We start from the raw sequence: 144,179 nt of genomic DNA, 5'->3' as shown, positions 1-144,179 counted from the left end.
ACTTTGAAATTTTATTCTTGTTTGCTCCTATTGTTCAGCACATTCCCAGTCCTCCAAATGGATTTAGCATCTGAGAGTTGGTCTTATCGCCGACTCCGGTTTGAGGCAGAAAGCATAGCGCATATGGCTGAGATTAACATGAAGAATTCGATAATTTGTTATATTTGAATGATTTTTGTTATATTTGAATAATTTATAACATTGAAATATTGTATATTAGATTTAATTTTCAAAAATTTTTAATATTGAGTGATTTATAATATTGAAAATTTGTGAATTAAATTTTATTTTTTTTTGTTTTTTATTTGAGAAAAGACAACGCTTTTTAAACGTTGTCGTAGGTAGTTTAAGTGTTGTCGTTGCTAAAAAAGACAACGCGAAAAAAACGTTGTCTTTTTTAAATATCACAACGCTTTTTCCGCGTTGTTATTGTTACAAAAAAGCGTTGTCATAGCCAGTGTTGTCGTTTTGAGCAAAGACAACGCTTTTTATGCGTTGTCTTTGCTCAAGACGACAACGCTTTTTCCGCGTTGTCTTTGACCGCAGTCTTTCACAACACTGGCTACGACAAAGCTTTTTTGTGACAATAACAACGCGGAAAAAGCGTTGTCGTTTGCCATTTTTCTTGTAGTGTTGATGTATAACTAATCTAATACGACGGTCATCTGAATAATCAAGTGATTCAAATAGCTGTTCTATGTCTTCTAACCAATTTTCACAATCAACTGAATTTTCTGTTCCTTTCAGTTTCGGCAGTTTGAATGACTGAAATTGCTTCAACAGTGTCTCCATCGGAGTAGCAGTAGCATCCATAGAATCAGCAGATGTACTACCCTGTGCATTTTGAGGTTCAGCAACTGGCGGTGGTACTAATGCTGGTTCGGCCTGGGGAACCACTAATGAATGTCTAGTGGCCGATTCTTTACGGGGAGGCATATCTGATTGTCAAATAGATCAGTGCATAAACAATATCATATGCATCAATTTATTCCATCCTTCTCTGATAAGCATTCTCATGCATTCTCATGAGAATTCAGGTTCTGACTGAGGATACTCTGGAATACAATTGCATATATAGCATGCAGTAGCAATGAAAGCACATAATCATGCACTCACATAAATCTTGCAATATAAAGCATGCTAGCATATACTGCACATAATCAGATACATGTAATCTCATGCAATATCAAACAATCATACAGACTCAATCTACCCCGCTCATCAAATTCTATCTAAATCCAGAAACTTAAGCTTTGATACCACCTGTTGTGGGGACCTCGGATGCTAATCAAATCTTATAGGGCGATTAATAAATAAAAATAGTTAATCTGCAATACCGAACAATTGGCGACGCAAAACCTTACAATTGGCAACACAAAAACACTTCGCAAAAAGTTCAACAATTTTTTTTTTTTAAAACTGACGCGCGGGCGCGCCTCCTGGCTGAGCGGGCGTGCCTAGGCCTCGTCTCTCACTCCTAAACAGCTAAAAAATGAAGGTTTAGCCCTTGTTTTGAATCTCAAACACCATATAACATTTCAAACATGAATCATGCTTCAAAATCTAAGCAAAATCATGCATAACCACGAGCTAATCAAGCAACAAAACATATAACTTGATATACAATCCACAAGATCTTACATCCTCTTGTTCTTGACCAACATACATATCTATATGTTCAAATGTTCCATGTACTAGACAAACTCAAGTTCAAGATACAAAGGTTGACATCAACTCTACTTCTTATACCCGAAATCACCACATGCTAATCTCTCTCTCGAGCTATTCTTGTCGCTTCTGACGAGCTCTTGCCCCATCTATTGCCATGCACACATACAAAATAAAGCAATAGCCGGATACCTTCGGTGAGAATAAAATCCCAGTATAAACAACATCAAGAGCGAGATAATAAACATGAATGCAATGCATATGTCAAAAGAGGTTATCAATCTGATATCAATAAGATATTGGTTATTGGGATCACGAGGATGTAAGAGTGGGTGCCCAGTGAGCCAACTGTGTGGCTATGGGCTTTGTTGACTCTTTGTATAAACAATCTTTTGTTTAATATTATTTACACTTTTATGGCAATGACTTTATATTACTTCATATTGTTATATTATGATATACTATTGTTGTTTTGATAAAGACCTTGAATATACTATAGTGTATGTAAGATGTGGTAGAACATGGAGATGTCTATCATGAAATACATCTTATAGTCACTGTATATTCTAAAACCGTTCCTAGTCGATTGAGCCGTCCGATAATAAGGATAAGGATCGCTCGAGTTTGAGACTAGCATTTGCGATGCGGAGTACCACGTTTCATTGGTAGGGAACATGGAGATGTTCGAAGCATGCAAATGGATATTCATAGGATGAATAGTCGAACTACCCTATCCGGACTTTCCAAGTGGTTATCACTTATCGAGTGGATAAAGTCCGCGGTTTTGGTTGTACACCATTAGTCCTTACGACTTGAAACATCATGGAGACTCTATATGCTAGTACTGTGCTTTGACTCGTTTACCGACTCTGAGGGGGTCATCAGGTGTCGAGATTGGGTACAATTACGACACATATAGGAGTCAATGCATTGTTGTCAAGGATTCACCACATACTTGCGAGTGTGGATATCCTATGCGATCTGAGGAGATATTAGTGTGACAAATCTCTGGCCAGAGTACTTGATGTGATTTAAGAAATGGTTTCTTAGTAGCACATGCGATGTCACTAATTTGATCTTCAAGATGCATTGCATAGTTATCGAATCTTGAGCGACTCTCGATATACCAATGGTTGTTGATTCGATCGGGATATATGGATGAAGGGACCGTACTGTACGTTAACCAAAATCTACTGGTTTCTTGTAGGCACTATCAGTGATACCTAGGGAATCATGGGGCGATGTTGCTAGGCGCTTTACCATGATTCGTTGGGCAAGTCGGAAAGTGTTGTTCCGAGTCACAAGGAGTTGTGAGCCCACGGCTAGCTGTATCCCTGAACCATTGAGGGTCACACAGTGTAATGGAGTTTTAATCCCCGTTGAGATAGTTAAATTTAAAGAGTTAAATTTAATGAACTAAGGAGTTGGACTTCTTAAAATAAGAGTAAAGGAGTAGGATTTCCTAAAATGACATAGGGATGGACATTTTTGGAAACCACTGAATTCGGATTCAGGAAAATTTATTTTGACTTTAAAACGTGCAGAAATGGTTTCTGTGCACATTGGTGAAATCGTTTCATCAATCGGAGTCACGATGAATTTTATATTAATTTCTGAACGAGCGGGCTTTGCTTGTCGGGCCCCAGCTTATGACTAATGGGCCCTAAGGTGTTAGTGGCCTGCATTATAAATAAGTTATTTCAGTACAGAAATTACACAGAACAGGTCATTATTTTGAGAGCAATTTTTCGAAAACCCTAGCCTCTCAAAAACGGTTTTTGGCCGCACCCTCCCTACTCTGTCAGAGAAAATTCCGGTCTGTGATTTTGAATCGCAGTAAGGAATAACGAATCAAATTCGTGTATTCTCTTCGCAGAAAACTTCTGATAGATTTTCTAGTGCAATCTATCAGAGGGATTAAACCTCTGTTCGTGGACCTGATTGAAGGCGTTCATCGGTTCCAGGGAGAGACAACAAGAGCAGAATTGTTCTGTTGGTGTCCATTAATCTCGTTGCGAGATTTGAGGTAAAATTTATTTAATTGTTATTTAAATTTTACACACACATAATTCAATCGATGAACGGTTGATACCCATACCATGGAAACGTTCCATGAAAAAATTTTAAACTTCCGCTGCACCGGGTATCAATCGTAATTGGTCTGGGAACTCGCCAGTTTTCAACAGTGGTATCAGAGCCAGGTTGCTCAGATCAATCGATTGAATAATCAATTGTACAAAATTTTTGAGTCTCGGTTTATGAAACAAAATAAATATTTTTAATAAAAAAAAATTTTTCGGGGCAAAACCCGGGCAGCGATTGGATCGCTGCCAGGTGGGGCAGCAATTGTTGCTGCCCCGGGCGGCGCACGGCGCCGCCCAAAGGGGGCGCACAGCGCCGCCCAAGGCGGCGACCGTCGCCGCCCAGGGCGGCGCACGGCGCCGCCCAGGGCAGCGCTGTGCGCTGCCCAGCGCAGCGCTGGGCGCTGCGCAGGGCAGCGCTGGGCGCTGCGCAGGGCGGCGCTCGGCGCCGCCCAGGGCAGCGCACGGCGCCGCCCAGGGGCGGCGCCAGGCGCTGCCCTAAGGGGCAGCCGGGCTGCCCCCGGCCCGCGCCCCGGGTGCGGGCCAACCCGGGAGTGTCCCGGGTGGCCCGCGGGAAAAATTAATTTTTAATTTTTATTAATTTTAATATTTAAAATTTTATTTTTGGTCCGGTCAAAAATTGTTTTTGATTGGTTCACAAGATTTCGGATCGAATTGTTCGAGTCCGTAAATTTTAAAATTGATTTTGGATAAATTTGAATTTTTGGAAAATTTTAATATTTTATCCGTAAATTGAATTTTGAAATCAATTATTTTGGTACAATTGATGATAAGATATGATCTTATGATATATTAGATAAAATATGATTTTATTTGTAAAATTGGATTTTATAGATAAAATATGATTTTATTTGATATGGAGATAAAATATGATTTTATATGTGAAATGTGATTTTATATATAAAATATGATTTTATCTTGTTTAAATTTGAATTGCCACAGCATGTTATCCAATAAATTAATTTTGAATTAAATGTTATTGGATAAGGATGATCGATTGCCATGACCAATTTTGTAGGTGTATGTTAGGAATTTACATTTTGTCTTTATTGTTGTTGGTTTTATTAATGGGCCTGGTTTATGGCCCGATATGAATGTCATATGTAATAAAAGTGGGCTTGGTTTATAGCCCGTTCCCACCCCCTAAAAATGTATCCCCTACTTGTCATTGTTATTTAATTGTAAATACATTAGATTTAGTGGGAGATCAAGATTTGAAGATGGTGGGCCCAGCAGACAATGAAGACTGAAGAAATGTAAATTGGAAGCATATGTAATAGGATTGCATTTGCATACTGCATATTACCTAGGATTGGACTAAGACCCGTGATTGGCAACCACGGGTCAATTAGAAATGGAATCGATCATCCTATATAATATGTGATATTATGATTGTATGCATGTTTAGACATAAATTGCGTGAATCCGGCAATGCATGCAATAAATTAAAATGATGAGACAAATATTTTTATAAATAAAATCCCTCATTTTAAATATGATTTAAAATTTATATCAAGATAAATAAAGGAAATTTAAATATTGTTTAAATGTTCCTACCTTCCATCAACGGTCAATGTATGTGATGCTACCCGCGGATACGGTCCGGCTCATATTATTGGGGGGGCCCGTCCGTCGGAAAGCTGTACATTGGATCGACAAATGTTGTAAGTTGGGTGGAACTCCCATGGGATCGGCTCATATTATTGGGGGATCCACATGGCGACCGTCCATCACAACTTAATATTGATGGGTCATCTTGACATGTCACTTTAAACGGCGTCATATTATTGGGCCCTTATTGGACATGAGGTAAATACATGGGGTTGCTTTGGAAGCAATTGGGCTCTACCTTTTGAGAATTATGGTTGGCTGATATTATTCGGGACCATAAGTTTGTCAATTGGACTCCATGTTCTCACTAAGGAAAAAGTTTCCCGTTTTCACTAGAGGGTGGTGAAATCGTTAAAATAGTGGGAGTGAGATTCATAAAATTAAATTCGCCTATTTTATGTCTTAGTAAATTGTTAAACAATCATTGATATATGTCTGTTTTTCCTTTTCAGTATTTCATACAATGAATTCGCGAAATCCTTTATTCTCGATCCTCGAACAAAACAAGCTGACTGGCGCCAACTATACGGAATGGTTCCGAAAGTTGAAGATTGTCTTAACTTCGGAGAAAATGCTCTACGTGTTAGAGAAAGCACCTCCGAAGGAAGCACCAGCTGACATAAGTCCGGAGGAATTGGCCAAACTTGATGCATGGTGTGACCATGACATCAAGACCAAATGCTATATGCAAGCCTCGATGTCTGATGAACTCCAGAGGCGATTTGAGGACACGGTGAATGCTGCTGACATTCACACGCAACTCAAGGAACTTTTTGGGGCTCAGTCGAGGGCTGAAAGGTTCTCTACTGTTAAGGAGTTGATGACGTGCCGCATGCGTGAAGGGACTTCGGTCCGTGATCATGGGGTACGAGTGATTTGGCTCATACAGAAGTTAGCGACCCTTGATTTGGTGTTGGAGCATGAACTCAATGTGGACTTGCTGCTTCTATCTCTTCCTTCTTCATTTGATGGATTCGTGATAAATTTTAATATGAACAAGATAGAGGCCACCCTTGAAGAGATGGTCAATATGCTCGTTACATATGAATCCACACTTAAGAAGGATAAGCCAGCTTTCTTGGTGGGCTCCTCATCTTCTGCAAAGAAGGGGCCAAGTATGAAGGGCAAGAAACGTTCTGCCCCACCCAAGAAAGTGGAACCCGAGAAGAAGCAAAAGACAAAGGCTTCAAACGATGGAAAATCCAAGGATGTTTGCCATTACTGCAAGAAGCCGGTCATTGGAAGCGCAACTGCAAGGAGTATCTTGAGCAGTTGGGAACTGCAAAGGGTATGTTCTATATCGAAATAAACATGTCACTTAATACAACTTCTTGGGTATTGGATACCGGATGTGGTTCTCACATTTGCAATGATTTGCAGGTGATGACAAGAAGTCGCAGGCTTAGAATGGGTGAGACCCAGCTGAGGCTCGGGAATGGTTCCAGAGTTGAAGCTACGGCCATTGGAGATGTTTGTTTGATTTTGCAGAATGGTTTTAAATTATTGTTGAGAGATGTTTTATTTGTGCCAGATTTAATTAAAAACATTATTTCTATTTCTATGCTTGATAGAGATGGTTATTCTTGTAATTTTGTGAATGGATTTGCAGTATTTACAAGAATGAATGTTTAATTGGAAATGGACAACTTGAAAACGATCTATATAATTTAAAACTAAAAGACGTTCCAGTGAATTGTATTGACAAACCGGCGACAACAAACAAAGGAAAATCGATAGTCAAAACCCGGCAAACCTTTGGCACGCTAGACTAGGTCATATTTCCTCAAGGAGGATGAACAAGCTAGTGGAGAGGGCATGTTTGATATGTCTGATATTAACTCTCTACCTACTTGTGAATCCTGCCTAAAAGGGAAAATGACTAAATCTCCTTTTAAGGGGAAGCCTGAACGTAGTCAAAATCTGTTGGATTTGATCCATACAGATGTTTGTGGACCATTTAGAGTTGGGACTCAATATGGCCACACCTACTTCATTACCTTTACTGACGATTATTCAAGGTATGGGTATTTATATTTAATGAAATATAAGTCTGAAGCATTTGAAAAGTTCAAAGAATTCAAGGCTGAAGTAGAAAACAAGCTAGGTAAAAGTATTAAAGCACTTCGATCGGATCGAGGTGGAGAATACTTGAGTACCGAGTTTTTGGACTATCTGAAAGAGAATGGGATTCTCTCTCAGTGGACTCCTCCTATGACACCACAGCTGAATGGTGTATCGGAGCGTCGTAATCGAACTTTGTTGGACATGGTTCGATCCATGATGAGCTTCACTGAGCTTCCACCTTCGTTTTGGGGCTATGCGCTTGAAACGGCGGTATTGTTGTTGAACAACGTCCACACTAAAGCAGTGGACAAAACACCATACGAGTTATGGAATGGCAAAGCTCCTATGTATTCGTACTTGAGGATTTGGGGATGTCCTGCTTACGTGAAGCGGACAGTGGGAGATAAGTTGGATAGTCGATCCAGCTTGTGTTATTTTGTGGGGTATCCGAAGAATTCAATCGGATATTATTTCTATTATCCTGCTGAAACAAAGGTGTTTGTTTCGCGGAATGCCACCTTCTTGGAGAAGGAGTTCTTATTGGATAAGAAAGGCGAGATGATGGAACTCGAAGAAGTTCGAGAAGAACCCAAAATACAAAATAACGATCCCACACCTCAGGAACCATTGCTGGACACGCCTGCACCTAGAAGATCCGAGAGGACTTCTAGACCTCCAGTTCGATATGGTCTTCTTCTTGAAGAGGGTCAAGATGAACCCGACATTGGATGTGATCCAAGAAGCTTCAAGGAAGCAATTTCTGATGCGGATTCGAATTTATGGCTTGAAGCTATGCAATCAGAATTGGATTCGATGCATACTAACCAAGTCTGGACTTTAGTGGATCCTCCCGATGGAATTGTTCCAATAGGGTGTAAATGGATCTACAAAAGAAAGCTTGGCCTGATGGTAAGGTATTGACCTACAAGGCGCGATTGGTGGCGAAAGGTTATACTCAAAGGCAAGGAGTTGACTATGATGAAACCTTTTCACCAGTTGCTATGTTCAAGTCCATAAGAATCCTTATTGCCATAGCTGCATGGTATGACTATGAGATATGGCAAATGGATGTGAAGACTGCTTTTCTTAATGGAGACATTAAGGAAGAAATCTATATGAAGCAGCCTGAGGGGTACACATCCATGGGAAGCGAGCATAAGGTATGCAAGCTTCAGAGATCAATTTATGGTCTAAAACAAGCATCAAGAAGTTGGAACCAGAAATTTGATGAAACAATTAAAGACTTTGGTTTCATCAAGAACCCGGAGGAACCTTGCGTGTACAAGAAAGTAGTTAAGGATGCGGTGACATTCTTAGTACTTTATGTTGATGACATCCTACTCATTGGGAATGATGTAGGGATGTTGCAGTCAACAAAGATATGGTTATCAGGTAGATTTTCGATGAAGGATTTGGGTGAGGCATCCTACATTCTTGGGATATAGATCTATAGGGATAGATCTAAGAGAATGATAGGACTCACTCAATCAACCTACATCGATACCATATTGAAACGGTTTTCAATGGATGGGTCCAAGAGAGGACATCTACCCATGTGTCATGGAGTTTCTCTATCCAAGTCTATGTGTCCCAAGACTGATGCAGAGATAGAGAATATGACACATGTACCATATGCGTCAGCTATAGGTAGTATCATGTATGGGATGATATCTACCAGACCGGATGTAGCATTTGCTCTGAGTGTCACGAGCAGATATCAGTCTAATCCTGGTCAGATGCATTGGAAAGCCGTGAAGGACATTCTTAAGTACTTGCGAAGGACTAAGAATATGTTCATGGTTTATGGAGGACGAGAACTCAAACTGGAAGGCTATACCGACTCTAGCTTCCAAAGTGATGTGGATGACTCGAAGTCAACCTCTGGATTTGTGTTCATGCTCAATGGCGGTGCTGTCTCTTGGAAGAGTTCCAAGCAGGACACCACAGCGGATTCCACCACTGAGGCTGAATACATTGCAGCATCAGCTGCTGCTAAAGAGGCCGTTTGGATGAGGAATTTCGTCCAAGAGTTGGGCGTCATTCCTGAATTTGTTGGTCCAGTCCCGGTGTACTGCGACAACACGGGTGCCGTTGCTCAAGCAAAGGAACCAAGGTCTCATCAAAGATCCAAACACGTACTGAGGAAATACCACATAATCCGGGAGATTGTGGAAAGAGGAGACATCAGTGTCGAACGAGTGGCCTCTGCAGACAATATCGCTGATCCACTTACTAAGCCTTTGCCAGGACCATTGTTTGACAAACATCGCGAAGCAATGGGTCTACGTAGTATGACTAGTTGGCTATAGGGCAAGTGGGAGATTGTAAGAGTGGGTGCCCAGTGAGCCAACTGTGTGGCTATGGGCTTTGTTGACTCTTTGTATAAACAATCTTTTGTTTAATATTATTTACACTTTTATGGCAATGACTTTATATTACTTCATATTGTTATATTATGATATACTATTGTTGTTTTGATAAAGACCTTGAATATACTATAGTGTATGTAAGATGTGGTAGAACATGGAGATGTCTATCATGAAATACATCTTATAGTCACTGTATATTCTAAAACCGTTCCTAGTCGATTGAGCCGTCCGATAATAAGGATAAGGATCGCTCGAGTTTGAGACTAGCATTTGCGATGCGGAGTACCACGTTTCATTGGTAGGGAACATGGAGATGTTCGAAGCATGCAAATGGATATTCATAGGATGAATAGTCGAACTACCCTATCCGGACTTTCCAAGTGGTTATCACTTATCGAGTGGATAAAGTCCGCGGTTTTGGTTGTACACCATTAGTCCTTACGACTTGAAACATCATGGAGACTCTATATGCTAGTACTGTGCTTTGACTCGTTTACCGACTCTGAGGGGGTCATCAGGTGTCGAGATTGGGTACAGTTACGACACATATAGGAGTCAATGCATTGTTGTCAAGGATTCACCACATACTTGCGAGTGTGGATATCCTATGCGATCTGAGGAGATATTAGTGTGACAAATCTCTGGCCAGAGTACTTGATGTGATTTAAGAAATGGTTTCTTAGTAGCACATGCGATGTCACTAATTTGATCTTCAAGATGCATTGCATAGTTATCGAATCTTGAGCGACTCTCGATATACCAATGGTTGTTGATTCGATCGGGATATATGGATGAAGGGACCGTACTGTACGTTAACCAAAATCTACTGGTTCTTGTAGGCACTATCAGTGATACCTAGGGAATCATGGGGCGATGTTGCTAGGCGCTTTACCATGATTCGTTGGGCAAGTCGGAAAGTGTTGTTCCGAGTCACAAGGAGTTGTGAGCCCACGGCTAGCTGTATCCCTGAACCATTGAGGGTCACACAGTGTAATGGAGTTTTAATCCCCGTTGAGATAGTTAAATTTAAAGAGTTAAATTTAATGAACTAAGGAGTTGGACTTCTTAAAATAAGAGTAAGGGAGTAGGATTTCCTAAAATGACATAGGGATGGACATTTTTGGAAACCACTGAATTCGGATTCAGGAAAATTTATTTTGACTTTAAAACGTGCAGAAATGGTTTCTGTGCACATTGGTGAAATCGTTTCATCAATCGGAGTCACGATGAATTTTATATTAATTTCTGAACGAGCGGGCTTTGCTTGTCGGGCCCCAGCTTATGACTAATGGGCCCTAAGGTGTTAGTGGCCTGCATTATAAATAAGTTATTTCAGTACAGAAATTACACAGAACAGGTCATTATTTTGAGAGCAATTTTTCGAAAACCCTAGCCTCTCAAAAACGGTTTTTGGCCGCCCCCTCCCTACTCTGTCAGAGAAAATTCCGGTCTGTGATTTTGAATCGCAGTAAGGAATAACGAATCAAATTCGTGTATTCTCTTCGCAGAAAACTTCTGATAGATTTTCTAGTGCAATCTATCAGAGGGATTAAACCTCTGTTCGTGGACCTGATTGAAGGCGTTCATCGGTTCCAGGGAGAGACAACAAGAGCAGAATTGTTCTGTTGGTGTCCATTAATCTCGTTGCGAGATTTGAGGTAAAATTTATTTAATTGTTATTTAAATTTTACACACACATAATTCAATCGATGAACGGTTGATACCCATACCATGGAAACGTTCCATGAAAAAATTTTAAACTTCCGCTGCACCGGGTATCAATCGTAATTGGTCTGGGAACTCGCCAGTTTTCAACAGAGGAAATAAAATCTTCAACGAACACCAACTCACCCAATCGAGGTGAAGTCAAAAATTTTATTTCCTCTAACTTTGGTGCAATTATAGTGAGTCTTCTGGCTCTGGAAGTAAGTCTACATTCCGTGCCACTCAACTACAGCCCTCCAAACATCATATTCACTCTAGGATTTTCAACCCTATGTGCTTTTCAGGCTAGAGTTCAAGATGAATACAACATGTTCTGAATGCATTAAATGCTATAAAACACCTTGAACACTTACTCAATTAAACAAGCAAAGCAATAAAATCATCTATTCACATAAAGCACGTAATCAAACAAGTATGTGATTAACAATGGAATACTCGAGAATCATAGCTGTCTCGAGTGTTCTATCCCATCTGGATTAGCTGTCATTTGTACCTTTCAATGTCGAGTCTGACAATGCTTCAAATCTGAAAACATAACATGATGAACATATATTAAAATCTGCTCAAGTCATGGCTACTTTCTCAATGCAACAACTTCAAACCTTCTTCAAATCCTTCTCGGTTCGAATCGGAGATCTCGAGTTCGGCAACTTCGATATAAAGCTGAGAAATGACATGTAGAGTGACTAACAAGATCAGATGCAACTCAAACCATTCTTCTTTCACTTTATATCAAACTCTTGACATTTTCAAATCGACGGCATAACGGCTAAAAACCGACGATCTAAATCATAATCAAATCAATCCAATAATCAATCTAACTTATAATATTCATCATATCAGCTCATATAACTCAAAAATCAGCATAGAAAAATATGATAGGGTTCGAATTTTGCTTCCAAAAATCATAATAAATCCAATCGACAGTCTTTTTTCGAACCGTCTGCGAATACATAATCGGTACATCTCATATATGCATATATCTTAAAATCATGAATTTCCATCTTCAACATAAAAATAAAATATGAGAAAAGTGAATTAAACTTGTACCAAAACGAAGCTCTTGAAGCAGTGATCACAGATATATATTTATCTCGAATTTCTGACGACCGGAACGCGCAAAATCGAAGCTTTTAAGGTACAAAAATGGTGTCTTGAAGAGGTTTTATCCGTCTCTGTTCTTTCCTCCTTTCCTTCTGATGGTTTCCACATGAGAATGTAAATAATTTAAGTGAGAATAGATAATTATAAGCATATTTACAATTTATTCCCTGCACTTTTGGATATTTGCAATTCAGTCCCCAAAAAAGCGATTTAATTCAATTTCAATCCTTATTCATTTAAGAATAGTAGAATTTAATTCTAAACTCTAAATATTCCCAAATTAAATATTCTCGGATTAAAATTAAATAATCCCGGGCCTTACACCTTGGGGTGCTCCAGTGCTTTTCGTGAGGAAGAAAGACGGTTCTATGCGACTCTGCATCGACTACCGCCAGTTGAATCAAGCGACGCTCAAGAACAGGTATCCTCTACCTAGAATTGATGACCTTTTTTATCAACTACAGGGTTCTTTAGTGTATTAGAAGATAGATATGAGATCATGGTATCATCAACTGAGAGTTCGCGACGAGGATGTGCCTAAGACAGCTTTCAGAACAAGATATGGGCATTTCGAGTTTATAGTCATGCCGTTCGGTTTGACCAAAGCTTCAGCAGTTTTTATGGATCTGATGAATCATATCTTTCAGGGGTATTTAGATGATTTTGTCATTATTTTCATTGATAATATTCTAATCTATTCGAAGAACCGTTTTGATCATGCCGAGCATTTGAGGATTGTATTGCAGATTTTGCGAGTCGAGCAGTTGTATGCTAAGATTTCAAAGTGCGAGTTCTGGTTGGACCGATTTGTTTTTCTAGGCCACATTATATCGGGAGATGGAATTCTGTGGACCCCAGTAAGATCGAAGCAGTTATGAATTGGCTGAGACCGACATCAGTGCCAGAAATCTGAAGCTTTATGGTTTTAGCGGGGTATTATCGCCGATTTATCGAGGGCTTGTCTTCCATTGCAAAGCCGATTACCCAGTTGACCCAAAATAATGCACCGTTTGTTTGGTTCGAGGAGTGCGAGACCAGTTTTATTGATCTAAAGAAGAGGTTGACCAGCGCTCCGATATTGTCTATTCCATCAGGTACGGGAGGTTTTTCCATTTACTGCGATGCTTCTCACAGTGGTCTTGGATGCATCCTTATGCAGAGGTATCACGTAATAGCTTATGCATCGAGACAGCTGAAGCCGCACGAGACTCGTTATCCGATCCATGATCTTGAGCTTGCTGCGATCGTTTTTGCTTTGAAGACCTGGCGCCATTACCTTTTTGGTGAGTCATTTGAAATATTTTCTGACCACAAGAGCCTGAAATACTTGTTTTCCCAGTCCGAGCTGAACATGAGACAGATGAGATGGATGGATTTGCTTAAGGACTTTGACTGTGAGATCAAGTATTACCCTGGAAATTCTAATGCAGCTGCAGACGCTCTTAGTCGGAAGCTTTGTTCCTTATCTCTCGCTACGATCGGTGTCTCTCAGTTGATTGAAGACTGTTGTACTTCTAATTTGTAGTTTGAGACCGATAGGAGATCCATCAGAGTTTTTGCGATTCAGGCCAAGCCAGAGTTGTTTCAGTTGATCAAAGAGGCACAGAGATCTGATCCGAGCAGTCAGAGTTCGATAGAGAGGGTCAGATCAGGTCACCAATCAGAGTTTCAGGTCAGGGATGATGTTTTATTCGTGAATAGTGTTGGATAAAACTGGCGGTCAGATCAATCACGATTGATACCCGGTGCAGCGGAAGTTTAAAAATTTTATCATGGAACAATTCCATGGTGTGGGTATCAACCATTCAACGATTAAATTATTGTGTGTGTAAAATTCAAATAACAATTAATTAAATTTTACCTTCAATCTCGAATCGAGATTAATGGACACCACACAGATTTCTCTGCGCTTCTTGTATCTCCCAGGAACTGATGAACTCCTTCAATCAGGTCCACGAATGGGGTTTAAATCCCTCTGATAGATTGCACTAGAAAATCTATCAGAAGTTTTCTGCGAAGAGATTAAACGAATCTGATTCGTTATTCCTGACTGCAATTAAAAATCACAGACCGGAATTTCTCGGACAGAGGGTAAGGGTTCGGCCGATTTCTTTTGAGAGGAGGCTAGGGTTTCGAAAATCCTGTCTCAAAATTATGACCTGTTGTGTCTAATTTCTGTACTGCAATAACTTATTTATAATGCAGGCCACTAACACCTTAGGGCCCATTAGTCATAAGCTAGGGCCCGACAAGCAAAGCCCGCACGTTCAGAAATTAATATAAAATTCATCGTGACTCCGATTGATGAACCAATTTCACCAATGTGCACAGAAACCATTTCTGCACATTTTAAAGTCAAAATAAATTTTCCTGAATCCGAATTCAGTGGTTTCCAAAAATGTCCATCCCTATGTCATTTTAGGAAATCCTACTCCCTTACTCTTATTTAAGAAGTCCAACTCCTTAGTTCATTAAATTTAACTCTTTAAATTTAACTATCTCAACGGGGATTAAAACTCCATTACACTGTGTGACCCTCAATGGTTCAGGGATACAGCTAGCCGTGGGCTCACAACTCCTTGTGACTCGGAACAACACTTTCCGACTTGCCCAACGAATCAAGGTAAAGCGCCTAGCAACATCGCCCCATGATTCCCTAGGTATCACTGATAGTGCCTACAAGAACCAGTAGATTTTGGTTAGCGTACAGTACGGTCCCTTCATCCATATATCCCGATCGAATCAACAACCATTGGTATATCGAGAGTCGCTCAAGATTCGATAACTATGCAATACATCTTGAAGATCAAATTAGTGACATCGCATGTGCTACTAAGAAACCATTTCTTAAATCACCTCAAGTACTCTGGCCAGAGATTTATCACACTAATATCTCCTCAGATCGCATAGGATATCCACACTCGCAAGTATGTGGTGAATCCTTGACAACAATGCATTGACTCCTATATGTGTCGTAACTGTACCCAATCTCGACACCTGATGACCCCCATAGAGTCGGTAAACGAGTCAAAGCACAGCACTAGCATATAGAGTCTCCATGATGTTTCAAGTCGTAAGGACTAATGGTGTACAACCAAAACCGCGGACTTTATCCACTCGATAAGTGATAACCACTTGGAAAGTCCGGATAGGGTAGTTCGATTATTCATCCTATGAATATCCATTTGCATGCTTCGAACATCTCCATGTTCCCTACCAATGAAACGTGGTACTCCGCATCGCAAATGCTAGTCTCAAACTCGAGCGATCCTTATCCTTATTATCGGACGGCTCAATCGACTAGGAACGGTTTTTTAGAATATACAGTGACTATAAGATGTATTTCATGATAGACATCTCCATGTTCTACCACATCTTACATACACTATAGTATATTCAAGGTCTTTATCAAAACAACAATAGTATATCACAATATAACAATATGAAGTAATATAAAGTCATTGCCATAAAAGTGTAAATAATATTAAACAAAAGATTGTTTATACAAAGAGTCATCAAAGCCCATAGCCACACAGTTGGCTCACTGGGCACCCACTCTTACAATCTCCCACTTGCCCTATAGCCAACTAGTCATACTACGTAGACCCATTGCTTCGCGATGTTTGTCAAACAATGGTCCTGGCAAAGGCTTAGTAAGCGGATCAGCGATATTGTCTGCAGAGGCCACTCGTTCGACAATGATGTCTCCTCTTTCCACAATCTCCCGGATTATGTGGTATTTCCTCAGTACGTGTTTGGATCTTTGATGAGACCTTGGTTCCTTTGCTTGAGCAACGGCACCCGTGTTGTCACAGTACACCGGGACTGGACCAACAAATTCAGGAATGACGCCCAACTCTTGGACGAACTTCCTCATCCAAACGGCCTCTTTAGCAGCAGCTGATGCTGCAATGTATTCAGCCTCAGTGGTGGAATCCGCTGTGGTGTCCTGCTTGGAACTCTTCCAAGAGACAGCACCGCCATTGAGCATGAACACAAATCCAGAGGTTGACTTCGAGTCATCCACATCACTTTGGAAGCTAGAGTCGGTATAGCCTTCCAATTTGAGTTCTCGTCCTCCATAAACCATGAACATATTCTTAGTCCTTCGCAAGTACTTAAGAATGTCCTTCACGGCTTTCCAATGCATTTGACCAGGATTAGACTGATATCTGCTCGTGACACTCAGAGCAAATGCTACATCCGGTCTGGTAGATATCATCCCATACATGATACTACCTATAGCTGACGCATATGGTACATGTGTCATATTCTCTATCTCTTCATCAGTCCTGGGACACATAGACTTGGATAGAGAAACTCCATGACACATGGGTAGATGTCCTCTTTTGGACCCATCCATTGAAAACCGTTTCAATATGGTATCGATGTAGGTTGATTGAGTGAGTCCTATCATTCTCTTAGACCTATCTCTATAGATCTGTATCCCAAGAATGTAGGATGCCTCTCCCAAATCCTTCATCGAAAATCTACCTGATAGCCATATCTTTGTTGACTGCAACATCCCTACATCATTCCCAATGAGTAGGATGTCATCAACATAAAGTACTAAGAATGTCACCGCATCCTTAACTACTTTCTTGTACACGCAAGGTTCCTCCGGGTTCTTGATGAAACCAAAATCTTTTATTGTTTCATCAAATTTCTGGTTCCAACTTCTTGATGCTTGTTTTAGACCATAAATTGATCTCTGAAGCTTGCATACCTTATGCTCGCTTCCCATGGATGTGTACCCCTCAGGCTGCTTCATATAGATTTCTTCCTTAATGTCTCCATTAAGAAAAGCAGTCTTCACATCCATTTGCCATATCTCATAGTCATACCATGCAGCTATGGCAATCAGGATTCTTATGGACTTGAACATTGCAACTGGTGAAAAGGTTTCATCATAGTCAACTCCTTGCCTTTGAGTATAACCTTTCGCCACCAATCGCGCCTTGTAGGTCAATACCTTACCATCAGGCCCAAGCTTTCTTTTGTAGATCCATTTACACCCTATTGGAACAATTCCATCGGGAGGATCTACTAAAGACCAAACTTGGTTTGTATGCATCGAATCCAATTCTGACTGCATAGCTTCAAGCCATAAATTTGAATCCGCATCAGAAATTGCTTCCTTGAAGTTTCTTGGATCACATCCAATGTCGGGTTCATCTTGATCCCCTTCAAGAAGAAGACCATATCGAACTGGAGGTCTAGAAGTCCTTTCGGATCTTCTAGGTGCAGGCGTGTCCAGCAATGGTTCCTGAGGTGTAGGATCGTTATTTTGTATTTCGGGTTCTTCTCGAACTTCTTCGAGTTCCATCATCTCGCCTTTCTTATCCAATAAGAACTCCTTCTCCAAGAAGGTGGCATTCCTAGAAACAAACACCTTTGTTTCAGCAGGATAATAGAAATAATATCCGATTGAATTCTTCGGATACCCTACAAAATAACATAAGCTGGATCGACTATCCAACTTATCTCCCACTGTCCGCTTCACGTAAGCAGGACATCCCCAAATCCTCAAGTACGAATACTTAGGAGCTTTGCCATTCCATAACTCGTATGGTGTTTTGTCCACTGCTTTAGTGTGGACGTTGTTCAACAACAATACAGCCGTTTCAAGCGCATAGCCCCAAAACGAAGGTGGAAGCTCAGTGAAGCTCATCATAGATCGAACCATGTCCAACAAAGTTTGATTACGACGCTCCGATACACCATTAAGCTGTGGTGTCATAGGAGGAGTCCACTGAGAGAGAATCCCATTCTCTTTCAGATAGTCCAAAAACTCGGTACTCAAGTATTCTCCACCTCGATCCGATCGAAGTGCTTTAATACTTTTACCTAGCTTGTTTTCTACTTCAGCCCTGAATTCTTTGAACTTTTCAAATGCTTCAGACTTATATTTCATTAAATATAAATACCCATACCTTGAATAATCATCAGTAAAGGTAATGAAGTAGGTGTGGCCATGTTGAGTCCCTACTCTAAATGGACCACAAACATCTGTATGGATCAAATCCAACAGATTCTGACTACGCTCAGGTTTCCCCTTAAAAGGAGATTTAGTCATTTTTCCTTTTAGGCAGGATTCACAAGTAGGTAGAGAATTAATATCAGACATATCAAACATGCCCTCTCCCACTAGCTTGTTCATCCTCCTTGAGGAAATATGACCTAGCCTAGCATGCCAAAGGTTTGCCGGGTTTTGACTATCGATTTTCCTTTTGTTTGTTGTCGCCGGTTTATCAACATAATTCACTGGAACGTCTTTTAGTTTTAAGTTGTATAGATCGTTTTCAAGTTGTCCATTTCCAATTAAACATTCATTCTTGTAAATATTGCAAATCCCATTCACAAAATTGCAAGAATAACCATCTCTATCAAGCATAGAAATAGAAATAATGTTTTTAATTAAATCTGGCACAAATAAAACATCTCTTAACAATAATTTAAAACCGTTCTGCAAAGTCAAACAAACATCTCCAATGGCCGTAGCTTCAACTCTGGAACCATTCCCGAGCCTCAGCTGGGTCTCACCCATTCTAAGCCTGCGACTTCTTGTCATCACCTGCAAATCATTGCAAATGTGAGATCCACATCCGGTATCCAATACCCAAGAAGTTGTATTAAGTGACATGTTTATTTCAATATAGAACATACCCTTTGCAGTTCCCAACTGCTCAAGATATTCCTTGCAGTTGCGCTTCCAATGACCCGGCTTCTTGCAGTAATGGCAAACATCCTTGGATTTTCCATTGTTTGAAGCCTTTGTCTTTTGCTTCTTCTCGGGCTCGACTTTCTTGGGTGGGGTAGAACGTTTCTTGCCCTTCATACTTGGCCCCTTCTTCGCAGAAGATGAGGAGCCCACCAAGAAAGCTGGCTTATCCTTCTTAAGTGTGGATTCATATGTAACGAGCATATTGACCATCTCTTCAAGGGTGGCCTCTATCTTGTTCATATTAAAATTTATCACAAATCCATCAAATGAAGAAGGAAGAGACAGAAGCAATAAATCCACATTGAGTTCATGCTCCAACACCAAATCTAGGGTCGCCAACTTCTGTATGAGCCAAATCACTCGTACCCCATGATCACGGACCGAAGTCCCTTCACGCATGCGGCACGTCATCAACTCCTTAACAGTAGCGAACCTTTCAGCCCTCGACTGAGCCCCAAAAAGTTCCTTGAGTTGCGTGAGAATGTCAGCAGCATTCACCGTGTCCTCAAATCGCCTCTGGAGTTCATCAGACATCGAGGCTTGCATATAGCATTTGGTCTTGATGTCATGGTCACACCATGCATCAAGTTTGGCCAATTCCTCCGGACTTATGTCAGCTGGTGCTTCCTTCGGAGGTGCTTTCTCTAACACGTAGAGCATTTTCTCCGAAGTTAAGACAATCTTCAACTTCCGGAACCATTCCGTATAGTTGGCGCCAGTCAACTTGTTTTGTTCGAGGATCGAGAATAATGGATTTCGCGAATTCATTGTATGAAATACTGAAAAGAAAAACAGACATATATCAATGATTGTTTAACAATTTACTAAGACATAAAATAGGCGAATTTAATTTTATGAATCTCACTCCCACTATTTTAACGATTTCACCACCCTCTAGTGAAAACGGGAAACTTTTTCCTTAGTGAGAACATGGAGTCCAATTGACAAACTTATGGTCCCGAATAATATCAGCCAACCATAATTCTCAAAAGGTAGAGCCCAATTGCTTCCAAAGCAACCCCCATGTGTTTACCTCATGTCCAATAAGGGCCCAATAATATGACGCCATTTAAAGTGACATGTCAAGATTACCCATCAATATTAAGTTGTGATGGACGGTCGCCATGTGGATCCCCCAATAATATGAGCCGATCCCATGGGAGTTCCACCCAACTTACAACATTTGTCGATCCAATGTACAGCTTTCCGACGGACGGGCCCCCCCAATAATATGAGCCGGACCGTATCCGCGGGTAGCATCACATACATTGACCGTTGATGGAAGGTGGGAACATTTAAACAAATTTAAATTTCCTTTATTTATCTTGATATAAATTTTAAATCATATTTAAAATGAGGGATTTTTAATTATAAAAATATTTGTCTCATCATATTCATTTTATTGCATGCTTGCCGGATTCACGCAATTTATGTCTAAACATGCATACAATCATAATATCAAATATTATATAGGATGATCGATTCCATTTCTAATTGACCCGTGGTTGCCAATCACGGGTCTTAGTCCAATCCTAGGTAATATGCAGTATGCAATGCAATCCTATTACATGTGCTTCCAATTTACATTTCTTCAGTCTTTATTGTCTGCTGGGCCCACCATCTTCAAATCTTGATCTCCCACTAAATCTAATGCATTTACAATAAATAACAATGACAAGTAGGGGATACATTTTTAGGGGTGGGAACGGGCTATAAACCAAGCCCACTTTTATTACATATGACATTCATATCGGGCCATAAACCAGGCCCATTAATAAAACCAACAACAATAAAAACAAAATGTAAATTCCTAACATACACCTACAAAATTGGTCATGACAATCGATCATCCTTATCCAATAACATTTAATTCAAAATTAATTTATTGGATAATATGCAGTGGCAATTCAAATTTAAACAAGATAAAATCATATTTTATATATAAAATCTCATTTCACATATAAAATCATATTTTATCTCTATATCAAATAAAATCATATTTTATCTATAAAATCCAATTTTACAAATAAAATCATATTTTACTCAATATATCATAAGATCATATCTTATCATCAATTGTACCAAAATAATTGATTTCAAAATTCAATTTACGGATAAAATATTAAAATTTTCCAAAAATTCAAATTTATCCAAAATCAATTTTAAAATTTACGGACTCGAACAATTCGATCCGAAATCTCGTGAACCAATCAAAAACAATTTTTGATCGGACCAAAAATAAAATTTTAACATATTAAAATTAATTTTTAATAAAAATATAATTTTTCCCGCGGGCCGCCCGGGACACTCCCGGGCCGGCCCGCACCCGGGGCGCGGGCCGGGGGCAGCCAGGCTGCCCCCTTAGGGCAGCAACAATTGCTGCCCTGGCGGCGCCGTGCGCCGCCCTGGGCGGCGACGGTCGCCGTCCTGGGCGGCGCCATGCGCCCCCTTTGGGCGGCGCCGTGCGCCGCCCGGGGCAGCAACAATTGCTGCCCCACCGGGCAGCGATCCAATCGCTGCCCGGGTTTTGCCCCGAAAAAAAAATTTTTTATTTAAAATATTTATTTTGTTTTCCAAAAACCGAGATTCAAAAATTTTGTACAATCGATTAATTCAATCGTTTGATCTGAGCAACCTGGCTCTGATACCACTGTTGGATAAAACTGGCGGTCAGATCAATCACGATTGATACCCGGTGCAGCGGAAGTTTAAAAATTTTATCATGGAACAATTCCATGGTGTGGGTATCAACCATTCAACGATTAAATTATTGTGTGTGTAAAATTCAAATAACAATTAATTAAATTTTACCTTCAATCTCGAATCGAGATTAATGGACACCACACAGATTTCTCTGCGCTTCTTGTATCTCCCAGGAACTGATGAACTCCTTCAATCAGGTCCACGAATGGGGTTTAAATCCCTCTGATAGATTGCACTAGAAAATCTATGAGAAGTTTTCTGCGAAGAGATTAAACGAATCTGATTCGTTATTCCTGACTGCAATTAAAAATCACAGACCGGAATTTCTCGGACAGAGGGTAAGGGTTCGGCCAATTTCTTTTGAGAGGAGGCTAGGGTTTCGAAAATCCTGTCTCAAAATTATGACCTGTTGTGTCTAATTTCTGTACTACAATAACTTATTTATAATGCAGGCCACTAACACCTTAGGGCCCATTAGTCATAAGCTAGGGCCCGACAAGCAAAGCCCGCACGTTCAGAAATTAATATAAAATTCATCGTGACTCCGATTGATGAACCAATTTCACCAATGTGCACAGAAACCATTTCTGCACATTTTAAAGTCAAAATAAATTTTCCTGAATCCGAATTCAGTGGTTTCCAAAAAATGTCCATCCCTATGTCATTTTAGGAAATCCTACTCCCTTACTCTTATTTAAGAAGTCCAACTCCTTAGTTCATTAAATTTAACTCTTTAAATTTAACTATCTCAACGGGGATTAAAACTCCATTACACTGTGTGACCCTCAATGGTTCAGGGATACAGCTAGCCGTGGGCTCACAACTCCTTGTGACTCGGAACAACACTTTCCGACTTGCCCAACGAATCAAGGTAAAGCGCCTAGCAACATCGCCCCATGATTCCCTAGGTATCACTGATAGTGCCTACAAGAACCAGTAGATTTTGGTTAGCGTACAGTACGGTCCCTTCATCCATATATCCCGATCGAATCAACAACCATTGGTATATCGAGAGTCGCTCAAGATTCGATAACTATGCAATACATCTTGAAGATCAAATTAGTGACATCGCATGTGCTACTAAGAAACCATTTCTTAAATCACATCAAGTACTCTGGCCAGAGATTTATCACACTAATATCTCCTCAGATCGCATAGGATATCCACACTCGCAAGTATGTGGTGAATCCTTGACAACAATGCATTGACTCCTATATGTGTCGTAACTGTACCCAATCTCGACACCTGATGACCCCCATAGAGTCGGTAAACGAGTCAAAGCACAGCACTAGCATATAGAGTCTCCATGATGTTTCAAGTCGTAAGGACTAATGGTGTACAACCAAAACCGCGGACTTTATCCACTCGATAAGTGATAACCACTTGGAAAGTTCGGATAGGGTAGTTCGATTATTCATCCTATGAATATCCATTTGCATGCTTCGAACATCTCCATGTTCCCTACCAATGAAACGTGGTACTCCGCATCGCAAATGCTAGTCTCAAACTCGAGCGATCCTTATCCTTATTATCGGACGGCTCAATCGACTAGGAACGGTTTTTAGAATATACAGTGACTATAAGATGTATTTCATGATAGACATCTCCATGTTCTACCACATATTACATACACTATAGTATATTCAAGGTCTTTATCAAAACAACAATAGTATATCACAATATAACAATATGAAGTAATATAAAGTCATTGCCATAAAAGTGTAAATAATATTAAACAAAAGATTGTTTATACAAAGAGTCATCAAAGCCCATAGCCACACAGTTGGCTCACTGGGCACCCACTCTTACAATAGCCGTATTGTTGTGCCCGATGTTTCTGAGTTGAGACAGTGTATTCTTTGAGAGGTGCATTGCAGTCGGTTCAGTGTTCATCCCGGAGGCCGGAAGATGTATAATGACTTAAAGACTCAGTTTTGGTGGAAGCAGTTGAAGGGAGACATCACGAGGTTTGTGTCCCCAAGAGGTGAAAGCTGAGAGGAAGAAACCAGGTGTCTTATTGCACAGTTTGCCTGTTCCGGAATGGAAGTGGGATCACATCTCTATGGATTTCGTTACGAAGCTACCACATTCTGTCAGAGGTTGTGATGCGATTTGGGTAGTGATTGACCGGTTGACGAAATCCGCTTGTTTCATTTCGTACAGAATGAAATACCTTCACGATCAGATGACCGAGTTGTATGTCAGGGAGGTTGTGAGATTGCACGACATTCCAAAGTCGATAGTATCAGACAGATATCCGAGATTCACTTCTTACTTTTGGCACAGTTTGCAGGAGGCATTGGGTACACGTTTGCACTTCAGCACATCGTATCACCCTCAGACCAACGGTCAGTCCGAGCATACGATCCAGACTTTGGAGGATATTCTTCGAGCCGTAGTGCTTGATTTTGGCTCAGGTTGGCAGGATTCTTTGCCTCTAGTAGAGTTTTCGTACAATAACAGCTTTCAAGCGAGTATTGGAATGACACCTTTTGAAGCTTTGTACAAGAAGAAGTGCAGATCTCCGTTATTTTGGGATGAGATTTCAAAATCACCTGAGTTGGGTCTAGATATGATTCATGATATAGCAGAGCAGGTGAAGTTGATTCGAACTAGAATGAAGACAGTCCAAGACTGACAGGCAAAGTACGCGAATATCAGGCGCATGCCTCTGTATTTTTATCAGGGAGATCAAGTTTTTTTGAATATTTCCCCGTTCAGAGGCACTGTCAGATTTGGTAAGAGAGGAAAGTTGTCGCCGAGATTCATTTTTTCCTACGAGATTTTGGAGAAGATAGGTGACCTTGCCTATCGATTAGCTCTTCCTCCATCCTTGTCTGGTATCCATGACGTCTTCCATGTTTCTATGCTAAGGAAATATAATCTGGATCCTTCCCATATTCTTCGACCAGACGAGGCCAAACTCGATGAGTCTCTAAGCTATTTCGAGAGACCGATTCAGATTCTTGACAGGAAAGAGAAGCAGCTCAGAACCAAGTCGATTCCGTTAGTGAAGATTCAGTGGAGTCGTCACGGAGTTGAAGAAGCAACTTGAGAAACTGAATCTGATATGAGGTAGCGATTTCCAGAGTTATTCAATTGATGTGAATTATTATTCAGTTCTGATTATTATTTCTCTATCTTAGGTGTGTGATTTATCAGATTTTGAGGACGAAATCGAATCTTAGAGGGGGAGAATTGTAAGGCCCTGGAATTAATTATTTCGTGTTTAGCGGAATTTATTAAATTATTAGAATTGAATTTATGGGAATTAATTGAGCCGAGATTGAATTGATTGAGTTTGGAGTTTCAGGGACCAAATTGCGAATATGCTAGTTGACTAGTAAAATTGGGAGTAATATATTATTTGACCATTTATAATATCTCTCACATCTCCTTTCTCCTTCCCCCGTCCTCACGCCTAGAACCGAGAGCTCAATCTTCTTCTTCCATGGAGGTTTTCAAACTCTTGTAAACTATTTCCGCTCGATCCGACCGTCAGATTTCCGATTCGAGTTAATTTTTGCGATCACCAAAACGAGGGCGTCGTTTTGCCGTAAGTTTTGCTACGATCTCTTGAACTTTGATTTTGTTGGTTTGTCAGAACTTGATGATTCTTGAGTATGTTATTCTTGAGTTAGCCTAGATCGTATATTTGAAGTCGGTTCGAAAAAAGAACGAAGTTCGGATTTATTATGATTTTTGGAGCATAAATTCAAAAATGGGGTTTGTGATTGTGGTTGGATATGGTTGTTTTTGATGGTTTGGAAGATGGTTTGAGTTGTATTGATAATGATTATTTGTTTGTGATTTTTGGTTTGACCGTTTATAGCCGTTATGCTGTCGAAATCAAGTTTTGGATTATCGGTTATATTGTTTCGGTTTGATTTTCGGGTTGTTCGAGTTAATAGTTTGATATCGAATCCGTATTCGTATTTTTCAGATTTTGGTTGAAAGATTTGGGTTTGGAACGAACTTGGGAGCTTTAAACCGATTCAAGAGTTGAAGACGGTATAGTATTTGTTCTTATCGACATGAAATTTGTTTGGAAGAGATTGTGAATTGAGTTTATCCTTTTTATTTTCAGGATTTGAATTTGAAGCCTCGAGTAAGGTAAAAGACGACATCGAATTGAATGGGGATGAATACTCGAGACCGATTGATTCTCAAGTCCCAAAAATCACATACTGCATGTTAATTGTTGCTGTGAACTTGATTGATTTACTTTGTTTGCACTTGCATTCATATTGAGCCAAATATTTGATTCTTTTTGAAATTAGACGATTTAGGGAGGTATATTGAAGTGGCCTTGGATTTCGAGTTTTTTCAAGTGCTAGAATAATTCTTATAGTTGTTCTGAAGTCTAGGGGATTGAGTTGTGCGACATCCACCCCGAATGGGAGTGTCGGTGGGTTGTTCGTAATGACTTGACCCCAGGATCCCAACCGAGTACCGATTGATATTACGATTATCTGACTTGATAATCCCAAGTTTTGAAGTCATGCATACATCCACCCTTATTTTGAATTATTGATGATTGATGAATTTCATTTTGAGATGTTTAATTGTTATTGTATGTCTGTCTCTTTTACTTAGAAATTATATTTCTAACCGGAGTTATCCGGTTGTTGCCTTGTTTTGTATGTGTGCGTGATAACAGGTGGGGCAGGACCAAGTTAAAGATGGCATGGCTAGGTGTCGAGTTGATAGACGTGAGGCCTTGGTGTTTGGAGTCGATTATGTTTTCGAACTCTTTTGTATTTTGAATATTGTATAACTGATTCGAAGAATGCTAGAATTTCTTTTGTTCGAAACTTCAGGTCGAACTTAAGTGTTTTAGGAAAACACGTTTTGACATTGATATTTTGATTTGGTTTGTATTATGTTATTCTTTGGCTTTATTTGTTTAAACTCGAGAATAGATTTTTTAGAATCGAGGTCTCACAGACTATTTTCATAAAGTGGTGAGATTCAGACCTGAAATGGCAAATGAATGGAAGTTCTATGGGAAAGGTTCGATAACTCGAATTCCTTTGATATCTGTTCTATCTATGACCCGTTTATTGCAGAAAGGAGCAGAGGGATTCCTTGTTTACGCAGTAGATGTGCTGAAAACTAGCCCAAAATTGACTGTCTTGCCAGTGGTTAGTGAATTTGCTGATATCTTCCCGGATGAAATTCCGGGATTGCCTCCAGTTCAAAAGATCGACTTCAGTATTGAACTAATGCCAGGTACGCAATCGATATCCAAAGATCCGTACAAAATGGCACTTATTCAACTGAAGGAATTGAAGGATCAGTTGGATGATTTACTGGCCAAAGGGTACATTAGACCGAGTGTTTCTTCTTGGGGCGCTCCTGTGGCGCCTAAAATCCAATTTACTAGATTACGTGCATTAATTTAATAAATATTAGGATTATTATTTGTAGGTTTAATTGATTTAATTTCTTTATTTGAATTATGTGCTAATAAAATATTTTTATTATTTATTCAATGATTTTATTATACAATTTAAATTATTTTAATATTTTAAAGGTTTAAGCTTGTATATTTAAATGATTTTAATTGTTTAATTTATTCTTTTAAATGATTTTAACTTCTTAGTTTATTTGTTTAAATATTTTTGAGTTCCCAACTTATTTATTTTAAATTTAAATAGTCTAATTTAGCGGTTAGTAATTTTAAATTATTTTAAGTTATTTTAAATGTCTAGCTTATTTATTTAAATTTTTTTTAATTGTCTAAATCATTTTAAACGTTTTAGACTTGTTTATTCAAATCTTTCTTTTTATCTGTCCGAATTATTTTAAAGGTTTTTATTTCCACTTGTGTATTTATTTAAATTGCTTTTAAACATTAGTCTAGTTTGTTTAAAATTTATTTTAAATCGTCCTGCCTGCTATTTAAATATTTTACTCGTTGTCGTGAAATCGGAATATTTAAAGCTTTTGATTCTTGGATTTTCAAGCTTGTGTTTTATTTAGTCCAATTTAATTTATAGTCCTAGTTGCCAATTGGAGTAGTACTTTTTTTTAAAAAAACAAATGTGTAGTACTTTTTCTTCATTCACTCACACACTCACAATTATATACATACATATATACTTACACACTTAAACATAAATACATTGTTGGAAAACGTGTTCAGATCAATTAGAATTGATACCCGGTGCAGCGGAAGTTTAAAAATTTATTTTATTAATATGGAACGATTCCATATATGGGTCAAAACTTTTACGATTAAATTTGTTCAAGTAAAAATAAAATCACAATTAAATTTTTACCTTGAAATCTCGAAGCGAGATTATGGACACCAACAGAATTTAATCTGCTCTTGTTGTATATCCCAGGAACTGATGAACGAACGTTTCTTCAATCAGGTCCACGAATAGAAAACAAAACCCTCTGATTGACTGCACTAAAAATCAATCAGAAGTTTGCGTAGAGAATAAACAGATATGATCTGTTAATTCAGATTGTAATTTTTCACAAAAATCACAACCCGAATTTTCTGCAAAAGGGACAGAGGATTTCGAAAATCCCCTTGAATAATATAGGCCGAAATTCAAAAATTGCAAGAATGAAAATCTTATGGAATTTTCAAACACTGTAGTATATTTATAGATAATTTCTAGACTAGATTAAGTTATAACTGTATTTGGACTCTAACTACTTAGGGCCCACAATCCATAACTTAAGCCCAACAAGCCAAGCCAGTTGTTCTAAAAATTAATATAAAATTCATCGTGACTCCGATTGATAAACTGATTTTCACCAATGTGCACAGAAACCATTTCTGCATCTTTTGGAGTCAAGATAATTTTTCTGAATCCGAATTCAGTGATTTCCAAAAATGCCCATCCCTATGTCATTTTAGGAAATCCCACTCCCTTTAGTTAAGAAGTCCAACTTCTCTTTCATTAAATTTAACTCTTTGAATTTAACTATCTATACGGGGTTTTAGTAATCCATTACTTGTATAACCCTCAATGGTTCAGGAATACAGCTAGTCGTGGGCTCACAACTCCTTGTTACTCGGAACAACAATTTCCGAGTTACCCATCGAATCATGGTAAGAGCGCCTAGCAACATCGCCCCATGATTCCCTAGGTATTACTGATAGTGCTTGCAAGAACCAGTAGATTTTAGTTAGCGTACAGTACGGTCCCTTCAACCAAATATCCCGATCGAATCAACAACCATTGGTGCATCGAGAGTCGTTCGAGATTCGATAACTATGCATAACATCTTGGAGATCTATTAGTGACATCGCATGTGTTACTAGGAACACCAAGTAACCTAAAACACATCATGTACTCTGGCCATAGATTCGTCACACTAATATCTCCTCAGATCGCATAGGATATCCATACTCGCAAGTATGTGGTGAATCCTTGACAACAAAGCATCGACTCCTATATGTGTCGTAACTGTACCCAATCCCGACACCTGATGACCCCAATAGAGTCGGTAAAGGAGTCAAAGTACAGTACTAGCATATAGAGTCTCAATGATGTTTCAAGTAATAAAGACTAATGGTGTACAACCAAAACCGCGGACTTTATCCACTCGATAAGTGATAACCACTTGGAAAGTCCGAATAGGGTAGTTTGATCATTCATCATATGAATATCCATTTACATGCTTTGAACATCTCTATGTTCCATACCAATGAAACGTGGTACTCGGCATCGCAAATGCTAGTCTCAATCTCGAGCGATCCTTATCCTTATTTGCGGACGGCTCAATTGACTAGGAACTTTTTAGAATATACAGTGACTATAAGATGTGTTTCATGATAGCCATCCCCATGTGCTACCACATCTTACATACACTATAGTATATTGAAGGTCTTTATCAAAATAACAATAGTATATCACAATATAACAATATGAAGAAAGATAAAGTCAATGCCATTATAAAAGTGTAAATTATATTAAACAAAAGATTGTTTTACATAGATTCATAAAAGCCCTTAGCCACAAGTTGGCTAACCGGGCACCCACTCTTTCAATCTCCCACTTGCCCTAAAGCCAACTAGTCATACTACATAATCCCATTGCTTCGCGATGTTTGTCAAACAATGGTCCTGACAAGGGCTTAGTAAGCGGATCAGCGATATTGTCTGTAGAGGCCACTCTCTCGACACTGATGTCTCCTCTTTCCACAATCTCCCGAATGATGTGGTATTTCCTCAGTACGTGTTTGGACTTCTGATGAGACCTTGGCTCCTTTGCCTGAGCAACGGCACCCGTGTTGTCACAGTACACCAGGACTGGACCAATAGCTTCAGGAATTACACCCAACTCTTGGATGAATTTCCTTATCCAAACCGCCTCTTTAGCAGCAGCTGATGCTGCAATGTATTCTGCCTCAGTGGTGGAATCCGTTGTGGTGTCCTGCTTGGAACTCTTCCAAGAGACAGCACCGCCATTGAGCACGAATACAAATCCAGAGGTTGATTTCGAGTCATCCACGTCACATTGGAAGCTAGAGTCGGTATAGCCTTCCAACTTCAATTCTCTCCCTCCATAAACCATGAATAAATTCTTAGTCCTTCGCAAGTACTTAAGAATATCCTTCACGGCTTTCCAATGCATTTGACCGGGATTGGCTTGGTATCTGCTCGTGACGCTCAGAGCATAGTCCACATCCGGTCTGGTAGATATCATCCCATACATGATATTACCTATGGCTGACGCATATGGCACGTGTGTCATCTTCTCTATCTCTTCGTCAGTCTTGGGACACATAGACTTGGATAGAGAAACTCCATGACACATAGGTAGATGTCCTCTCTTGGACTCATCCATAAAAAACCTTTTCAATATGGTGTCGATGTAGGTTTATTGAGTGAGTCCTATCATTCTTTTAGATCTATCTCTATAGATCTGAATTCCTAGAATATAGGATGCCTCACCTAAATCCTTCATTGAGAATCTACCTGATAACCATATCTTTGTTGACTGCAACATCCCTACATCATTCCCCATGAGTAGGATGTCATCAACATAAAGTACTAAGAATGTTACCGCATTCTTAACTACATTCTTGTACACGCATGGTTCCTCCGGGTTCTTGATAAAACCAAAATCCTTTATCGTTTCATCAAATTTCTGGTTCCAACTTCTTGATGCTTGTTTGAGACCATAGATTGATATCTGAAGCTTGCATACCTTATGCTCGCTTCCCATGGATGTGTATCCCTTAGGCTACATCATATAGATCTCTTCCTTAATGTTTCCATTAAGAAATGCAGTCTTTACATCCATTTGCCATATCTCATAGTCATACCATGTTGCTATGGCAATAAGGATTCTTATGGACTTGAAAATTGCGACTGGTGAAAAGGTTTCATCATAGTCAACTCCTTGTCTTTGAGTATAACCTTTTGCCACCAATCGTGCCTTGTAGGTCAATATCTTTCCATCAGACCCAAGCTTTCTCTTGTAGATCCATTTGCACCCAATTGGAACAATTCCATCGGGTGGATCTACTAAAGACCAAACTTGGTTAGAATGCATCGAGTCTATTTCCGATTGCATAGCTTCAAGCCATAAATTCGAATCCGCATCAGAAATTGCTTCCTATAAGTTTCTTGGATCACATCCAATGTCGGGTTTACTTTGATCCCCTTCAAGAAGAAGACCATATCTAATAGGAGGCCTAGAATTCCTCTCGGATCTCCTAGTAATAGGCGTGTCTTGTGATGATTCTTGAGGTGTAGGATCGCTATTTTGTATCTCGGGTTCTTCTCGAATTTCTTCGAGTTCCATCATCTTGCCTTTCTTATCCAATAAGAACTCCTTCTCCAAGAAGGTGGCATTCCTTGAAACAAACACTTTTGTTTTAACAGGATGATAGAAATAATATCCGATTGAATTCTTTGGATACCCTACAAAATAACATAAGGTGGATCGACTATCCAACTTATCTCCCACTGTCTTCTTCACGTAAGCAGGACATCCCAAAATCCTCAAGTACGAATACTTAGGAGCTTTGCCATTCCATAACTCATATGGTGTTTTATTTACTGCTTTAGTGTGGACGTTGTTTAACAACAATACTGCCGTTTCAAGCGCGTAGCCCCAAAACGAAGGTGGGAGCTCAGTGAAGCTCATCATGGATCGAACCATGTCCAACAAAGTTCGATTGCGACGCTCCGAAACACCATTAAGCTGAGGTGTCATAGGAGGAGTCCACTGAGAGAGAATCCCATTTTCTTTTAGATAGTCCAAAAACTCGGTACTTAAGTATTCTCCACCTCGATCCGATCGAAGTGCCTTAATACTTTTACCTAGTTTGTTTTCTACTTCAGCCTTGAATTCTTTGAACCTTTCAAATGCTTCAGACTTATATTTCATTAAATATAAATACCCATACCTAGAATGATCATCAGTAAAGGTAATGAAGTAGGTGTTGCCACATTTAGTACCAATCCTAAATGGACCGCAAACATCTGTATGGATCAAATCCAACAGATTTTGACTACGCTCAAGTTTCCCTTTGAAAGGAGATTTAGTCATTTTTCCCTTTAGGCAGGACTTACAAGTAGGTAGAGAGTTAATATCAGACATATCAAACATGCCCTCTCCCACTAGCTTGTTCATCCTCCTTGAGGAAATATGACCTAGCCTAGCATGCCAAAGGTTTGCCGGGTTTTGACTATCGTCCTTTCTTTTAATTGTTGTTACCGGTTTATCAACATAATTAATTGGAACGTCTTTTAATTTAAAGCTATATAGATCGTTTTCAAGTTGTCCATTTCCAATCAAACATTCATTCTTGTAAATATTGCAAATCCCATTCACAAAATTGCAAGAAAAACCATCTCTATCAAGCATAGAAATAGATATAATGTTTTTGACCAAATCCAGAACATATAAAACATCTCTCAAAAATAACTTAAAATTGTTCTGCAAAACTAAATAAATGTCTCCTATAGCTTTGGCTTCGACTCTAGAACCATTCCCGAGCCTTAGCTGGGTCTCACCCATCCTTAGCTTACGACTTCTTGTCATCACTTGCAAATCATTGCAAATGTGAGATCCACATCCGGTATCCAATACCCAAGAAGAAGTATTAAGCGAAACATTTATTTCAATGTAAAACATACCCTTTGCAGTTCGCAACTGTTCGAGGTATTCCTTGCAGTTACATTTCCAATGACCGGGTTTCTTGCAGTAATGGCAAACGTTTTCATCTTTTATCCCAATTGAAGCATTTTCCTTTCCCTTCTTATTTGGTACAATCTTCTTGGGCGGGGCAGAACGTTTCTTACCCTTTCCACTTGGTCCTTTCTTAGAGTTAGAAGAGGAGCCAACCAAGAGTACCGGTTTATCCTTCTTTAGTGTGGCTTCATATGTGACAAGCATATTGACCATCTCTTCAAGGGTGGCATCTATCTTGTTCATATTGAAGTTCATCACAAAACCGTCAAACGATGAAGGAAGTGATAGAAGCAACAAGTCAGCGCTAAGTTCATGCTCCAAAGTCAAGTTGAGTGTTACCAACTTTTCAATGAGCCCAATCATGCGCACCCCATGCTCACGGACCGAAGTCCCATCTCGCATGCGGCTCGTCATGAGCTCTCTGACGGTGGCATACCTCTCCGACCTTGACTGAGCTCCAAAGAGTTCCTTGAGGTTCTTGTGAATGTCAGCAGCATTCACGGCATCCTCGAATCTCCTTTGAAGCTCATCAAACATCGAAGCCTGCATGTAGCATTTGGCCTTGATATCATGGTCCCACCATAAATCAACTTTGGCCAACTCTTCCGGACTTGTATTAGCCGGGGCTTCCTTCGGAGGCGGCTTCTCTAACACGTAGAAAGCTTTTTCCGAAGTAAGAATAATTTTCAACTTACGGAACCATTCCGTATAGTTTGCACCAGCCAATTTGTTTTGTTCGAGAATTGAAAACAGTGGATTGCGAGAAGTCATTGTAATAGTATACTGAAAAGGAAACAGACAATAATCAATGATTGTTTAATTAATTTACTAAGACATAAAATATGGCGAATTTTAATTTTATGAATTACACTCCCATTATTTTAATGATTTCACTACCCTCTAGTGAAAACGGGAAACTGTTTTCCTTAGTGAGAACATGGAGTCCAATTGACAAATCATGATCCCGAATAATATCAGCCAACCATAATTTTCAAAAGGTAGAGCCCAATTACTTCCAAAGTAACACCCATATTTTTACCTCATGTCCAATAAGGGCCCAATAATATGACGCCGTTTATTGTGACATGTCAAGATAACCCATCAATATTAAGTTGTGCTGGACGGTCGCCATGTGGATCCCCAATAATATGAGCCAATCCCATGGGAGTTCCACCCAATTTACAACATGTGTCGATCCAATGTACAGCTTTCCGACGAACGGGCCCCCCCATTAATATGAGCCAGACCGTATCCGCGGGTAGCATCTCATATATTGATTGTTGATGGAAGGTAGGAATATTTAAACAATATTTAAATTCCCTTTTTATTAATCTTGATATCAATTTTAAATCATATTTAAAATGAGGGATTTTTAATTTTGAAAATTTGTCTCATCATGCAATTTATGTATGCTTGCGGGATTCATACAATTTAGTCTAAACATGCATACATCAATAATATCATATATTATTTAAGGATGATCGATCCCATTAACTAATCGAACTGTGGTTGCCAATCACGAGTCTATGTCCAATCCTAGGTGATATGCAAGTATGCAATGCAATCCTATTACATTGTGCTTCCAATTTACATTTTTTCGGTCTTCATTGTCTGCTGGGCCCACCATTTCTTCAAATCTTTGTCTCCCACTAAGTCTAATAAATTTACAATAAATTTCGATGACAAATATGGGATACATTTTTAGGGGTGGAAACGGGCCATAAACCAGACCCACTTTTATTACATATGACAATCATATTGGGCTATAAACCAAGCCCATTAATAAATACCAACAACAATAAGACAAATGTAAATCACCTAACATACACCTAAAACATTGGTCATGGCAATCGATCATCCTTTATCAATTAATTAATTAAATAATTAAATAATTTGATAAAATGCAAAGGCATCATAATTTAAAAGATAAAATCATATTTTATCTTATCCATCCATAAGATCATATCTTATCATCAATTGTACCAAAATAATTAATTTTATAAAATTTAATTTAACGGATAAAATTTATAAATTTTCCAAAAATTCAAATTTATCCAAAAATCAATTTTAAAATTTTTGGACTCGAAAAATTCGATCCGATGCCTCGTGAACCAATCAAAAACAATTTTCGATCGAATCAAAAACTAAAATTTTAAAAATTAAAATTTTAATTAAAAATTTAAAAATAATTTTTCCGGGCTGCCTGGGACAATCTCGGGCAGCCCGCTCCCCAAAAAGGGGCCCGGGCTGGGCAGCGCCCAGATCAATTAGAATTGATACCCGGTGCAGCGGAAGTTTAAAAATTTATTTTATTAATATGGAACGATTCCATATATGGGTATCAAAACTTTTACGATTAAATTTGTTCAAGTAAAAATAAAATCACAATTAAATTTTTACCTTGAAATCTCGAAGCGAGATTATGGACACCAACAGAATTTAATTTGCTCTTGTTGTACATCCCAGGAACTGATGAACGAACGTTTCTTCAATCAGGTCCGCGAATAGGAAACAAAACCCTCTGATTGACTGCACTAAAAATCAATCAGAAGTTTGCATAGAGAATAAACAGATATGATCTGTTAATTCAGATTGTAATTTTTCACAAAAATCACAACCCGAATTTTCTCCAAAAGGAAAGAGGATTTCAAAAATCCCCTTGAATAATATAGGTTGAAATTAGAAAATTGCAAGACTGAAAATCTTATGGAATTTTCGAACACTGCAGTATATTTATAGATAATTTCTAGACTAGATTATGTTATAACTGTATTTGAACTCTAACTCCTTAGGGCCCACAATCCATAACTTAAGCCCAACAAGCCAAGCCCGTTGTTCTAAAAATTAATATAAAATTCATCGTGACTCCGATTGATAAACTGATTTCACCAATGTGCACAGAAACCATTTCTGCATCTTTTAGAGTCAAGATAATTTTTCTGAATCCGAATTCAGTGATTTCCAAAAATGCCCATCCCTATGTCATTTTAGGAAATCCCACTCCCTTTAATTAAGAAGTCCAACTTCTCTTTCATTAAATTTAACTCTTTAAATTTAACTATCTCTACGGGGTTTTAGTAATCCATTACTTGTGTAACCCTCAATGGTTCAGGAATACAGCTAGCCGTGGGCTCACAACTCCTTGTGACTCGAAACAAAAATTTTCGAGTTACCCATCGAATCATGGTAAGAGCGCCTAGCAACATCGCCCCATGATTCCCTAGGTATTACTGATAGTGCCTGCAAGAACCAGTAGATTTTAGTTAGCGTACAGTACGGTCCCTTCAACCAAATATCCCGATCGAATCAACAACCATTGGTGCATCGAGAGTCGTTCGAGATTCGATAACTATGCATAACATCTTGGAGATCTATTAGTGACATCGCATGTGTTACTAGGAACACCAAGTAACCTAAAACACATCATGTACTCTGGCCAGAGATTCGTCACACTAATATCTCCTCAGATCGCATAGGATATCCATACTCGCAAGTATGTGGTGAATCCTTGACAACAAAGCATCGACTCCTATATGTGTCGTAACTGTACCCAATCCCGACACCTGATGCCCCCAATAGAGTCGGTAAACGAGTTAAAGTACAGTACTAGCATATAGAGTCTCAATGATGTTTCAAGTAATAAGGACTAATGGTGTACAACCAAAACCGCGGACTTTATCCACTCGATAAGTGATAACCACTTGGAAAGTCCGAATAGGGTAGTTCGATCATTCATCATATGAATATCCATTTACATGCTTTGAACATCTCTATGTTCCATACCAATGAAACGTGGTACTCGGCATCGCAAATGCTAGTCTCAATCTCGAGCAATCCTTATCCTTATTTGCGGACGGCTCAATTGACTAGGAACTTTTTTGAATATACAGTGACTATAAGATGTGTTTCATGATAGCCATCCCCATGTGCTACCACATCTTACATACACTATAGTATATTCAAGGTCTTTATCAAAACAACAATAGTATATCACAATATAACAATATGAAGAAAGATAAAGTCAATGCCATTATAAAAGTGTAAATTATATTAAACAAAAAATTGTTTTACATAGAGTCATAAAAGCCCTTAGCCACAAGTTGGCTAACCGGGCACCCACTCTTTCATACATAACCCTAGCCTCCAACACATTACACTCTCAATATCACCCTAAACTCACGCTCACATTCTCACACACTAAGAGAAGCACCCGATTTCTTCCACTGCTTCTTCATGGAGACCTTCGGCGTCACTCTCCACTCCCATTAAGCTCCGCTACCTCCATTCTTCACTCCGGTGGATCACTCCTAGCAAGCTAGACAAGCTGGTACACCCCTTTTTGAGCTCGGTTTTAGCCCACATTTGGATCCTAGCAGCTCACGGCCATAGCACCTCGAGCTCTCGTGTTCTCCAATTCTCGTTTCCTTATTTTTCTAGCATAGAAAAGATTATGGTTCATTTTCTCACTTATAGATTATTTATGTGTGTCTTGATTGGTGTTAGGATTTGTGCACCTCATTTTTCTGTAAATGGTATATGTGTGCCCTGTTCATGTTCTTCTTCAAACGACATTTTGTTTTTTTTTGTTTTTCTGTTGTTTTTGTTGCTTATGTCTTGGGTTCAAAATTTTCCAGAAATCGTTCATGTGTTATGGTTCGAATTTTTCCAGAAATCGTTCATGTGTTATGGTTCGAATTTTTCCAGAAATTGTTCATGGGTTGTGGTTCAATTTATTTGGTGATTGTTTGTGTTTGTTGGGATGGAGATGTAGGATCTACCATGGATGATATGTAGTTCACATGGTAGTGTTAGAATGGCTTGAAGATTTGTGGTGATTTGGAAGTGAAGGAACTTTGATTGTGGGAGTTGTTAGGACACGGTTTTGAAGGTTTATAGGGGCTGCCATCTTTGAGCTAAGTCGAAGTTTTTGGGGTGAGTTCATAGGGCTTGGGATGAGTCTAAGGGTTGGTCTTGGTCCTAGTCTAGTAGCTTGGGACTTGGGAGGCATCGTGCTAAGTTTTTGGAGTGAGTTTTAAACCAGGCTTGAGCAGAATTTTATGGACTTAGCTGCTGTCCAGTAATCGATTTTTAAACCGGGGTTTAACTTGGGTTTTGGTCAAGGGCTCGGGTTTGGGAATGGTCTAGGATTTTAGGAATACGTCAGTTCAAGCGGGAATCAATTCTACTAGGATTTGGTCGAGTTCTAGGCATACAAGTCATGGTGTGCAAAATTTTGAGTCTTAGGAGGAGGCTGTCCGGAAACTGTTTTAAAACAGGGTTTAAACTCGGGTTTTGGTTAAGGGCTCGGGATTAGAAATGGTTTGGAATGTTAGGAATATGTTGGTTCAATAGGGAATCATTACGGTTAATTTTAGGTCGAGTTTTAGATTTTAGTTGATAAGACGCAGAATTATGTTGAGGCTAAGGGGCTGCTGCCCGGAAATCATTCTTTTGACAAATGATTGCTTAGGAAATAAAGCCCGAGGATGACCTCCCTACTTAGTTCTAAGTGTCATGATGTCGTGGTTTCAAGCGGTACTCATTTTGAATAAGAATTGGACGAGTTATAGATTTTACGGGCAAACCGCTCCGTTTAGTCCTAAGCGCATTTATAGGTTAAACTTCCACCCCTTTGGTTTGCTTCCTAAATCACCATCCCGATCATCCATGTGTGAGTCATATGCATGATTATTGATTAACATTTACATGTACGTCATATTTACATATGCATGCTAAGTCTCAAATTCAATAAAGGAAAGAAATATTTTTGAACGAAGTGAGATGGTTGTGACTACATATTCATGTGTTCGTGTGGGGCTGAAAGACATTTTGGCCTCCCTTACAAAATCATTATGGGTTTCCTTACCTTAGCATGTGTTCGTGTGGGGCCGGATCTATTCTGGTCTCCCTTACCAATTTACGGCAAGATTGAGTTGGGTTTTATCCTGACTTCCTTGCGGCATAGTGCACTGCAGCCATGATCATGATCGAAATCCCAGAGTCACAATCAAGGATCTAAGTTCACAGTTACAGTTACAGATTCAGATACAGTTTATGCAGTTTCATTGATTATGTCTGACTTAGCCATGCATATGTTTCATTCATATTCTCTCATTCATTTTGAAGTTTATTTACTTGTTTAAAGTAAGGGCACAAAACAAAGGTATTTTTAGTATCAGCTATTTTTAATCTGCGTGTGCTTGTATTTACGTAGTACTCGTTATCCCCCCCCCCCTATATTCTTGCTGAGTCTTTTAGACTCACTACACTTATTGTTTTTAGGTGAGGAGTATTTCATAGAGATTGAGGGGCAAGACTATCGAGCGGACTGCGATGCGGGCACGACACATTCCCTCCGACCTATGCTAGTCTTCCGCAAAAGTTTATTTTAACATTTCATAGTCTTTTATTCTGTTTCTTGGATTAATGTAAATGTAAAGATTCATTGATTGTCTTTGGACATGAAAATATCAAAATGTTAATTATTTTAATGGTTGAATTGTCGTATCTTCTTCTCAGTTCTTTGTTTGTTTCTCGGTCTGAATTATTTAGTATTGTTGGTCGTTTTATTTTTGTTTTACTGCTATCTGTGACAGGTGGGTTGTTATATAAACAGAGAGGTCATGCCGAAATTTTTTAAAAATCCGTATTTTATTTAGTTTAATTTAAAAGTTGAGTTAGGGTCGTTTCAGTTGGTATCAGAGTATGGTTCTTGTTTGGGTTGTGCCTACTGCGGGTTGCAAGAAACTCGAGAAATCTCGCCTCAAAGTATGTAAGTTTTAAGAAATTTTATATGTTATTCGTACTTGAATTGATGCTTTAATTGTTTTGATGTCACTATTTTAAAATGTTTTCACAAATAGTTGTTTAATTTATTTAAGTGTGTAGTTTAGTGTTTAATCTTGTTTAAAAATTTCTTTTAATATTTTAAAGTGTATTATTTGACTGTTTATTTTTGTAGCATGCGATTCCATGTTAAACGGAGTTGGTGTACCAATATTCCTTCCAGTTTTAGACAGTACGTGGATGTTGTGTGAGTTATTAGCTAGTGTTAACAATTTTGATTAGATTGGAGGAGTTTGTCGGAAAAACATTAAACTTGCGCATTAGGAAATATTAATTGACGCGTCCTTGTGGTAATTTATTCTCTTATGGATGGAATTTAGTCGGATAAAACTAAGTGAGTAGTCTGCTTAGAAATTGATTGATGTATGTTTTGTCAGTTAAGTTAATGAATCGAACTCGTGTGAAGACTTGGGATACGAACTTGGTTTTATATTATTATGGATAGTAGAGTTTTCTTTGTTTATTTGGACAAGTATGATTTTGTGGAAATAGTGAGTCGGTTACTACGAGCCTTTCAATTATGTGAACTATTATTCCGATCATTAATTTCCTTATCCTTCAATTGTGCTTCCATCCATTGCAAAATATACTTTTGATTATCCGAAATTTCTTTGCACTTCCTTTGAGCATTTATGGGTTCGGATGACATTTATCACCGTTGAATTCTGCCATTTTGGCAATGGTTGAACTTCTTAATAAAATCTTTCTTATATTTCACACTTCTTGGAATTTATCTTCGGTTCTAGAGCCACATGTTTATGTGAGTAAGATTCACTTTGCCTTTCTTTTTGGTAATCTACTTATGTTGTGTGGCTGACATCTGATTTTACTTTGAGACCGTTGTTTTCCCTGATTATTGACTTGTGTGGACTTCTCTCGACTGAAGTCACACCGATTGCTCTTAATTGTGCTTTGATTGTTTGTGCATGATTTCATTACCCTTGCATGAATGATCACGAGGTTTGTATCTTGTTGGCTCATATTTATTATTAATGGAGCCTCCATTATTATTCGTTCACTCCTAGATTGAATTATGAGTGAGTTGTTTTCACTTATCTAGATTTTTTATTTTCATATCGTTTGTTTGTAATGCTTGCATTATTTCATTTCATATTAAGCAGGATTACTTGTATGTCTGTTTCCTTTCCTGATCCATCATGTTGAATTATTTGGGTGGATCATAGTTTCAAATTATCATTTCTATTTTGGTGTAGAGAATCGACTCGTCCGCATAGTAAGTATTTCGACTGTTGGGATTTAGTATTAGTACTAAGATAAAATCCTAAGTTATTGTTGTGTCCTCAGGAATGGCGACTACTAATTTTATTTATTTCTAGCGAGTAGACTGCTAGTTAGTGAATTATCTGAATTGGTTGTTTCAATTTCAAACAGGATCGTTAAGAGTAAGTAAGTTGAATGGGTGAACAGTTACAAGATAAAAAATAGAGTTGTCCCTAGACACTTTTGGGTACGTTATATTAGCATTCTAAGATTTTGTGAATGTCAACCGGTAAGGCTTTTGCACCAACCATGGGTATAGCAGGATGAATAGAATATTTCGGAAGATTTTCGGATAAGCTGTAGATTTATTATTAGGTGAAATGCTAAGGTACTGGAGGATCAATTAGAAAGCCTTTACGATCAAGTTACAACCACTTCGAGGAGTCTAATTGTATATTAAGTTCTTGAAACATGAATTCAGGGTGTACATATAATAAATTTGGGAATTCTTGGATTTTCAGATTTACTGCTAAGTTGAACTAGGTATTTGAGGTATTTCTTCATACGATAGGTAAGAATTGTTTGGTACTTAGAGACCATCTAATCCAATAAGGGGATATTGGCTCGTGGTATTTTAAATTGTAGTGTAATTAGGGATTTCTTAGTCGTTGCATCTGAGATGGACAAAAGTGGGTAAATCCGTTGGGAAATTTTATTTAAGAATTGAATTTTCGGTAGAATCAAAGATGCCAAAGATGAACGTATAAATTGGTGAATGAATATTTGAGATCCGTTTAGTCACCTATTTGGATTCTAGATATTATAGGTTAATACCTTTGAACTGAACGACAGTGGTTTTCAAGATTTTATTTTCGTATCAAGGATTGGATTTATTTATTTATAGAAATGGGTCAGATCTATCCCGTATCTTGAGGTCTAACGAGGTAGAATCATATAGTCGTTAAGCGTAGTTTCGTTGTTAGAAAGTTTTTAAGTTATGAGTAAGATCGACATAAATTCTTTAATGGGTATACATGAACTTTAATGCTTGAAATTACGATTCAGGATTTAAGGTTATCAAACTAAGGAAGGTATCAGATATTTTAGGAGTTTAGGTGGCGAATTGAAAACTCTTACAGTTACATGGGAATAGTGATTAGAAAATTTTCTTAGGCTACAATCATACGGGGATAAATAGGAGTTTGCAAATTTATTTTGCAGTAAGAGTTAATTAGACCCTTGATGATATATACATCAGTAAGCATCAGAGTGCGCAGCGAAAGCTGATTTGGGCCAACTCATGTGGGTGAAAATTTGGAAAAATTTAGTGTTGATCTGGTCTAAAGTATTCGAACCTAATTAGTAAGTCTTGAATTTCGAGGACGAATTTCCATTTAAGAGGGGAAGGAATTGTTACGCCTAAAATCCAATTTACTAGATTACATGCATTAATTTAATAAATATTAGGATTATTATTTGTAGGTTTAATTGATTTAATTTCTTTATTTGAATTATGTGTTAATAAAATATTTTATTATTTATTCAATAATTTTATTATGAAATTTAAATTATTTTAATATTTTAAAGGTTTAAGCGTGTATATTTAAATGATTTTAATTGTTTAATTTATTCTTTTAAATGATTTTAACTGCTTAGTTTATTTGTTTAAATATTTTCGAGTGCCCAACTTATTTATTTTAAATTTAAATAGTCTAAGTTTAGCGGTTAGTTATTTTAAATTATTTTAAATGTCTAGCTTATTTATTTAAATTCTTTTTAATTGTGTAAATCATTTTAAAGGTTTTAGACTTGTTTATTCAAATCTTTCTTTTTATATGTCTGAATTATTTTAAAGGTTTTTATTTCCACTTGTGTATTTATTTAAATTGCTTTTAAACATTAGTCTAGTTTGTTTAAAATTTATTTTAAATCGCTCTGCCTGCTATTTAAATATTTTACTCGTTGTCGTGACATCGGAATATTTAAAGCTTTTGATTCTTGGATTTTCAAGCTTGTGTTTTATTTAGTCCAATTTAATTTATAGTCCTAGTTGCCAATTGGAGTAGCACTTCTTTTTTTTAAAAAAATGTGTAGTACTTTTTCTTCATTCACTCACACACTCACAATTATATACATACATCTATACTTACACACTTAAACATAAATACATAACCCTAGCCTCCAACACATTACACTCTCAATCTCACCCTAAACTCACGCACACATTCTCACACACTAAGAGAAGCACCCGATTTCTTCCCCTGATTCTTCATGGAGACCTTCGGCGTCACTCTCCACTCCCATTAAGCTCTGCTACCTCCATTCTTCACTCCGGTGGATCACTCCTAGCAAGCTGGACGAGCTGGTACACCCCTTTTTGAGCTCGGTTTCAGCCCACATTTGGATCCTAGCAGCTCACGGCCATAGCTCCTCGAGCTCTCGTGTTCTCCGATTCCCGTTTCCTTATTTTTCTAGCATAGGCAAGATTATGGTTCATTTGCTCACTTATAGATTATTTATGTGTGTCTTGATTAGTGTTATGATTTGTGCACCTCATTTTCTTGAAAATGGTGTATGTGTGCCCTGTTCATGTTCTTCTTCAAACGACATTTCGCTTTTTTTTATTTTTCTGTTGTTTTTGTTGCTTATGGCTTGGGTTCAAAATTTTCCAGAAAGCGTTCATGTGTTATGGTTCGATTTTTTCCAGAAATCGTTCATTTGTTATGGTTCGAATTTTTCCAGAAATTGTTCATGGTTTGTGGTTCGATTTATTTGGTGATTGTTTGTGTTGGTTGGGATGGCGATGTAGGAGCTACCATGGATGATATGTAGTTCACATGGTAGTGTTAGAATGTCTTGAAGATTTGTAGTGATTTGGAAGTGAAGGAACTTTGATTGTGGGAGTTGTTAGGACACGGTTTTGAAGGTTTATAGGGGCTGCCATCTTTGAGCTAAGTCGAAGTGTTTGGGGTGAGTTCATAGGGCTCCGGATGAGTCTAAGGATTGGTCTTGGTCCTATTCTAGTAGCTTGGGACTTGGGAGGCATCGTGCTAATTTTTTGGAGTGAGTTTGAAACAAGGCTTGAGCAGAATTTTAGGGACTTAGCTGCTGTCCAGTAATAGATTTTTAAACCGGGGTTTAACTCGGGTTTTGGTCAAGGGCTCGGGTTTGGGAATGGTCTAGGATGTTAGGAATACGTTGGTTCAAGCGTGAATCAATTCGACTAGGATTTGGTTGAGTTCTAGGCATACAAGTCATGGTGTGCAGAATTTTGAGTCTTAGGAGGAGGCTGTCCGGAAACTATTTTAAAACAGGGCTTAAACTCGGGTTTTGGTTAAGGGCTCGTGTTTGGAAATTGTTTGGAATGTTAGGTATATGTTGGTTCAAGTGGGAATCATTTCGGTTAAGTTTGGGTCTAGTTTTAGATTTTAGTTGATAAGACGCAGAATAATGTTGAGGCTAAGGGGCTGCTGCCCGAAAATCATTCTTTTGACAAATGATTGCTTAGGAAATAAATCCCGAGGATGACCTCCCTACTTAGTTCTAAGTGTCTTGGTATCGTGGTTTCAAGCGGCACTCATTTTGAATAAGAATTGGACGAGTTATAGATTTTACGGGCGAACCGCTCCGTTTAGTCCTAAGCGCATTTATGGGTTAAACTTCCACCCCTTTGGTTTGCTTCCTAAATCACCATCCCGATCATCTATGTGTGAGTCATATGCATGATTATTGATTAACATTTACATGTACGTCATATTTACATATGCATGCTAAGTCTCAAATTCAATAAAGGAAAGAAATATTTTTGAACGAAGTGAGATGGTTGTGACTACATATTCATGTGTTCGTGTGCGGCTGAAAGACGTTTTGGCCTCCCTTACCAAATAATTATGGGTTTCCTTACCTTAGCATGTGTTCGTGTGGGGCCGGAGCTATTCTGGTCTCCCTTACCAATTTAGGGAAAGATTGAGTTGGGTTTTATCCTGACTTCCATGCGGCTTAGTGCACTGCAGCCATGATCATGATCGAAATCACAGAGTCACAATCAAAGATCTAAGTTCATAGTTACAGTTACAGATTCAGATACAGTTTATGTAGTTTCATTGATTATGTTTGACTTAGTCATGCATATGTTTCATTCATGTTCTCTCATTCATTTTGAAGTTTATTTACTTGTTTAAAGTAAGGGCACAAAACAAAGGTATTTTTATTATCAACTATTTTTAATCTGCGTGTGCTAGTATTTACGTAGTACTCGTTATCCCCCCCCCCCCCCCAAATATTCTAGCTGAGTCTTTTAGACTCACTACACTTATTGTTTTTAGGTGAGGAGTATTTCATAGAGATTGAGGGACAAGACTATCGAGCGGACTGCGATGCGGGCACGACACATTCCCTCCAACCTATGCTAGTCTTCCGCCAAAGTTTATTTTAACATTTTATAGTCTTTTATTCTGTTTCTTGGATTAATGTAAATGTAAAGATTCATTGATTGTCTTTGGACATGGAAATATCAAAGTGTTAATTATTTTGATGGTTGAATTGTCGTATCTTCTTCTCAGGTCTTCGTTCGTTTCTCGGTCTGAATTATTTAGTATTGTTGGTCGTTTTATTTTTGTTTTACTGTTGTTTGTGACAGGTGGGTTGTTATATAAACATAGATGTCATGCCGAAAATTTTTAAAAATCCATATTTAATTTAGTTTAATTTAAAAGTTGAGTCAGGGTCGTTTCAGCTCCGGTTCTATTTGTATGGAAGAAAGATGGATCAATGAGACTTTGCATTGACTACAGGCAACTGAACAATGAAACAGTAAATAATTGTTTTCCTTTACCTCGAATAGATGATTTATTTGATCAGTTGTGGGGTTCATCTATTTATTCCAAGATCAATCTAAGATCTGGATATCATCAGTTGAGAGTTCGAGATGAAGATATACCCAAGACTGCATTTAGAACGAGGTATGGCCATTTTGAGTTTATATTGAAGTCGTTGGGTCTATTGAATTATCCAGTAGTATTTATGAGACTTATGAATAGAGTATTTCAGAAATATCTTGATGATTTTGTGATTATATTTATTGATGATATTCTGATTTATTCCAAGAATTTTTGTTATCATGCTGAGCATCAAAGAATCGTTTTGAAAACTTTGAGATCAGAGAAGTTGTATGCCAAACTGTCAAAATGTGAATTCTGGTTGCAAAAAGTTGTTTTTATTGGGCATATTATTTCAGGAGAAGGAATTTCTGTTGATCCAATAAAAATAGAGGCAGTGATCAGTTGGACTATACCTACATCTGTACCAGAGATACGGAGTTTTATGGGCTTAGCAGGTTATTATTGCAGATTTATTAAAGATTTTCATGGCATTGCGAAGCCTATTACTCAGTTAACTCAGAAGAATGCACCGTATGTCTGGACTGAAGCTTGTGGGGCAAGTTTCATTGAGTTGAAGAAGAGATTGACGAGTGCACTAGTATTGACGATTCCTTTAGGTACCGGTGATTTTACTGTATATTGTGATGCTTCTCACAGGAGATTAGGATGTGTGCTTATGCAGAGAGGCCATGTCATTGCTTATGCCTCAACAAAGCTGAAGCCACACGAGACCAGATATCCAACTCATGATATTGAATTGGCAGGCATTGTATTTGTACTAAAGATATGGCGACATTATCTTTATGGTGAGAAGTTTGAAATTTATTTTGATCACAAAATATCTGTTTTCGCACTCTGAATTGAATATGAGGCAACGAATATGGATAGACTTATTGAAAGATTTTTATTGCGAGATCAAATATTATCCAGAAAAATCCAATGCAGCTGCAGATGCCTTGAGTAGAAAGGTATGTTCTTTATTCTTATCTAAGATAGGTATATCCAGATTGGTAGAAGATTGCTGTGTTTTTGGATTAGTGTTTGAGACAGATATGCGGCCTATCAAAGTTTGTACTGTACAAGCTGAGCCAGAATTACTAATCAGAATTAGAGAAGCACAGAAATATGATCAGAGTATTCAGAATTCTGCTGTGATCGTCAGATCAGGGCATCAATCTGAATATAAGGTTAGTCATGATGGTGTCTTATATTTGAATAATAGAATTATTGTTCCAGATGTTTCAGATTTGAGACAACAGGTATGGAAAGAAGCTCACTGCAGTAGATACAATATTCATCCTGGTGGAAGAGAGATGTATAATGACTTGAAAAATCAGTATTGGTGGAAACAGATGAAATCTGATGTCACATAATTTGTGTCTCGATGTTTGAATTGCCAGTAGGTGAAAGTTGAAAGGAAGAAGCCTGGTGGTCTTTTGCATAGCTTGTCTATTCCTGAATGGAAGTGGGATCACATTTCCATGGATTTCATTACCCAGTTACCACGTTCATCTAGAGGTTGCGATGTCATTTGGGTAATTATTGACAGTTTGACGAAATCAGCATGCTTTATTCCATACAAGATGACATGTAGACATGATCAAATGACAGAGAGTTATGTCAGAGAAGTGGTAAGACTACATGGTGTGCCTAAATCTATCGGTTCAGATCGAGACCCTATATTTACATCTCATTTTTGGCACAGACTGCAACAAGCTCTAGACACTTGATTGCACCTGAGTACAACATATCATTCTCAAACAGATGGACAGTCTGAGCAAAATATTCAGACAGTTGGGGATATGCTTTGAGCTATAGTGCTAGATTTCCGCACTAACTGGCAAGATTCATTACCACTTGCTGAATTTTCTTATAATAGCAGCTATCAAACGAGTATTGAAATGTCTCCATTTGAAGCATTGTATGGAAAGAAGTGCATATATCCTCTTTACTGGGATGATATCTCAGAAGCACCTGATATTGGGCCAGATATGATCCAAGAAATGACAGAAAAGTGAAACTCATTCAGATGGGAATCAAGACAGCTCAAGATTGATAGGCTAAATACGCGAATATCAGATGTAGACCTCTATATTTTGAATAGGGAGACAGAGTATTTCTGAAGATTTCTCCTTTCAGAGGCAAAATCAGTTTTTGCAAGAGAGGGAAATTATCTCCACAAATTATCGGTCTTTATGAGATTATCGAGAGGATATGCGATCTTGCTTATTGACTTGCATTGCCTCTAGCTTTATCTGGTATCCATGACATATTCCATTTTTCTATGCTCCGAAAATATCAACCTGATGCATCTCATATTCTTCAACCTGATGAAGCTAAACTTGGCAAGACTCTTAGTTATTTGAGCAACCTATACAGATTCTTGATCGCAAATAAAAGCAGCTCAGAAACAAGAATATTCAGTTGGTCAAAGTTCAGTGGAGTCGACATGGAGTTGAAGAAGCTACTTGGGAGATTGAAGAAGACATGAGACAAAGATTTCTTGAGTTATTTCACTGATGTGAGTTCTTATTCAGTTTTTTGTTATTTCATTATCTTATGTGTATACAGATTGCATGCGATTTCGATGACGAAATCATGTCTTAGAGGGGGAGAAATGTAAGCCCGAGATTATTTATTTTTAATCCAAAAATATTTAATTTGGAAATATTTAGATTTTAGATTTAAATTCTAATATTTTTAAATTACTAAGGATTGAAATTGAATTAAAAAGATTGTTCGAGGACTGATTTACAAATAGCAAAGAGTTCAGGGACTAAACTACAAATTGGCTTGAATATATCAAATTATCAACTTGAATTCTATCATTTCTCACGTGAATAACAGCGAAAGAGGGAAGAATATCAGAAGTGAAACCCCACGCCATTTTCACTCTTCCAAAGCTTCGATTTCTCGACATCCGTCTGTCAGATTTTAGAATCGAACATATATTCGCGATCACCACTCTGAGAGCTACGTTTTGGCACAAGTTTTATTAAGCTCTATCATATTTGAATTTTTAAGAGATGATGGGATTAGATTATTATTGGATAACATGTTATTGAGCTAGCATGTATCGTATATTTTAAGTCGGATCGGAGATTGAACGTCGTTTGGAATTGTTATGAATTTTTAGAATCTGGTTCGAACTTATGTTTTCTGATTCGGTTGGTTTGTGATGATATACACACTGATATGATTACGATTTGAGTTATAAATGATTGATAAAGTGTTATATTTCAGTTTCGGTTACCGAATTTGTACCATTACGCCGTCGGTTCAAGAAGTTGATCGAGTTTGAGTTTAGATGGCTTGAGCTGAACATGATACGAATTCATTCCTGATATTTCTAGCTTGTGATCACTATATTTCAGATTTTTATTGAAGTTTCGAGCTCGGAAATCCAGCCTTCAAATCGAGAAAGATTGGAGCAAGGTTTGAAGTCATTTTAACTTGAAGATTGAGTTGTAAGTTTGAGCAGATTTTGATATATGTGTTCTTGTTGTAATTTTCCAGATTTGGAAAACCTCAAGAACTACGAGAAAAGGTATAAGTTGACATCGATCTCTATGGGATTTAATACTCGAGACGGAGGATTCTTGAATTTCCCCAAAAAACCACATACTTGTTTAATTATGTGTTCTTGATTTAGAACTTGAGTTGTTGAATTCCATCTTAGTTAATGCATATGTGATTCATATTGAATTTATCAGATGTCGAGGTCGGATATGAACTTTGATATCGAGTCAGATACGAACTACGTGAAGTGGATATATCCATGCCCAGATCGGATACGAATCTTGATGCGGGATCGGATACGAATCTCGATGATTTATTTAATTTACGAAACATGCATTGCATTGACATTATATCTTGAGTTGAAATGTGATTGTTATTTCATGTTTATGTCGTTTATACTGGGAATAATATTCTCACCGGATTTATCTGGCTGTTGTCTTGTTTTGTATGTATGCATGACAACAGGAGGGGCAGGACCTAGTCAGAGTCGATGTGGGTAGAGAATCTTAGACGTGGTTACTCGGGTTTTTAGCAGAAGTATGTGCCATAGGTTTTGTCAAACATGTTAGAATACAAGAACCTGTTTATGTTTGAAGAATAACAACTTATGTTGTCTTATATATGTTTTACTCATTGAATACTTGCTTAAGCTCAAGTTTTCATGTATTCTAGATGCTGAGATTGATGTTTGAATGCATGTGTATTGGCTTGTAGCTTGATGAAGATTTTATGCCATTTTCCAGACCCTGTGCATGCTCTGGGTATGGGTCCATGTACCCTACTGTTTTGGCCATTTTGAAGAAAAATAAGGGCACGGAACCTGTACATGCCTCCGTGCATGGGTCCGTGTGTCCCTTGTTTTTTAATGTTTCAAAAATTAAAGAAGTCACGGACCCCGTGCATACCTCAGTTCTTGATAAGAATCTTATGTATAAAAGGCAACACGATTACAACGAACCGCACCTCAATTCGATAACAAAAGAATTCAATAATATTTTCCCGATCATTTGAAACAAGTAAGTTTTCGGATATCCACCTCTAGTTGAACCCGTAACTAGCAACAGATATTCACGAAAAGAAAAACAATTAATAATTCAATTAGACCTTCAAAGGAACCTGTCTTTAACAACCCAAGTGAAAAATCAATTGACAAACAATTAATCACAACGGAAACTTCAGAGGAACCTGTCTTTGATAATCCACGAAGCTAATCAATTGACAAACGCCACAAAATGTTTAAACTTTGATAAGTTTGATTTGATACACAAAGCAAAGCTTTGTCATAATTCTAGAAAGAATTATAATTGATAAAAATCAATTTTCATCTTCTATTTAATAATGATTGTATATGTTGTATTTATAATACAACTACAAAATAATAAAAGATAAATAAAAATAATACAAAAGATATCAAAAGATATGATCTAAAAGTTTCCTAATAGACTTATAATACTCATGTTGTGAAATTTCCTCGCAAGCGTACGAGTGTCAAGTTTTAATATAGTGATTAAATCAGATATCGATCCCACAGTGAGTAAAATGAAAATATTTAGTGCTTGTAATTAAAATGTTCTAAACTTTATCTAAAAAATCAATAATCAAGAATTTTGCAATAAAAATAAATAATCAGTGAAGTTTTTGATAACACGCGCACAACTTGCAGATATATTCAATCAGAAAAAATTGGTCTAGAGGTATAGATTTCACCTGGTTTCAACAACAATCAATCCTAATTAATTAATATTCATGAATTCCAATCAATTAATAACCAAGAACACTTACGTATATTATTTCCCTCTCCCGAGCAACAAATAATGTTTATCAACTACAATTAAATTCCAATATCCCTATTTAGAATTTATCGCAGTGATCTATCACAAAACAATGTTCTTTTTAAAAGCTCTGTTAAAATCATACACTCTCCCGAGCTGTATAAATAATTAACAGTGTAGTTTCTAATGTCCTATTCAAAATCCTCTCTCCCAAGCAATGATTTCAAATAAATATAACAAATCAATTATTGATCAGATAATTGAAAAGACAATCAATTCTAGAAAAAACAATTAATCTAGAAGAAACTCAATTCAATAAAATCAAAAATTCATGAAAGTGTCTACACCAGATTCCATCCGACCTCTAGACTATAAAAATTTAGTTCATAATAAAATTCTGAATAAAATAAAACATGTTCAAAAATCCAAACATATTCAGAATTAAATAAAAGATAAGAAACAAATCCGTCGTCGACTCCGTGTCCGGTCTATCGAACTCCGTCTTTGTTCTTTAGATAAGCTCCAGAAAATCCTCAAGAAAAATCACACGATCAACTCCAAAAAATATTTCTCTGATGTATCATAAAGTGTTGTGGCGGCTTTTTTTTTCCAATTTGTCTGGAAGAAATATTTTTATATCGCTCAGCAAAAGCCCACAAAAAGCCCAAGAAAATTATTTCCCGATATAATAAAATTTCCAAATCTCAGCGACGGGGCGGGCGCTCTAGTGAAGGCGCGGGCGCGCCTTTGTCTCGAAATCTCAATTCTCCAGTCTTCAGGAACTTAGCGCGATTGCACTTAAAATCCCTCTTTAGCGCTAACTTTTAGCGCTAACTTTTAAAGCCCATTAAGAAAGCCCATTTTCTTTCTTTCTCTTTGTCTGATCATTTCTTTCTTCTCTTCAATTTTCTCTTCTTTTCTTTTTCCTTTCTTTTATTCTTCTTTTCTCCTTTTTCCTCTCATTTCCACATAAATTCAATAAATCACTGTAAACACAAAAACAACAAAATACCCACATAAATCTGCTCGAAACAAATATTTAACAATTAAAATCATATATAAATTAAGTGTATAAAATACACTTATCAAATACCCCCAAACTTAGACTTTTGCTAGTCCCGAGCAAAACAATTAACTTCCAAAAACTCATTCTATAAACCAACAAGAATAGTCAAGAAATAATATGGAGCACTGGCCTCGACAATGATTTCAAAGAATTCTCAAATCCAATCATATCACACCCAACTAACACTTGAAAGTTTCAATCATAACAAAATAACCGCATAAACTCACAATCTCCGCAACTCAATTTCAAAACACCCTTCTCCAAATTCAATTCAAACATTCATAGATCATGAGGACTTTTTAAGGTATCAAGGGATCAAATATAGGATATTAATCAAAAACACTCACAAATAGATAAATGCAAAGAATAATAGTGTGTGCGTGTTTCGATCAAAATTCATAATCATTAAAAGCATCAATCAACAGTCCATAGGCTAGATTCTCGCAACTCTTCTCCACTAGTATATTGGGAAACTGAAACTCAGTCAATAGGACTTAAAGATTGGATTATAATGTAAGTCCTGGCTCATGGCTACAAATAAATGATAAGAATTCAAATAAGGAGTAATTCATATTTATCGAACTCTAATTACGACTCCTTTTTCATTCACAATTTCACACTTTTTCTCTTCAATTCACTTCATTAATTTTTTCTCAACTTCATCTTCTTTCACAACTCTTTTTAACTTTCATCATTTTTTTTTCTACTACCTTTTTCATTTTTTCTTTTCAATTCACCATCACACCAATCCTTTTTCTCACAAATAAAACTAGGAGCATAAAACATTTTAGCATTCAAATTACTCCCTTAAAGGTAGGAAATAGTGTATAGGCTATTCAGGTAGTCAATGTAGGACCTTGAAATAATTACGAATGGGGGTTTATTCACACGTTTACACGCATGCCATTCGATTTTCAATAAACTCAAACAAGGTATTAGGGATACATATTAATAAGGTAGCTTGAAAGGCTCAAAGGAATTTAGAAAAATCGCCTAAATCATCCCTAATCTCAATTTTGCCTGTATTTCGCCTCGAAGAGTGTTCGAACTAGTTCTAGACAAGTCTCAATCCACAATTAATTCATACAAATCTCAATCAGTGCAGAAAAATAATTATCAGTAGTAAACGATGATTTTCAACAAGAATTTCAGAATTTTGTACCTTAATGTACTAATATACGTGTAGGCTCAATTAGGCAACTAAGGATAGATTTTTTCAATAAAATTCAGGCCCAAAAAAAATCCAAACAATGCCTCAATCATATCTATGTCTGTATGTCTCAAAAATCAGATTCAAGTATTAATCACAGAGTATATAGGAAATTGTTCATCCAATTGGTTCCAATTTTTTCAAAAATATTTTATCAGATAGACAGACAATCATGGATTTCAATTATAGCACAAAACAAAAAAATTTCAGCCATGCATCCATTTCTTTCTCGACTCAATTCAACTCAACTAACAACAACAACTAAACTCAACAAAAAAATTTAATCTATGAAGCACACAATAAAATTCAACTACTCAACTAAATCATTGCACAATATGATTCATCCCCCCAAACTTAATATAATCCTTGTCCCTAATGATTAAAAATAATAAAAAGAACAAGGAACACGTACCTTCGACACCGAGCATCAGTACTCGGTGTAACCATTATTATCTCCATAAAAAATAATTGGCAACCGCAACCACTGGAGAGGAGGTGATAAGCGCAACATGGATATCCAATTTAACCTGAAAATAATACATTCACACAATTAAAACACAAAAATAACGCCTAAAGCAATATACGGCACTTAAATCATAAGAAAAAAAAATGATCACGTGTAGGAGATGTGGCGGTAGATTGCGCGATGCGGCATGGAAGTGAGCCTTGGAGATGCATGGATCGCAAGGCTATGCTATGGAATTTCTTGATGCGCTTAATGATCCGAAGCTCATGGTTCAGTAGGTAGAAGGATCGATTGCGCATGTGGTGTCATCTGGCTTGCGTGAATTCCCTTATTTCTACTCGAAGGATGATCGTAAGCACAAAGTCTAAGAGCGTGATGTGCAAGTGCAAAGGAAAGCTGGTTGGCACAGGAATTGGAGCTACTGGTGAGGGCTTGATTGCGCTTGGAGAAGTGCTGATGGAGATCTTGTAACAGCAAGATGTAGGCAGATGGTGCTGCGCTGTTGGGAAAGTTGGACGTGCGATAGCATAGAAGGCAGCGCAGACGGGAAAAGGGGAGGCGCGATTGCACTTGTGGAGGCGCAGAAGAGAGGTTGTTAGCGCAAGGTGAGGATTGAGGAGGCTTGCGCGTTTGCGCTAAGAGGTGCGCAGATGAGGTTGAGGTAGCGCAGATGAGAGCTAATTTGCGCTTAGCGCAAGGATGGGATGTAAGTGCATCACAGAGTATGCGCGGGCACTCGATAAATGGGGCGGGCGCGCCTTCAGCTCGAAATTGAGATTTCTGGAGCCTGAAAAATTTTGAAAATTAACAAGAATTAGGATTAAAAAATTGATAACAAAATACTTAAAAAAAATAAAAAAAATAAAAAACAAAAATTAACTAAAAATGAAAATAAAAGCAATTAAAACTAAAATAAAAGAAAAAGCTTGGGTTGCCTCCCAAGTAGCGCTTGGTTTACAGTCGTCAGCCCGACTTTCACCGGTATTGTAGTTACCCTTACCTGGATCACCTACTAACAGAACTTAAGCATGAAATTAACTTAATTAAACAGATATCAGAATAAACTTGCGGAAACCACAAATAAATACAATCCCAAGAAAAGGAATCTGTAATTTATCCAAATATTATACAATCAAATCGAATAGCTGTATCAACCCAAAACAATAGAAATAAAACCTAGACGAAGCTCCAGCTAGCCAACCACTGCCTAGCCCCTCTTGGATCCACCCGCCTCGTCCAATCGCAAACCTTCCCCATGGAATAGGGTGTCCAGAAACACAGAGTACGAGACGTGAGCATAAAACGCTCAGTACGAGAGTATGAGTATACATGCATGCAAAGTAAACTCCCTATAAACTCGAGGTCAAGGATCAGATAACAGAGACAGACCGGGCCCTGGTATGTAGCACGCTGTGCCGTCGCTTCAGGAGGTGGCTCCCATACCGAAATACAAGTGGATATGCCGGACCCAAATCGATAGAAGTCCAACCACTAACAGGATAGGGAAAAACACTACTAACAGACATCTCGAAGGAGATAGCTCAGTATGCAAATGAATGCAGCATAAATCAATGACATATAACCCATGCAGTCTCATAATACATGCATACTCAGTCAGGATATCTCGAACAGTACTTTCGTACCTCAAATCAGTGCAAGCTCTACCAACTCTAGTTCCACGCCTATAGTCTGCTCTACACTGCCGAATGATACTACTATCATTATAGTGCTCTAAAAGCCTTAACTAAGCTATTGCATACTCTTAAATATTTATAGGAAGCAAAAGCTATACCTTCATCCATCGTTAGCCCTTTTACGTCGATGCCTCCAGAACTTGGGCACAACTCCGCTACGACTATCGAACGCCTCGACGACTCACGGGGGAAAGCCTAGGAAGGCTTGAACAACTCGAATATGACTAGAGTAGAGAGGAAATCCGGAATTGGCAATTGAAAGTGAATTCTCGGCCCTCTATTTATAGACAACGATCGGAGCCTCCGATCCTTGATCGGAACGTCCGAACCTCAATCGGAACGTCCGATCCCGCCATCGGAGCTTCCGAAGATCCTGATATGCCGCGTGTCAAAATATCACTTGTTGACATCGGATAGGGTGATCGAAGCTTCCGATCCTGATCGGAGCTTCCGATCTTGACACACGTCATGCCTGACGCAATACCATCGGAGCTTCCGATCCTGATCGGAGCTTCCAAACTCACCTTCGGAGCTTCCGAACTCTTCCCAAGTAATTATGATTAATTCCTTAATTACTGATTTTGGTTACGGGCTACTACATTCTCCCCCACTTAAGATGTTTCGTCCTCGAAATCAGATCTTAAGTACTGAATGTAATACAGAAATCAGAAACATTCTTTATTCAAATCAAACGTTTACAGAGTTTGTAACTGAATACAACTAAAAGAATGAAATCAAAACAACTCAAGATGGTCTTCACGCATCCTGTCTTCAAGTTCCCAAGTAGTCTCCTCAGTGCCTCGGTGTTGCCACTGAACTAAAACCACAGGAATGACTTTGTTCCGCAAAACCTTATCCTTATAATCCAGGATACGAATAGGTTTCTCAACATAAGTCAAATCCTTGCTCACCTGAACCTCAGACCGCTGCAGAATATGAGATTCATCTGCCACATATCGTCGCAACAGAGATATCGTCGCATATCGTCTCCACATATCGTCGCAACAAAGCTAGCCGATAAGCCAAATCGCCAATGCTCTCCAAGATCTCAAACGGACCGATAAACCTGGAAGATAACTTGCCCTTAAGGCCAAATCTGAGAATCTTGCGGAAAGGTGACACTCTCAGAAACACTTTCTCCCCGACATCGAACTGCAAAGGCCTACGCTTGGTATTAGCATAGCTGGCCTGACGATCCTGTGCAGCCTTAATCCGTTTCTTGATCTGATCAACAATGTCTATTGCTTCCTGGATAAACTCTGGTCCCTCAGCCTGTCTCTCCCCCACTTCTTCCCAGAAGAGTGGAGAACGACAACGTCGCCCGTACAATGCCTCAAAAGGTGCCATTCCAATACTAGTATGATAGCTGTTGTTGTACGCGAACTCGATCAATGGCAAATGATCCTGCCAGGATGAACCAAAATCCATGACGCACACTCTAAGCATATCCTCCAAAGTACAGATAGTGCGCTCTGACTGTCCATCGGTCTCCGAATGATAGGCGGTACTCAAACTAAGAGTGGTGCCCATCGCACGCTGAACACTCTCCCAGATCCTATAAGTAAACCTGGGGTCCCGATCGCTGACAATGCTCACAGGCACTCCATGAAGTCGAACGATCTCCTGAATGTACATCCGTGCCATGAGATCCACAGAGTACTCTCGGCTATAGGCAATGAAATGCGCTGACTTGGTGAGTCGGTCCACCACAACCCAGATAGCATCGCAGTTCCTTGGGGATACCGGCAAATGGGTCACAAAGTCCATTGTGATAAATTCCCATTTCCATTCAGGAATAGGAAGACTGTGAAGCAATCCTCCAGGTCTTCGGTGCTCTGCCTTGACCTGTTGACACACCAAACATCTCAAAACAAACTGATAAACACTGCGTTTCATACCCTTCCACCAGAAACGAGTACGTAGATCCTTGTACATCTTGTTTCTCCCGGGATGAATACTCAACTTAGTGCGATGCACCTGAGACAAAATCTCTTCTCGCAACTCTTCATCCTGCGGAATCACAAGTCTACCAGACAAACACAGAAAGCCATCTGACTGATAATGAAATCCAGACGAGCTACCCTCGTTAGCTAGACGAGCTAAACGCTGGGTCTTCGAATCAGACATCTGAGCATCTCGAATCCGCGAATACAAAGCTGGCTCAGATAATATCGCAAACATCTGGATACTCTGCATACCTTTCTTATGCTTGAAGGTATATCCTGAAATACAACAGTTACTGATCGCACTAGACATCGAACAAGTCTGAAGTGCGGATAGTCGCACCTTGCGACTCAAAGCATCAGCAGTGAGGTTAGCAGCTCCCGGATGGTACTTAATCTCGCAATCATAGTCCTTAAGCAAGTCCATCCAACGTCTCTGCCTCATGTTCAACTCCGCCTGAGTGAACAAATACTTGAGATTCTTATGGTCGGTGAAGATCTCAAATTTCTTGCCATACAGATAATGAAGCCAGATCTTCAAAGCGAACACAATGGCTGTTAACTCCAAATCATGGACTGGGTAGTTGTCCTCGTGAAGCTTCAGCTATCTAGAAGCGTATGCTATCACATGCCCATTCTGAGTCAGGACACAACCTAACCCTTGAAGAGAAGCATCAGTGTATACCACATACCCTCCAGATCCTGACGGTAAGGCCAACACCGGCGCAAAAGTCAACCGCCGTCGAAGCTCACAGAAGTTCTCCTCACACTCGGAGGACCACTCGAAGTCCACACCCTTGCGGGTAAGCTGCGTCAAAGGTCGAGCTAACTGAGAGAAGTTCAGAATGAAGCGACGATAATACCCTGCTAGACCCAGAAAACTACGGATCTTAGCAACCGTCGTCGGACGCGACCAATTAAGTACCGCTTCAATATTGCTTGGATCAATAGAAATCTCATCAGGAAATACATCTGGAAATTCATCCACAATAGGAATACGCTCTATCCCAATACTCTCAGCGGACAAATCAACTGCATAGATAAGGTAGCCTTCCCCGCCAGACTCTAGAGCTCGACAGGCTCTCAAAGCTGATACCAAAGGCATCGGGGGTTGCGCTCCCTCACCATAGAAAAACCAGCTTTCGCTCCCTTCCAGATGAAAGCGTACTAATCTCTGATAGCAGTCCACTGAAGCTCGATAGGTAGTCAACATATCTATTCCCAGAATGCAGTCAAAGTCGTCCATCGCCAGGACCATGAGATTTGCTAACAGAATGTTTCCTTCGAACTCTACAGGGCAACCCATCACTAGACGCTTAGCCAAAGCATATTGGCTCGTCGGAGTAGAAACATACATCACTACGTCTAGTGCAATGCATGGTAACTTATGCCTCTTAACAAAACGTGCAGAAATGAAGGAATCAGATTCACCACTGTCAATAAGTACAAGAGCAGGTATACCATAAAGCAAAAATGTACCTACGATGACTTTCTCATTCTCCTCCACTGTCTGATCATGTCTCAGGGCAAACACCTGGCCAGAAGCTCGTGGCCTCAAATGAGAACTCCCAGCAGGCTGTCCCTGCAACCTCTGCTGTACGGTGGCCTGAGAACCAGATCCTGAACCATAACCAGAACCACCTTCCCCCAGATAGTGGACAATCCCTCCAGGTATGACCAGTCTCTCCACAATGGAAACAAGCTCCAGAATCTCTACGACACTTGTTGGATGGATGGTTCTTCCCACAGTGATCACACTTGTCCTTCTTACCGAAACGGACAACACCAGTAGAGCCAGAGGAAGAAGAAGTAGACCCAAAGAACTAGCAGGCCTCGATTGAGGGAAATACCTGTTCCGTCGAAAGACCTGTTCCGTTGAATGCTGTCCTCCGCCTGGTGACAACGGCTCACCAAACCCTCGTAGGACATGTCGTCGCCAACTGCCACACGGTCATGGATCTCAGGGTTAAGGCCCTGAAGGAACAGATTATACTTCATCCCAGAGCTGTCAGCAATCTCGGGGCAATAGGATAGCAGATCAAAGAACTTCTGCTGATACTCATCAATAGACATGGCTCTCTGTCGCAGACTCAGAAGCTCGCCTGCCTTTGACTGACGGAGTGCAGGAGGAAAATACAGCTTCTGAACAGCTGTGCGGAACTCGGCCCAGGTGGCCACTCCTCTCGCCGCAACAAAAGGTGCAGAAGTAAACCTCCACCACCTGCGTGCACGTCCATCCAGAAGATAACCCTGGGTCTCCATCTTCTGCTCCTCGGAGCATTGGAAAGTCTAAAAAGTCGTCTCCATTTGGTCTAACCAATTCTTCGCATCCTCCGGAGACTCACCTCCAACTAAGGGCTTAGGACCCATAGCTAAGAATCGACGCACAGTGAAACGCTCGTCGTCATGATGACGATGAAGCCATTCTCGACGACGCTCTCGGTTGGCATCGCCCCAACGACCACCTCCACTTCCATGGCTACTCTCATCATCGTAGTTTTCCATCAACAAAAATACCTCATGATGAGACTAAATCCCAAGAATACTTTTGCATGCTCTGACACCATAAATGTAGTGACCCTTACCTAGATCACCTACTAACAGAACTTAAGCATTCAATTAACTTAATTAAACAGATATCAGAATAAACTTGCGGAAACCACAAATAAATACAATCCCAAGAAAAGGAATCTGTAATTTATCCAAATATTATACAACCAAATCGAATAGCTGTATCAACCCAAAACAACAGAAATAAAACCTAGACGAAGCTCCAGCTGGCCAACCACTGCCTAGCCCCTCTTGGATCCACCCGCCTCGTCCAATCGCAAACCTGCCCCATGGAATAGGGTGTCCAAAAACACAGAGTACGAGACGTGAGCATAAAATACTCAGTACGAGAGTATGAGTATACATGCATGCAAAGTGAACTCCCTATAAACTCGAGGTCAAGGATCAGATAACAGAGACAGACCGGGCCCTGGTATGTAGCACGCTGTGTCGTCGCTTCAGGAGGTGGCTCCCATACCGAAATACAAGTGGATATGCCGGACCCAAATCGATGGAAGTCCAACCACTAACAGGATAGGGAAAAACCCTACTAACAGACATCTCGAAGGAGATAGCTCAGTATGCAAATGAATGCAGCATAAATCAATGACATATAAACCATGCAGTCACATAATACATGCATACTCAGTCAGGATATCTCGAACAGTACTTTCGTACCTCAAATCAGTGCAAGCTCTACCAACTCTAGTTCCACGCCTATAGTCTGCTCTACACTGCCGAATGATACTACTATCATTATAGTGCTCTAAAAGCCTTAACTAAGCTATTGCATACTCCTAAATATTTATAGGAAGCAAAAGCTATACCTTCGTCCATCGTTAGCCCTTTGACGTCAATGCCTTCAAAACTTGGGCACAACTCCGCTACGACTATCGAACGCCTCGACGACTCCCGGGGGCAAGCCTAGGAAGGCTTGAACAACTCAAATATGACTAGAGTAGAGAGGAAATTCGGAATTGGCATTTGAAAGTGAATTCTCGGCCCTCTATTTATAGACAATGATCGGAGCCTCCGATCCTTGATCGGAACGTCCGAAGCTTGATCGGAACGTCCGATCCCGCCATCGGAGCTTCCGAAGATCTTGATCTGCCACGTGTCAAAATATCACTTGTTAACTTCGGATAGGGGTGATCGGAGCTTCCGATCCTGATCGGAGCTTCCGATCTTGACACACTTCATGCCTGACGCAATACCATCGGAGTTTTCGATCCTGCATCGGAGCTTCCGATCCTGATCGGAGCTTTCAAACTCACCTTCGGAGCTTCCGAACTCTTCCCAAGTAATTATGATTAATTCCTTAATTACTGATTTTGGTTACGGGCTACTGCAGGTATTAAGTCTTCCCCTTTTCCTTCACACGCCAAATAAATTCCACGATCCGCCGTTTAAGTTTTGCTCTCTTTTTCGTGGCCTTCATTGGTGGTAAATTTGGATTTTTCTTCTTTGACGATTCAACCGCAATATTAGCTCTTTGACAGCCCTCTAGCTTCACAACCGGCTCAATCAAGCACAATTCTTCAAAGGGTGGATTAGGTGCTTTCGTAAATAGATTGAAAATTACACGTTCGCATTCTACACCCATCGACAATTCACCCTTCTTAACTTTAATTCTTGCATCCGCAGTGGCCAAAAATGGTCTCCCAAAAATCAGTGGAGCACCATGATCTGCTTCAATATCCAAGATCACAAAATCCGCTGGGAAGATAAATTTATCCACCTAGACTAGAACATCTTCAACAATTCCTAGGGGATATGTAATGCTCCGATCCGCAAATTGCAATGAAATCTTAGTCGCTTTCATGTCTCCCAAATCCAAGGCCCTGTAAATAGACAACGACATTAAATTAATACTGGCCCCTAAATCACAAAGTGCATTATTAAAATAAGAACCACCAATAGAACAAGGAATAGTAAAACTCCCTGGATCCTTAAGCTTTTGTGGCATCTTCTTTTGAAGCACCGTACTGCACTCTTCTGTTAAATTGACCACCTCGTTCTCTAGCAGTCTCCTTTTCTTGGACATCATCTCCTTGATGAATTTTGCGTAGTTCGGCATTTGCTCCAAAGCTTCAGCAAAAGGGATGTTGATTTGAATTTTCTTGAAAATCTCCAAGAATTTGGAGAACTGCTCATCCAATGCTTTCTTCTTGAACCTCTACAGGTAGGGAAGTGAAGGCTTGTACATCGGTTTTGGCTCAAGTTTAGACCCCTTCTCTTCGACTTTTTCCTCAGATTTCTCCTCTTCAACAGCAGGTTCTTGGACTCCAACTTCTTTTCCACTTCTCAACTCTATGGCATTGAACTGTTCCTTAGGATTCATCTCAGTATTGCTAGGGAACTGGCCGCGGTTGTTGTCTTTCAGTGCGTTCTCCAACTGCCCAATGCTAGTCTCCATGGATTGAAGTACAGCACCCATGTTGGCCATGTGCGTCTCCAAACTGTCAAGACGAGACTCAGTTCTTGCCATCCTTTTACCTGATTCCTGCACAAAAGTACTAACCACATCCTCCAAATATGTCTTACCATCACCCTTATTAGTATTATTAGTGTAGTAGCCCGTAACCAAAATCAGTAAGTAAGGAATTAATCATAATTACATGGATAGAGTTCGGAAGCTCCGATGGCAGGATCGGACGTTCCGATCGAGGTTCGGACGTTCCAATCAAGGATCGGAAGTTCCGATGCAGGATCGGAAGCTCCGATAATATTACGTCAGGCATGACGTGTGGCTAGATCGGAAGCTCCGATCACCCCTATCCGGAGTCAACAAGTGATATTTTGACACGTGGCAGATCAGGATCTTCGGAAGCTCCGATGGCAGGAACGGACGTTCTGATCGAGGTTCGGACATTCCGATCAAGGATCGGAAGTTCCGATCGTTGTCTATAAATAGAGGGCCGAGGCTTCATTTCCAATTGCCAATTCCGAGTATTTCCCTCTCCTTTCTAGTCTATTCGAGTAGTTCTAGCCTTCCTAGGCTTGACCCGGTGGTCGGCGAGGCATTCGGTAGTCGTAGCGGAGTTGTGCCCAAGTTCTGGAGGCATCGACATCAAAAGGCTAACGACGGACGAAGGTATAGCTTTTGCTTCCTATAAATATTTAGGAGTATGCAATAGCTTAGTTAAGGATTTTAGAGCACTTTAATGGTAGTAGTATCATTTGGCAGTGTAGAGCAGACTATAGGCGTGGACCTAGAGTTGGTAGAGCTTGCACTGATTTGAGGTACGGAAGTACTGTTCGAGATATCCTGACTGAGTATGCATGTATTATGTGACTGCATGGTTTATATGTCATTGATTTATGCTGCATTCATTTGCATCTTGCTGTATCTCTTTCGAGATGTCTATTAGTAGGGTTGTACCCTATCCTGTTAGTGGATGGACTTCCATCGATTTGGGTCCGATGTATCCACGGTTATCTCGGTATGGGAGCCACCCCCTGAAGCGACGGCACAGCGTGCTACATACCAAGGGCCCGGTCTGTCTCTATTATCTGATCCTTGACCTCGAGTTTATAGGGAGTTCACTTTGCATGCATGTATACTCATACTCTCGTACTGAGCGTTTTATGCTCACGTCTCGTACTCTGTGTTTCTGTACACCCTATTCCATGGGGCAGGTTTGCGATTGGACGAGGCGGGTGGATCCAGGAGGGGCTAGTCAGTGGTTGGCCAGCTGGAGCTTCGCTTAGGTTTTATTACTGTTGTTTGGGTTGATACAGCTATTCGATTTGGTTATATATTATTTGGATAAATTACAGATTCCTTTACTTGGGATTGTATAATGTTTATTGGTTTCCACAGTTTTATTCTGATATCTATTTAATTAAGTTAATTGCATGCCTAAGTTCTGTTTAGTAGGTGATCCGGGTAAGGGTCACTACATTTATGGTATCAGAGCATGCAAAAGAAATTCTTGGGATTTAGTCTCATCATGAGGTATTTTTGTAGATGGCAAATCGTGATGACCAGAGTTCTCATGGCAGTATTGGTGGGCATTGGGGTGATGCCGACCGAGAGCATAGTCGAGAACGGCGTCATCGTCATCATGACGAGGAGCGTTTCACTGTGCGTCGATTCTTAGCTATGGGTCCTAAGCCCTTAGTTGGAGGTGAGTCTCCGGAGGATGCGGAGAATTGGTTAGACCGCATGGAGACAACTTTTCAGACTTTCCATTTCACCGAGGAGCAGAAGATGGAGACCCTTGGCTATCTTCTGGATGGGCGAGCCCGTAGGTGGTGAAGGTTTACTTCTGCACCCTTTATTGCGGTGAGAGGAGTGGCCACCTGGGCCGAGTTCCGCACAGCTTTCCAAAAGCGATATTTTCCTCCTGCACTCCGTCATTCGAAGGCAGACGAGCTACTGAGTCTGCGACAGGGAGCCATGTCTATTGATGAGTATCAGCAGAGGTTCTTCGATCTGCTATCCTATTGCCCCGAGATTGCTGATAGCTCAGAGATGAAGTATAATCTGTACCTTTAGGGCCTTAAACCTGAGATCCATGACCGTGTGGCGGTTGGCGACGACATGTCCTACGAGGGTTTGGTGAGCCGTTGTCACCAGGCGGAGGACAGCATTCGGCGGAACATGTCTTTCCCTCAATCGAGGCCTGCTAGTTCTTTGGGTCCCCGTGCCCAATCTTTCAAGAAGTCTGGATCTACTTCTTATTCCTCTGGTTCTGGAGGTGTTGTCCGTTTCGGTAAGAAGGACAAGTGTGATCACTGTGGGAAGAACCATCCATCCGACAAGTGTCGTAGAGCTTCTGGAGCTTGTTTTCGTTGTGGAGAAACTGGTCATATCCAGAGAAATTGTCCATTGTCTGGGGGAGGCGGTTTTGGTTCTGGTTTAGGATCGGGTTCTCAGGCCACCGTTCAGCAGAGGTCGCAGGGACATCCTGCTGGGAGTTCTCATTTGAGACCACGAGCTTCTGGCCAGGTGTTTGCCTTGAGGCATGATCAGGCTATGGAGGAGAATGAGAAAGTCATCGCAGGTACATTTCTGCTTTATGGTATACCTGCTCTTGTACTTATTGACACTGGTGCATCTCATTCCTTCATTTCTGCACGTTTTGTTAAGAGGCATAAGTTACCATGCATTGCACTAGACGTAGTGATGTCTGTTTCTACTCCGACGGGCCAATCTGCTTTGGCTAAGCGTCTAGTGATGGGTTGCCCTTTAGAGTTCGAAGGGAACATTCTGTTAGCGAATCTCAATGTCCTGGCGGTGGATGACTTTGATTGCATTCTGGGAATAGATATGTTGTCTACCTATCGAGCTTCAGTGGACTGCTATCAGTGATTAGTACGCTTTCATCCGGAGGGGAGTGAGAGCTGGTTTTTCTATGGTGAGGGAGCGCGATCCCCGATGCCTTTGGTATCAGCTTTGAGAGCTTGTTGAGCTCTAGAGTCTGGCGGGGAAGGCTACCTTATCTATGCATTTGATTTGTCCGCTGAGAGTATTGGGATAGAGAGCATTCCTGTTGTGGATGAATTTTCAGATGTATTTCCTGATGAGATTCCGGGTTTTCCTCCTGCTAGGGAAGTCGAGTTTGGCATAGAGTTGATGTCGGGTACTTCACCTATTTCTCGAGCACCGTATCGTCTGGCTCCGTCAGAGATGCGCGAGTTGAAGAATCGGCTACAGGATCTTTTGGACAAGGGGTACATTCGTCCTAGTGTATCTCCTTGGGGTGCTCCTGTTCTCTTTGTAAAGAAGAAGGATGGGTCGATGCGGTTGTGCATTGACTATCGACAGCTGAATCGAGTCACTGTGAAGAACAAGTATCCGTTGCCTCGTATTGATGACTTGTTTGATCAGCTGTAGGGCACGTCAGTTTACTCCAAGATTGACTTGAGATCTGGGTATCATCAGTTGAGAGTCCGTGATCAGGACGTAGCCAAGACTGCATTCCGTACTCGCTATGGGCATTACGAGTTCCTAGTAATGCCATTTGGTTTGACTAATGCGCCGGCTATATTCATGGATTTGATGAACCGTGTCTTCAGGGAGTATTTAGACAAGTTTTTCGTGGTCTTCATTCACGACATCTTGGTGTATTCGCGTAATACGGAAGAGCATGTTTCTCACTTGCGGTTGGTACTACAGACTCTTCGAGATGAGCAGTTGTACGCCAAGCTGAGCAAGTGTGAGTTCTAGATGGATCGAGTGGTCTTTCTTGGCCATATCATATCCAGGGAGGGGATTTCTGTTGATCCAAGCAAGATTGAAGCGGTACTTAATTGGTCGCGTCCGACGACAGTTGCTGAGATCCGTAGTTTTTTGGGTCTAGCAGGGTATTATCGTCGCTTCATTCTGAAATTCTCTCAACTAGCTCGACCTTTGACGCAGCTTACCCGCAAGGGTGTGGATTTCGAGTGGTCCTCCGAGTGTGAGGAGAATTTCTTTGAGCTTCGACGGCGGTTGACTTCTGCGCCGGTGTTGGCATTACCGTCAGGATCTGGAGGGTATGTGGTATACACTGATGCTTCTCTTCAGGGGTTAGGTTGTGTTCTGAATCAGAATGGGCATGTGATCGCATACGCTTCTAGACAGCTGAAGCTTCACAAGGACAACTACCCAGTCCATGATTTGGAATTGGCAGCCATTGTGTTCGCTTTGAAGATCTGGCGTCATTATCTGTATGGCGAGAAATTTGAGATCTTCACCAACCATAAGAGTCTCAAGTATTTGTTCACTCAGGCGGAGTTAAACATGAGGCAGAGACATTGGATGGGCTTGCTTAAGGACTATGATTGCGAGATTAAGTACCATCCGGGAGCTGCTAATCTCACCGCTGATGCTTTGAGTCGCAAGGTGCGACTATCCGCACTTCAGACTTGTTCGATGTCTAGTGCGATCAGTGACTGTTGTACTTCAGGTTATACCTTCAAACATAAGAAAGGTATGCAGAGTATCCAGATGTTTGCAATATTATCTGAGCCAGCTTTGTATTCGCGGATCCGAGATGCTTAGATGTCTGATTCGAAGACCCAGCATTTAGCTCGTCTAGCTAACGAGGGTAGCTCATCTGGATTTCATTATCAGTCAGATGGCTTTCTGTGTTTGTCTGGTAGGCTTGTGATTCCGCAAGATGAAGAGTTGCGAGTGGAGATTCTGTCTCAGGCACATCGCACTAAGTTGAGTATTCATCCTGGGAGCAACAAGATGTACAAGGATCTACGTACTCGTTTCTGGTGGAAGGGAATGAAACGCAGTGTTTATCAGTTTCTTTCGAGATGTTTGGTGTTTCAACAGGTCAAGGCAGAACACCGACGACCTGGAGGTTTGCTTCACAGTCTGCCTATTCCTGAATGGAAATGGGAGTTTATCACAATGGACTTTGTGACCCATTTGCCGGTATCCCCGAGGAACTGTGATGTTATCTGGGTTGTGGTGGACCGACTCACCAGGTAAGCGCATTTCATTGCCTATAGCTGGGAGTACAATGTGGATCGTATGGCTCGGTTATACATTCAGGAGATCGTTCGACTTCATGGAGTGCCTGTGAGCATTGTCAGCGATCGGGACCCCAGGTTCACTTCTAGATTCTGGGGGAGTGTTCAGTGTGCGATGGGTACTACTCTCAGTTTGAGTACTGCCTATCATCCGGAGACTGATGGTCAGTTAGGGCGCACTATCCGTACTTTGGAGGATATGCTTAGAGCGTGCGTCATGGATTTTGGTTCAGCCTGGCAGGATCATTTGCCGTTGATCGAGTTCGCGTACAACAAAAACTATCATACTAGTATTGGAATGGCACCTTTTGAGGCGTTGTACGGGCGACGTTGTCGTACTCCACTCTTCTGGGAAGAAGTGGGGGAGAGACAGGCTGAGGGACCGGAGTTTATCCAACAGGCGATAGACATTGTTGATCAGATCAAGAAACGGATTAAGACTGCACAGGATCGTCAGGCCAGCTATGCTAATATCAAGCGTAGGCCTTTGCAGTTCGATGTCGGGGAGAAAGTGTTTCTGAGAGTGTCACCTTTCCGCAATATTCTCAGATTTGGCCTTAAGGGCAAGTTATCTCCCAGGTTTATCGGTCCGTTTGAGATCCTTGAGAGCATTGGCAATTTGGCTTATCGACTAGCTTTACCACCGCATCTATCCAGTATTCACGACGTGTTCCACGTATCTCTGTTGCAACGGTATGTGGCGGATGAATCTCATATTCTGCAGCGGTCTGAGTTTCAGGTGAACAAGGATTTGACTTATGTTGAGAAACCCATTCGTATCCTGGATTGTAAGGATAAGGTTTTGCGGAACAAAGTCATTCCTTTGGTTTTAGTTCAGTGGCAGCGTCGAGGCACTGAGAATGCTACTTGGGAGCTTGAGGACAGGATGCATGAAGACCATCCTGAGTTGTTTTGATTTCATTCTTAAGTTATATTCAGTTGCAAACTCTGTAAACGTTTGATTTGAATAAAGAATGTTTCTGATTTCTGTATTACATTCGGTACTTAAAATCTGATTTCGAGGACGAAATATCTTAAGTGGGGGAGAATGTAGTAGCCCGTAACCAAAATCAGTAAGTAAGGAATTAGTCATAATTACTTGGATAGAGTTTGGAAGCTCCGATGGCAGAATCGAACGTTCCGATCGAGGTTCGGACGTTCCGATCAAGGATCGGAAGTTCCGATGCAGGATCGGAAGCTCTGATAATATTACGTCAGGCATGACGTGTGGCTAGATCGGAAGCTCCGATCAGGATCAGAAGCTCCGATCACCCCTATCCGGAGTCAAAAAGTGATATTTTGACACGTGGCAGATCAGGATCTTTGGAAGCTCCGATGGCAGGATCGAACGTTCCGATCAAGGATCGGAAGTTCCGATCGTTGTCTGTAAATAGAGGGCCGAGGCTTCATTTCCAATTGCCAATTCCGAGTATTTCCCTCTCATTTCTAGTCTATTCGAGTAGTTCTAGCCTTCCTAGGCTTGACCCGGTGGTCGGCGAGGCGTTCGGTAGTCATAGCGGAGTTGTGCCCAAGTTCTGGAGGCATCGACATCAAAGGGCTAACGACGGACGAAGTTATAGCTTTTGCTTCCTATAAATATTTAGGAGTATGCAATAGCTTAGTTAAGGCTTTTAGAGCACTTTAATGGTAGTAGTATCATTTGGCAGTGTAGAGCAGACTATAGGCGCGGACCTAGAGTTGGTAGAGCTTGCACTGATTTGAGGTACGGAAGTACTGTTCGAGATATCCTGACTGAGTATGCATGTATTATGTGACTGCATGGTTTATATGTCATTGATTTATGCTGCATTCATTTGCATCTTGCTGTATCTCTTTCGAGATGTCTGTTAGTAGGGTTGTACCCTATCCTGTTAGTGGATGGACTTCCATCGATTTGGGTCCAGCGTATCCACTGTTATCTCGGTATGGGAGCCACCTCCTGAAGCTACGGCACAGCGTGCTACATTCCAAGGGCCCGGTCTGTCTCTGTTATCTGATCCTTGACCTCGAGTTTATAGGGAGTTCACTTTGCATGCATGTATACTCGTACTCTCGTACTGAGCGTTTTATGCTCACGTCTCGTACTCTGTGTTTCTGGACACCCTATTCCATGGGGCAGGTTTGCGATTGGACGAGGCGGGTGGATCCAGGAGGGGCTAGTCAGTGGTTGGCCAGCTGGAGCTTCGCTTAGGTTTTATTACTGTTGTTTGGGTTGATACAACTATTCGATTTGGTTGTATATTATTTGGATAAATTACAGATTCCTTTACTTGGAATTGTCTAATGTTTATTGGTTTCCGCAGTTTTATTCTGATATATGTTTAATTAAGTTAATTGCATGCCTAAGTTCTGTTTAGTAGGTGATCCGGGTAAGGGTCACTACAATTAGCATATGAAAAATTTTCATTATTCTGCAAATTAGGGTGAAAAGTATTGGGAATAGGATTACCTCTATAAGCTCCATAACCTCGGTAGCCATTAGGATGGATATAATTAACTTCCTCTGGATTATGTGATCCATCAACTCCAATGGAATCTGCAACAGTGATCTTATTCAAAGAAGCTACATGTGTCGTCAGTGCAGATAATTGGGCCGTGATAGATGTGAAAGGATCTACTGCATACACTCCAGCTGGCTTCTTGACTCCCACACGCTCAGATGGCCATTGAAAACTGTTTATCGTCATCTGTTCCAGCATATCATAGGCTTGAGCGTGGTCCTTTGCAAAAATAGTTCCTCCAGAAGCAGAATCCACATTCATCCTCGTAGGCGCATTCAGTCTGTTGTAAAACCACTCGATCTGTTCCCAATCTGCAAAATTGTGGTTAGGACAACGTCTAAGTAATTCTTTATACCTTTTCCATGCCTCATAGAGCTGTTCAGTGTCCATCTGCCTGAAAGTGCTGATCTCGATCTTCAACTGGGTGGACTTGGCAGGTGGAAAATATTTAGCAAGATATTTTTCTGCCATCCCCTCCCAAGTAGTGATGCTTCCAAGCGGCAGTGATTGCAACCAACTTCTGGCTTGATCCCTGAGAGAAAACGGAAACAAGAGTAAACGAATAATATCCTCAGGAACACCGTTAAATTTTACCGTATCAGTAATTTATAAAAAGTTCCTGAGATGCAAGTGAGGATCAGCTGTGGCACTCCCATTAAATTGGTTCGATTGAACCATGTTGATCAAGGCCGGCTTTAGCTCAAAATTGTTGGCATTGATTGTTCCTCGAGCTATTCCAGAGTAGTGAGCCTGGATCGTCGGCCTGAAGTGATCTCTGATAGGCACCAGGGGAGCTTGATTCACATTCTCTTCAGCCATGTTATTAATTTCTTCTCTTCTCGCTCTTCTCAAAGCACGTGCAGTTCGTTCGATCTCCGGATCAAAAAGTAGAGAATTTGCACTTTGAGATCGTCGCATAAACTGCAATTAAAATTAAGAAGAATTTAATTAGTAACTTCAAAATAGAATATAAAAAAAATTCTAAATTAAAATCTAGACTAATTGGTAACAAGACTAAAAAAATAGTCTAAATTACTCCCCGGCAACGGCGCCAAAAACATGTTGTGAAATTTTCTCGCAAGCGTACGAGTGTCAAGTTTTAATATAGTGATTAAATCAGATATCGATCCCACAGGGAGTAAAATGAAAATATTTAGTGCTTGTAATTAAAATAGTCTAAACTTTATCTAGAAAATCAATAATCAAGAATTTTGCAATAAAAATAAATAATCAGTGAAGTTTTTGATAGCACGCGCACAACATGCAGATATATTCAATCAGAGAAAATTGGTCTAGAGGTATAGATTTCACTTGGTTTCAACAACAATCAATCCTAATTAATTAATCTTCATAAATTCCAATCAATTAATAACCAAGAACACTTACGTATATTATTTCCCTCTCCCGAGCAACAAATAATGTTTATCAACTGCAATTAAATTCCAATATCCCTATTAAGAATTTATCGCAGTGATCTATCACAAAACAATGTTATTTTTAAAAGCTCTGTTAAAATCATACACTCTCCCGAGCTGTATAAATAATTAACAGTGTAGTTTCTAATGTTTTATTCAAAATCCCCTCTCCCGAGCAATGATTTCAAATAAATATAACAAATCAATTATTGATCAGATAATTGAAAAGACAATCAATTCTAGAAAAAACAATTAATCTAGAAGAAACTTAATTCAATAAAATCAAAAATTCATGAAAGTGTCTACACCAGATTCCATCCGACCTCTAGACTATAAAAATTTAGTTCATAATAAAATTCTGAATAAAATAAAACATGTTCAAAAATCCAAACATATTCAGAATTAAATAAAAGATAAGAAACAAATCCATCGTCGACTTCGTGTCCGGTCTATCGAACTCCGTCTTCGTTCTTCAGATAAGCTCCAGAAAATCCTCAAGAAAAATCACACGATCAACTCCACAAAATATTTCTCTGATGTATCATAAAGTGTTGTGGCGGCTTTTTTTTTCCAATTTGTCTGGCAGAAATATTTTTATATCGCTCAGCAAAAGCCCACAAAAATCCCAAGAAAATTATTTCCCGATATAATAAAATTTCCAAATCACAGCGATGGGACGGGCGCTCTAGTGAAGGCGCGGGCGCACCTTTGTCTCGAAATCTCAATTCTCCAGTCTTCAGGAACTTAGCGCGATTGCTCTTAAAATCCCTCTTTAGCGCTAACTTTTAAAGCCCATTAAGAAAGCCCATTTTCTTTCTTTCTCTTTGTCTGATCGTTTCTTTCTTCTCTTCAGTTTTCTCTTCTTTTCTTCTTCCTTTCTTTTATTCTTCTTTCTCCTTTTTCCTCTCATTTCCACATAAATTCAATAAATCACTGTAAACACAAAAACAACAAAATACCCACATAAATCTGCTCGAAAAAAATATTTAACAATTAAAATCATATATAAATTAAGTGTATAAAATACACTTATCAACTCAAAATAATCAAAAATACTCAAAATAATAAAATAATACACCAAAAACCGAAAACACACACTACACACCGAGTATGTGTAAATCCCGTACCGGCGCCTAGGCGCTTGAAACTGGAGCCTAGGCTCTGAAGCTGTCCAAATTGTGCATTATTCTTGAAAAAATCATAACTCAAAATCTAGCCGTCAGATCAAGCTGAAATTTTAATCGTAGCTTTATAACATCCTATAAGAGATTTTTGAAGGTCAAGATTGGATTTTGATCTCTCTAGATTCTTCATAAAATTTCAGTACTCTACCACGAACTCCATGCTTTCCAACTTGGCTTCCTTGATCCCCAACTTGATTGTCATGGATCCCAATTCCTTCTAATCTCGATGGAAATTATGAGAAAAATCTTGAAATAATAGGAATCTTCGATAGCTTTTTAGATTCATATCAGACTCCTCTTTTTCAAAAAGATTTGTCCTCAAATCTTGCCCTTTTACTGCAAGAAATTTAGCCACAAGTTTTCTCGTTTCTTCTCTCCTGTTTATTTTTCACCATTTTTTTTTCTCACCAATTTCGAAACCCCACTCACCAGGTTCCTTTGAAGGTCTAATTCAAATCTTTGATATGAATCTTATGTATGAAAGGCAACACGACTACAACGAATCACACCTCAATTCTATAAAAAAAGAATTCAAAGATTTTGTCCCGACTTTGAAACAAGTAACAGATTTTGGAATCTCCATTTCTAGTTGAACCTGTGACTAGCAATAGAGAATTCACGATGGAAACAATCAAAGATTCAATTAGACCTTCAAAGGAACCTGTCTTTGACAACCCAATTGAAAATCGATTGACAAACGCCACAAAGATATGAAACTTTGATAAGTTTGATTTTTGGGTAAAGCAAAAGCTTTGATAAAATTCTAGAGAGAATTTTGTATTGAATAATCAATAATCAAAAATCTTAATTCTATCTCAATAATGAATGTTTTTTTTGTATTTATAATACAACTACAAATAATAAAAGATATCGCGAAATAACTTAAAAATATATCTAAAGATATGATAATATATTCCTAAAAGTTTTCTAGTAGGAATAAAAGACTCAAAATAAGAAAATAATGTCAAATGTATCAAAAGTCTCGCACACACACAAACACGCCGAACTGTGTCTAAAAACACGAGGCGCGGGCGTGCAAGGACTACGTGTTGGAACACGGTCGTTCTCCGGATCGAAAAAAATGATACCCGGTGCAGCGGAAGTTTTAAAATTTTATATGGAACGATTCCATATGGGTATCAAATTCCTACGATTAAAATTGATAATATAAATTTTACCTTAAAATCTCGAAACGAGATTATGGACACCAACAGATTAAACTGCTCTTGTTGTATATCCCAGGAACTGATGAACGAACAATTCTTCAATCAGGTCCACGAACAGAAGTTTAATCCCTCTGATAGACTGCACTAGAAATTCTATCAGAAGTTTCTACGGAGAGATAGAACAGATATGATCTTTTAAATCAGTCTGCAATTTCAAAAATTCACAGACTGGATTTTCGAACTCTGTAGGAGAGGGGGGCAGCCGAATTCTCAAGAGAGGAGGCTCTCTAGGTTTTTGAAATTATGACCTCTTGTTGTGTAATTTCTGTACTGCAATAACTTATTTATAATGTGGGCTGCTAACAGCTTAGGGCCCATTAGTCATAAGTTCAAGCCTGACAAGCAAAGCCTGCATGTTCAAAAATTAATATAAAATTCATCGTGACTCAGATTGATAAACCAATTTCACCAATGTGCACAGAAACCATTTCTGCATCTTTTAAAGTCAAGATAAATTTTCTGAATCCGAATTCAGTGGTTTCCAAAAATGTCCATCACTATGTCATTTTAGGAAATCTTACTCCCTCTACTTTTAAATAAGAAGTCCCACTTATTTATTCACTAAATTTAACTCTTTAAATTTAATTATCTCAACGGGGATTAGAAATCCATTACTTGTGTGACCCTCAATGGTTCAGGGATACAGCTAGCCGTGGGCTCACAACTCCTTGTGACTCGGAACAACAATTTCCGACTTGCCCATCGAATCATGGTAAGAGCGCCTAGCAACATCGCCCCATGATTCCCTAGGTATCACTGATAGTGCCTGCAAGAACCAATAGATTTTGGTTAGCGTACAGTACGGTCCCTTCATCCATATATCCCGATCGAATAAACAACCATTGGTAAATCGAGAGTCGTTCGAGATTCGATAACTATGCAATGCATCTTGAAGATCAAATAGTGACATCGCATGTGCTACTAAGAAACCATTTCTTAAAACACATCATGTACTCTGGCCAGAGATTCGTCACACTAATATCTCCTCAGATTGCATAGGATATCCACACTCGCAAGTATGTGGTGAATCCTTGACAACAAAGCATCGACTCCTATATGTGTCGTAACTGTACCCAATCCCGACACCTAATGACCCCAATAGAGTCGGTAAACGAGTCAAAGTACAGTACTAGCATATAGAGTCTCAATGATGTTTCAAGTAGTAAGGACTAATGGTGTACAACCAAAACCGCGGACTTTATCCACTCGATAAGTGATAACCACTTGGAAAGTCCGGATAGGGTAGTTCGATCATTCATCGTATGAATATCCATTTTCATGCTTTGAACATCTCTATGTTCCATACCAATGAAACGTGGTACTCGGCATCGCAAATGCTAGTCTCAATCTCGAGCGATTCTTATCCTTATTAACGGACGGCTCAATCGACTAGGAACTATTTAGAATATACAGTGACTATAAGATGTGTTTCATGATAGCCATCCCCATGTGCCACCACATCTTACATACACTATAGTATATTCAAGGTCTTCATCTAAACATCTTATAGTATGTCACAACATAATAATATGATAAAAGATAAAGTAAATGCCATTATAAAAGTGTAAATTATATTAAACAAAATATTGTTTATACATAGTGTCATAAAAGCCCTTAGCCACAAGTTGGCTCATCGGGCACCCACTCTTTCAATCTCCCACTTGCCCTAAAGCCAACTAGTCATACTACGTAGTCCCATTGCTTCGCGATGTTTGTAAAATAATGGTCCTAGCAAGGGCTTAGTAAGTGGATCAGCGATATTGTCTGCAGAGGCCACTCTCTCGACAGTGATGTCTCCTCTTTCCATGATCTCCCGGATGATGTGGTGTTTCCTCAGTACGTGTTTGGATCTTCGATGAGACCTTGGTTCCTTTGCCTGAGCAACGACACCCGTGTTGTCACAGTACACCGGGACTGGACCAACAGCTTCAGGAATAACGCCCAACTCTTGGATGAAATTCCTCATCCAAACGGCCTCTTTAGCAGCAGCTGATGCCGCAATGTATTCTGCCTCAGTGGTGGAATCCGATGTGGTGTCCTGCTTGGAACTCTTCCAAGAGAAAGCACCGCCATTGAGCATGAACACAAATCCAGAGGTTGACTTCGAGTCATCCACGTCACTTTGGAAGCTAGAGTCAGTATAGCCTTCCACTTTCAGTTCTCTTCCTCCATAAACCATGAATACATTCTTAGTTCTTCTCAAGTACTTAAGAATATCCTTCACGGCTTTCCAATGCATTTGACCGGGATTGGCTTGATATCTTCTCGTGACACTCAGAGCAAATGCCACATCCGGTCTGGTGGATATCATCCCATACATGATACTCCCTATGGCTGACGCATATGGTATGTGTGTCATTTTCTCTATCTCTTCGTCAGTCTTGGGACACATAGACTTGGATAGAGAGACTCCATGACACATAGGTAGATGTCCTCTTTTGGACTCATCCATTGAAAACCTTTTCAATATAGTGTCGATGTAGGTAGCTTGAGTAAGTCCTATCATTCTCTTAGATCTATCTCTATAGATCTGTATCCCTAGAATATAGGACGCCTCACCCAAATCCTTCATCGAGAATCTACCTGATAACCATATCTTTGTTGACTGCAACATCCCTACATCATTCCCAATGAGTAAGATGTCATCAACATAAAGTACTAAGAATATCACAACATCCTTAACTACTTTCTTGTACACGCACGGTTCCTCCGGGTTCTTGATGAAACCAAAATCCTTTATTGTTTCATCTGGTTCCAACTTCTTGATGCTTGTTTGAGACCATAGATCGATCTCTGAAGCTTGCATACCTTATGCTCGCTTCCCATGGATGTGAATCCCTCGGGCTGCATCATATAGATTTTTTCCTTAATGTTTCCATTAAGAAATGCAGTCTTCACATCCATTTGCCATATCTCATAGTCATACCATGCTGCTATGACAATAAGAATTCTTATGGACTTGAACATTGCGACTGGTGAAAAAGTTTCATCATAGTCAACTCCTTGTCTTTGAGTATAACCTTTTGCCACCAATCGTGCCTTGTAGGTCAGTACCTTTCCATCAGGCCCAAGTTTTCTCTTATATATCCATTTACACCCTATTGGAACAATTCCATCGGGAGGATATACTAAAGTCCAAACTTGGTTTGTATGCATCGAATATATTTCCGACTGCATAGCTTCAAGCCATAAATTCGAATCTGCATCAGAAATTGCTTCCTTGAAGTTTCTTGGATCACATCCAATGTCGGGTTCACTTTGATCCCCTTCAAGAAGAAAACCATATCTAATAGGAGGCCTAGAAGTCCTCTCGGATCTTCTAGTAATAGGCGTGTCAATCAATGGTTCCTGAGGTGTAGGATCATTATTTTGTATCTTGGGTTCTTCTCGAATTTCTTCGAGTTCCATCATCTTGCCTTTCTTATCCAATAAGAACTCCTTCTCCAAGAAGGTGGCATTCCTTGAAACAAACACTTTTGTTTCAGTAGGATGATAGAAATAATATCCGATTGAATTCTTCGGATACCCTACAAAATAACATAAGGTGGATCGACTATCCAACTTATCTCCCACTGTCTGCTTCACGTAAGCAGGACATCCCCAAATCCTCAAGTACGAATACTTAGGGGCTTTGCCATTCCATAACTCGTATGGTGTTTTGTTCACTGCTTTAGTGTGAACGTTGTTCAACAACAATACCGCCGTTTCAAGAGCATAGCCCCAAAACGAAGGTGGGAGCTCAGTGAAGCTCATCATGGATCGAACCTTGTCCAACAAAGTTCGATTGCGACGCTCCGAAACACCATTAAGCTGAGGTGTCATAGGAGGAGTTCACTGAGAGAGAATCCCATTCTCTTTTAGATAGCTCAAAAACTCGGTACTCAAGTATTCTCCACCTCGATCCGATCGAAGTGCTTTAATCCTCTTACCTAGTTTGTTTTCTACTTCAGCCTTGAATTCTTTGAACTTTTCAAATGATTCAGACTTATATTTCATCAAATATAAGTACCCATACCTAGAATAATCATCAGTAAAGGTAATGAAGTAGGTGTGACCAAATTTTCTACCAATACTAAATGGTCCGCAAACATCCGTATGGATCAAATCCAATAGATTTTGACTATGCTCAGGTTTTCCTTTGAAAGGAGATTTAGTCATTTTTCCTTTCAGGCAGGACTCACAAGTAGGTAGAGAGTTAATATCAGACATATCAAACATGCCCTCTCCCACTAGCTTGTTCATCCTCCTTGATGAAATATGACCTACCCTAGCATGCCAAAAGTTTGCCGGGTTTTGACTATCGATTTTCCTTTTGTTCGTTGTTACAGGTTTATCAACATAATTTATTGGAACTTCTTTTAATTTTAAGTTATATAGATCGTTTTCAAGTTGTCCATTTCCAATCAAACATTCATTCTTGTAAATATTGCAAATCCCATTCACAAAATTGCAAGAATAACCATCTCTATCAAGCATATAAATAGATATAATGTTTTTGACCAAATCCGGAACATATAAAACATCTCTCAAAAATAACTTAAAATTGTTCTGCAAAAATAAATGTCTCCTATAGCTTTGGCTTCGACTCTAGAACCATTCCCGAGCCTTAGCTGGGTCTCACCCATCCTTAGCTTATTACTTCTTGTCATCATTTGCAACTCATTGTAAATGTGATATCTATATCTGGTATCCAATACCCAAGAAGTAGTATTAAGTAAAACATTTATTTCAATGTAAAACATACCCTTTGCAGTTCTCAACTGCTCGAGGTATTCCTTGCAGTTACGTTTCCAATGACCGGGTTTCTTGCAGTAATGGCAAACTTGTTTAGACTTGTCGAATTTTGCATGTAACATTTGGCCTTGAGATCATGGTCCAACCATTTCTCTAGTTCGGCCAACCTTTCGGCAGTTACATCTGCCGAGGATGTTTTCGGAGAAGCCTTTTCTAACACTTAGAAAATCTTTTCCGAACTCAGGACAATCTTAACTTATGGAACCATCCTGTATAGATTGCGCCAGAAAGTTTGTTTTGTTCGAGAATTGAAACATGTGGATTACGAATTCATTGTAATGAAATACTGAGATGAAACAGACAATAATCGATGATTTGTTTAATTAATTTATTAAGACATAAAATAGGCGAAATTTATTTTATGAATCTCACTCCCACTATTTTAACGATTTCACTACCCTTTAGTGAAAACGAGAAACATTTTCTTTAGTGGGAACATGGAGTCCAATTGACAAACTATAGTCCCGAATAATATCAGCCAACCATAATTTTCAAAAGGTAGAGCCCAATTGCTTCCAAAGCAACCTCCATGTTTTTACCTCATGTCCAATAAGGGCCCAATAATATGACGCCGTTTATTGTGACATGTCAAGATGACCCATCAATATCAAGTTGTGATGGACGGTCGCCATGTGGATCCCCAATAATATGAGCCAATCCCATGGGAGTTCCATCCAACTTACAACATGTGTCGATCCAATGTACAGCTTTCCGACGAACAGGCCCCCCTAACAATATGAGCCGGACCGTATCCGCGGGTAGCATCTCATTCATTGATCGTTGATGGAAGGTAGGAACATTTAAACAATATTTAAATTTCCTTTATTTATCTTGATATCAATTTTAAATCATATTTAAAATGAGGAATTTTAATTTTGAAAATTTGTCTCATCATTTAAAATTTGTATGCTTGTGGGATTCATACAATTTAGTCTAAACATGCATACAACGATAATATCATATATTATATTTTAGGATGATCGATTCCATTACTAATCGACCCGTGGTTGCCAATCACGAGTCTAAGTCCAATCCTAGGTGATATGCAAGTATGCAATGCAATCCTATTACATTGTGCTTCCAATTTACATTTCTTCAGTCTTTATCATTGTTTGTCGGTCCCACCTCCATCTTCAAAAACTCCAACTATTTCTAGTGAATTTACAATAAATTACTATGACAAATAAAGGGATACATTGTAGGGGTGGGAACGGGCCATAAACCAGGCCCACTTTTATTACAAATGATAAAATCAAATTTGGGCCATAAACCAGGCCCATTAATAAAACCCAACAATCAATAATAAAGTCAAATGTAAACAACCTAACATACACCTATAATATTGGTCATGGCAATCGATCATCCTTATCCAATAATATTTAATTCAAAAATTAATTTATTGGATATCATGCAATGACAATAAATATAAATAGATAAAATCATATTTCATACATAAAATCTTATTTTATATATAAAATCATATTTTATCTAGTTTATCCATAAAATCATATTTTACATATAAAATCCAATTTTATACACAAAATCATATTTTATTATCAATTGTACCAAAATTAATAATTAAAGATTTAATTTATGGGATTAAATTTATAAATTTCCAAAATTCAAAATTTATCCAAAAATTAATTTTCTTAAAAATTTTGGGCTCAAACAATTTTGACCCATTGCCTCGTGGACCAACTGAAACAATTTTCAATCGGGCCAAAAACTGGGCCCAAAACCATTTTGGGCTAGAATTCATAATTCATGAAAAAATTTAATTTTTTTTAATAAAAAAAATTTCTGGGCAGCCCGGGACAATCCCGGGCTGCCCGCCCGTCGCTGGGCCGCTCCATGCGGCCCAGCTGCGCGGGCTAGGGCAACGCTTGCCCTAGCTCGTGCAGGGCTGCTGCGTGCAGCCCATCTGCGCGCAGCTTGGCTGCGCGCAGTGCTGCACGCGGCGCTGCTCGCTGCCTTCGGGCAGCGGGCAGCCCGAAAATTTTAATTTTTTTTTTTTGTTTTATTTTTCTGAAAAATCGAGGCTTTGTACAATCGATAAAATTTTAATCGTAAAATCCGAGAACAGCGTGGCTCTGATACCACTGTTGGAACACGGTCTTTCTTCGGATCGAAAAAAATGATACCCGGTGCAGCGGAAGTTTTAAAATTTTATATGGAACGATTCCATATGGGTATCAAATTCCTACGATTAAAATTGATAATATAAAATTTAAACAATATAAATTTTACCTTAAAATCTCGAAACGAGATTATGGACACCAACAGATTAAACTGCTCTTGTTGTATATCCCAGGAACTGATAAACGAACAATTCTTCAATCAGGTCCACGAACAGAAGTTTAATCCCTCTGATAGACTGCACTAGAAAGTCTATCAGAAGTTTCTACGAAGAGATAGAACAGATATGATCTGTTAAATCAGTCTGCAAATTCAAAAATTCACAGACTGGATTTTCGAACTTTGTAGGAGAGGGGGGCGGCCGAATTCTCAAGAGAGGAGGCTCTCTAGGTTTTCGAAATTATGACCTCTTGTTGTGTAATTTCTGTACTGCAATAACTTATTTATAATGTGGGCTGCTAACAGGTTAGGGCCCATTAGTCATAAGTTCAAGCCTGACAAGCAAAGCCTGCATGTTCAAAAATTAATATAAAATTCATCGTGACTCAGATTGATAAACCAATTTCACCAATGCGCACAGAAACCATTTCTGCATCTTTTAAAGTCAAGATAAATTTTCTGAATCCGAATTCAGTGGTTTCCAAAAATGTCCATCACTATGTCATTTTAGGAAATCTTACTCCCTCTACTTTTAAATAAGAAGTCCCACTTATTTATTCACTAAATTTAACTCTTTAAATTTAATTATCTCAACGGGGATTAGAAATCCATTACTTGTGTGACCCTCAATGGTTCAGGGATACAGCTAGCCGTGGGCTCACAACTCCTTGTGACTCGGAACAACAATTTCCGACTTGCCCATCGAATCATGGTAAGAGTGCCTAGCAACATCGCCCCATGATTCCCTAGGTATCACTGATAGTGCCTGCAAGAACCAATAGATTTTGGTTAGCGTACAGTACGGTCCCTTCATCCATATATCCCGATCGAATCAAGAACCATTGGTAAATCGAGAGTCGTTTGAGATTCGATAACTATGCAATGCATCTTGAAGATCAAATAGTGACATCGCATGTGCTACTAAGAAACCATTTCTTAAAACACATCATGTACTCTGTCCAGAGATTCGTCACACTAATATCTCCTCAGATTGCATAGGATATCCACACTCGCAAGTATGTGGTGAATCCTTGACAACAAAGCATCGACTCCTATATGTGTCGTAACTGTACCCAATCCCGACACCTGATGACCCCAATAGAGTCGGTAAACGAGTCAAAGTACAGTACTAGCATATAGATTCTCAATGATGTTTCAAGTAGTAAGGACTAATGGTGTACAACCAAAACCGCGGACTTTATCCAATCGATAAGTGATAACCACTTGGAAAGTCCGGATAGGGTAGTTCGATCATTCATCGTATGAATATCCATTTGCATGCTTTGAACATCTCTATGTTCCATACCAATGAAACGTGGTACTCGGCATCGCAAATGCTAGTCTCAATCTCGAGCGATCCTTATCCTTATTAACGGACGGCTCAATCGACTAGGAACTATTTAGAATATACAGTGACTATAAGATGTGTTTCATGATAGCCATCCCCATGTGCCACCACATCTTACATACACTATAGTATATTCAAGGTCTTCATCTAAACATCTTATAGTATGTCACAACATAATAATATGATAAAAGATAAAGTAAATGCCATTATAAAAGTGTAAATTATATTAAACAAAAGATTGTTTATACATAGAGTCATAAAAGCCCTTAGCCACAAGTTGGCTCACCGGGAACCCACTCTTTCACTACGCGCAGGCGCGCATAGCATTCTGTCTAGAAATCTTGAAAACACCGGATCGGGCGCGGGCGCGCGTCAAGGAGGCGCGGGCGCGCATACGTCATTGTCCATGACACGTATTTTTGTGTTTTCTTTGATATTTTCTCCACTCTCTTGACTTCTTTGGACTTCAATAACATTGTAGCATCCTTTAAAGTAATCTTCAAGCATTCCAATACCTTCTTGACAATTCACCATCAACGATTGAAGTGCTTCCTTGAACTTCTTAGCTCGACCTCTCGTAATTGGTCCTCGAGGCATCTGCAATGGGTCCTTAACAATGTGATCAACATGCGAGCTATCCGTAATCACATCATCCTCCCGTTCTTGAAAAGGATTTGTCCTCAAATCTTGATCATCACCTACATCAAACAACGACAAGTCAGAAACATTAAAAGTAGTACTTACATTACACTCACCTGACAAGTCTAATTTGTAGGCATTATCATTGATCCGCTTCAAGACTTGGAAAGGTCCATCGCCTCTAGGTAACAACATAGAACGCCACTTCTCCGGAAAACGCTCCTTCCGCAAATGCAACCAAACCAATCACCCGGTTCAAATACAAACTTCTTTTAACCTTTATTTTCTTGCTTCGTGTATTGAAAATTCTTTTTCTCAATGTTCGCCTTTACCCTTTCATGCAAATTTCTCACAAATTCCGCCTTTTTCTTACCATCCATGTTAACCCTTTCACTCATAGGCAAAGACATCAAATCCAACGGGGTTAAAGGATTAAAACCATACACAATTTCAAATGATGAAAAATTTGTAGTAGAATGCACACTACGATTATATGCAAACTCAACAAATGGCAAACATTCTTCCCAACTCTTCAAATTCTTTTTAATGATAGCACGCAACAAAGTTTCTAACGTTCTATTAACAACTTCAGTTTGACCATCCGTTTGAGGATGACATGTAGTCAAAAACAGTAGTTTAGTACCAAGTTTGCACCATAATGTTTTCCAAAAGTAGCTCAAGAAACGAGTATCTCTATCAGACACAATACTCCTAGGCATGCCATGCAATCTAACAACTTCATTAAAGAACAATTCAGCAACATGAGAAGCATCATCAGATTTATGATACGCCATGAAATGTGCCATCTTAGAAAATCTATCAACCACAACAAAAATTGAATCCCTCCCCTTCTTAGACCTCGGTAGTCCTAAAACAAAATCCATAGAAATATCTACCCACGATTCACTAGGAACAGGAAGTGGAGTATACAACCCATGTGGATGTTTTCTAGAATTTTCTTCTTACAAGTCACACATCTTTAACAAATTTTCTCAACATCATGCTTCATATGTGGCCAATAAAAATGTTCATGCAAAGTTTCATAAGTTTTAGCCACACCAAAATGTCCCATTAAGCCACCCCCATGTGATTCCCTAACAAGTAATTCACGAATAGACGACTTAGGAATACACAACTTATCCTCCTTAAACAAATACCCATCATGCATGAAGAATTTATCTTTTGGGCCATGCAAACATGACGCATATATCTCACCAAAATCAAGATCACTAGTATATAACTCTTTCACATACTCAAATCCTATGAATTTAGAATCTAGAGTAGATAAAAGTATATACCTTCGTGATAGAGAATCCGCTACCACATTTTCCTTCCCTTGCTTGTATTTGATAATGTAGGGAAAAGTTTCCACAAACGCCACCCACTTAGCATGCCTCTTGTTTAGCTTTTGTTGTCCTTTGAGATGCTTCAATGATTAATGATCCGTATGAATCTCAAATTCCTTTGGCCTCAAATAGTGTTTCCATATCTCAAGTACCCTTACCAACGCATAAAACTCCTTGTCGTAGGTAGGATAATTCAAGGACGCCCCACTAAGCTTTTCACTGAAGTATCCAATCGATCGCCCCCCTTGCATCAAGACACCTCCAATTCCTACACCTGACGCATCACAATAAATTTCAAAAGTGTTAGTAAAATCAGGTAATACAAGTAAAGGAGCATTAATTAATTTATTCTTGACAATATTAAAAGACTTCTCTTGATCCTCGCCCCAATGGAATGGAACATTCTTCTTGATTACTGCAGTCATAGGTGCCGTCAAAGTACTGAAATCTTTCAGAAATCTCCTATAGAAACTTGCAAGACCATGAAAACTCCGAACATGACCTATAGAAGTTGGCGTTGGCCAATCTCGAATTTCACTTACCTTGTCCTCATCAACTTTGACACCTTGAGCATTCACAACAAAACCAAGAAACACAAGTTCTTTTGTACAAAAAAAACACTTTTTCAAATTAGCATACAATTGTTCAGCTTTTAGGGTGATTAACACAATCCTCAAGTGTTCAACATGCTCATTCAAGTTCTTACTATACACCAAAATATCATCAAAATACACCACTACAAATTTTCCAATATAAGCACGCAAAAAATGATTCATCAACCTCTAAAAGTACTCGGTGCATTAGTTAACTCAAATGGCATAACCAACCACTCATACAATCCGTACTTAGTTTTAAAAGCAGTTTTCCATTCATCACCTTCTCTCATCCGAATTTGATGGTAACCACTCTTAAGATCAATTTTACTAAGGATGCTAAAACCATGCAATTCATCCAACATATCATCTAGTCTAGGAATAGGATGCCTATACTTGATGGTAATATTGTTAATGGCTCTACAATCCACACACATTCTCCATGAACCGTCTTTCTTAGGAACTAACAAAACAGACACAGCACACGGTGACATGGACTAACGCACAAAACCTTTATCTAAAAGTTCACTTACCTGTCTTTGCATCTCTTTTGTTTCCTCCGGGTTGCTCCTATACGCTGGACGGTTTGGCAACGCACTTCCGGTCACAAAATCAATTTGATGTTCAATCCCCCTCAAAGGTGGCAATCCTTGAGGCAAATCCTCCGGAAATAAATCTTCAAATTCCTGCAAAAGAGAAACAACATTGCTCGGAAGATTTTCGGCGATATCACTTGTGTTAAGGAGAATATCCTTATTAAAAATCAACACAAGTGAAGTATGCACATGTAAAATCTCTCGCAACTCACTCTTTTGGGCCATAAATATTTTTTTATCGGCCTCTTTCCTCTCAATTTTTTTTTCATCTTTTTTTTTTCTCAATCTTTTTTTCTAAGGTCATCTCACTTTTTTGTTCACTCTTTTTTTCGGCCTCCTCTTTCTTTTTCTTTTTCAAATGGTCCTCCAACACTTGCTTTGGAGTCATAGGTAACAATAAATTAGGCTCCTTTTTCAAGGCATAAGAATAACGATTTTTAAAACCATCATGTATCACCTTTCTATCAAATTGCCACGGCCTACCCAACAGAATATGACATGCTTGCATAGGCACCACATCACACAACACTCCATCTACATACTTACCAATGGAAAATGGTACCACCACCTGCTTATGCACTCTCACCTCCGAACTATCATTAAACCACTGCAATTTATAGGGTTGAGGATGCTTTATAACAGGAAAACTCAACTTTTCCACCAACTCATAACTCGCTACATTAGTGCAACTCCCACTATCAATAATAACACTACATACTTTGTTATTCACAAAGCATCTAGTATGGAATAAATTTTCCCTTTGAGTTTCTTCCTCCTCCTTTTGTTGTACATTCAACACTCTCCTAGTCACTAACAATTCTCCAACCACCGCATCATATCCCTCTTCATCGGGATCCTCCAACGCAGGCATAACATCATAATTTTTTTATTAGGACACTGACTAGTAATATGACGAAGTCCTTCACATCTAAAACATTTAATATCTCTAGAGCGAGTATTAGTAGTTTCAGGTGTACCTTTACCCACTTGTTTTGGTGCCTCCAATTTGGTGTCAAATTTTGGATTGGATACCGACTTATTGTCCTCTCGTTTTGCAACGTTTGGACACCAAGGAGTCGACGATCCTCCATCGGTAGGAAGTCGACCAGCTCCTCTCCTCTTGAGCTGCTGCTCCACCTTCATGGCCGTCTGCACCATCTCATCCAAATCAAAATAGTGGCAAAGCTTCACTTGATCTTGGATTTCTCTATTCAAACCGCACAAAAATCTGGCCATTGTAGCTTCATTATCCTCCTCAATTTTGGCCCGGATCATCGTGGTTTCCAACTCCTTGTAGTAATCCTCCACGCTTCTTGGACCATGCTTCAGAGTTTGTAATGGCCTGTACATGTCACGATAATAATAGTTAGGCACAAACCGCTTCTTCATGACACACTTCATCTCCTCCCACGTCTCAATAGGCGGCTCTCCACACCTCCTTATAGTGGTCACTAATTGATCCCACCAGATTAACGCATAGTCTACAAACTCAACCACTGCCAACCTCACTTTCTTAAGGTCATAATAGTGATGGCAATCAAACACAAACTCCACACGCTTCTCCCATTCCAAATACGCCTCCGGGTCAGACTTCCCATGAAACGCTGGAATTTTCATCTTAATACTACTAATATTTCCATCCTCCTTACTGCCCTCCGTATGTTTTCCTCGTACCGCTTGTCGCTTGTGTCTACCCCCATGTACTCTTCTCTCTCCATCCTAATTCTCATCAAAACTCTCCTCATCTCATTCAAAATTATTCCCCTTCCTATCTTTAATTTTTTTTTCACTACCACTACTATCCTCCAATCTACTCATCCGCTCATGAAGAGGTTCCAACTCCGACCTCATCACCCTAGTAAATTGCCCCATCAATGCCTCCATTTGAACCTTGGAAATTCCTTGGTTCACACTTTCACTAGCATCTTTATTAGGATTCATAGTACCTGCAAGAAAATGGTTAGTAGTAAAATTCCTCACACAAGTTCTCACAGTTCACTCCAAACGAATCACTCCAACACTCGTTTTATTTCCACTCAATTTATGTAGGATTTTGCTTTGTGTAAAAAAAAAAATGAATCAAACTCTCAAGTTCACAACTTTTAGACGCTTGAAGATCGAATCTCGAAGATTGACAAAAAAAACAAGAAGAAGAAATTTATGGATGCTCGAATTTTGACTTACACCCAAGGATGAACAAGAACGAAAATTGTTCACAAGTTATCTTGCTTCTTCTATATATATATATATATATATATATATATATATATATATATTTTGAAGCTTTTCGGTCTCTATTTTTTTTTTTTACCGATTTCAAATCTATTTTTTTTTGTTTTGTTGAGATAACTTGCAGCACACGACACGAACGAGAAATAGACTTAGACGAAGAATTAGAAGAAGGACAAAGAATAGATAGTCACAAAGATGTGAAAACTTACTTGTTTCAAACCTTTGCTTTGATACCAACTGATATGAATCTTATGTATGAAAGGCAACAGGACTACAACGAATCGCACCTCAATTCTATAACAAATGAATTCAAAGATTTTGTCCCGACTTTGAAACAAGTAACAGATTTTGGAATCTCAACCTCTAGTTGAACCTGTAACTAGCAACAGAGAATTCACGATGGAAACAATCAAAGATTCAATTAGACCTTCAAAGAAACCTGTCTTTGACAACTCAATTGAAAATTGATTGACAAACGCCACAAAGCTATGAAACTTTGATAAGTTTGATTTTTGGGTAAAGCAAAAGCTTTGATAAAATTCTAGAGAGAATTTTGTATTGAATAATCAATAATCAGAAATCTTAATTCTATCTCAATAATGAATGTTTTTGTTGTATTTATAATACAACTACAAATAATAAAAGATATCTCAAAATAACTTTAAAATATATCTAAAGATATGATAATATCTTCCTAAAAGTTTCCTAGTAGGAATAAAAGACTCAAAATAAGAAAATAATGCCAAATGTATCAAAAGTCTCGCACACGCACAAACATGCCAAACTGTGTGTAAAAACACGAGGCGCGGGCGCGCAAGGACTACGCGCGGGCGCACATAGCTCTCTGGATCGACGCGCGGGCGCGCATGGGAAGTGACGCGGGCGCGCATAGCATTCTGTCCAGAAATCTTGAAAACACCGGATCGGGCGCGGGGGCGCATACGTCACTGTCCATGACACGTATTTTTGTGTTTTCTTTGATATTTTCTCCACTCTCTTGACTTCTTTGGACTTCAATAACATTGTAGCATCCTTCAAAGTAATCTTTAAGCATTCCAATACCTTCTTGACAATTCACCATCAACGATTGAAGTGCTTCCTTGAACTTCTTAGCTCGACCTCTCGTAATTGGTCCTCGAGGCATCTCCAACGGGTCCTTAACCATGTGATCAACATGCGAGCTATCCGTAATCGCATCAGTTCTAGGGTCCGTGAGATTTTGTGTGGAGGCAGTAGCTCACTTTTTTGAGATTTTTGGGCATGGACCCGGACACAAAGGTGGCACGAGGTCCGTGAACTTTACAGCCGAAGAATGTTGGCTCCAAATTAATGCACGGACCCAAGCACGGACATATGCACGAAGTAGCCTGATTATTTTTGTATCAACTTTGATTCAATCATGATTATTTATTATTTGCCCTAAAATGAGATTAGCAAACCCGAGGCCCCACAACAATACTAATTGATTCTATTATTTTTCCTTCATTTAGATCAGGAATTGTTGACTTATGTACTATGAAGCGATATGCATTACTATTGTATGCATATCCAATAAAAATGTAGTCAAATGTTTCAGGTCATGTTTTAATTTTTTTTGGCTTAGGTACTTCTACTTTAGCCAAACACCCCTATACATTGACATATTTGTAAAATGTTTTACGACCTTTCCATACTTCATATGGATTTTTATCTTTTCCTTTGTGTGGTATCTTATTAAGAATGTGATTTTCAGAAAGTATCCCTATTCCTTGGAGATTTTGAGGTAAGAAAAAAATTACTAAAAATGTGTTTGTCATTTCTTTTAGAGTACGATTTTTGCATTCTGCAACTCCATTAGATTGAGTATGGGGCGTTAGTTTGATGAACTATGCCATAATTTGAGCAGAATTCTGTAAATGGAACAACATACTCGACACCTAGATCACTTTGAATCATCTTGGTCTTTGAACTTTATCGATTTTCGATCTCATTCTTATATTTTTTGAAAGCCTCGAAGGCTTCATCTTTGCTTTTCAATAAGTAAACATAGCAGAAACTTGTGCATTCATCAAGAAACATTATGAAGTACTTTTTCCCACCTCGTGTTTGCTCAAGTTTTAAATCGCACACGTAAGTGAGTATTATCTCAAGTGGCGTAGTGCCTCTTGTCACGGAATGGAATGGATCTTTGGTCATATTTTCTTCAACACATATCTCACACATATTTTGTGGGTTTCTTTAAACATAGGTATTATATTTAGATTTGTAATTTGTTTTTTCAAAATGTTGAGGTTTACATGTCCTAATCTTTCATGCGATAAATTAGAACTTTCAATCAAGTAAGCATAATTAATAACTATGTTCTTTGGATCGTGGCGGATAACATTCATTACATTCATCTTAAAAAGATCACTGTCTTGGTAGCATTTGCATATGAATATACCATTTTTGGTTAATACAAATTTGTCTGATTCAAAAACTAGCATAAACCCAGCCTTACTCAATAGGGAACTAGAAACTAAATTCTTACGAATTTCTAGCACGTGCAGTACACTCTTAAGAGTTATTTCTTTTCCAAAATAAATTTTGAGTAGGGGCGACAAAAATTCCCGAAATTTCGACCCTTCCTGATTCTCATCCCATTCCCGTCCCGAAAAAATCCCAACCCGAAATTTTCCCGACCCGAACTTTTGGATTTTTCCCATCTCGATTAATATCGGGAGAGGAATCGGGAATAAAACCTTATCCCGACGGGATTCTCGACCCGTCTCGAAATAATATAATAATATATTTTATTAATAACTTTATTAATATAATAAACTAAATATTATTAGGTTTCAACTCATATAACACTTAATTGTGGACTTAATTCGCATAATTTTTATTGTTGAAACGATAAAATTGTAAAATAACGAAATGACACTTTATTTTTGTGTATTTTTTAAAAAATAAATTAATAATTTAATTTATTCATATTGATAATTATCTAATTAGAATAAATAAGTAGAACAAGACTCAAGAGATTAATTTGACAATCTATTTAACAAAATTTATTTAGTAATTGTATCCGAAAATTTTATTAATAATATCCGATATATTTTTTCTCTTAACAAAACCTTGAAACATTATCCAAAATATTTTAATATTATATGTTTTAAGTTAAATATTTATTTTTATGTATAAATATATGTTTCTAAATAGTATATTTAATAAAATAATCACATTTTTTTTATAATTCGGGATTTTCTATCACTATCCGACGGGATCCCGAATGTTCGGGATCCCGAATAGTCGGGTCCCGAAATGTTTCGGGTATGGGATCGGGAGGAAAAAAAGTTTCCCGATTCTTTTCGGGACGGGAGTTGGGTGGGGGATTTACGGCACGGGTTCCGACCCTATGCCACCCCTATTTGATTCATTAAATCATACTTTTCTTTGTTGAGGAAGAGATTTTCAACAAACCATGGATTCAAACAAGAGTTTGAACCAGAAGAATTTCATTTATATGAAATCCCATAAACAAGTGAATCTATTTAAAATAGATTTTTTACAACAGAACTTAAAGAGACATAGGTCTTTTATACTCTCTGAAGAGATTAAGAAATATGATTTCTAATTCTAAATTTTTAAACATCACACCAGATTCCTCTAAACTCTTCGGAGATCTTAGAGAAATTCAAAAGACGGTACAATATTACAGTAATCAGCTGTATGAAATACCTCGGCAGATTGGAGAAATCCTTAAAAAACAAGAAGAAATTCTTGTAACTATAAAGGATTTTCAAACTAAAATTATAAATCTAGAACATACTTCTGGTTCTAGAAAGGGAAATACAGGAGGAAGGTTACCACTCTCTTTTGGTACCGAACCTTTGTTACATCAAAAAGGTAAAACCAAAATGGTTCAAAAACCTTTAACTGATGATGAATTGATGATTAATCTTATAAAGACAGTATCAGAGAAAAACACTATCTGATGACTACTTTAGAAAGATTAAATCTCGAGGATCTACAAGATCTTGCGGATTCTTTTTCGAATCTTAAAGTAGTAGATCTAAAAATGAATTCTCCTGAGGGTGAACAACCCATAGGAAATCCCCCGAGATGTGTGGTTAAAACAGAAGAACAACATAGTGAGTTCCATGTTGGAGAAAATTCACATCCAGCAGGAACCAGATCAAGAAGGAGTAATATACCAATACATCAAACTCCTTATGGAAAAACCGTTTTAGACCCGATACATCCTTATGGGGTTATGTTAAACCTGGATGTTCTGGACTTAAAAAACAGAGAAGATCTCATAGATGATTGGACATCAGCCATGAGAATAGCAGCAGGAACTTTAGATCTCAATAAAGAAGGATTTATCAAACTTCTGGAAATGAGTCTAATGGGATCTGTCAAGATAGCTTGGGAAATGACCATGCCAGAAACCAAGGAATCAATCTTAGCAGGAGAATCACTTAGCGAGATTGGAGGAAGAATGGCCACCCTTTTCAAAGCACAATTCATAGGGGTAGACTATTTCAATAATCAAAATACAGAGAAAAAGAGAAGATATACTCAAGCTCAGTATAGACTCGAGTTACATGATATCTGTTTAGTTGATGAATATATTATGTTATTCACAAAATAAAGATGAAATTCGGGAGTTGAAGAAAATGTAGCCATTCAGCTATTTTTCGCAAAAATGCCAAGCCTCTAGAGAGAAATGCTGATAAAAGAATACGTTCCAGGTAATCTTGATACTTTGGCAAGACGTGCCTCTTTTTTGAAAGGAAAATTGGCGGAATGGTGTCATATGGCAGCATTACAGAAGAACTACAAGAAAATAAGGGATATTAACAAGCATAATCCTCTATGTTGTAGAGAAAATGACCTCCCTACAGTTATAGGGAATAAATCACAGGGATTTAAAAGGAAGAAATTCAGAAATAATTCCTACAATAAAAGAATGAAAAGTTCTTGGAAACCAAGAACATTTTGGTCCAAACAAAAGGCCAGATCTTATAGATCAGGTAGAAGAAGTGGACCTACAAGAACATACCCAGCAACAAGCTCATCACAAGGCAGGGGAAGAACAACATCTAGAAGAACTTTCAGAAGAACTCATACGAGAGCAAGTGAAAGTTTCAATTATTGCAACTGCTGGACATGTGGAGCAAGAGGACATATATCTACAAATTGTCCAGAAAACGAGAAAAAAGGGAGTTAAACTCTTTGAAGCAACACCAGATATGGATGATGCGGTATTATTTCAAGATCTAGTCCAAGTATATCAATTTGAAGATATCCCCTCAGATGAAAGTATATACGAAGAAGAGATATTGTTTAGCCAAGATGAATCTGAAAATGAATCAGAATCAGAATCAGAATAAAGAAGAAGTGTTTGGACACGGAACACATAAGAGTTTGGCTGGATTTTTTAGTCAAACCACGATATCTCATAATATGGTCCAAAGGATTATGAGAGAAAATCCAACATTACAGAAGTACCAAGGATTTTCGGCAGGACAAGTAGAGAGGGTCTTAGGCAACCTAGGGCTAAGACAAAGAAGACATCATTTGATTTACAAAGTATCAAGAAGGGAAATGGCAATCCTGATGGAGTTAACAAGTAATCAAATAGAGTTACAGTTAATTCCTTTTGAAGAAGTAAGAGAGGAATTGCAAAAGCTGAAAAGTGAGGTAGCAAGAACAATGTCTTGGATTCATATTGGAGCAATCCAAATAATGATCAAGGCAACTTTTAAAGAAGGAATAGATTTACCCATAGATATCGTAGTATGTGATAAAAGAATGGGGAATATCAAAGATTCTATTCTGGGTACGATCTCAGGAAATCTATGTGCAGGAAAAATTGTAGGAGTTATTTATCCAAGAATAGCCTACAATTTAGTTGACAGAGACTTTAGTAGAGCCTTGACATTGCATCAAAACTTCAAGGAAAAAAGATTAATGAAGGAAGGTAATAGACCATATTCTATTACTTATCAAATTTCATATGCTCTTTCTAATACGCATCATTCTGAATTATTTATTAGAAATGAGTTTATTGAAATTCCATAAATCTTTGGAAAAGTTGCTCAAGCAATATACCCGGAAAGAATCGAGTTTCCTTTAATTCAGGAAACAGACATTCAAATACAAGATAAACCGGTTCTATACAGAGATCTAAAAATAGAACCCCGAAGGTTATCTTTCCAAGGTGACCGAATGACAAGTCGAAGGTGGGAAAAATCTCCTATTCAGGAAATTCCACTAGAAGAAAAGTAGTTTTCAATAATAGGAAAACATAGATCTCCAGAAGGATGGAAAGAAGTCAAAATAGTATTCGAAATTACAAGTCACAGGAACCAATTTCCTTGTAACTCGATTTATTATTTAGAGCAGCAGATAACAGGAACTTACCAAGGATTAATAAATATTGGAGAATTGGAAGTTCAAATCTGTGGAATTCCAGGAAAATAAGTGGATAAGCTCATTCTTGGCCTAGAGTTTCTGGAGGACCATAAACCATGGAAACGCCTTGAAAAAGGAATAGAGTTTATGGCAAAAGAAAAGACTTGGAATATTCAATAAAAATTCTACGAGATGGAAAACGAAGAGAATTGGATAAGGAACAATCCCTTAATCAGATTCAAAAACTCTGTTTACAAACAGAGGAAGAAGCAATTGTTGAAATTAGTAAGTCATGAACATGATTTACTAGAACGCATTGAAGAAGTGGAAATGAGTAACCATACTCTACCTTCTGAGGTTTTAGGAAAACTAAAGGTAAATAGTCTTAATCGGATTACTGAGTTACAACACAGTCTGTTAAAAATGGCGGGGACATTTAGTAATTCCTTTAAAAAATGACAACAAGTCCTTTCTCCATATACATTCCAATAGGGATGTTGTACGAACAATATAAGGCTGAATATTTTGCAGCTTATATTGACTCGGAAGCATGAATTTGTACAGCAAAAAGAGGAGTCTTCCCTAAAGAATGTGAAGAAGAATTGCCAAAAATTGCTGGACGAGATTTCTCTCAAAGAATTTTAATTCTTTGCAAAGGAATAAAACAAGCAGATATCCTTATAGGAGGAGCAGGTCAAACACCTTGGTACAAGGTAAAGACACCACCAATCTATTTCCATGATACAGGAGCTGATATCCTATTAGGAAATAACTTCTTACAAAAGTTTAAGAAGTACACACAAGACAATGAGTCAAGAAGACTTATGTTTACTACAATTTGTGATCATAAAATTATTGTTCAACGACTCAAGGTTGCTTTTTATCAACAAATACCGATAATATTTCGTAGCCAACGTGGTGATAAAGGACAACTTTTTCACCCAAAAATGAAAGATCCAAGAAGGTTTGAAGAAACCATGTTGAAAATAAAAACAGAACAAGAACTCCAAACAGAGGATATGAAGCTTCTAGTAACTCTAAATCACAGAGATATAGAGTTAGAAAATAAGGTATCCCTTGAAGATTTAAAAAAAAGGCTCAAAGAAAGTTACAACGAGCATCCTTTGGCATGGTGGATATAAATCAACTTAAAGTCAGTCTTACTCTAAAGGAAGGCAAAGAGTATGAATTCGTCAGATATAAGCCTATACCAATGAACATAACAGATCAAAGGGATATGCGAATGATTATCAAGGAACATTTGGACCTTAGTCTAATCAAAGAAGGAGTTTCACCATATAGCAGCACAGGTTTTCTGGTCAGAAATCATGGTGAAATAAAAAGAGGAAAACCCAAGTTAGTTATTAACTACCAAGGTATTAATAAAATCCTGGAGTTTGATGGATACTTCATACCCAAAAGAGAACATCTAATTAGATGTGTACGAAATGCTAGAGTGTTCTCAAAATTTTATTGTAAGTATGGATTTTACAGATTCGAATGGAAGAAGGAAGTAAGAAATTCGCAGCCTTCTCTACACCACAAGGACATTATATCTGGGAAGTTATGCCTATGGAATTGGCTAATGCACCCCAAATATTTCAATGAAAGATGGATAATATTTTTAAAGATTATTTCAACTTCATGTTTGTTTATATTGATGATATTCTTATAGCATCAAAAAACATAGATGAACATATTAAACATTAAGAGATTTGCTCTAAACTTTGTACACAAGAAGGACTGGTTTTATCTGAAAAGAAAGCAGTCATAGCAACAAGGAAAATTGAATTCCTTGGAATTGAGATTGATGAAACTGGAATAATTCTACAACCTCATATTGTGGAAAAGGTAAAGAATTTTCCAGATAAAATCAAAGATGTAAAACAACTCCAAAGTTTTCTAGGCGTAGTTAATTTTGCAAGGATGTTCATAAACAATCTGGCAATGTATAGAAAGGTGTTTAGTCCTTTGTTAAAAAAGGATGCAAGGTTTATATGGACCGATGAACATACTAAAGGGGTGAACCAATTAAAGGAGATATGTAAGAATCTCCCAAAAATGGCTATACCCATGGATGAAGATGATCTGGTGTTATTTACAGACTCCAGTGACGAATGGTGGGCAGCAGTTCATACTAAGATCACTCCAGATGGAGAAATACCATGCAGTTATTGTAGCGGTCTTTTTTCAGAATCTGAGGCTATCAGATGGCATATCAACGAAAAGGAATTTTATGCAGTTAAAAGGGCTTTCGAAAAATGGCCATTATTTTTACTTGCTAAAAATTTCACTTTGAAGGTTGATAATACTCAGGTAAAAGCTTTCCTAAGGAATAAGATTGAATCTATACCTGAGAAGGCTAGGTTATTAAGATGGCAAGTTTTATGTCAAAATTATATTTTTGATATTGTTATTATTAAATCTCAAAAAAATATTCTTGCAGATTTCTTAACAAGAGATGGAAGGCAGTGACGCAGATTCCATCATGAAAATGCAGAGGCATTTCAGGGAACACCTTGGGTTACTTCAAACCGAGTTCAACCAGCTTGTCATAAGTGCCGATATGGCGGGCAGGTTACAACAAGCTGATCGGATCAAAGTATCCAATCGAATCACAGGATGTATTCAAGCTCAAGCTCAACTATGGGCTGCTATTCAAGGGCCAATTATGCGTGCCATAGAAAAACCACTGGTTTCTCAAAAACAAGAAATACAGCCACCAGTTGTAAAACAATATGTTGAGGATTCTAATACTCAAGAAACAAGCGCTAATCTATCATCAGCTTTTGATGATCTAGATAAAGCAACAATTGATAAGGATAACTCATCAAGTCAACCCTCCGCCTCTGGGGTAAAAGAGGAAGAGATCAATCTTAGGCCCCACACTGACAAGGGAAAATCTAAGATTGATACTAACCCAGCTGTAATTTCTCCATATCAGGTTTATCAACAAAGATGGGAGAAATTAAGTACAAGAAGTGAAATCAACTCGATCACTAGCAGGGTTGATGTTGCAGGAATATATCCAAGGGTTTGGCTAAAAAACAATGTCAATCCTAAGGATGTAAAGCTATGGTATGAATTTGGGGCTCTAGCCTCAGTTTATACAACTTCACCAGACTTTCAGGAAATATCACAACTACCAAAATGGATTCAGGAAGCAGTCCAAGAAACATGGGCAAATAATGATCATTTGTCTAGAGGAGATGTGCTCGAGTTATACTTCTTTAGTGCAGCTCCAGAACCAACAGGGAAAGGATCACACGAGCCCTTTCATTTCATCAAGCTAAGGAGACCAGACATGAATAATCAAAGATTTATCAAGGATCCTATATCTGAAGAAATACCATTGGTGTCCACCTTAGGAGAAAATGAAATTTCAACTAGAAGGGCATGGGGTATTTGGGTTTGTCTCACCGAGATGGATAAGGTCAAGTTTCCGTTCAAATTTTATCAAAATTCTGTGAACGGATCATTCCTGTTAAACACAATGACAGGAAAAACTACGGCTTTTGCGGAAGAAGTCTTCGAAAAGAAGAAGAACTTTTTGTGGAACAACAAGCTGCCGGGGAGTAAAGAAACTCGCCAAAAATTTTGTAACATGGCTCATATCGGAAGATGGTCAGAGAATATCTGCCCAGAATGTCCAAACCAGAAGGAGCCAGAATTCGGAAAAACCTTCAAACCCCAAACGGATCGAAAAGATTTTTCCGAGACAAGCAAAGATGGATAGGGACCACCAAAACCGCGTTTTCCCAGGGGCCCACTGCAAAAGCAAAAGATGGGGACAACAATAAAGAAGGCATGTGAGGAGAATAAATCCGAAAGAAAAAGTCAAGCATGTGACTCCTCCACTAGTAAAAGATGCCATCGGGCATGTGACTCCCACTAGCAAAAGATGCCATCAATAATGGCATAAAGAATTCAAGACAGCTGTAAGATTCCCTGAAGTTTCTCAATGAAACGAGTGGAACTTCGGCTATAAATACAGAATTTTAAGGAAGCTGAAGACATCGATCATTTCCTTCAGTTTTCTTACAAATAAAACATTGTAATATTTCTCTTTCTATTGTATTAAGTTTTACTTTTATGTATTTCAAGAACAAGGCTACTATGAGTAGCTAAACAATTTATCTCCTCCTCTTCAAAGGAGGCTGATTTATTTAATAATATGTTGTCTGAATAAATTTCCGAAGCTCTTCTCTATCATGTTATTTTATCTAAAAAATTAAGCTTTTACTATATGCCCTAAGGTAGGAAACGAAATAGGGATGTGCTAGCTGTTTCTAAAGGAGTCTGGGTCAGGAACCATTGCTTGCGATCGCGTGGTTTGGTTGTGAGAAACAACCTGTAAAACCTGGTGGACATAACCCGGCAAAAGTGTGGTCAAAGAGGTATTCTGCTTTAATTTACTGACGGAAGCATGATGGAATTAAGCCTTTAAATTTTAAATAGGGAAATAAAGGGTAGAATGAGCATTATTTAGTTTTAAGGACAAATTCAAGAAACTATTTAATGAATCAGGGATATATTTGGAACATGAAAAGTGAAAGGGATATAATACGGAAAATGGAAAAGATACAGGGATATATTTAGGAATTGTCCCGTTTCTATTTCCCTCTCCCGAACAACAAATGGAATGTATCAATTAAGATTCTATTCCAATATCCCTAAAAATTTAAGCTAAATGTTATGTGATAAATGATGTTCTTTCAAAAGCTTTGTTAAAGTTATACACTCTCCCGAGCTATATAAACATTAATAGTATATTTTCTAATGGTTTTATTCAAAATCCCCTCTTCCGAGCATCAATTTCAAATAAATATGAGAATTAAATTATTGATCAAGTAATTGAAAGACAATAAATTATAGAATATACAATTAAATTAAGGGAATTCAATCCAATAATTCAAAAAGTCATAGAAGTTTCCTCTACTAAGCTACATCATCCTCTAGACTTTAAAAGTTTAGTTCATGATAAAAAATAAGTAAAACAAATCATGTTCTTCAAACTAGACATCAATTAGGAATTTAAAATCTTAAGTAAAAAAATAACAAATCCGAAAAATGCGACTCTGTCCCAAGTTACGCGATCTTCGTCGTTGCTGTTGTTGTTCTTCAAGTTCTCTGCTTCTGGTTCAGAATTCCCAGCCTTCCAATCTCTCTAAATCTCTTACATTTTGCTCTGTGTTTTGTTTCTAATATGTGCGGCTGCCTTTTTGATGTGTTTCTATGTGTTTTTATATAGGTTAGAGTCTAGCTCAATGCCTGTCAATCGAAGCCCAACAAATCGAGTGTTTCGAAGTTCCAAAATTCTGCAAGTTTTGTTTTCTTTCTTCTCACGCAGCAGCAGCGCAGAAGCTCTCTTATCAAGTGCTAAAGCGCTTCAATTTTCATACTTGGAGCGCTAAAGCTCTTCTAAAGTTGCGCTGCTGCTCTTCCATATGCGAACTTTGAGCGCAGAAGCTCTTCCATATTTGCGATGAAGCGCTTCTTCTTCTTTCCTTCTTGTGCTTCAGCTCAACAATCTTAGCACTTATGCTCTTTGCTTTTGTATCTTCAAGTGCTTCTGCCCTTATCTTAAGCTCTTAAGCTCTTCCAAACTAGTTTCCAGGGGCAGCTGCTCTTCTGAACATCGTAGCAGCTCCTTTTTCTCGTCAAACAAGCGTTGTTGCTTCTTATTCCAGTGCTACTGCTCCTCATTCCAGCGAGCATAATTCTTAAAAAATCATATCTCACGTTCTAACTGTTTTATCGAGTTGAAATTTTGACAGCAGATTTAAAACATCTTGAACTTCATTCTAAACGGTGGAGATTGGATTTGGTTCTCTCTAAAATATCAGATAAATTTTGAAAACTTGCAGATTTTTTATTCTTTCTTCTGGCTCTTCTCGGTACTTAATTTTCAATCCTTTCATATCACAAAAACAACAACAAATACGCATAAAACTCAATCGATACATCACAAAAGCCAAGTCAAATCATATGTAAATTAAGTGCATAAATTGCACTTATCACCCTAGTTCGTAGCTTTCGAATGCACTTCGAAACTATCGATCGTCCTAGAGGTGGAATAGGGTCGGAACCCGTCCAGTAAACCCCCTACCCAACTGTCGTCCAGAAAAGAATCGGGAAATTTTTTTAACTCTCGATCCCGTACTTGAAACATTTCGGGACCCGACTATTCGGGATCCCGTCGGGTAGGGAGAGAAAATCCCGAATTTTTTTTCATGTTCAAGATTTTGTTCAAAAAATAAAAAAATGTGATAATTTTATTAAATATACTATTTAGAAACTTATATTTATAAATAAAAATAAATATTCAACTGAAAACATATAATATTAAAATATTTCGGATAATGTTTCAAAGTTTTGTTAAGAGAAAAAATGTATCGGATAATTATTAATAAAATGTTCGGATACAATTACTAAATAAATTTTGTTAAATAGATTGTCAAATTAATCTTTTGAGTCTTGTTCTACATATTTGTTCTAATTAGATAATTATAAATATGAATTAAGTAAATTATTAATTTATTTTTTAAAAAAAATTACACAAAAATAAAATGGCATTTCGTGATTTTACAATTTGATCGTTCCAACAATAAAAATTATGCAAATTAAGTCCACAATTAAATATGAGTTGAAACCTAATAATATTTATCTTATTATATTAATAAAGTTATTAATAAAATATATTATTATATTATTGAAAGAGTTGATGCCCCGCTAGCCAAGTTGTGGCTAAGGGCTTTGAGAGTCTCTTATTGTAAACAATCTTTGTTTAATATAATTTACATTCATTAATGGCATTTTCTTTATCTTTCTTCATAATGTTATATTGTGATATACTATTGTTATTTTGATAAAGACCTTGAATATACTATAGTGTAAGTAAGATGAGATAGTGAATAAAGAGAGATCACTATCATGAAACACATCTTATAGTCACTGTATATTCTAAACAGTTCCTAGTCAATTGAGCCGTCCGCAAATAAGGATAAGGATCGCTCGAGATCGAGACTAGCATTTGTGATGCCAAGTACCACGTTTCATTGGTATGAAACATAGAGATGTTCAAAGCATGCAAATGGATATTCATATGATGAATGATCGAACTACCCTATTCGGACTTTCCAAGTGGTTATTATTAATTGAGTGGATAAGTCCGCGGTTTTGGTTGTACACCATTAGTCCTTACTGCTTGAAACATCATGGAGACTCTATATGCTAGTACTATACTTTGACTCGTTTACCGACTCTATGAGGGTCATCAGGTGTCCGGATTGGGTACAGTTACGACACATATAGGAGTCGATGCTTTGTTGTCAAGGATTCACCACACGCTTGCGAGTGTGGATATCCTATGCGATATGAGGAGATATTAGTGTGAAAAATCTCTGTCCAGAGTACTCGATGTGATTTAGGTTACTTGGTTTCCTAGTAGCACATGCGATGTCACTATTTGATCTTCAAGATGCATTGCATAGTTATCGAATCTCGAACGACTCTCGATGCACCACAGGTTGTTGATTCGATCGGGATATATGGATGAAGGGACCATACTGTACTCTAACCAAAACCTACTGGTTCTTGCAGGCACTATCAGTGATACCTAGGGAATCATGGGGCGATGTTGCTAGGCGCTCTTACCATGATTCAATGGGTAAGTCGGAGATTGTTGTTCCGAGTCACAAGGAGTTGTGAGCCCACGACTAGCTGTATCCCTGAACCATTGAGATAGTTAAATTTAAAGAGTTAAATTTAGCAAAAGAGAAGTTGGACTTCTTAACTAAAGGGAGTGAAATTTCCTAAAATGACATAGGGATGGGCATTTTTGGAAATCACTGAATTCGGATTCAGAAAAATTATCTTGACTTTAAAAGATGCAGAAATGGTTTCTATGCACATTGCTCAAATCAGTTTATCAATCGGAGTCATGATGAATTTTATATTAATTTCTATAATAACAGGTTTGGCTTGTTGGGCTTATGTCATGGATTATGGGCCCTAAGGAGTTAGTGTCCTATTAGACATATAACTTAATCCAGTCTAGAAATTATATATATATATGTGTAATTTTCGAAAAACATGATTATTCCAACCTTGCAAATTTTTGAAAATCACAATATATTTTCTAAGGGGATTTTCGAAATTCCCTTCTCCTTTTTGAGAGAATTCAGTCTGTGATTTTTTCTGAAAAATTACATTCTGAATTGACAGATCAAATCTGTTTAATCTATTCGATAAACATCTGATTGATTTCTAGTGCAATCAATCAGAGGGTTTCTGTTTTCTGTTCGTGTACCTAATTCAGGAGTTGATCGAGCGAGTCATCAGTTCCTGGGATTTACAAAAAAGCAGAAAATTCTGTTGATGCCCATAATCAAGCCATAGCTTGAAGAGGTAAAATTTTAATTGTTATTATTATTTTACATGTTGATTTTAATCGTTACGATTTGATACCCATGATATGGAATCGTTCCATATAATAAATAAAAAATTTTAAACTTCCGCTGCACCGGGTATCACATCTCTGATCCGAGAACGCGTGTTCCAACAGTGGTATCAGAGCCAGGTTGCTCTCAGATCAAACGATTAAAATTAATCGAGTGTACAAAATTTTTAGCTTCGGTTTTTGAAACAAAACAAAATTTTAAATTAAAATTTTTTGAAGGGCAACACGGGCAGCTTGGGCAGCGACGAGCTGCCCAGCTTCACGTGGGCAGCCCTGTCCCACGTGAAGGCGGGGCTGCCCAGGAACGTCCCGGGCAGCTCGAAAAATTAAAATTTGATTTTTTAAAAGAATTTTAGATTTTTGAAATTTTAGTTGTTGGTCCGATCGAAAATTGTTTTTGATTGGTCCACAAGGCATCGGGTCAAATTGTTTGAGTTCGAAATTTTTAAAATTGATTTTTGGATAAATTTGAATTTTTGGAAAATTTATAAATTTTATCCGTTAAATTAGATTTTATAAAATTAATTATTTTGGTACAATTGATGATAAGATATGATCTTATGAATATATTAGATAAAATTTGATTTTATCTTTTTAATTATGTTGGCATTGCATGTTATCCAATTATTTAATTATTGAATTAATTATTGGATAAAAGGATGATCGATTGCCATGACCAATTTCGTAGGTGTATGTTAGGTTGTTTACATTTGGTTTTATTGTTGTTGGGTTTTATTAATGGGCTTGGTTTATGGCCCAATTTGAATTGTCATTTGTAATAAAAAGTGGGTCTGGTTTATGGCCCGTTCCCACCCTTAAATATGTATCCCCTACTTGTCATCGAAATTTATTGTAAATTTATTAGACTTAGTGGGAGATAAAGATTTGAAGACAATGGTGGGCCCAGCAGACAATAAAGATCGAAGAAATGTAAATTGGAAGCTCAATGTAATAGGATTGCATTGCATACTTGCATATCACCTAGGATTGGACTTAGACTCGTGATTGGAAACCACGGGTCGATTAGTTATTGGGATCGATCATTCTTTAAATAATATATATGATATTATTGTTGTATGCATGTTTTGACTAAATTACATGAATCCCGCAAGCATACAAAGATTGAATGATGAGACAAATTTTCAAAATAAAATCCCTCATTTTAAATATGATTTAAAATTGATATCAAGATAAACAAAAGGGAATTTAAATATTGTTTAAATGTTCCTACCTTGCATCAACGATCAATGTATGAGATGCTACCCGCGAGCACGGTCCGGCTCATATTATTGGGGGGGCTCGTTCGTCGGAAAGCTGTACATTAGATCGACACATGTTGTAAGTTGGGTGGAACTCCCATGGGATTGGCTCATATTATTGGGAATCCACATGGAGACCGTCCATCACAACTTAATATTGATGGGTCATCTTGACATGTCACAATAAACAGAGTCATATTATTGGGCTCTTATTGGACATGAGGTAAAAACATGCAGATTGCTTTGAAAGCAATTGGGCTCTACCTTTTGAAAATTATGGTTGACTGATATTATTAGGGACTATGATTTGTCAATTGGACTCCATGTTCTCACTAAAAAAAATAGTTTCTCGTTTTCACTAGAGGGTAGTGAAATCGTTCAAATAGTGGGAGTGAAATTCATAAAATAAATCTCGCCATATTTTTTGTCTTAGTAAATTAAGTAAGCAATCACCGATAATTATCTGCTTTCATGTCACTATATCATTATGATAAATCTTTGTAATCCACATGTCTCAATTCTCAAATAAAACAAACTGACTGGCTCAAACTATATGGAATGGTTCCGTAAGTTAAAAGATTGTCCTGAGTTCGGAGAAGATTTTCTACGTGCTAGAAAAGGCTCCTCCGAAAACAGCCCCGGCTGATGTAACTTCGGAAAGGTTGGCCGAACTAGAGAAATGGTAGGACCATGATCTCAAGGCCAAATGTTACATGCAAAGATGGACAAGTCTAAATAAGTTTGCCAACACTGCAAGAAACCAAGTTACTGGAAACACAACTGCAAAGAATATATATATCGAGTAGTTACGAACTGCTAAGGATATATTTTATAATTAAATAAATGTTTCACTTAATACTACTTCTTGGGTATTGGATACCAGATGTAGATCTCACATTTGCAATGAGTTACAGATGATGACAAGTAGTAATAGGCTAAGGATGGGTGAGACCCAGTTAAGGCTCGGGAATGATTCCAGAGTTGAATCCAAAGCTATGGGAAACATTTGTGTGATTTTTCAAAACAATTTTAAGCTATATTTTGAGAGAGATGTTTTTATTTGTGCCAAGATTTCATTAAAACATTATTTTTATTTCTATTCTTGATAGAGAAGATTTTTCTTGCAATTTTGCGAATGAGATTTGCAATATTTACAAGAATGAATGTTTGATTTGAAATGGACAATTTAAAAATGATTTATATAACTTAAAATTAAAAGACGTTCTAATTAATTATGTTGATAAACCGGTAACAACAAATAAAAGGAAAAACGATAGTCAAAACCCGGCAAACCTTTGGCATGCTAGGCTAGGTCATATTTCCTCAAGGAGGATGAACAAGCTAGTGGGAGAGGGCATGTTTGATATGTCTGATATTAACTCTCTATCAACTTGTGAGTCCTGCCTAAAAGTAAAAATGACTAAAACTCCTTTCAAAGGAAAACCTGAGCGTAGTCAAAATCTGTTGGATTTGATCCATACAGATGTTTGCGGCCCATTTAGTATTGGTACTAAATTTGGTCACACCTACTTCATTACCTTTACTGATGATTATTCTAGGTACGGGTATTTATATTTGATGAAATATAAGTCTGAATCATTTGAAAAGTTCAAAGAATTCAAGGATGAAGTAGAAAACAAACTAAGTAAAAGTATTAAAGCACTTCGATCGGATCGAGGTGAAGAATACTTAAGTACCGATTTTTTGGGCTATCTAAAAGAGAATGGGATTCCCTCTCATTGAACTCCTCCTATGACACCTCAGCTAAATGGTGTTTTGGAGCGTCACAATCGAACATTGTTGGACATGGTTCGATCTATGATGAGCTTCACTGAGCTTCCACCTTCGTTTTGGGGCTATGCGCTTGAAACGGCGGTATTGTTGTTGAACAATGTTCACACTAAAGCAGTGAACAAAACTCCATATGAATTATGGACTGGCAAAAATCCTAAGTATTCGTACTTAAGGATTTGGGAATGTCCTGCTTATGTGAAGCAGACAGTGGGAGATAAGTTGGATAATCGATCCACCTTATGTTATTTTTTAGGGTATCAGAAGAATTCAATCGGATATTATTTCTATCATCCTACTGAAACAAAAGTGTTTGTTTCGAGAAATGCCACCTTCATGGAGAAGGAGTTCTTACTTGATAAGAAAGGCAAGATGATGGAACTTGAAGAAATTCGAGAAGAACCCGAGATACAAAATAACGTTCCCACACCTCAGGAACCATTAAACGACGCGCCTCTTTCTAGAAGATTCGAGAGGACTTCTAGACCTACTATTCGATATGGTTTACTTCTTGAAGGGGATCAAAGTGAACCCGACATTGGATGTGATCCAAGAAACTTCAAGGAAGCAATTTCTGATGCGGATTCGAATTTATGGCTTGAAGCTATGCAGTCGGAAATAGACTCGATGCATACAAACCAAGTTCGGTCTTTAGTAGATCCTCCCGATGGAATTGTTCCAATAGGGTGTAAATAGATATACAAGAGAAAACTTGGGCCTGATGGTAAGGTATTGACCTACAAGGCACGATTGGTGGCAAAAAGTTATACTCAAAGACAAAGTGTTGACTATTGATAAGTATATTTTATACACTTAATTTATATATGATTTTAATTGTTAATTGCTTGTTTCGAGCAGATTTATGCTGTGTTGTGTTGTTTTTGTGCTTGCAGAGAATTATTGAATTATTGTGAAAAAGAGAAGAAAAATGATTTAAAGAGAAAATGGAGAAAATGAATTAAAGGATAAAAGAAAAGAAAGAAGAAAGAAAAGAAGGAGAAAAGAAAAGGAACGTACAGAGATTGAGGAATAGTGTTGGGCTTTCTTTAATGGGCCAATCTTTAGCGCTTGTTGTTAGCGTCTATTCAAGAGCAATCGCGCAATGTTTCTGAAATCTGAGAATTGGAAATTAAGAGTTGAAGGCGCGCCCGCGTCGTCTATTGAGCGTCCGCCCCGTTGCTGGATTGGAAAGTTTTATTATTTCGGGCAATTAATTCTATGGGCTTTTTGAAGGGCTTTTGATGAGAAGTATAAAAGGATTTTTATCTGAAAATAAGAGGAGAAGAGCCGCCACTCATAACACAGAAATCAGAGGGTTTGATCGTGTGATTTTCCTGAGGATTTTTCTGGAGTTTAACTGAAGAACGAAGACGGAGTTTGATAGTTCGGACACGGCATCAACGACGGATTTGTTTCTTATCTTTTATTTAATTCTGAACATATTTGGATTTATTATTTATTGTTTTCAGAATTTTATTATGAACTAATTTTTATAGTCTAGAGGTCGGATGGAACCTGGTGTAGACGCTTTCATGAATTTTTGATTTTATTGAATTGGATTTATTCTAGATTAATTGTTTTTTCTAGAATTGATGGTCTTTTCAATTATCTGATCAATAATTGATTTGTTATATTTATTTGAAGTCATTGCTCGGGAGAGGGGATTTTGAATAGGACATTAGAAACTACACTGCTAATTATTTATACAGCTCGGGAGAGTGTATAATTTTAACAGAGCTTTTAAAAAGAACATTGTTTTGTACTAGATCACTGCGATAAATTCTTAATAGGAATATTGGAATTGAATTGTAGTTGATAAACATTATTTGTTGCTCGGGAGAGGGAAATAATATACGTAAGTGTTCTTGGTTATTAATTGATTGGAATTCATGAAGATTAATTAATTAGGATTGATTGTTGTTGAAACCAGGTGAAATCTATACCTCTAGACCATTTTTCTCTGATTGATTTTTAATTTGAAAGTTGTGTGCGTGCTTTTAAATCTCTTAATTATTTTATTTTTATTGCAAAGTTCTCAAAGTTTGATTTTCTAGATAAAGTTTAGACTATTTTAATTACAAGTACTAAATATTTTCATTTTACTCCCTGTGGGATCGATATCTGAATTATTCACTATATTAAAACTTGACACTCGTACACTTGCGAGGAAATTTTACAACAAGTTTTTGGCGCCGTTGCCGGGGAGTAAATTTTGATTATTTTTTAGTCTTGTTACCAATTAGTCTAGATTTTAATTTAGAGTTTTTATTTATTTTATTTTAAGTTACTAATTAATTTCTTCCATTTTTAATTGCAGTTTTATTTAATTGATTTTTATTTTTATAATTTTTTTTCTTTTGTTTTCATTGCAGTTTTAGTGAATACATTTGGCGTGTGAGAGCGAAGAAAAAAAAATCAACTAACACCGATGAAAGTCAGGCTGACGACTATAAACCAAGCGCTACTTGGGAGGCAACCCAAGCATTTTCTTTTATTTTATTTTATTTTATTTTATTTTCAGTTTATTTAATTTTCTTTATTTAATTGTTTTAAGTTTTTTTTTTTTAATTTTTTTAGCTTAATTTTTTCTTAATTTTCATTTCTTTTTAGGCTCCAGAAATCTCAAAGTCGAGGAGAGGGCGCGCCCGCCCCATTAATCGAGCGCCCGCGCCATACCCTGAAAAAAATTGCGAGCAATAGGCGCGCCCGCGCCACTCCCTTCGAGCTCCCGCGCCTACCTTTCGTTTTACTGATTTACGAACAGCGCTGCACCTAGCGCTATCGCGCAACTCAGGAATGCTCCATTAAGCGCTATCGCGCTCCCTCTACCGCTCAAATTTAAGCGCTATCGCGCATCACTTTCAAGCGACAACAACCAACTCCATCAGTGCTACAACAAGCGCTATCGCACCTCTTCACCCCTCATCAGCGCTCCACCAAGAGCTAACGCACATCCGGCCTCCCCATCTTCACTTCTCCTTATGCGCGATAGCGCCCTCCATCTGCTCTCGCCCTAGCGCTATCGCGCGTCTCAGCTCTTCATTAGCGCAACAACCATGCGGGCAGCAACCCTTCCAACCAGCGCAAACCACTAGCAGGTCCACCATTAGCGCGATTGCGCCTCTCCATGCGCCATCCAGCTCCTTATCAGCGCATCCTCATAGTGCAGATCACCACAACTCACGCTGCTACTCCACCATTCCAGCTGCTACTCTCCATGCGCAGCATATAGCGCTATCGCGCCACCCCACATCACCATCAGTGTAGCTTCTCCTCAGTCCCTTCACTTTGCGCACACAGCTCACCATCAGAGATGCAGTCAGTGCAAACGTGCAGCCTTCTCTACACCATGTGCCAACTTATTTGTCAATGGCACCATTTCTGTGCATCATCAAAGCTCCGGAACAGCACATGATGCCTCGCACTCTTCCTTATTTTCCCATACATTAAGCGAGATATATTGTATTGCATGGTTTGCGTTTAATTTTTTTGTGTTTTAAATCATGTGCATGTATTCTTTTCAGGTTGAATTGAACGTTCATGTCGTGCTCATCTTCAAATCACCTCTCAAATGGTCTTGAGGTTGCGAGTTATTTTAGTGGAAATTTTGACAATGCCGGGTCCTGATGCTCGGTGTCGAAGGTATGAGTCCCTTATGCTCGGTGTCGAAGGTATGAGTCCCTTGTTCTTTTTATTGTTTTTAATCATTAGGGACAATGATTACATTAAGTTTGGGGGGGTGAATCAATGTTTGATTTAGTTTTTTGGTTGTTTGGTTGAAAGTTGAGTTTTGAATTTCATAGATAAAACTTTTGTTGAGTTTAGTTGTTGTTGTTGAGTTGAGTTGAATTTAAAAGAAGTTGAGAAATATATGGATGCATGGCCAATGAAAATTATTTTTGTGCTATAACTGAAATCCATGATTGTCTACCTATCTGACAAATATTTTTGAAAAAATGGAACCAATTGGATGAACAATTTTCTATATACTCTGTGATTAATGCTTGAATCTGATTTTTGAGACATACAGACATAGATATGATTGAGGCATTGTTTGAAATTTTTGGGCCTAATTTTCATTGAATTTATCCTTAGTTGCCCATTTGAGCTACACGTATATTAGTACTTTGAGATATAAAATTCTGAATTTGTTGTGAAAATCATCTTTAACTGCTGATGATTATTCTTTTTCTGCACTGATTTAATTTGTATGATTTAATTGTGGATTGAGACTTGTCTAGAACTAGTTCAAGCACTCTTCGAGGCAAAATACGGGCAAAAACTGAGATTAGGGATGATTTAGACAATTTTTCTGAATGAGTTTGAGCCTTTCAAGCTACCCTCTGATTAATATGTATCTCTAGTACCTTATTTGAGCTTTATTAAAAATCGAATGGCATGCGTGTAAACGTGTGATTAAACCACCATTCGTCATTATTTCAAGGTCCTACATTGACTACCTGAATAGCCTAAACACTAATTCCTACCTTTAAGGGAGTAATTTGAATGCTAAATTGTTATATGCTCCTAGCTTTATTTGTGAAAAAAGGATTGGTGTGGTGGATGAATTGAAAAGATGAAAAGAGGTAGTAGAAAAAAGAGTTGAAAAATGTGGTTGAAAAAGTTGTGAAAAAGAAGAGAACGTGAAAAAGTTGAAATTTTAATGAAGTGAATTGAAATAGAAGTGAATTGTGAAAGAAAAGGAGTTGAAATTAGAATTAGAGCATGAATGTGAATTACTCCTTATTTGAATTCTTTTCCTTCATTTGTAGCCATGAGCCAGGCCTTACATTGTAAGCTGAATAAGTCCTATTGACCGAGTCTCAGTTGCCCAATATACTAGTGGAGAAGAGTTGCGAGAATTTAGCCTATGGACTGTTGATTGATGCTTTTAATGATTATGAATTTTGATCGAAACACGCACACACTATTATTCTTTGCATTTACCTATTTGTGAGTGTTTTTTATTAAATATCCTATATTTGATCCTATGATATCCTTGAAAAGTCCTCATGATCTATGAATGTTTGAATTGAACTTGGATAAGGGTGTTTTGAACGTGAGTTGCGGGGATTGTGAGTTTATGAGGTTATTTTGTTCTGGCTAAAACTTTCAAGTGTTAGTAGGTTGGATATGATTGGATTTGATATTTTTTTTTTGAAATCATTGATGAGGCCATTGTTCCATATTATTTCTTGGCTATTTTTGTTGGTTGTTGGGTAGTAGTAGTTTTTGAAGTAATTTGGAATTTAATAATTTTGCTCGGGGCTAGCAAATGTCTAAGTTTGGGGGTATTTGATAAGTATATTTTATACACTTAATTTATATATGATTTTAATTGTTAATTGCTTATTTCGAGCAGATTTATGCTTTGTTGTGTTGTTTTTGTGCTTGCAGAGAATTATTGAATTATTGTGAAAAAGAGAAGAAAAATGATTTAAAGAGGAAATGGAGAAAAGGAATTAAAGGATAAAAGAAAAGAAAGAAGAAAGAAAAGAAGGAGAAAAGAAAAGGAACGTACAGAGATTGAGGAATAGTGTTGGGCTTTCTTTAATGGGCCAATCTTTAGCGCTTGTTGTTAGCGTCTATTCAAGAGCAATCGCGCAATGTTTCTGAAATCTGAGAATTGGAAATTACGAGTTGAAGGCGCGCCCGCGCCGTCTATTGAGCGTCCGCCCCGTTGCTGGATTGGAAAGTTTTATTATTTCGGGCAATTAATTCTATGGGCTTTTTGAAGGGCTTTTGATGAGAAGTATAAAAGGATTTTTATCTGAAAATAAGAGGAGAAGAGCCGCCACTCATAACAAAGAAATCAGAGGGTTTGATCGTGTGATTTTCCTGAGGATTTTTCTGGAGTTTAACTGAAGAACGAAGACGGAGTTTGATAGTTCGGACACGACATCGACGACGGATTTGTTTCTTATCTTTTATTTAATTCTGAACATGTTTGGATTTATTATTTAATGTTTTCAGAATTTTATTATGAACTAATTTTTATAGTCTAGAGTCAGATGGAACCTGGTGTAGACGCTTTCATGAATTTTTGATTTTATTGAATTGGATTTCTTCTAGATTAATTGTTTTTTTCTAGAATTGATGGTCTTTTCAATTATCTGATCAAAAATTGATTTGTTATATTTATTTGAAGTCATTGCTCGGGAGAGGGGATTTTGAATAGGACATTAGAAACTACACTGCTTATTATTTATACAGCTCGGGAGAGTGTATAATTTTAACAGAGCTTTTAAAAAGAACATTGTTTTGTGCTAGATCACTGCGATAAATTCTTAATAGGAATATTGGAATTGAATTGTAGTTGATAAACATTATTTGTTGCTCGGGAGAGGGAAATAATATACGTAAGTGTTCTTGGTTATTAATTGATTGGAATTCATGAAGATTAATTAATTAGGATTGATTGTTGTTGAAACCAGGTGAAATCTATACCTCTAGACCATTTTTCTCTGATTGATTTTTAATTTGAAAGTTGTGTGCGTGCTTTTAAATCTCTTAATTATTTTATTTTTATTGCAAAGTTCTCAAAGTTTGATTTTCTAGATAAAGTTTAGACTATTTTAATTACAAGTACTAAATATTTTTATTTTACTCCCTGTGGGATCGATATCTGAATTATTCACTATATTAAAACTTGACACTCGTACACTTGCGAGGAAATTTTACAACAACTATGATGAAACCTTTTCACCAGTCGCAATGTTCAAATCCATAAGAATCCTTATTGCCATAGCAGCTTGGTATGACTATGAGATATGGCAAATGGATGTGAAGACTGCATTTCTTAATGGAAACATTAAGGAAGAGATTTATATGATGCAGCCTGAGGGATTCACATCCATGGGAAGCGAGCATAAGGTATGCAAGCTTCAGAGATCAATTTATGGTCTCAAACAGGCATCAAGAAGTTTGAACCAGAAATTTGATGAAACAATAAAAGACTTTGGTTTCATCAAGAACCCAGAGGAACCATGCGCGTACAAGAAAGTAGTTAAGGATGCTGTGACGTTCTTAGTGCTTTTTGTTGATGACATTATACTCATTGGGAATGATGTAGGGATGTTGCAGTCAACAAAGATACGGTTATCAGGTAGATTCTTGATGAAGGACTTAGGTGAGGCGTCCTATATTCTAGGAATACAGATCTATAGAGATATATCTAAGAGAATGATATGACTCACTCAAGCTACCTACATCGACACTATATTGAAGAGGTTCTCTATGGATGAGTCCAAGAGAGGACATCTACCTATGTGTCATGGAGTTTCTTTATCCAAGTCTATGTCTCCCAAGACTGACGAAGAGATAGAGAAAATGACACACATACCATATGCATTAGAAATAGGTAGTATCATGTATGGGATGATATCTACCAGACCGGATGTAGCTTTTGCTCTGAGTGTCACGAGCAGATATCAGGCCAATCCCGATCAAATGCATTGGGAAGCTGTGAAGGATATTCTAAAGTACATGAGAAGGACTAAGAATATATTCATGGTTTATGGGGAAAGAGAATTGAAATTGGAAGGCTATACCGACTCTAGCTTCCAAAGTGACGTGGATGAATCGAAGTCAACCTCTGGATTTGTATTCATGCTCAATGGCGGTGCTGTCTCTTTGAAGAGTTCCAAGCAGGACACCACAGCGGATTCCACAACTGAGGCAGAATACATTGCAGTATCAGCTGCTGCTAAAGAGGCCGTTTGGATGAGGAATTTCGTCCAAGAGTTGGGCGTAATTCCTGAAGCTGTTGGTCCAGTCCCGGTGTACTGTGACAACACTGGTGCCATTGCTCAGGCAAAGGAACCAAGGTCTCCTCAAAGATCCAAACACATACTGAGAAAATACCACATCATCCGGGAGATCGTGGAAAGAGGAGATATCACTGTCGAGAGAGTGGCCTCTGCAGACAATATTGCTGATCCACTTACTAAGCCCTTGCCAGGACCATTGTTTTACAAACATCGCGAAGCAATGGGACTACGTAGTATGACTAGTTGGCTATAGGGCAAGTGGGAGATTGAAAGAGTTGATTCCCCGCTAGCCAAGTTGTGGCTAAGGGCTTTGAGAGTCTCTTATTGTAAACAATATTTGTTTAATATAATTTACATTCATTAATGACATTTTCTTTATCTTTCTTCATAATGTTATATTGTGATATACTATTGTTGTTTTGATAAAGACCATTAATATACTATAGTGTAAGTAAGATGAGATAGTGAATAAAGAGAGATCACTATCATGAAACACATCATATAGTCACTGTATATTCTAAACAGTTCATAGTCAATTGAGCCGTCCGCAAATAAGGATAAGGATCGCTCAAGATCGAGACTAGCATTTGCGATGCCAAGTACCACGTTTCATTGGTATGGAACATATGTTCAAAGCATGCAAATGGATATTCATATGATGAATGATCGAACTACCCTATTCGGACTTTCCAAGTGGCTATTATTAATTGAGTGGATAAGTCCGCGGTTTTGGTTGTACACCATTAGTCCTTACTACTTGAAACATCATGGAGACTCTATATGCTAGTACTATACTTTGACTCGTTTACCGACTCTATGAGGGTCATCAGGTGTCGGGATTGGGTATAGTTACGACACATATAGGAGTCGATGCTTTGTTGTCAAGGATTCACCACACTCTTGCGAGTGTGGATATCCTATGCGATCTGAGGAGATATTAATGTGACAAATCTTTGGCTAGAGTACTCGATGTGATTTAGTTTACTTGGTTTCCTAGTAGCACATGCGATGTCACTATTTGATTTTCAAGATGCATTGCATAGTTATCGAATCTCGAACGACTCTCGATGTACCAATGGTTGTTGATTCGATTGGGATATATGGATGTAGGGACCGTATTGTACGCTAACCAAAACCTACTGGTTCTTGCAGGCACTATCAGTGATACCTAGGGAATCATGGGGCAATGTTGCTAGGCGCTCTTACCATGATTCGATGGATAAGTCGGAAATTGTTGTTCCGAGTCACAAGGAGTTGTGAGCCCACGGCTAGCTGTATCCCTGAACCAATGAGGGTCACACAAGTAATGGTTTACTAATCCCCGTTGAGATAGTTAAATTTAAAGAGTTAAATTTAGCGAAAGAGAAGTTGGACTTCTTAACTAAAGAGAAGTTCGGGTCGAGAAAATTTCGGGTTGGGATTTTTTCGGGACGACAAGGGTCGGGATTTCGGGAATTTTTTTCACCCCTAATATCAAGTGTGAGAGTTTACTAGTTTTTCTTAATTATTTAAATTTTATTAAAATAAATTCTATATTTAATTTTCTTAATAAAGTTTAGACTATTTTAATTACAAGTACTATATAATTTTTAATACATACTCCTCGTGATAACGATACTCTATTCACTCTATATTAATACTTGACAATCGTGCGCTTGCGAGCATAAAATACGCAACAATTTTTTGGCGCCGTTTCTGGGGAGTATTTTTATTGAATTTATATCTGTCTTGTTACCAATTATTCTTGATTTTAATTTAGAGTTTTCTCTTTACTTTTTGTTAGTTACTGATTTGTTTTGGTTTCTTTGGTTTGTAGTGTATGCGAAGATCTCAAAGCGTTGATTCTCTACTTTTAGATCCTGAGATCGAAAGAAATGCTACAGCATTACGTAAAGCAAGAAGATAAGAGTTGAAAAAGATGGCTGAGAATAATCCACATCCTTTGGTATTAATTAGAGATCACTTCAGGCCTGTAGTCTAAGCTCACTATTTTGGCATAGCTTGTGGAACAATCAATGCATACAATTTCGAGCTGAAGCTAGCCTGCACTCATCAACATGGTTCAGCAGAACCAGCTCAATGGAAGTGCTACTGCTGATCCTCATCTGCATCTAAGAAAATTTTTGGAGATTACGGACTTGATAAAAATTAATGGAGTTTATGATGATATTATTAGACTGCATTTGTTTCCATTTTATCTCAGGGATCAGGCACGTGTTGGCTTCAATCACTACCACTAGGGAGCATAAATACTTGGGAGGATATGTCGATGAAATTTATTGTAAAATATTTTCCTCCTACAAAGTACACCCAATTGAAGATAGAGATTAGCTATTTGAGGCTGCATGATGCTGAGCAACTATATGAAGCATGGGAGCATTACAAGGATTTTCTCAGGAGATGCCCAAATCATAACTCTGCTGATTGGTAGCAGATTAAATTTTTTATAATGGACTGAATGTGCCTAAAAGGATTTTGTGGATTCAGAAGCTGGTGGTACAATATTTGCAAAGGATCTTGCTGAGGAGTATGAGATGCTAGAACAAATGACTATCAACAGCTTTTAGTGGCCGAGTGAATGAGCTGGTATTCATAAATCAGCCAGAGTTTATGCAGTGGATCCTCTCACTTATTTATCTTCTCAAGTCTCGGCATTGACTTCACAGATAACGGCTATGAGTACTAGAACTTCTGAAGGTAAGGCTGTAACTTTTGCAGAGTCGCACGCTCCTAATGAGGACCAATACATTAACACTAGAGGGTATGGAGGATATCGATGTAACTTTTTCCAAATTCATATAATCCTGATTTGCGTAACCATGAAAAGTTTTTTATGAAAATAACAAGAATGTATTGAAACCACCTCCGGGATTTAATACAAATAAGAGAGAAGGGAGACCATCTTCAGAGGACATGGTTAGTACTTTTGTTGCGGAGCCTTGAAAATGAATGGAAATGATGGATTCCCGTCTGGATAGCTTGGAGATGCATATGAGCAATATGGGTGCCATGATGAAATCTATGGAGACAAAAATTGGGCAGCTGGAAAATGCACTGAAAGATAAAAACAAAGGTCAGTTCCAGATTAATACTGAGGTGAATCCATTAGAACCTTGTAAAGCCATATCATTGAGAAGTGAAAGAGAAGTTGGAGTCAATGAACCAAAATCTGAATTGGAGAAGGAGGAGAAGAAAGTGTAAGAGGCTGAATTTGGTGAGAGCAATCCTATGAAGTTGAAGAGTGAGCCTAAAGAGAAACCTATGCTTAAGACAAAACTTCCTTATCCTCATAGATTCAAGAAGAAAGCGTTGGATGAACAATTTCCCAATTTTCTTGAGATTTTTAAGAAACTTAACATTAATATTCCATTCGTCGATGCTTTGCTGCAAATGCCAAATTATGCAAAATGTTTGGAAGAGGTAATGTCTAGGAAGCGGAAGTTGGAGGAGTTTGAGACAGTGAATTTAACTGAGGAGTGCAGCGCTTTACTGCAAAAGAAGCTACCACAAAAATTAAAAGATCCATAGAGTTTTACTATTCCTTGCACTATTGGTTCTTCTAATTTTAATAAAGCACTTTGTGATTTAGGAGCTAACATTAATTTAATGTCTTTGTCTGTTTTCATGAGCTTTGGACTTGGTGAGGTGAGGCCCACGACAATCGCATTGCAGTTAGATGATAGATCGCTCACATATCCGCGTGGAATCATCGGGGATGTTCTGGTAAAGATAGATAAGTTTATTTTTCCTGCGGATTTTGTGGTGCAAGATATGGAGGAGGATGCCAATATGCCTTTGATTTTGGGGAGACCGTTCTTGACTACTGCTGAATCCAAGATCGATGTAAAAAAAGGAGATTTGTCGATGGGAGTTGACAGTGAGAAGGTAATTTTTAATTTATTCAAGGAGATTGGCAATCCATCCAAAGAAATGGTGTTCATGATCGATCAAGTAAAACAAATGGAAAGCTGTCGCAAAGTTGTTAGTGCTGTAGAAATGCCAAAAGTGAAGGATCCGCCTATGATAAAGAAAAAGAAGAAAAATAAATCAAAGATCAAAAGGGTCGTTGAATATGTTTGGAGGGTGAAAGAGAAAGGAAAAACCTCCAACAAAGTGGAAATGGGCTAGAATTGGCATATAGTCGGGTTATGAAATATAAACTAAGTGCTTCTTGGGAGGCAACCCAAGCTATTTTTTTCTATTTTCTTTATTTTTATTTTTTTAGTTGTTTTTCTTTCATATTTTGTTTTATGATGACATTAGACATCAATAATAATTTTGCGCTGTGTAGGTAAAAATTGTGAAGCTGCAAGAGTTTAGGCTCCACCCTTGACGAAGAGTAATGGATGATCAAGATGGTGCTGAGTACTGACGCTCGGTGCTCAAGGTACGTGTCCCTTGTTTTTATTTACTACTGTACATTGGGGACAATGCACATATTTAAGTTTGGAGGGATTACGGTGTGCAAAAATTTGAAAAATTTTGATGAGTTATTTTTAAAGTGAGTTGGTATCTGTTTGAGTTTTGGTGAGTCAAAGGCAGGATGTTGTAAATGTGTTGGCCTATGATGAAAAATAATTTTTATGCTGAAAAATTCAGTGTTAGCTATATTTAATATTGATTTCTAACACATATGCACAAATGCCATGATTTTCGATACTCCTCGCAATTAGATAACAATTATGTTGATTTGTTATGTGGATTAGATGAATTGATTCTTAACTCTTGTGACTTTTTCTTGAGACAGAGGTAGATTTATATGAACATGAAAATGATTTAGGCAATCTTGCTGAGTTCATTGAGCCTTTTTTTAACAATTATTCATTTGTTAGCCTCAATATGAAATTCCAAAACCAAAAATGAACAGCTAAAAAGCAAAAGAAAAAGCAAAAGAAAAAGTGTAATAGTGGAGAAAGTAAGGTGATGGGAGACCTTGAAAAAAAATGTATTGAAATTCTAATCTAAAAACAAGGCAAAAAATATGTAGAATGTATGGAGTAGAAGGAACCCAAGATCAATATCTGCCAATGCAATGCAAATGATAAACTCAACTACTCAATACTTCCCAAATTAAAAAATCCAATCCCTTTGCTTGAATCTTGAGTTCTTGATTACCATTGATATATATCTGGATACTTATCTTCTGCTTAATTTGCTTAAACCAAATGTTAACCCAAAAAGTTCTTTTGATCTTTGCAAATAAAGGTTGCACTTGGTTGAGAGTATTTTGAAACTTGAGAGCGGATTTAATAAATTTATGAAGCTTACGGATTGCAAGATTTTATCGAAAGTTAGGTTGGTAGATGAGATTGACAAATCACAGACACACATGAGAACTCTTTAAAAAATTATCCAACATGTTGATTGAATTATGGAATATAAAATTAGGAGGCCGATTATATTACACATTATTGTTTTGCTCGGGGCTAGCAAAAGTCTAAGTTTGGAAAAATTTGATAAGTGCATTATATGCACTTAATTTACATATGATTTGAATTGGAATTCTTGATGTATCGAGCGGGATTTATGCGTATTTGTTGTCATTTTTGTGATATGAAAGGATTGGAAGTTAAGTACCGAGAAGAGCCGGAAGAAGGAATAACAAAGCCGCAAGTTTTCAAAATTTATATGAGATTTTAGAGAGATCTAAATCTAATCTCTCACCATTCATAATAAAGTTCAAGATGTTTTAAAGTTGCTATAAAAATTTCAGCTCGATCCGACGGTTAGAACGTGAGATATGATTTTTTGAAGAATACTTCTCGCTGGAATGAGGAGCAGTAGCGCTGGTTTGACGAGAAGAAGGAGCTGTTGCGCTGTTTGGAAGAGCAGCTGCGCCCTAGAAGCTACTTTGGAAGAGCTTAAGTGCTTAAGAGAAGGGCAGAGTGCTTCAAGATAGGAAAGCAAAGAGCAGAAGCGCTAAGATGGATGAGCAGAAGCGCAATAAGAAAAGAAGAAGAAGCGCTTCAATGCAAACGTGGAAGAGCTTATGCGCTCAAGGTTCTCTTTATTTTTTTATTTCATGAAAATTTGTCCGTAAATATATATTTAATTTATTTTCTTATAAATCATACTTATATATCTAATAAAAATGCATGCATGAATTAAATATATATTTACGGACATTTATTTTTCCAAGAACTTATTCGAGCTACTAACCACTAGACTTAAACTAAAAAATTTCTAGACTGGCCCAAAAACCCAAAAGCCCAACCTGACCTGACCCATTAAGCTTCATGGGCCCCCAGGCCCATGAGAAACTAATGGGCTTACTAAAAACATAATTTAGGCCCATCAACTTATTAACACAAAGTTAAATTAATAAAATTATTAACTAATCATTAAGGGAAATTTGCTCAAAAATCCCCAAATGCAAACATGTTTTGCTTTGGGGTCCCTAGTCATAAAATATGGTACAAAACAATACAAGACGTGGTACAAAACCATACAAGATGTGGTACAACTTAACAAAAATTATGGTACAAAAAAGTGGCTAGGAAGTGCAGAGCAAAACATGTTTGCATTGATTTTTGAGCAATTTGCACAACCATATAACCATTAACTTATAAATTTGACCGATTAAAATACTAAACCCGACACAACTTGGCCCAATAATTCTCATGGATTACACGGCCCACGACAAATTAGTGGGCTCACCTCAAGAATTATTTAAGCCCAAAATTAATTTTTAATTAGTCTAATTAATTAATTAAGTCAAGCCCAAACCCATTAATTATTAACTTAATCTCTTATTTAATTTAAAATAAAATACCCGAGCCCAACTAATATAACCCAGACCCGGACCAAAATAACTCGACCCATTATATTTTAGACCCAACCCGGACTCGAAAAGCGGAGCCCGGCCTGCCAAAACACAAGACACAACCCTAGCTTACCTCTCCCTAAGCCCAACTCGAGGCAGCCCTAAGCGGCTTCAGAAAATCTGATCGTGCTGCCTGCTCAAACCATCTTTGACCATGAAACCACTGCCCATGCTTAGCCAACATCCAGGCGGTTCGAACCCAACAAATTTAACCTCAAACGGAGCTCTGTAGAAGGAGAACAAACCAAAACAATCACACTCTAGTTTCTGCTCGCGTGCAGAACGCAACCACCGCATTCCGGCCGTTCGGCCACCTAGATCCGGTCAGTACCGGTCGGGGCACTACATGGAAAAGCTTTCCTAAGGTCTTGGGGTTCTAACCCAACTGGAATCACCCTAAAACATGCCCTGTGGACCGCGAACGATCCAATCTCCCAATGCAACCTCGCTCAACCTGCGCAATCTGCTGCACATCAGGAGATATGCCTCGATTCCAGCCCTTTCCAGCCTGAACCACCCATCCAAAACAGACCCTAAGGACCCTATCTCGACCCTTGAATCATTGGTTAGCCCCTCCAACAGCCCTTGGATCAGAAACTTGCAAAAACAAGTCATCATGTCATAAAAACATGAATAACTATGCAAGTTTAGGATGAGGGAGGCGACTAGAAGGTTTTTACGTAGGTTAAGGGGTAGGGTTTAGGTTAATTCTTTAATAAAAACAATTTTAGGATAATATATAATTATTAAACTAATTAAATAACTTAAAGCTCTTAAACACAATCATAAATCTGATATTTAACCTTAAATCCCGAAATACAAAATAAAAGGATTTTTAAAGGTTAATAAAAGTCATTAAAATGACTTATTTTAGGTAAAAACGGGCACACAGACACACACACACACACACACACACACACACATATATATATATATATATATATAAATACCATAATTTTCTTAAAATCATACCATAAAATAATATTTTAAGGCTCCTAAAAATCTCATAAAATATTTTGGGTGAAAACTAACATCTCGTCCATCCACGGTCCCGCCTACGTGATCATAAAATAATTTTCTCAATTAAACTCATAAATTAAAACCTAGCGGTTTAAATGCTGAAATAATATTTAAAACATGAAATTAAATCACATAATTCACATAATATCCCATAAAAGCAATTTAAAACATTTTCACATTATTTTAAAAATATTAAATCTCCTAGTTATGCATGCGAATTTACGTGACGAATTTCTGGGCTTTACAAAACGTGAGAAATTGAGAGAGATTAGAAGGCTGGGAATTCTAAACCAGAAGCAGAGAACTTGAAGAACAACAATATGAAAGACGAAGATAACGTAACTGGGGACAGAGTCGCGTTTTTTGGATTTGTTATTTTTTTTACTTAATCTTTTAAATTCCAATGTGATGTCTAGTTTGAAGAACATGATTTATTTTTGATTATTTTTTTATCATGAACTAAAATTTTTAAGTCTAGATGATGATCTAGCTTAGTAGAGGCAACTTCTATGACTTTTTGATTTATTTGATTGAATTCCCTTACTAGAATTTTTTGTCTTTCAATTACTTTATTAATAATTGAATTGTCATATTTATTTGAAATCGGTGCTCGGGAGAGGGTATTTTGAATAGAATCATTAGAAAATACACTGTTATTGTTTATATAGCTCGGAAGAGTGTATAACTTTCACAGAACTTTTGAAAGAACATCATTTATCACATATAATTAAGCTTAGATTTTTAGCAGGGATATTGGAATCGAATCTTAATTGATACATTATATTTGTTGCTCGGGATAGGGAAATAGAAACACTTAAGTGTTCTTGGCTATTAAATAAACGGATTTCATAAGCATAAATTAATTAGAAGTAGTCTTTGTCGAATCTAAGTGATATCAAACCCTCTAGACTTTTTATCTCAGTGATATTTATCTCAATTGTGTGAGTTCTTCACTAGTTTTTCTTAATTATTTAAATTTGAATAACAAAAATTCTCTATTTAATTTTGTAAATAAATTTTAGACTATTTTAATTACAAGCACTATATAATTTTCAATACATACTCCTCGTGAGAATGATACTATATTCACTCTATATTAAAACTTGATAATCGTGCTCTTGCGAGCATAAAATACGCAACATAGGGATCAAAATTTCCGATCGTGGTCTATAAATAGGGGGTCGAGGGCCTCATTTTATTCACTCATTCCTACAGTTTTCTCTTGATTCTAGCTAGATTTTAGGGGTTTTTGGGCGATGTATTCAAGGGTTAGGCGGTGACAAAGCGCTACCGGGATCGTATCAAAGTTGTTTCTAAGTTTTGAGGCCATCTTCATCAAAGGGTTGACTACGGACACAGGTATATCACGAGATTCTGATTATCTTCAGTGAGTAGCTATTAGTCTAGTTAATCTTTTAGTAGACGTTTAGTGATATGTTGATTATCTAGTTATAGGCTTGGACTAAAGAGCCAGTATCGCTAGGTTGCTCATTCTGAGGTAATGACGTACTATCCGAAATACCCTGGTTGAATATGCATGTTCTATGTTTGCATGATTTATATGGCATGGCTTATGTGCATTTATTATGTCACGAATATTATGTTGCATGCATTATCACGTTTAGCCTATACCTTGACATTACCTGTATAGGGGTTGCTCAGCCCCGAGGTTTTTGTGGATGGATGTCGTGGATTTTCGTCCGGATATTCCACTTATTTCTTATGGTATTGGAGTACCTCCTGATGTGACGATCCAGTGTTCTACTTACCATGACGCTATTTGTTGAGAAAGAGTTTCTACCGTGATAGGTTTTTTGTACCCGTTCATTTGAATTTAGCATTCATAGCATGTGTATACTCATACTTTCACACAGAGCGTTGTTAGCTCACGTCCTCGGTTTTGGTTCTGGACACCCCATTCTACGGTTCAAGACTTAGGTTGGACGGACCGGGTGGTAGCGATCGTTGAGCAGCAGCAGGGTGGATTGTACTATTCCAGGTTTTCCTTGTGGATTTTAACATTATCTTCGATTGGGTTGTTTAAAAATTATCAGAATTTGTTTTTGGGACACATTGTATTCATGCCGGTAGTTTTTATTCGAACTGATTAAGTTTCCACTGGTTTATTTGACTATTGCACATTAAGTTATTTTTCATGCTTAAGCTTTTTATTTATTAGTGATTGCAGGACGGGTCAGACGATAGTTACGCGCTTCTGGGATTGTAGCGGTGTTGTGCCTAGAGTTTGAGGCCATTGGAGTGACCCGCTCCGAAATAACCTATATTTATGGTATCAGAGCATGCATTGAGATTTGGGATTTAGAAAAATAGTTTTGGGATTAATTTCTATTGCTTTTGTAGATGGCAGACCATGGATACGAGAGTCATGGAAGCATCGGTGAACGTTGGGATGTTGATGCAGAGCGAGAGCACCATCGAGGACCCCGTCACACCCATAATAAACACAAACGTTTAGATATGCATAAATTCATTCAGATGGGGATGAAACCCTTCATGGGAGGCGAATCTCAAGAGGATGCAGAGATCTGGCTTGAGAGGATGGAGAGTAGCTTTCAGGTTTTTTGTGTACAAAGGTGCAACCGATGGAGGATGTTAACTTCCTACTGGAAGAGAGTGCTAATAAGTGAAGGAAGTTCAATTATTCACCCATGTTGTTTGAGAGAGGCATAGCTACTTGGAATGAGTTTCGTAAAGAATTTAGAAAACTGCATTTTCCTCCGGCACTCCGCTAGGCTAAGACGAACGATCTCCCAAATTTGAAGCAGGCCAACAGGACGGTAAGCGAGTATCAGCAAAAGTTCTTTGACTTATTGTCGTTTTGCCCATATATTGCTACCAACTCTGAGGGCAAGTACGACCACTTTATTCAGGGCCTCAACACAAAGATCCATGAATGAGTGGCTGTTTGTGATGATCCGACGTCGTACGAGGGATTGGTTATGTAGTAACTCGTACCCTATTTTAAGTTATTTAAATGATAAAAATTATTAAGGGGTTACTAAACACATGATCATTGTATTAAAATATGAATTCTAGACTTAGGAAATCATGGTATGCTCGAAAGGTCCAAACTGAGTTCGGAAGATCCGAACTACACACAGTTCAGAAGCAACGAAGTTCTTCAGAAGCAAGGCAGATCGAAACGTCCGATCGTAGGAACGGAGCTTCCGATCGTGATCGGAAGGTCCGAAGACAGGACCGGAGCTTCTGATGACATGTACCGATGACTAATCCATGAAGTCTGACATGTGTATGACATGTAGAGATTGGAACGTAAGAACTCCGATCGGAACGTCCAATCTACGACATCCAATGATGTTCAAGCATGCAGAGATCAGAGCTTTTGATCCCCTGATCGGAGCTTCCGATATCATCCGAGATTGGGGCTATAAATAGGGGTCCTCAGGTGATAAATTAAATCACAAATTCCGAGTTTCCCTTCTTTGATCAGTATTATATTGAGGGCCTGACGGTATAAGTGAAGTGCTTCAGGAATAACATCCAGTTGAGAGTAGAAACTAGGGTTTCGACATCAGCGGGCTAACGACGGACGAAGGTATGGTCCGAGAATCCTATTTAATTTATAGGAGTATATGTTATCTTAGCTATGGCTAGTAGATCATGATTCGTGATATGATGTATATTTGACTGTAGGCTTGGAACCTAGACTATAATAGACTTGATATACTAATAGAGGTACGTAAGTACTGACTGAGATATCCAGCGAGTATACATGCTTATATGTTGCATTTATGTGACATGATTATGTGGCATGATATATATTTACTACTTTTATATTCATATGTCTTGTGCACATAGACGTTGAGCCTGTTTCCTTTGTGATTTCCATGATCATAGAGCTGCTCAGTTCTACAACTTCTTATATTTTTTGGCACCGGGAGTTACCGCGTGAGCGGATACTGATACTACGGTGATCTAGACGAGTGTGGATGTACCCCATGGTTTGATTCCTAGGTGGTACTACGCTCAGGGCGCCTAGTCTGAGCATGACTTGATAGATGACCAGATACCCAGTCATAACACTTGCATGCATAATATTTGTATGTTTACTCATATTTACGTACCGAGTGTTAGTTGTTCACGTCCTGGTTATATTCTTGACACCCCATTCCATGAGACAGATCTGAAGCTGGATGGGGCGAGTGGATCGAGTCAGGTTTAGCTGCAGGTTCAAGATGATCTGGAAGTTTTTACTACAGTTTGTATATATTTTTGGGAATAAATTTTTTTTGGTTTTACCGGTTGTATCTTGTCAATTTTCTTGTAATTATGGGATTTTAGTTTTCGTGCAATAAACTCTGTTTAAGTTTGATTAATTACTGTTATTTATATTAAGCTACTTTCATGTTTAAGACTGCTAGTTAGTAGGTGATCTGTGCGTGTCACTAAATTTATGGTATCAGATCATGCAAAAAGAAAACTTGGGTCTTTTGGGATTAGTAATCTGAATTAGTATTTGATTGATTGATAATCTTTGCAGTATTATGGCCGATCAAGGAGAGAATATTCATTTCTTAGGTCCTGCAGGAGCAGGAGATGCTCTGGGATAGAAACATGGACATCATTATCACCATCACCATGAGGGTCGACGTCGCTACATGATTAATAAGTTTCTACAGGTGGGGCCAAAACCCTTGGTGGGAGGCAAAAATCCTGAAGTTGCAGAGGATTGGATGGAAAGAATCAAAAGTACATTCTGAGTTTTTGATTGCACTCAGGAACAGAGGATGTGTAGTGACCCTTACCCGGATCACCTACTAAACAGAACTTATGCATGCAATTAACTTAATAAAACAGATATCAGAATAAAACTGCGGAAACCAATAACATTATACAATCCCAAGAAAAGGAATCTGTAATTATCCAATAATATACAACCAAATCGAATAGCTGTATAAACCCAAACAACAGTAATAAAGCCTAGACGAAGCTCCAGCTGGCCAACCACTGACTAGCCCCTCCTGGATCCACCCTCCTCGTCCAATCGCAAACCTGCCCCATGGAATAGGGTGTCCAGAAAATACAGAGTACGAGACGTGAGCATAAAACGCTCAGTGCGAGAGTATGAGTATACATGCATGCAAAGTGAACTCCCTATAGACTTGAGGTCAAGGATCAGATAACAGAGACAGACCGGGCCCTGGTATGTAGCACGCTGTGCCGTCGCTTCAGGAGGTGGCTCCCATACCGAGATAACCGTGGAAACACCGGACCCAAATCGATGGAAGTCCATCCACTGACAGGATAGGGTACAACCCTACTACAGACATCTCGAAGGAGATACAGCAAGATGCAAATGAATGCAGCATAATATCATGGCATATAAATCATGCAGTCACATAATACATGCATACTCAGTCAGGATATCTCGAACAGTACTTTCGTACCTCAAATACCAGGTAGGCACTACCAGCTCTAAGTCCAAGCCTAAAGTCCGCCTACACAGCGAAATGATACTACTATCATTACAGTGCTCTAAAAGCCTTAACTAAGCTATTGCATACTCCTAAATATTTATAGGAAGCAAAAGCTATACCTTCGTCCGTCGTTAGCCCTTTGATGTCGATGCCTCCAAAACTTGGGCACAACTCCGCTACGACTATCGAACGCCTCTCCGACCTCCGGACCAAGCCTAAGAAGACTAGAACAGCTCGAATATGACTAGAAATAGAGAGAAAATCCGGAATTGGCAAGGAGAAATGAAATCTCGGCCTTCTATTTATAGACAACGATCGGAGCCTCCGATCCTCGATCGGAACGTCCGAACCTCGATCGGAACGTCCGATCCTGCCATCGGAGCTTCCGAAGATCCTGATCTGCCACGTGTCAAAATATCACTTGATGACTCCGGATAGGGGTGATCGGAGCCTCCGGTCCTGATCGGAGCTTCCGATCCAGCCACACGTCATGGATGACGTAATATCATCGGTGCCTCCGATCCTCATCGGAGCTTCCGATCCCGATCGGAGCTTCCGATCGTCCCTTCGGAGCTTCCGATCCGTCCAATCCCCAATTTATTTAATTAGCATTAATTCTTTAATTACTGAATTAGGGTTCGGGCTACTACATTCTCCCCCACTTAAGATATTTCGTCCTCGAAATCAGATCTTAAGTACCGAATGCAAATACAGAAATCAGAAACATTCTTTATTCAAACAAACGTTTACAGAGTTTGCAACTGAATACAACTTAAAGAATGAAATCAAAACAACTCAGGATGGTCTTTACGCATCCTGTCCTCAAGCTCCCAGGTAGCTTTCTCAGTGCCTCGGCGCTGCCACTGAACTAAAACCAAAGGAATGACTTTGTTCCGTAGAACCTTATCCTTATAATCAAGGATGCGAAGAGGTTTCTCAACATAAGTCAAATCCTTGTCTACCTGAACCTCAGACCGCTGCAGAATATGAGATTCATCCACCACATACCGTCGCAACAGAGATACGTGGAACACGTCGTGAATGCTGGATAGATGCGGTGGCAATGCTAGTCGATAAGCCAAATCGCCAATGCTCTCCAAGATCTCAAACGGACCGATAAATCTGGGAGACAACTTGCCCTTAAGGCCAAATCTGAGAATCTTGCGGAAAGGTGACACTCTCAGAAACACTTTCTCCCCGACCTCGAACTGCAAAGGCCTACGCTTGATATTAGCATAACTGGCCTGACGATCCTGTGCAGTCTTAATCCGTTTCTTGATTTGATCAACGATATCTATCGCCTGCTGGATAAACTCCGGTCCCTCAGCCTGTCTCTCCCCCACTTCTTCCCAGAAGAGTGGAGTACGACAACGTCGCCCATACAACGCCTCAAAAGGTGCCATCCCAATACTAGTGTGATAGCTGTTGTTGTAAGCGAACTCGATCAACGGCAAATGATCCTGCCAGGCTGAACCAAAATCCAAAACGCACGCTCTAAGCATATCCTCTAACGTACGGATAGTTCGCTCTGACTGACCATCAGTCTCTGGATGATAGGCTGTACTCAAACTGAGAGTAGTACCCATCGCACGCTGAACACTCCCCCAGAATCTAGAAGTAAACCTGGGGTCCCGATCGCTGACAATGCTCACAGGCACTCCATGAAGTCGAACGATCTCCTGAATGTACATCCGTGCCATGCGATCCACAGAGTACTCTCGGCTATAGGCAATGAAATGTGCTGACTTGGTGAGTCGGTCCACCACCACCCAGATAGCATCACAGTTCCTCGGGGATACCGGCAAATGGGTCACAAAGTCCATAGTGATAAACTCCCATTTCCATTCAGGAATAGGCAGACTGTGAAGAAATCCTCCAGGTCGTCGGTGCTCTGCCTTGACCTGTTGACACACCAAACATCTCGAAACAAACTGATAAACACTGCGTTTCATTCCCTTCCACCAGAAACGAGTACGTAGATCCTTGTACATCTTGTTGCTCCCAGGATGAATACTCAACTTAGTGCGATGTGCCTGAGACAAAATCTCCTCTCGCAACTCTTCATCCTGTGGAATCACAAGCCTACCAGACAAACACAGAAAGCCATCTGACTGATAATGAAATCCAGACGAGCTACCCTCGTTAGCTAGACGAGCTAAACGCTAGGTCTTCGAATCAGACATCTGAGCATCTCGGATCCGCGAGTACAAGGCTGGCTCAGATAATATCGCAAACATCTGGATACTCTGCATACCTTTCTTATGCTTGAAGGTATAACCTGAAGTACAACAGTCACTGATCGCACTAGACATCGAACAAGTCTGAAGTGCGGATAGTCGCACCTTGCGACTCAAAGCATCAGCGGTGAGATTAGCAGCTCCCGGATGGTACTTAATCTCGCAATCATAGTCCTTAAGCAAGTCCATCCAACGTCTCTGTCTCATGTTCAATTCTGCCTGAGTGAACAAATACTTGAGACTCTTATGGTCGGTGAAGATCTCAAATTTCTCGCCATAAAGATAATGACGCCAGATCTTCAAAGCGAACACAATGGCTGCTAACTCCAAATCATGGACTGGGTAGTTGTCCTCGTGAAGCTTCAGCTGTCTAGAAGCGTATGCGATCACATGCACATTCTGAGTCAGGACACAACCTAACCCCTGAAGAGAAGCATCCGTGTAAACTACATACCCTCCAGATCCTGATGGTAATGCTAACACCGGCGCAGAAGTCAACCGCCGTCGAAGCTCACGGAAATTCTCCTCACACTCGGAGGACCACTCGAAATCCACACCCTTGCGGGTAAGCTGCGTCAACGGTCGAGCTAACTGAGAGAAGTTCAGAATGAAGCGACGATAATACCCTGCTAGACCCAGAAAACTACGGATCTCAGCAACCGTCGTCGGACGCGACCAATTAAGTACCGCTTCAATCTTGCTTGGATCAACAGAAATCCCTTCCCTGGATATGATATGGCCAAGAAAGACCACTCTATCCATCCAGAACTCACACTTGCTCAGCTTGGCGTACAACTGCTCATCTCGAAGAGTCTGTAGTACCAACCGCAAGTGAGAAACATGCTCTTCCGTATTACGCGAATACACCAAGATGTCGTCAATGAAGACCACGACAAACTTGTCCAAATACTCCCTGAAGACACGGTTCATCAAATCCATGAATATAGCCGGCGCATTAGTCAAACCAAATGGCATCACTAGGAACTCGTAATGCCCATAGCGAGTACGGAATGCAGTCTTGGCTACGTCCTGGTCACGGACTCTCAACTGATGATACCCAGATCTCAAGTCAATCTTGGAGTAAATAGAAGTACCCTGCAGCTGATCAAACAAGTCATCAATACGAGGCAACGGATACTTGTTCTTCACAGTGACTCGATTCAGCTGCCGATAGTCAATGCACAGCCGCATCGACCCATCCTTCTTCTTCACGAAGAGAACAGGAGCTCCCCAAGGAGATACACTAGGACGAATGTACCCCTTGTCCAAAAGATCCTGTAGCTGATTCTTTAACTCACGCATCTCTGACGGAGCCAGACGATACGGTGCTCTAGAAATAGGCGAAGTACCCGACATCAACTCTATGCCAAACTCGACTTCCCTAGCAGGAGGAAAACCCGGAATCTCATCAGGAAACACATCTGGAAATTCATCCACAACAGGAATGCTCTCTATCCCAATACTCTCAGCGGACAAATCAACTGCATAGATAAGGTAGCCTTCCCCGCCAGACTCTAGAGCTCGACAGGCTCTCAAAGCTGATACCAAAGGCATCGGGGTCGCGCTCCCTCACCATAGAAAAACCAACTCTCACTCCCTTCCGGATGAAAGCGTACTAATCTCTGATAGCAGTCCACTGAAGCTCGATAGGTAGTCAGCACATCTATTCCCAGAATGCAATCAAAGTCGTCCATCGCCAGGACCATGAGATTCGCTAACAGAACGTTCCCTTCGAACTCTAAAGGGCAACCCATCACTAGACGCTTAGCCAAAGCAGATTGGCCCGTCGGGGTAGAAACAGACATCACTACGTCTAGTGCAATGCATGGTAATTTATGCCTCTTAACAAAACGTGCAGAAATGAAGGAATGAGATGCACCAGTGTCAATAAGTACAAGAGCAGGTATACCATAAAGCATAAATGTACCTGCGATGACTTTCTCATTCTCCTCCACAGCCTGATCATGTCTCAGGGCAAACACCTGGCCAGAAGCTCGTGGCCTCAAATGAGAACTCCCAGCAGACTGTCCTTGCGACCTCTGCTGTACGGTAGCCTGAGAACCAGATCCTGAACCAGATCCAGAACCGCCTCCCCCAGACAGTGGACAATCCCTCCGGATATGACCAGTCTCTCCACAACGGAAACAAGCTCCAGAAGCTCTGCGGCACTTGTCGGATGGATGGTTCTTCCCACAGTGATCACACTTGTCCTTCTTACCGAAATGGACAACACCTCCCGAACCAGAGGAAGAAGTAGACCCGGACTTCTTGAATGACTGGGCACGGGGGGCCAAAGAACTAGCAGGTCTCGACTGAGAGAAAGACCTGTTCCGCCGAATGCTGTCCTCCGCCTGGTGACAACGGCTCACCAAACCCTCGTAGGACATGTCATCACCAACCGCCACACGGTCATGGATCTCAGGGTTAAGGCCCTGAAGGAACAGATTATACTTCATCTCTGAGCTATCAGCAATCTCGGGGCAATAGGATAGCAGATCAAAGAACCTCTGCTGATACTCATCGATAGACATAGTTCCCTGTCGCAGACTCAGTAGCTCGCCTGCCTTCGACTGTCGGAGTGCAGGAGGAAAATACCGCTTTTGGAAAGCTGTGCGGAACTCGGCCCAGGTGGCCACTCCTCTCGCCGTAACAAAAGGTGCAGATGTAAACCTCCACCACCTGCGCGCACGCCCATCCAGAAGATAGCCAAGGGTCTCCACCTTCTGCTCATCAGTGCATTGGAAAGTCTGAAAAGTCGTTTCCATGCGGTCTAACCAGTTCTCCGCATCCTCCGGAGACTCACCTCCAACTAAGGGCTTAGGACCCATAGCTAAGAATCGACGCACAGTGAAACGCTTGTCGTCATGGTGACGATGACGCCGTTCTCGACGAGGCTCCCGGTCGGCATCACCCCAACGCCCACCAACACTGCCATGAGAACTCTGGTCGTCACGATTTGACATCTACAAAAATACCTCAAGATGAGACTAAATCCCAAGAAATCTTTTGCATGCTCTGATACCATAAATGTAGTGACCCTTACCCGGATCACCTACTAAACAGAACTTATGCATGCAATTAACTTAATAAAACAGATATCAGAATAAAACTGCGGAAACCAATAACATTATACAATCCCAAGAAAAGGAATCTGTAATTATCCAATAATATACAACCAAATCGAATAGCTGTATAAACCCAAACAACAGTAATAAAGCCTAGACGAAGCTCCAGCTGGCCAACCACTGACTAGGCCCTCCTGGATCCACCCTCCTCGTCCAATCGCAAACTTGCCCCATGGAATAGGGTGTCCAGAAAATACAGAGTACGAGACGTGAGCATAAAACGCTCAGTGCGAGAGTATGAGTATACATGCATGCAAAGTGAACTCCCTATAGACTCGAGGTCAAGGATCAGATAACAGAGACAGACCGGGCCCTGGTATGTAGCACGCTGTGCCGTCGCTTCAGGAGGTGGCTCCCATACCGAGATAACCGTGGAAACACCGAACCCAAATCGATGGAAGTCCATCCACTGACAGGATAGGGTACAACCCTACTACAGACATCTCGAAGGAGATACAGCAAGATGCAAATGAATGCAGCATAATATCATGGCATATAAATCATGCAGTCACATAATACATGCATACTCAGTCAGGATATCTCGAACAGTACTTTCGTACCTCAAATACCAGGTAGGCACTACCAGCTCTAAGTCCAAGCCTAAAGTCCGCCTACACAGCGAAATGATACTACTATCATTACAGTGCTCTAAAAGCCTTAACTAAGCTATTGCATACTCCTAAATATTTATAGGAAGCAAAAGCTATACCTTCGTCCGTCGTTAGCCCTTTGATGTCGATGCCTCCAAAACTTGGGCACAACTCCGCTACGACTATCGAACGCCTCTCCGACCTCCGGACCAAGCCTAAGAAGACTAGAACAGCTCTAATATGACTAGAAATAGGGAGGAAATCCAGAATTGGCAAGGAGAAATGAAATCTCGGCCTTCTATTTATAGACAACGATCGGAGCCTCCGATCCTCGATCGGAACGTCCGAACCTCGATCGGAACGTCCGATCCTGCCATCGGAGCTTCCGAAGATCCTGATCTGCCACGTGTCAAAATATCACTTGATGACTTCGGATAGGGGTGATCGGAGCCTCCGGTCCTGATCGGAGCTTCCGATCCAGCCACACGTCATGGATGACGTAATATCATCGGTGCCTCCGATCCTCATCGGAGCTTCCGATCGTCCCTTCGGAGCTTCCGATCCGTCCAATCCCCAATTTATTTAATTAGCATTAATTCTTTAATTACTCAATTAGGGTTCGGGCTACTACAGGATGGAAGTGCTTGAATTTGTTCTGGAAGACCGAGCACATAAATGGTGGGAAGCAAAGTCTAATCAGCTTCGTACTGAGAAAGGCCAGGTAACTTGGGAGGACTTTCGCCAGTAGTTCCGGAAGTTTTATTTTCCTCCAGATGTACGCCAGGCAAGAACTATGGAATTGCTTACTTTGAAGCAAGGGTCGATGTTTATCGACGAATATCAATAGAGATTCATAGATTTGTTGCCTTATAATCCTCATATCAATGCCAGTTATTAATCGAAAAATGACATGTTCTTGCAAGGGTTGAACCAGGAAATCTATGCACATGTGGTGATCTGTGACAATCCTACATCTTATGAAACTCTGGTTAACTAATGCCGACAAGTGGAGAACAATATAAGATAGGAAAAGATAATGATGCCAGCCCAGCCCAGTGGATCACTTGGACCCCGCTCAAAGTCATTCGAGAAGCAGGTTTCTAATTCTTTATCTACTTCTACTTCTTCTTCAGATTCTCATGGATTCTTTCGGTTTGGGAAGAAGAAGAAAGAGGGACGCTGTGATCACTGTGGACAATGACACCCGACGGAGAAATTCCGGAGGGTATCTAGAGCAAGTTTTATCTGCGACGAGAAGGGGCATCTGCACTGTGATTGTCTACGACGGATATAGGGCACTAGTTTTGGTGGAGCTAGTGGATCTCAGGGTTCTATCCAGCCATACTAGCTTCCAGCACCTCCAAATACTTCTAGCCTGCGACCCCGAACCCAGGGGCAGGTGTTTGCTCTCAGTCAGGATCAGGAAAGTGCTGAAAGTGACAAGATGCTAGCAGGTATTTTCTTATAATGTGGTATACTTGCTCTTGTATTTATTGATACAGGTGCATTACATTCATTCATATCTAGCCGGTTTGTCAAGAAATACCAGCTACCCTATTTATCCTTGGATCTGGACTTAGTGGTGTCTACTCCTATGGGTCGGGAAATTACAACTAAGCGCCTAGTGATGGGATGTTTGCTAGAATCTGAGGGTCATTTCTTGATTGCTAATTCAATGATATTAGCAATGTCTGACTTTGATTTCATCTTTGGAATTGATATGCTGACATTATATCATGCTATTGTTGACTGTTACCAAAGGCTGGTCTAGTTTCATAATAGTAACCCTTATCTAAAATTAATGATTAACCATGTGATCATGTTTTGATTTAGTAAAACATGATTAAAGAGATTTTAGATGTATTAAAAACCTTCATAAATGGACTCAGAATGATCGGAAATGGCCCGAAGGGTTGGGTGGAAAGGAAGAAACGTTGGGGAACAGATGCAATGTTCTGGCCAACTGATGTCACCCGTGAAATCGACAAGATGACTTCATTTATTACGACCGTGATGTGACAATCAGACGAAATGATAGTGGAATGGATGCAACGTTTGAGAACAAACGCAACGAACCTCGAAAGGACGTTATGTTCTCAGTCTATAAATAGAGGTGCCAAGGTTCATTTGCAACTCGCCCCTCTCCTCTCTTCTCTCTCTTTTCTTAGCCTTCTAACTTAGATCTTGGGATTTCTAGGCGTCCTATTGGGAATCCGGAAGTAGCAAAGCGATCCCGGCGTCGTAGCGGAGATGTGCCTATGTTTTGGGATAGTCACCACAAGTGGGCTAACGACGGACGCATGTATAGCTTTTGATTCCTAAAATTATTTGGGAGTATGCAATAGCTTAGTTAAGAATTTTAGAGCTTAATGAATGATGCATGGATATTTGCATTTTATAGCTGGTGATAAGCTTGGAACCTAGAGTGGGACTGCTAGGAACTGCTTGTAGTAAGGTACGTAAGTACTGACTGAGATAGCCAACATGATATATATTATATGTGTTGCATGAGTATTTGCTAAGTGTTTTATATGTTTTACAGCTTTAGCACATGCATGTTTTTACAGTAGACTGCATCTGGTATGATTTGAGTCATGAAAGTTTCCATAGGGAGCTTGTAACTCATCATGAACTCGAGGCGGGGATTGCTAGTTTCCATATGAACCAAGTGTCCTGTTTTGGATTCGAGTTAGGATTGGGGAGACTCAGCCCCTGGTTTGCTATCACTAGGAGCGAACACAACGGTGGAGTAGACGCTATAGTCGGTAGGAGAATATGGGAGCGGCTTCGCGGATTATGTAGCGACCCGACCCGGATCCACTACCTAATCAGAGTTAAGAGCATAAGTAAGCATGCATTAAATCAAATTGCTGCGGAAGACTAAATACAAGTAGACCGGCAAAATACAACCAGCTAATCAAACTCGATTTATACAACCCAATCGAATTACTTTAAATAAAACCTACAGCTAATCCTGCTGTCTTCAAGGTCACTGGCTACTCCAGGCTCCTGGTGCTCAATCCTGCACCTATACCTGCCCCATCGAATAGGGTATCCAGATTCACATAAAATACATGACGTGAGCTCTAAGCTCAATACGAAAGCACGGATAAACATACAAATATGATGCATGAAAATGACCGGGTATCCATATCTGGGATAACTGTATACAAACTGCTCAAACTGGCGCTTGGGATATAAGCTCGTCACATCGGGGTAGCTAACCACTGTGTGCGACCACTCATTCCCGAATCCCGGACGCAGACCACGGAGTCCTCGAGGTATCAGTACCTAAGGGTACTCGATATCAAACGTCCTAACAGGGCTGAGCAACCCTAACTGGCTCATCTCGAAAGATATACATATGTACAGGCACAAGATGATATGCACATGCCGCATAACAATAATAACATGCAAACACATAAATGCAACATATAAGCATGCATATCCGCTGGCAATCTCAGTCAGTACTTACGTACCTTTCTAAGGCAGTCCTAGTAGTCCCACTCTAGGTTCCAAGCCTATCAACAAGTCTACAATGCAAATACCCATGCATCATTCAATAAGCTCTAAAAGTTTTAACTAAGCTATTGCATACTCCTAAATAATTTAAGGAGACCAAAGCTATACTTGCGTCCGTCGTCAGCCCTTTGTTGTAGATAGCCTCAAAACTTGGCCACAACTCCGCTACGACGCCTGGATTTCTATGCCACTTCCGGATTCCCCACGGGACGCCTAGAATTCCTTAGATTTAAGTTAGAAGACTAAGGAATTGAGAGAGAAGAGAGGAATGGTGCACTTCAAAAATGAGCTCGGCACCCCCTATTTATAGACGGTGATCGGAGCTTCCGAACCGCGATCGGAATATCCGAACATGATCGGAACATCCGATCCTGCCATCGGAGCTTCCGATCTTGCATTATCCGCCACATGTCAAAATATCACTGGTTGACTTCGGATAGGGCGATCGGAGCTTCCGATCCCGATCGGAGTTTCCGATCCTGCCACACGTCATGCATGACGTAATATCAATCGGAGCTTCCGATCCTGCATCGGAGCTTCCAATTCTGCATCGGAGCTTCCGATCTCACCTTCAGATACCAAATTGGTTTAATTAACATAATTAATCTCTTAATTACCAATTTCGGTTACGGGGTACTACATTCTCCCCCACTTAAGATATTTCGTCCTCGAAAATAGATCTTAAGTACCGAATGCAATACAAGGTACAGAAACATTCCTTATTCAAATCAAATGTTACAACCGAATACAACTCAAAACTGAAATCAAAACAACCACTACAAGAAAAAAGGCCAAAGACAACGCTTTTTCCGCGTTGTTAATGTCCCCAAAAAAGCGTTGTCGTAGGCAGTGTTGTAAAAGACCATGCTCAAAGACAACGCGGAAAAAGCATTGTCGTTTCCAGAAATGACAACGCTTAAAAAGCGTTGTCTTATCTAAAAACGACAACGCTTTTTAAGAGTTGTCTTTTATAAAAAGCGTTGTCGTTTTTGGAAAAGACAACGCTTTTTAAGTGAAACGACAACGCTTAAAAAGCGTTGTCGTATCTAAAAATGACAACGCTTTTTAAGCATTGTCTTTTATAAAAAGCGTTGTCGTTTCTGAAAAAGACAACGCTTTTTAAGTGTCGTTGTATCTGGAAAAGACAACGCTTCAAATAAGCGTTGTCTTTTTTGGCATAGACAACGCTTTAAAAAGCGTTGTCTTTGTTCAAATAAAAAACAAAAAAAAAATTAATTCACAATTTTCAATATTATAAGTCACTCAAAATTCAAAAATTTGTAAAATAAAATTTAATATAGAGTCTTCCAATATTATAAATCATTCAAATAAAAAAATAATCGAATTCTAATTTAATGAACACTAGGAAAAAACTATGCATTAATCTCGAAAAACTTTGATTCCTTCCTTCAGCACATGCTAGCATCCCGAGCTTTCATAAAAGTCGCAACAATCTCTTTTCCTTTAATTTGTATCTTCATACTGTAAATTATTAAAAATAAAAACAAACATAAAAAAAATATGAATAGATTAAAATGAAAAGTAAACTTAAAAAGATATTTATCAGTAAAAGAACATGAACTAGGACATAAAATTATCATTAAGAAAAGTACTCTAATGTTAAGCAATTCAGTAACCCCTTCGAATCCCTTGAAATGTTATTGCATGCATTGTCTGGATGTCATATCGCTCACAGACCCTTGTTCCATTTTCAGTCCACCACATATCTGCCTCTTTCTATGTGAAGTATTTTCTACTATAGGAAACAACAAAACTGCTGAGTGGGGTGACCGAGGTAAACTAGTAAAAATTATAAACGACCGTCTCTAAGCAAAACTGCATCTTTAAGTTTATACACATCACTTATACAAGATTCAGATCATGAACACCATTCTAAGCAGAGAACTTAGAAAAGAAAAGAGTGATCGTCATGACACAATGAGAAGCATATAGTCACGCTTTCTCAGTTCACAACTTCAATATCTAAACCTTGTAGGATCCTAATAAGGCAAGTTAACAAAGAACATAATAAAGACATACATATTGCAACATAATATCACTACACATTACAAAAATATAATGGCAGTATGTTAAAGTGCTTACTTTATTCTCTAGGTACTCTTCCCTTGTTGAGAGTGACTGGATGAGCGTATGTCTTTCCTATAAACATTTGATTAGTCTTAATATAGTTCAGTCCCAGTAACAGAAGAGAATAAATAGCTCATGAAGCACTAAACTTCAGGTATTCTTTACCAAAGTATTGTTGGTTTTGCAATAATAAAGAGTTTATTTAAAGAATTGGTTGATTCAGAAGTAGCTTACATGTAAATATTAGAACACCTAGCACTCTGTTGCATAACAAAGATAATTTGATATATCAAATTAGCAAGGCCGAGCAATCCTTGAACGGGCAGCAATACTACTATGATTTTTCGTGTCTTTACCTGCAAATTAGCATGAATCCAGCTTCTCATAAATATTTGAGCGCTTCTTGGCAAAACAAAAACCACATTTCAGTTTCTTTCCATATATCTGCGAGGAAGTAAGTTGTGCACAAATCAGCTTTGGATTTTTTTTAAAAAAAAGTCACTATAGCGAATTGTGCATTCGATAAGCATTCCCAACATATAGAGTACTGAACGGAAGTTACTTGAATGAACAAAATTTATTCCCGAAGTAGAGCTGGCAAGCATATTAAGCATCATCGATACTAGACAACAGAAAATTAATTATTCTTAACCACAGTCGAGGAGAATACCAATTTGGAGAAACAAGCAGCTCTATTTGCATGGAATATTGATTGTATTTCAGTAGATGGAAGAACATCTTGGACAATTTGTATTGCAAATTCATATTTTGCTATTTCCTCCTTATATTGTCCAGCTTAAAATAAGGAATTACCCTCCAGTTTGGCGTCATTTGATTTCTCTAACACTGAAAAATTAATCTCAAACAAAATATAAAACACAAAAGGCAGAGCCACATAATCTGGCCTTCATCCCATATGCACAGGAGATTAGCTACTGCTTCCTCACCTGAACTAAGATGAAATTAAAGTATAAAACACAAACATCTTCAGTTTAGCTACACCTTTCTCACCTCGTGAAATAAAACACAAACATCTTCAGTTTATATAACATCAAAGAAACAGATGAGACAGAAGAAATCTAGTGACCCTTATAGTCGTTCTGGATGAATACAAAGAAGAAACTTATTCATTAAGCATGTTGTGTTTGCACCAGAGCACTATTGTTTTTTGCACATGTACCTCAAGAGAAAAAGAGTGTGTCAAGATCCAAGAATCAGGAGAGAATATTATTTTCAGACCAGAATTTAGGAAATTGAAAGGTGGAATTACTAAACGAAACAAAACTACTTCGAAGCTGATTCTCATTTCAACTTGAGATCACTTGTCAATTTTTTTAAAATTGACATTTTGTTGCTGATAAAAACACAACAATAAACATATATTTTCAAAAGGTAACGTAAAAAACATTCTCTAGATTCTCTAGAAAACCATCCTAGATAGTTGTCAATAAAGTAAAGACTTTTCTACTTACATATTGTAGCTGAGTTAAGTAGCCTCAAGTAGAAGAATTAATAGATTCCAGCCACTTCCACTGCATTGCAAATCTGCAGGGAAGAAACAGTAACAAGGAAAATAATATTTTCAGCAAAAAAATTATCTGAATTAATATTTTATGAATAAATAAAGAAATTATCAGAAGGCAACAAGAACAGATCGATCTGAAACTGCTCGGAATTAGAACTCAAAGCTCATGAATAATGACTATTTGGTAACATATTCGCCAAACGCCTTAATTGTGAGGTTTTGTGTAAAGTACTAGTTTTTTTTTTCAAATTCCTCTTCTGAATCAGAGTCATCATTCTTTTTCAAAGCTGCATCAGGTGCAGAATCATCTTTTTTTAAATTTTCCTACAAAATAGAAAATTACAGTACAACAGAAGAGAGAAAAAGAAGATCCAAGGAGAAAAGGAATCAAAAACAAAGCAAAATTGGCATATCAAGCGAACAATATATTTGAACGTTCTTACCTCAGAAACAGCACTCTCCTTGAAGTTGAATTTCTCAAAAACCTTTCTAAATTCCTCACTCAACTCACCATCTAATCCTGCTATCTCCGGCACATATTCAACCTATACTAGCGGTAAAGATTTGCATGAAACAGAATCAGGTCCCCTGCTTGCTGGTAATAGGCTTCTGAAGAGGCTTAAGTAAAGCCATGATTTCGGTAAATGATGGCCTTAGCTTCGGATCTCTACAAATTTTAAGAAAAGGGATAGCTAGTTTCACTTAATAAACAATTCCAATAGTCCCAAGAATTTTAATGCAAAATTGTGATTTCGCTGCTTTAGACAATGAAAGATCCTTTGCTATGATGACTCATCACATCAAGGTTCTATTGATGGCAATGCAATTTCAAGCAAGAACTAGTTCCAACACAGCATGTAAACGAGGCAAAATACATATAACACAAGCAATTTAAACAAAGATTAAAATATTAAGAAATTAAAATCTTCCGAGTCTGGACAAATCATCTTCCAAAGTAGAATGACACAATCGTTGAAGCTCATACGCCTCAAGTGCAGATTATTACTTCATATTTTTCAGTTGCTCTACAAGCTTCATTCTATTGGCTAGAACGTGCTTAAAGGCTGACGAAGATCCATACTTCTCGGTCATGAATAAGGCCACTCTACATGACATGTCTATGCTAATATGATGTATTTCTCATATAGTAGTCGATATCCCACCACAAACAGGTGGTATGATAGTCCTTATGGTAATCACTCTTCCACACCACCAACTGATGTTGCGTGATGCATATCTTCGATAGTAAAGTCACTTGAGATTATATATAAGCTAGTGATAATCAAAATTGAAGTTATGAAGACGCAAAGCAAGTCAAAACTGCTCCAAGTTTCTTTTTTAAAAAGATATACACTTTAGCAGAAAACTTGTCAACGGGTTTAACATTAAGCTTAAGACACAGAAACTTTATTCCAATCCTTCTTCTCGGCATACGGGCATAGTGATGGTAATCTTTAAAGCTTCTCTATTTTCTTCAGAACCTTTACGACTCTAATACCATATGAAAAATAGGAGAATTTGGTGGAAGCACATGTTATTGGTGTTTTGTTGATATGGAAATTGCAAATACACGAGCTATTTTGTAGACTAAAATAACTAGATCTACAGTTAATCAAATGAATCTAACATGCTAATATAACTGAGAAAAATCCTAGTTACATCTAACAAATAACAATAATTTATTTTTTTATATAAGATAATATAGTCTTCAACAATTCATCATGACCAATTTCCCCTTCAAGTTTCTTAATCATGCAAAACTCCACAGAATTGTTCACTAGAATCGTGTTTCAAAATTATTAACTTTCTATTTGTCATTATATTTCACTTTTAAGGCAACAGAGCGAGCGCAGTCGCATTTGTAATGAAACTGTTCAGTGTTTTATGTTTTAAAATCTCAATAGCCAAAAGAGGTTCATCAAAGAAAGTCTGTTAGAGGCTGAGATATAGTAAATATACCTTTCCAAACAAGGTAATATCTAATGAGAGGGTGGGCATCCTTATTAAAAAAAAAACAGCTTGGGTCACAGGTAGGTCCATACTTAGTCAACTATTGCAATCAGAGTAGTAAGACTCTCGAGAATCTCTTTAAGGCAAGTAATATAAAGCAATCACGACCAATACAGTAAGAATGAAATGGAAGAGAAGCAAACTGAAAGAAAAATCACTCACGTTTGCCAGCATTTCCTGATTATATCGGCTACAACTGGATCCATGTTATCTGGTATTTCAAGACGTCGATACTGAAATCCAACAGCACCAACAACTTGCATTGGGTTCATTCCTCCCCAAGGTTGCTGCAAAGTGAAAAGCTCCCATAATATGACACCAAAACTATAAACATCGAATCTGCACCGAGTCAATCAACCGTCAAATCAAATCGAGATTTATTTGATGATGCATTATTTTTATGACCACGTGACTAACTAAGAGCAGACATACTTATCATTTGATGGTTCATTTCTTAGAATTTCTGGTGCCATCCATTCTGCCTGAAGAAAGAGGATCATCAGAAGATCATCAGAGTTGTTGCTCACAGTTGCATTTATAGAAACCACCACTAGCAATAAGAAGTTGTGAGATGAATTTCAACTTCCAAGAGCTGAATCGAGAGAACAGGTAACAGAACAAAGGCATTTGTGAAAGCAGCGAAAAATGAACAAGAAAGTTGCCTTTTAAACCCTTAATTGATTTCCTAATGAATCAACACCAGTACATCAAGTTTTTCGAATTGAGCCAAAAATAAAAACATTTTCCACTCGAAAAGCCATTCATTGACAAAATTTCAGTTGTTCTTCTCATGAATACAGTAAGCATAATATCGTGAGAAGAAAGGAAGTTCGAAGCCTAACAGTGAATCTGCTCCAAATAACAAAAAAGTTAAGAGAATGTCAAGCAGCAGGGAAAAACATGAACTAAGAATATGTTAACAGATAAGAAAGCACACAAGAAGAAAACTAGGCGGAAATACCCTCAAGATCAAGCAAGGCGAAGTACCTCAATGCAATCTCAAATCTGAAACTGCTCGGAATTAGAACTCAAAGCTCAGCAGTTAACAAGCTTCTCAGTCTCTGAATCATCGTCCAAACACAGCAATGAACACCTCCAAATACCATAAAGTCAAAGAAGAAGATGCAGCAGCAACAATGGCGATTCCCGCCAAGCTTTGATAATCTGCAACTCGAGTAGCAGTTTAAATCCAGTACTTGGAACAATATACCCAGTACAAAATCTTCACAACCCACGAATAATCAGAGAAAACGAGCAAGAGATAAAGCAGATGACCCAAAATCAGAACAAGCCGTCACTTTCTCCCCCTCGTCGCCCAAGTTTAAACAGAGCAAGGTAGATCCGAAGTCTTCGCAAACTCTTCAACTACAAGAACAGAAACAATCGATGAATGATGGGAAAAGCAGAAGAATAGGGAGAAATAACCATTAACGGTTTGTCAAATTGTAATTGAAAGAGCTCAACAAGAAAGGGAATCGCGATGGAAGGGCTTGGGGATTTAGGGTTAATTTTTTAGACGTTTAAAGAGGGACGCGAAGAAGGGTTTGGAAATTTTTGGGTTTTTTAGGTTAAGGCAAAAAACATAAGTAATTTCAATTTTTATTTATTATTTAAAATTAAAAAAATGATTTATCTACAACACTTTTTAAAAAGTGTTGTAGTACATATAAAAAATAACGCTCAAAGACAACGCTTTTTTAAAGCGTTGTCTTAGACCTAAAAAAACGCTTAAAGACAACGCTTTTTTAAAAAAGCGTTGTCTTTTATGAATTTTAAAAAAATAACGACAACACTTTTCCTTAAAAGCGTTGTAATTTAAAAAAAGACAACACTTTTTACCAAAAGCGTTGTCTTTTAAGTGTTGTGTTTGAGCATTTTTGTTGTAGTGAACTCAGGATGGTCTTCACGCATCCTTTCTTCAAGCTCCCAAGTAGCTTTCTCAGTGCCTCGGCGCTGCCACTGAACTAAAACCAAAGGAATGACTTTGTTCCATAAAACCTTATCCTTATAATCCAGGATACGAATAGGTTTCTCAGCATAGGTCAAATCCTTGCTCACTTGAACCTCAG

At 38.7% G+C, this 144,179-nt stretch overlaps 1 non-coding gene across 1 annotated transcript; it reads right to left on the bottom strand.

The window, feature by feature from the left end:
• Positions 1–116,027: 116,027 nt before the first annotated feature.
• Positions 116,028–116,129, bottom strand: LOC140894118 (small nucleolar RNA R71). Its single transcript, XR_012153667.1, has one exon. It is a non-coding gene; the product is annotated as a small nucleolar RNA R71 (small nucleolar RNA).
• Positions 116,130–144,179: the final 28,050 nt, after the last annotated feature.

This window comes from Henckelia pumila, chromosome 3 (genome assembly GCF_033568475.1).
Source record: "Henckelia pumila isolate YLH828 chromosome 3, ASM3356847v2, whole genome shotgun sequence".
NCBI classification, from domain to species: Eukaryota; Viridiplantae; Streptophyta; class Magnoliopsida; order Lamiales; family Gesneriaceae; genus Henckelia; species Henckelia pumila.
Note: the sequence above shows the minus strand (reverse complement) of the source record. Positions and strands in the feature narration are given on the sequence as shown.